Here is a 128,044-nt window from a genome sequence, read left to right on the forward strand (position 1 = left end):
TAATATCCCAGAGGTCCTTGGTGTCCATTATGCTTCTAGGATAACACTGAGGGCATGACCCTCTCATTCGTGCACAAACAAGGAAAAAGACGGGGAGTCGTTGGAAAGTTCAAGGGTGGGAGGTGAAAGCAGAGAGCCCTTAAGGTTCTTGAAAGCATCTTTGGATAGGGGGTCCCGGACTACTGGGTCTGGGGGGTGCCTCCCCAGTCACGGCATAGAGGGGTGAGGCAATCATAGAGAATTAGGTATCCACGGCCTACAATATACCACAAGACCCCAAAACCCTGTCCGTTGCCCTTCTCTTTCAGGGAGAGGAAAATGTTGACTAGCAGAGGCTCAGTCTGTGATCATTTTCCCTGCAGCTGAAATATCATGACCCAGATATCCGACACACAGAGAGCATATCTGAATTTCGTCTCTAGCCACCTCACGGCTCTTTCTTGCGAATGCCTTAAAAAGGTATTCAGTGTCCAAAAGGAGTTGTCCTAACTGCCAGAACATAGAAGGAGGTCATCTGCGTATGGGATTAAAGTGGAGTCTCCTGGGAATTTAAGTCCCTCGAACTGGCATTCAGGGTGTGTGAGAAGGAAGTAGGAGCCTCAGTAAATCCCTGGGGCATAACAGTCCAGGTATGTTACTGGTTATCCCAGGAGAAGGCAAACAAGTACTGGATTCCTTATAAAGGGGAATCCTAAACAACGCGCAACACAAATTGAGGGCTGGGAAATATTGGGTGTTGGGAGGAATAGCAGACAGGATAGTGCCAGGATTGGGCACCAGGGCAAATCTGAGTTTCACGATTTTGATAAATCTCAGATCTGGACCGACGAACATCCTTGCCCACTGGGGGCTTTGATGGTCCAAATGGGAGTTGTGCGTGGACTACAAGTGGGAGCTCGACGTTTCCTGTCTGATTAATCTTGGATTATCGGGCAGAGCCTCTCAAGGCCTTCTGGCCTTCAGTGCTATTGGGGAATCCTGCGGAGGGGCATGGAAAGATCGACTTCTATCTTAAGGGGTAGGCTTCCCCCTTCTCTCGAGGTCTGGCCACTCCCAGACCCATGTCTTTTTTTCTTACAATTTCAGCAAGGGTCTTGATCCATAGGAGACCGTGATTTTGGAGCTTGCCATAGATTAAAATTTTCAGGTCCTTCTAGCTGTTTTTTTTTCTTTTTTTAAAATATTTATTTATTTATTTTTGGCTGTGTTGGGTCTTCGTTTCTGTGCGAGGGCTTTCTCTAGTTGCGGCAAGTGGGGGCTACTCTTCATCGCGGTGCGCGGGCCTCTCACTATCGCGGCCTCTCTTGTTGCGGAGCACAGGCTCCAGACGCGCAGGCTCAGTAGTTGTGGCTCACGGGCCCAGTTGCTCCGCGGCACGTGGGATCTTCCCGGACCAGGGCTCGAACCCGGGTCCCCTGCATTGGCAGGCAGATTCTCAACCACTGCGCCACCAGGGAAGCCCCCTTCTAGCTGTTTTAACTGCAATGCCATAAGCTTGTGTTGTGTATTTTCCAGTTTTCTGGAAATAACATCTTCATAATGCTGGGCTAATGTCTGGAGCTCAGACATGTTTGCATTTTGCCAGTGAATATTATTTCTCTGTAATGTGTCACGAAGCTCTGGTCTGAGGCCATGTACAAAGCTTGTGGCCAGAGCAGAGGCTGTTAGGGAGGTCAGGTCCAGCCCCAGATGCTCTTTCCGTGTTGTTTCTAATTGACGGTGATGGTCAGCCACAGTTCATCTCTTTGCTGTTTACAATTCTGAATACACAACCGACCAGTTTTGGTGAGAGGGACCCGAGGGATGGCTCCTGGTAACTTTCCTCTTACTTCCCTCGTTCTCCAATGAGAATCAGGGTCATCTGAGACCCTTGAGGGTCTTCAGGGAAGGCGCTCCGTTTGGCCTTTCCAAAGCCAAAGGGACGTATCCCCAGGGCCAACCAGTAGGTGGATAAGTTGACATAAATTGGGGAATCTGGAGAGTATGCTCCCAGAACAGTCTTCAGTTGAAGACTGAATAAATCTTCAATAAATCTTTCCTTTTTCATTCGGGAGTCAGGAAAATTCTTTTTTTTAAAAAAATTAACTAATTAATTAATTAATTTGGCTGCGTCGGGTCTTAGTTGCGGCACGCAGGATCACTTCTTGAGGTACGCGGGTTCTTCGTGGTGGCGCCCGGGCTTCTCTCTAGTTGTGGGCTTCTCTCTACAGGTTCAGTAGTTGCAGCGCGCGGGCTCCAGAACACATGGGCTCGGTAGTTGCGGCACACGGGCTCTAGAGCACATGGGCTTAGTTGTCCTGCGGCATGTGGGATCTTAGTTCCCCAACCAGGGATCGAACCCACGTCCCCTGCAATGGAAGGTGGATTCTTAACCACTGGACCACCAGGGAAGTCCAGGAAATTTCTTGATGATGGCATGTAATTCTGACAGAGACCAAGGTTTAAATGTTCTCCTTTCTGTTTGCCTCCCTTGAGAATGGGTAACAGCCACACCCTGAGCGTCATCTACAAGAGGTGGGGATCTGGAGAACCTTACAGTTTCAGGGAGTTGAAGGGCTGGGGTGCCGCTGGTGAAGGACATTCTGGGAGAGAGGGACAGATATCATGGAGAGCTGGGAGGGGAACTCTGGGGCACTGTGAAGGTGTTGAGGGGGTTTCCTGGGTCAGAAAACATTTTCTTTCTTTCTTTTTTTTTTAATATTTATTTATTTGGTTGCGCTGGGTCTTAGTTGCGGCAGGCGGGCTTCTTTAGTTGCGGCTTGCAGGCTCCTTAGTTGTGGCAGGCAGGCGGGCTCCTTAGTTGTGGCATGTAAACTTTTAGTTGCGCCATGCATGTGGGATCTAGTTCCCCGACCAGGGATCGAACCTGGGCCCCCTGCATTGGGAGCGCAGAGTCTTAACCACCACGCCACCAGGGAAGTCCCAGAAAACATTTTCTGAAGACATTATTTAAGAACTTCAATAGTTTGAATGAGGTTTGAATCATTTAGCTGTTTTCGGCTTCTTCGTACCAAGTGAAAAAAGTGGACCATTGTGCATCAGAAATTTTAGTTCCCTTTTGCCCTAGGGCTTCCCCTTAGGTAGACTAATTTGAGCAGATCCCAGGACCCCCAGAGGGGCTGTGTTAGCTTAAGAGAGTTTGTGGTCAAGTTTCGCCAACAAAAGCAGACAGTACTAGGGCCGTAGAAGCAAGTGGTCAGCAGGAGTATGAGGAGAGTTCCAGTTGATTAAGAAGCCCCCATGTTCTTGACTAATAGTGCCTTTACATGTATGAACAGAAAAACGTGGGATTCTAACCCAGCCTCTGTTCCTTACAGGGACCAGCCTCGTACCAACAGAAAAGCCTAGGACTCTAACCTAGCTTGTTACAGAGAAACCCAGGACTCTCACCTGGCCTTGGCTTGTCTAGGGCTCTAACCCAGCTTCTAGAGTATACTCTGAGTCCTAAGAATCAAGATCTGTCCTCATTCCGCATCAATGGACGTTTATCCAGAGCACTGGGTTTTGGAGTCGGCCTCACCACTGGATCCCCAAACCAGCAAGCAGACCGGAGACAAAAAGTGTAGGAAGGTGTGTCCTGTGAGGCCTGGCTGTCGCATCTGAGTATTCAGTGGTGGTTCTGATCCAGATCTGAATCATGGCACCAGAAACTGTTAAAGAGAACTAGAGCTGGACAGAGGTTAAAGTAGTAAAGATAAATTTTATTCAGAAAGACTATTGCAATAGGGGGAGAGTGATTCAGTTATATATACGTATCTCTAACTGAATGTATCTATTCTCAGTCACCCAGCTTTAAAACACCACCCCCATCTCCCCTCTATCTTTTCATCTAGCCCCTAACCTCCCCGCTTTTTTTCCTGGAGTCTTTTGAATTAAAGCCCAGACACCTCATTTCACAGCACAGTTTCATTCTGAGACCCTGCTGTGGTGTGAGAGGTTATACAAACAGCTCTGGATCCGAAGCCAGACCAGGGGTTCCTGCCCAGCACGAATTTACTTACTGGGCAATCTCGAGCAAGTTATCTCCCTTCTTTGGGTTCGCCTCCTCATCTGTTAAAGGCAGATTCTGGCTCAGGTAGAGACTGAGATCCCTCGCTCAGGAAAGGAAAGGCACTGTGGGCTGGAGCCAGGCCCAGAGACCCCACCCCCACCCCTGGCGCCCCCTGCGGGCCCCCTGGGCTTCTGGTACCAAGACAGGGAATAAACAAACAAGCCGAGGTAATTTCCCGCTTCCTTGGAAACAAAGCTGGGGTGGTCTGGAGAGGCGTGTGGAGAGAAGGGAGAGTGCCAGGTGGAAAAGGGCCAAACAGGCCGAGAGATGATGATTTCTCTGCCCTGCGGGGAACATCTGAGGACACCGAGGCCAGATGTGTTGATCTTGCACCCTCCCTGGTGTGATAAAATCCCCCTCGAGAGCGTGTCTTTATTCCGAGCCAGCCTGCCGAGGGGTGGACCCCAGCCTGCTCTGGTCTTGCCTCCTGTCTCCGGAGCACATCTCCTCTTATGGAAGAGCCCCAGCTGCTCTTGCACTGTCAGCGCGGCGCCCATGAACGCACCCTCTCCAGCTGCACTCTCAGTGTCTGGGTGCCCGCCAAGCCCTGCCGCCTGCTGCCCCTCCCCGCTTGGTGGATCTCCTGCTTCCTTCCTCTGTCACCACCTTCCATTCTCTCTTGAAGAGCCGGCTATTGATCTTGGCCCATTTCTCACAGTCGCTGCACTCTAATTCCATCCGTGCCACATCTTCCCCCAGGGGACCGGCCGGTCAGTCTGTCCTCCTGGGTTTGTTCATGGTGATGCTACATGACATGGGGCCCCCCTCCCCCCTCCCAGAAGAGCGAGTGCCCGAGGTGGAGGCTCCATGTCCCTGCTGAGGAAGATCAGGTGGTCTGTGCCCACAGAACCTGCCTTGTTGGAGGCTTGCCTCCATCCAGAGGCTGGAACCTGTAGGAAACTGGGTGGCTTTGCTTGTATCTCCCAGTCTGAGAAGTGCGAAGTTTGGGGATGGGGATTCTTCTCTGCACCCTGTCTGCTGCCACCATCCCCCCGCATCATTGCGAGTATCCAGAGGGCCGGAGGAGTCTGATTCACCCAACTGCCCAGGTCAGGGACTGGCACAGGGCAGGTGTCAGTAAGTGCTGGCTGCACAGGAGATTTGCCAGGAAGGATGGCCGGCTTCTCCCTCTCCAGCCCGTGTGACCTCAAAAGCCAGAAGAACTGACTGGCCAGTCCTAGTTGAGTCAGCAGCTCAATGCACAGGGCTTGGGGAAGAAGGCACAGAATGTGATTTCCTGGGTCTTTCAGCATGGCGATTGGGAGCTGGCCTCAGGAAGCACAGACGCTCGGGAGGCAGAGTGGGGGCCAGAGCCACAGGCCCCCTTTCCCCACATCTTTCCCTTGGGGGCCCGGGGTGGAGTACGGGAGAGCAGGCCTGGCAGGCTGCAAAGGGCAGCACTGAGGTTAGGGCCTTACCTGATTTCTCATGTGACCCAAGGCAAGTCATGGAACCAGCTTTTCTGGAAAAGCAGAATAATCATTCCAACCCAGTTTACTTTTCAGGGGGTTCTTGGGAGGAACAGCTGAGAGGGTCCTAGAAAGGACTCAGAAGTGTCATAGCAGGATTGCGTCTAAATGTCTGTGCTTACGCCCTGGTCTAGGTGCGGTGTGTGCGACCCTCTGGCCAGCAGGCCTGGCAGGCCGGGTGACCCCACCCTGTACTGAGGCATCGTTAAGGCCTCTCCCGGCCACCTTACACGTTGTAACAGAGACTGCCGAGAGTACCGCCAAACTGTGAAGCAGGCTGGGGAAGGTGGGGGCAGAGGAAAGTCATCTTTGCACCTAGTTGAAGAGAAGTGGTCCAAAACAAAATCCAAAATAAGAATTGCAAGTTTTATTTGCTGAACCTAATTTAAAACTAAAACATCAAAGTGTCTCTTCCTCCATCACTAGAAATCAGATGACAACTGGAGAGGACTGGTCCTTTGCTCCCGTGAGGGCTCGAAGAAAAACAAAAACCTCTGTGCAGCCCCTGGCCTTTCCTCGGCGTCCCCTGGGGATGCCCGCAGGCCACAGCAGGCAGCTGGAGGCAGCAGAAAGAGAACTCTGCCTGGTGAAGGCTCCTCTCTGCTTCTTTGGGAAGCTGATGGGAAGCCAGAGGTCACAGAGCGTTGGAGGCCTGGCTTAAAGCCACCAGTCAGGCCAAGATGAAACATCTGCTCAAGTCTCCCCAGGCACCTGGCTGGGGGTGAGTGGGAGGAAGGAATGGAGAAAACTGATGCTAAACCACAAATTAGCACCCTGGGCCTTGGCCCTGAAATGGCCTCCGCTGGCATAGGAGGGGGTGAGACTAAAAACAAATAAATAAAAGCGACACCGTGTCAAGGAGGGAGGATGACAGGCCCGTGGAAGCACGCTATGTCAGGCTTGAGCAGAGATGAGCCAGGGCATGATGGCTTACAAAACTCCTCCTCTGGGGCCAATGGCATCAAAATGCAGACAGCTCACGGGGCTGTGGGGAAGCGGCCATTTGTTGGAGGGACTACAGTGGGGATTCAGGCTGAGTCTGGGTGGGCTCACCAGGTGACCCCCCATCTTTTGTTGTGTCTTGTTTTTGGCATAACCACCACAGACCTAGAACTAGGAAGCCCTGGCTGCCCTCTACTGGTGATTTCTGGGAATGATCGCAACGCAGCAGCACCCAACCTGCAACCCAAAAGGGCCAAAAGAGAACCAGCTCCCGGGGAGGACCAGGAGCGACTGCACCTTTGGCCGGGCCTCCCAGTGGCGGGGCTGGCAGCATCCCCATCAGTCCGAGTGGGTTCCTCCATCTCTGCCTGGCTGCAGAGGGAGGGGCCCAAGACAACAAGGGCCTCTGGTGCTCACTTCAGAGGCATCGAGAAGAATTTGTTCCCAGACTTGCAGCGGATCTGCTCGGCGTGCGCACGCAGCAACATCTCGGAGTCTTCAAACTCACCCACGATTTCCTTAAACCAGGAGAGCACCGTCACATTAAGGGGAATCAGGGACCCAGAGGGCACTGCAAACAAAGCCAGCCTACTGAAATCCTTCAGAGGTTAGGCCTGCTCAGGGCAGGCTGAGGGCCACGCAGGCGCCAGGCTCTCCAGGTTACCTTGTCTAATCAGCTCTGCAGTCTTGTGAGGTTAGTCCTATCATCCCAACTTTGCAGATAAGGAAATGGATGCTCAGAGCCCTGGACCACAGAATCCAATAAAACCAGGCTTGGGACCTGGGTCTACTGGAGCCCGAGACCGGAGCTCCTTGCTGCCTCCAGAATGATTAGACCAAGAGCAGATGTGGCTACTTGATGATGGCCCACAGGCTGTGTCCCGTCTGCACATGTGTTGTTTGGCTCGCAAAATGTTTTCTTAAAAAATACATTGGTTGCCAACATTTGAAAATAGAGGGATTACCCACAAAAATTAAGATTTCTCGCTTCTCTTGAAAAACAGAAGTGCTTGCAACACGAGGTCCACATTCCTGCATGGCAACTGCCTGCACCAGGGGTGAGTACCGGCTCCTCTGAGGGCACTGACGGGAAAGTGAACGATATCCCCTACTTATCACAATACGAGAAAGGCTGTGAGGGTGGACGTTCTTTAGACCTGGTGCGTTTCACTCATTTCCAGCACCTGCCAGGCCCCTGGGAGCACCTGAGCCTTTGACCTCTGGGTGAGGGTCTAGGACTTCAGGGGAGGCCCGCAGCGTCCTCTCAGATTAGTGTTCTAGGGCAGGGCTTCTCAAATTTTAACGTGCGCACAAATCCCTAGAGATCTTGTTAAATTCTGATTTCTTAGATCTGGATTGGGGCTTGGGAGTGAGTGTTGCTAATAAGTTCCCAGGTGGTCTGGGACCGCACTGTGAGGAGCAGGGTAAGGTGCTGGGGTCTCCGGCTATACCAGGTATTTCCTATGCCAGGATTCAGGTTTGCACGCCTAATCCTCAGCGCCTGTCAGCTCCCCTCCACCCCCCAGCTTCTGGAGTTCAGCACCTTCCATGCTCCTGCCCTGGGAATTCACCTGTAGTTCCCGCAGGCACTGCCCTTCCAGCTGGAGACGTGCATCACCCACGCACCAGGCCAGACTGATGTGGAATGAGGGGTCCTGCAGAGGAACGGCGGGGAGACAGGCGGTCACCTGGATGTCATGGTAGGCTCAGACATCACAGCAACTCTGTGACAGAGTTGTCACGGTATCCCTGCTGCATCCCTGACCTGATTCATGGGACACTAGATCCTCAGTGTTGATCCCAAGCACCCTCCACAGACAGATAAAATAGCCGTGGGTTGGTCCCTGCTATGGACTGAACTGTGTCCCCCAAATTCATATATTGAAGCCTTAACCCCCAGTGTGATGGTATTTGGAGAAGGGGCCTTTGGGAGGTAATTAGGTTTAGATGAGGTCCTAAAGGTGGGGCCCTCATGATGGGATTAGTGCCCACATAAGAGATGGCAGAGAGCTGCTTCCTCTCTCTTTCCATCACGTGAGGACACAGTGAGAAGATGGCCATCTACAAGCCAGGAAGAGAGGCCTCAACAGAAACTGACCGTGATGGCACCTTGGTTTTGGACGTCTAGCCTCCAGAACTGTGAGAAAGTAAATTTCTTTTTTTTTCTTTTCTCTTTTTAAAATTAATTAATTAATTATTTTCGGTTGCATTGGGTCTTTGTTGCTGTGCGTGGGCTTTCTCTAGTTGCAGCAAGCGGGGGCTACTCTTCGTTGCAGTGCGCGGGCTTCTCATCACGGTGGCTTCTCTTGTTGCGGAGCACAGGCTCTAAGTGCGTGGGCTTCAATGGCTGTGGTGCTCGGGCTTTGTTGCTCCGTGGCATGTGGGATCTCACCGGACCAGGGCTTGAACCCGTGTCCCCTGCATTGGCAGGTGGGTTCTTAACCACTGCACCACCAGGGAAGCCCGAGAAAGTAAATTTCTATTGTGTAAGTCATCCAGTCTATGGTATCTGGTTATGGCAGCCTGAGCTAAGACAGTCCTGTTCTCAGAGGCTCTCCTTTACATATCATAGAGAATCATTACCTCTGGGATGTGGAAGAGAACACATGTCCCAGATTTAATGTTTTCTGATCAAAAACATTTCAAGAGATGACATACTTTTTAAGATGAACAAAAACCAAAATGTCTAAAATTATAAAACTATAAATTATCTCCAATCAAATTCATCCTTATATCTCTCAGCATGATTTTAAAAGAATATATCAAGCAAAATTACTGGCCCTTTAAAGCCTTGATATTCGACTTGGAGTTCAAGTTCCCCTGGAGGGCACGGGGCAAGGCACAGGAAGGTATGCGAAGCTGCAACTCTACCTGGAGTGTCAACGTGACTAAAAAGTATTGGGGAAAACTACTTCCTAAAAATATAAAAATAAACATGGATACATTATAGAGTAGAAGACATAGATCTCATGCATATTGAAGAGATAACAGAAGATTTGTAAGAAATGTTGGACTTCCGCTGGGCTGCATCCGACTACACCTCAGACCCTCAACTCCCCAGGGTTGTGTGTCCTCTGAGGGCTGGCCGAATGGACACTTCCCACGGGCAAGTTCTGGAGGGCTCTTCGGTTTGCCTCTAACAAGGGTTTCTTTAAGGCTGATTTTATTCCTATTAGAGATGGGTCAGTGGAGAGAAAAAGACGCTGCTGATTACCTGGTAGAAAGTGGTGAGGTCAAACTCCTCCATGACCCTGTCCACCTCGGAAACCAGGTCCAGGAACTGGGTGTGTCCCGAGGTGACCTCGAGTCCAACAAAGGTCCTGGGGGGAGACACAGGTGGAGACCACACGGGCATGAGACGCAGCCTCTGAGAACAGAAACCATCCGCGAGGGGGCAGAAGTTGCGACAGAGGAAGGCCGGGAGGGAGGTCTGGGCCGTGAGTTCAGTTCGCTTCCCCGCTCTCCGAGCTGGCTCTCCATCCTTCCCTGTCTCTAATCGCACATTTCCCCTCCTTCCCCAGGGCCCAAGAACCCTAGCAGGGCTGTCTTCATCCGCCGCTGCCAAGTCTACGGACCCCCAGGCTGCGGCGCCCAGGCTCGCGGGCATCGTTCCCATGTCGGACTCTTTCTCCAGGGCTTCCCTCTCTGGCACCGGCTCCCTCCCGTCCGCACCCTCTCATCTCTAAAACCCCTCTCTTGAACCCACACCCTCAGCCAGCCCCCATCCCATTCCCGGTAAAACTTGCGTTCCGATGATTTGTCTCCCTCGGCTGTCTCTCACGCCTCCCCGCCCATCTTCAGTCCACTCGGCCAGGAACCGCTCCCGTCAAAGCTGCCAACCACCTCTGTGTTCCTGAACTCGGATACTTCTCTGCCCTCACCTTGGCCGCTCCGCAGGATCTGACACAGCTGACTCCTCCCTCCCTGAAGCCCTTTTTTCTCTTGGCTTCCAAGAGACCACCCATCACACCGTCCTGGTGTGACCCCACCTCTGGCCTCCTGTTCAGTCTCCTCTGCCGCCCTCTCTTCTTTCCAGCCTCTAAATGGTCAGGGGCTGCAGAGCCGGCTCCGCCTGCCCTCCCCAGCAGGCTGATCTCACCCAGCCCTGCTTTCAGTATCACACAGCCCGATGGCTCCCACATTTCTATCTCCGGCTGGCACCTCTCCTGTATACCCAATTGTGTATGCGACTCTTCCACCCGGGGGTCTCATAGGCGGCAAAATCCACCAGGTACAAAGCAGAACTTCTGATCTTCCTCCCACAGGTGTTTCCCATCACGGACAATGGGGCCATTTATCTATATTTACCTAGCTGTTCAAACCTCAAACCCAGGAATCTACTTTGATTCTTCCCCTTACTGTGCACAGATCCAACCCACTGGTAATTCCAGTTGATTCTACCTCCAGTATATCGGGAATGTGTCTGCTTCTTGGCTCTTCCACTGCCATCGCCCTAAGCCAGGCCACCACTGGCACCTCACCTGTCTCCTGTCTGCTCTCCCTGCATCCAACCTCTCTCTTTTGTATCTTTTCTCCACTCAGGAGCCACAGACACAGACACGATAGGGCCGGACTGATGTTTACAAACGTAAATTGGATCACATCTCTGCTTAGATCCCACCAATGGCTTCCGTGACACTGAAAATCCAAACTCCTGACCTTGACCTCGAAGGCCCTGCAGGAGTTAACCCTGCCTGACTCATCTCCTCACACTCTCCCATGTGCTCCCCAAGTTCTACTTCACTGGCCTCCTCCAACATGCCAGGCTCTTTCCTCCTCAGAGTCACCTCCTTGGCTGTGTCCTCTGCTTGGAGGCTCTTGGGGCAGCTCTTCCCAAGGCTGATTCCTTCTTGTCCTCATGTCACCAGCAAATGCCACCTTGCTAGCGCCCTCCTTGGCCACTTGCTCCAGACTATCGTTTCACGCGATAGTTATTAACGATCTCATTTCCTTGTTTATTGTCTGTCTCCCCTGCAGAATGTGAGATCCCACAGAGCAGGGACTATGCCGACCTTTTCACTGCTGATCTGTAGTGTACAGCAAGTGCCTGGCACCAGGCGGTGTTTAACAAATTTGTGCAGCATAGAATGAATGAGCAAATGAGTCCTCTTCTTAGAGGTGCTGAGAGCAGAAGGCAGCTCAGATCCAGTGAGTGGATCTGACAGGGAGGCTTGCTTTGAAGCCTTGATAACAACAGTTTCTTCTTATGTTCATCTCATCCTTGAATGCTTTTATAAAACTTGTTTTGTTCATCTGAGTTTCACAACTGCCCAATGATGGATGCTCGGAAATGTGACAGGATGTGATGGATGATGTGACAGCTTGGAAATGGCAGGTCACAGAGGTTGAAGGTATGAGCTCAACGTTAAATTGCAGACAGAGCTGGGCAGGCACCCAGGTTTTCTTTGAGTCTCAGGCTTTTCCCACTAAACCAAGGTGTTGTTCTCTACCTCTGCTCCTCCTCCCATGCTCCCTGAGTTATTTTTCTTAATGAAAGGTTCAGATTTGGGAACAGCTGCCTTTGTAGTCATAGGGCCGGTTAAAACACAAACACACAAAAAACTGAGAGAGACAAGGCCCCCTCAAGTCTTTACTCCAAAGAATCCTCTTCTGGAAACAACTGGGGGCAGAGTGGGGAGACCCACCTGGTCTTCTCTTGATTGGTGTAAATCTTTACCCGGTCGGCAGTAAAGCAGAATCTGAAATTTAGGAGAAGGACCACATTTCAGGAAGAATAATAAGGAAAAAAATCAGAGAAAATAGTGTATATTAAAAAACATCACTTTGAAAATACAGTTAACTCATTTCACATTTAGTATTGTCACCCTATTATACAGGTGGTAAGCTGAACCCTAAAATATTAGAGCTGGGCAAGACCTTAAATAATCACCCAGTCCAGGTAACACATAGCTTCACGCAGATGCTAGCAAAAATTTTACTTTATTAACAGCAGTTGATTCCAATAAGCGATTTGAGACTACCTCAGCTTTACTGATGGGAACTGAGAAAGTCATCAGGTCAGTGATAGTAGATCACTTAAGAGCCAGTTTTTTTCTTTCCAGGTTAAGAAAAGACAATTCTGATCCAGTCTAAGCAACAACAAGAACATTTCCGTGTGCCTGGGCTGAGCTTGGGGATCCTCATACAACTCTGTGAGGCAGGTGCTATAATGGCACCCATTTTACAGACACAGAAACTGAAGCTTGGTGAGGCTGAATTTGGTGAGTCACAGTTTGAACTTCAATCTGCCTGATTCCAGAGCCCTTGCTGTCACCTGATGCTTTAGTGAGGGGTCTCTGTTGGTGTGAGATCGGGGCAGAAATACCCAGTCACCCACCTCTCAGATCAGTTACACAGGGACCATCAAGTTCAGCCAGGTAAGTGCTCTGACTCTGGCTGGTTCCGCCTGTGTTCTCTGGGACACTAGGTGATCTCAGAGGGACAAACTGGCTTCCTGCCCTTCCTGGACCAACTTGGCAAATCCCATTATAGGAAACACTCATTTTACAGGCTCCAGGCCAAGCTCTCACCCTCATCCGAGGGAACACAACAACCCAGCTTGCCGGTTAGAATCTCACCACCTGTCCAAGGGCACGAAGTCAGTTCACTTTTGGCTTTCCTGTCAGCCTTCAGCCTCCTAGTGCATCCCTTCTGGGGAAAATGTAAGGGGTGATAGAACCAGCAGGAGCTTGGTTAAGTGTAGAGCACCTGCCGAATGTCCTGGAGTGGACATGGGGTGTTTGCACCCAACTATAAAGGGTAATTTTATGCATTGACTTGACTGGACTAAGGGTTGCCCAGATAGCTGGTAAAACATTATTTCTGGGGTGTCTGTGAGGGTGTTTCCAGAAAGATTAGCATTTGAATTGGTGAACTGAGTAGAGCAAACTGCCCTCTCCAGTGTGGGTGGGCATCATCCAACTTTTCAGAATAGAACAAAAAGGCAGAGGAAGGGCAAATGCATGCTCTCTCTGCTGGAACGGAGACTTCCAGCTTCTCCTGCCCTTGGACGTTGGGGTCCTTGGTTCTTAGGCTTTCAGGCTCATATCAGTCATTATGCCACCAGTGCCCCCACCCCTCCCTGGTGCTCAGGCCTTTGGACTCATGCTGAATGACACCACTGGCTTTCCTGGTTCCCCAGCCTGCTGTTGGCAGATTTGGGACCTGACCTTCATAACTGCGTGAACCAATTCCTACAATGCATTTCCTCATATCTCTATTTCTCTCTCTATCCTATTGGTTCTGTTTTTCTGGGGAACCCTAATACAGATTTTGGCACTGAGAATGGTTCTAGAGGAACAGAATTTTAAGGATGAGTTTTCTGAATTGGTTCTGGGGTTCCTGGAATTCGCTTTCTAATCTGATTAGATTCAAAGACGCTAATGACTCTATCTCCAGTAGTAAAGAGAGCACTGAGAGTCCACGCACGAACTGTTTATAGAGATGTGAAAATGTCTTCCTTGATACCCCTCATCAGCCATTTATTAGAAGCAAGGAGCTAAGTGACCCTATACGATACTTGCGAACATTTTCGGAAAACTAAGGAATATAATGATGTTGGTTGGTTGCTCCTAATGTTGCTGGACAAAGTGGTAAAATAAAAAGATGAGCTCAGGGTATTGAATTCCCAACTCAAGCATAAAGGACCTAAGAGCTTCTCGGTGTGCCCTAAAGGAGACCTTGATTCCCTGTAGCTGCAGGGCTGAAATTGCTGAAAATCAAACCCGGAACCTTATCCTGCCATTTGCTGAATTATAACACAAGTTGAACTCCTCGAACAAGCAGGATTTTACAGTTAAAGTGAGGGCACTGATTGGGAAAGCATGGGGACTTGTGGGAAACTCTGATGAAGCTGGGCGTATTGAGCCCTTAAATTCTTTTTTTTTTTTTAACTTATTTATTTTATTTTTGGCTGTGTTGGGTCTTCGTTGCTGCGCGCAGGCTTTCTCTAGTTGCGGCGAGCGGGGGCTACTCTTCCTTGCGGTGCGCGGGCTTCTCATTGCGGTGGCCTCTCCTGTTGCGGAGCATGGGCTCTAGGTGCGCGGGCTTCAGTAGTTGTGGCTCGCGGGCTCAGTAGTTGTGGCTCGCGGGCTCTAGAGCACAGGCTCAGAAGTCGTGGCACACAGGCTTAGTTGCTCTGCGGCATGTGGGATCTTCCCGGACCAGGGCTCGAACCCGTGTCCCCTGCATTGGCAGGCGGATTCTTAACCACTGCACCACCAGGGAAGCCCGGGCCCTTAAATTCTGATGAGTCTTCTTGGACGCAGTGGAAGGGTCCTCCCCCCACTGGTGTTATGGACCTTCCCACCTCTATCTGAGGGGATTAACCCTGCATTGCCTGAGGAAATGGTAATGGCCTCCCCTGAGGCAGATGCCAAGAAAATGCTGAGTCCCCTCAGGACCCACCTCCAACACCCCTCTTTGCTTCTAGACCTGTAACTAGACTCAAGTCCCAGCAGACCCCCTAAAGGTGAGGTACGATGTGTGGCCCATGAGGAGATGTGCTACACTCCAGAACTATTTGAGTTTCCTAATATATACAAGCAGAAATCCAGGGAACGTGTGTGGGAATGGATATTAAAGGTGTAGGGTGGGACTTTCCTGGTGGTCCAGTAGTTAAGAATCCGCCTTCCGGGACTTCCCTGGTGGCGCAGTGGTTAAGAATCTGCCTGCCAATGCAGGGGACTCGGGTTCGAGCCCTGGTCTGGGAAGATCCCACATACCGCAGAGCAACTAAGCCCATGCGCCACAACTACTGAGCCTGCACTCTAGAGCCCGTGAGCCACAACTACTGAGCCTGTGTGCCACAACTACTGAAGCCCGCGCACCTAGAGCCCACGCTCCGCAACGAGAAGCCACTGCAATGAGAAGCCTGTGCACCTCAACAAAAACCCAACGCCTCCAATAAATAAATAAATAAATTTATTAAAAACAATAAAAAAAGAATCCGCCTTCCAACGCAGGGGACGCGGGTTCAATCCCTGGTCGGGAAACTAGGATCCCACATGCCGCGGGGCTACTGAACCTGCACACCACAACTAGAGAGAAGCCCGTGTGCCACAATGAAAGATCCTGCATGCCGCGACTAAGACCCGACACAGCCAAAAATAAAAATAAGTGAATATTAAAAAAAAAAAAAAAAAGAGGTGGGGTAATGACGGAAGGATCAAAAGTGGGATCAGGCTGAACTTACGGATATGGGCTTGCTAAGCAGAGATTCGGCGTGTAATGCTGCAGCTGCGGGAGTTGGAAAGGGGTCTGTTTGGTTAGATGGCTGAAACATGGACCAAAAGGTGGCCCACAGTGAGTGAACTGGAAATACCTGGTCCGCAAGGTGGGTGTAGTTACCGTAAAGGACAGCAGAGTCGAAGCAGCAATCAGAATAGTCTGACTTGTGCAGACATAGGGCGTTGGCTGTTTCTAGAAGTGACATAGATAGGAAGCCTACTAAATTCTTCCTTCATCTGTATAAGCAGAAAAGTTCTAGGCCAAGTGAGCCAAAGTCTAACTTGAATCATAAAGGCAGAGTCATGGCCCCTCAATTCCCAGAATGGAGCCAGTTCACAGACCCAGAGCCGCTTGAATGAAGGGGAGGTCGGGTCCCCTTGAGGAAGGACCCTGGTACACTACTACAAATTTATACTGTTAATCTTTCTCCCAGCCTTCCCCAAAGGGACCTATGCCATTTTACCAGGATAACTGCGCACTGGGGAAAAGGAAATAACCAGCCTTTCGGGAACTACTGGACATTGGCTCTGAAATGACACGAATTCCTGGAGACCCAAAATGTCACTGTGGCTCATCACTCGGAGTAGGGGTTAATGGAGGTCAGGTGATCAATGGAGTTGTAGCTCAAGTCCATCTCACAGTGGGCCCAGTGGGTCCCCAAACCCATCCTGTGGTTATTTCTGCAGTTCCAGAATGTATAATTGGAAGAGACATACTCAGCAATGGGCAGAATCCATCCCCACACTGATTCTCTCACCTGTGGAGTGAGGGCTATTACGGTGGGAAAGGCCAAGTGCAAGCTATTAGGGCTGCCTCTACCTAGAAAAATGGTAAATGAAGAGCAATACCGCATCCCTGGAGGGACTGCAGAGATCAGTGCCACCATCAAGGACTTGAGAGATGCAGGGGTGGTGACTCCCACATCTCCATTCAACTCCCATTCTGTCTGTGCAGAAGACAGATGGATCGTGGAGGATGACAGTGGATGATCATAAACTGATGACTGGAGGTGGTGGCTCCAATTGCAGCTGCTCTTCCAGATGTGGTTTCAGTACTTGAGCAAATTAACACATCCCCTGGTTCCTGGTTTGCAGCTATTGATTTGGCAAATACACTTCCCTCCATCCCTGTCCATAAGGACCAGAAGCAGTTTACTTTCAGGCCAGCAATGCACCTTCACTGTCCTACCTCAGGGCTACAGCATCCTCCAGCCCTACGTCCTAATTTACTGTAGAGGGTTTGCTCACCTTTCCCTTCCACTAGATATCACACTGCTCCAGTACACTGATGACATTATGTTGACTGGACCTAATGAGCAGGAAGTGGCAACTACTCTAGACTTACTGCTAAGACATTTGTGTGTCAGAGGGTGGGAAATAAATCCAACTAAAATTCAGGGCCTTCTACCTCAGTGAAATGTCTAGAGGTCCAATGGTGTGGGGCATATCAAGATATCCCCTTTGAGATGAAGGATAAAGTATTTTTGAAATAAGGTATGTACCTTTTTTTTTAAACATAATGCTATTGCACACTTTATAGACATAACTTTTATATGCATTGGGAAACCAAAAACTTCGTGTCATTCACTCTATTTTATTCTGGAACAGAACCCACAATATCTGTATCTGCTCTGAATCAGCAGCCACATATGGTGCTGTTTCTCTTGTAGCCAGGATTCACGGGGCCAGGAATCAAGGGGTAGAAATGGGAGTGGTACCACTCACCATTGCCCTAGTGATGCATTAGCAAAATGTTTGCTTCCTGTTCCCACAACTTCATGCTCTGCTAGCCCAGAGGTCTTAGTTCCGAGGGAGGAATGCTTCCACCAGGAGACACAGTGCTTCCACTGAACTGGAAGTTGAGACTTGCCACCTTGCCACTCTGGGCTCCTGTACCTTTGAATCAACAGACAAAAGAGTTGCAGTGTTGGCTGGGGTCATTGATCCTGACTACCGAGGGGCAATTGGACTACTATTCCACAATGGAGATATGGAAGAGGATATCTGGAATACAGGAGATCTGTTAGGGCATCTTTCAGTATTACCATGCCTACTGATTTCAGGCCAATGGAAAACTACAACAACCTAATCCAGGCAGGATTAGTAATGGCCCAGACCCTTAGGGAATGAAGGTTTGGGTCACTACCCCAGGTAAAGAACCACAACCATCTGAGGTGCTTGCTGAAGGCAAAGGGAACAGAGAGCTAGGTAGTGGAAGGTAGTTGTAAATATCAGCTATGACCATGTGACCAGTTACAAAAATGAGGACTATAATCGTCATGAGTATTTCCTCCTTATTTTGTTATGAATACGTCTGCGAGTATATATACAGGATACCTCAGGGACATTGCGGGTTTGGATGCAGAACCCCACAATAAAGTGAGTCACACAATTTTCTGGCTTCCCAGTGCATATAAAAGTTACGTTTATACTACACTGTAGTCTATTAAACAAAGGCATTGTGTCTAAAGAAACAATGTACATACCTTATTTTTAAAATACTTTATTGCTAAAAAATGCTAACCATCATCAGTGAGTCATAATCTCTTTGCCGGTGGAGGGTCTTGCCTCGATGTAGGTGGCTGCTGACTGATCAAGGCGGTGGTTGCTGAAGACTGGGTGGTGATGGCAATTTCTTAAAATGAGACGACAATAAGGCCAACGATGAAGTTTGCCGCATCGATCAATTCTTCCTTTTATGAATAATTTCTCTGTAGCATGCAATGCAATGCTGTTTGATAGCATTTTACCCACAGAACTTCTTTCAAAATTGGAGTCAATCCTCTCAAACCCTGCCACTGCTTTATCAACTAAGTTTATGGAACATTCTAAATCTTTTGTTGTCATTTCAACAATCTTCACAACATCTTTACCAGGAGTAGATTCCATCTCAAGAAGTCACTCTTTTGCTCATCCATAAGAAGCAACTCCTCATCCGTTAAACTTCTATCATGAGATGGCAGCAATTCAGTCACATCTTCAGTCTTCACTTCTAATTCTAGCTCTCTTGCTGTTTCCATCACATCTGCAGTTACTTCCTCCACTGAAGTCTTGAGCCCTTCAAAGTCATCCACGAGGGTTGGAATCAACTTCTTCCAAACTCCTGTGTATGTTGATATTTTGACCTCTTCCCATGAATCACAAATGTTCTTAATGGCATCTAGAATGGTGAATCCTTTCCAGAAGGTTTTCAAATGACTTTGCCCAGATCCATCAGAGGAATCACTATCTATGGCAGCTACAGCCTGATGAAATGTATTTCTTAAATAATAAGACTTATAAATAATAAGACTTGAAAGTTGAAACTACTCCTTGATCCGTGGGCTGCAGAACTGATGTTGTGTTAGCAGCATGAAAACAACATTGATCCCATTGTACATCTCCATCAGAGCTCTTGGGTTACCAGGTGCATTGTCAATGAGCAGTAATATTTTGAAAAGAATCTTTTTTTTTCTAAGCAGTAGGTCTCAACAGTGGGCTTAAAATAGTCAGTAAACCATGCTGTCAACAGATGTGCTGTCATCCAGGCTTTGTTGTTCCATTTATAGAGCACAAACAGAGTAGACCTAACATAATTCTTAAGGGCCCTAGGATTTTTGAAATAGCTAATGACCATTGGCTTCAATTTAAAGTCACCAGCTGTATTAGCCCCTAAGGAGAGAGTCAGCCTGTCCTTTGAAGCTGTGAAGCCAGACACTGACTCCTCTCTGGCTATGAAAGTCCTAGATGGCATCTTCTTCCAATAGAAGGCTGTTTCATATATTGAAAATCAGTTGTTTAGTGTAGCCACCTTCATGAATTATCTCAGCTAGATCTTCTGGATAAGTTGCTGCAGCATCTACATCAGCACTTGCTGCTTCACCTCACACTTTTATGTTACAGAAATGGCTTCTTTCCTTATACTTCATGAACCAACCTCTGCTGGCTTCAAACTTTTCTTCTGTAGCTTCCTCACTTCTCTCAGCCTTCAGAGAACTGAAGAGGGTTAGGGCCTTGCTCTGAATTAGGCTTTGCCCTAAGGGAATGTTGTGGCTGGTTTGATCATCTATCCAGACCACTAAAACTTTCCCCAAACCAGCAAAACGCTTTCTTATCATCCTTATGTTTACTGGAGTAGCACTTTCAATTTTGTTCAAGAACTTTTCCTTTGCATTCACAACCTGGCTAACTGGGACAAGAGACCTAGCAGCTTTCAGCCTACCTCTGCTTTTGACATGCCTTTCCTCACTAGGCTTAATCATTTTTGGCTTTTGACTTAAAGTGAGAGATGTGTGACTCTTTCTTTCACCTGAACACTTAGTGGCCGCGGTAAGGTTATTAATTTCAACACTGTTGTATCTCAGGGAATAGGGAGGCCCAAGGGGAGGGAGAGAGATGTGGGGGAATGGGAGGTTGGTGGAGCAGTCAGAACACACACATTTATCAATTAAGTTTGCCCTCTTATATGGGCGTGGCTCCTGGCGCCCCAAAACAATTACAATAGTAACATCAAAGATCACTGATCACAGATCACTACAACAAATATAACAATAATGAAAAAGCTTGAAATATTGCAAGAATGACCAAAATGTGACAGACACGAAGTGAGCAACTGTTGTTGGAAAAATGGCACTGACAGATTTGCTCAATGCAGAGTTGCCACAAACCTTCAGTTTGTTAAAAATGCAGTATATGTGAAGCACGATAAAACAAGGTTTGCCTGTACATATGTTGAGCAAATATCTTTGTTTTTTTCTCTTATTCCCTTATCATGTAACCTAAGATGTAGTGACTTTATTCTAGTATTCAAGTATTGTTAATTTTACATCATAGTATTCAAGTTATGGGCTTTTAGAAGAGTAAAAAGTATCGCTCAAGAAGATTACCTCCTCTTCTGGGGAGGGGATTAATGCATTTTCAGATGTACACTGGATGTTGTATCATGTTAGGCAGAATTATGACCTTGTTGTGGTCTTAATTTAGAGATTAAGTATGATTTAAGAAGAGGCATATAAGTGTCAAGTTGATAAGGGGTGGACTTGAGACGGTTAATTTTATGGGTCAACTTGACTGGGCTAAGGGATGCCCAGATAGTTGGTAAAACATCTTTGGGTTTGCCTGTGAGGGTGTTTCTGGAAAGATTAGCATTTGAATTGGTGAACTGAGTAAAGCAAACGGCCCTCCCCAATGTGGGCGGGTGGGCATCATCCAATCTGTTGAGGGCATGAATAGAACAAAAAGGCAGAGGAAGGACAAACTCCCCCTCTCTGCTTGAGCTGAGACGTCCATCTTCTCCTGCCCTCCAACACTGGCGCTGCTGGTACTCAGGCTTTCAGGCTCACACCAGGACTTACACCATCAGCCCCCTAATTTTTAGGACTTTGGAATCAAATTGAATTACACCACCGGCTTTCCTGGTTCTCTCCTTGCAGATGGCAGATAGTGGACTTCTTGGCCTCCATAACCACATAAGCCAATACCTATAACATATCTCCTCTTATGTGTATCTGTATACATCTTATTGATTCTGTTTCTCTGGAGAACCCTGACTAATACATCAACCAACGCCCTTTCTCCTGGTGATATTATATAGGAGGACTGCTCTCCCATTTTGTGCTGGTAGAGTGGTCAACGTGCCCCCACCCAGGGGTGTGTACTTGAAAGGCCTGGACAATCAGAGCATAGCATTCCCTCAGTCACAGCCATAGAATCAAAGGTGCACTACCCACTCTTGGTCATCTTAGGCTCAACCAGTCAAACCTGAAGAGGCCACCCGGCCCAGCTTCCTTCAGGACACAGGCTAGGAAACACTGCACCAGCAGGGCAGCACCAGGGAGGGCCAACCCAGTGGTCCAGGGGCTGTTCCCTAAATGAGCAAGAGAACAAGCTATATCCACCCACCCCACCCACCCCGGGGAGCAATATCTCTTGTAATAGCCCTTGCGCAAAGTTTCCAGAGGTCCCAGCAAGGGACTTGCCCAGGTAGAGAACCACTGCATGCAGGGAGGCCCAAGCCATGGTTTCCCAGGAGGGGCTTAGTTCACTCACAGTCTTCCCAGCCCAGACACGACGTGCTAATAAGTCATTTTTACCATAAGTGACGTGGCCCGAGAACACAGCTGGCATTCCACCTTTATCCAGGGACACAGCTAGAAGCAGGATAACTGAAGCATTCTCATGTAGAAGGGGAAAGGACTTGGTGCCATCTGACATCTCCCGGTCCCATGTATGAAGCCAGTGCTACCTCTAAACATTTTAGTTACACCAGCCTATAAATTCCCCCTGTTTAAGCCACTTTTGGTTGGATTTCTGGCACCTGCGATCAAGAGGGTCCTGAGTAACATACATATGACTCAATAAAAAGAGGGATGGGGGCTGGATTAGGTGGAGAGATGAGTTTTAGTCCTGAGTCTCTGGCTAACTGACTGAATTGGAGCAAATCCCTTCCTCCTCTGGCCCTGAGTAGGGGCTACACGAAATGGGCAGTCCTCCAATGGCACAGAGTAGTTCTATGGAATTCCTGGGCCTCGGGCCTCCTGAACTGCGAGGGTGGGACTTTGGCTAAAAGACTTCTGTTTTTCTCTCTCTTACGCAGCTACACATCAGGGATCTGTGTGACACCTCATTAGAAGAAAGGACTCTGCAGATAAGACCAGGAGGAGAAAACCACCACCTGGATGGCTTCTTAGGCTCCTACTAGAACCAACACTCAGAGGATCCAGAGGAGGATTTCTGGGCTCTCTCTCTCCTGCTCAGTCATTCAACAAACATCCATTTGATGCCTATAGTAAGCAAAGCACCTGGAAAAAAGCTGTGGGGTAATTCAGAGAGCGGCCGCATTCCTGGCCTGCAGGAACTTGGGCTCCAAGCGGGAGATGGGACATGGGGATGACCGAATATGGACATGAGGATGAGTGGAACGAGCACTGGGGTGTAGACGAGCACAGGACAGCAGGGTCCCTGGGACTGAGGAATTCTGGAGGAGATACCAATTGGGACAGCCTCAGTGAAGGAGCAGTGCTTTGATCTGGCCAAGTCTAGAAGGAGAGGCATTTCTAGTAGAAAGAAGAGGTATGAAATAGTCAAGGGAAAAAAAGCCTAGGCTGGCAGATAAAACCAGAGTGGGGGTGAGCTCTGATCGTTCGCCAAGTGCCACGTTGAGGGTACCCGGATCTCATTCACTCTCACAAGTCCCCTCTGAGGCAGCCACCACCACTCCCCTGACCCGCACACAGGCAAGGCTCGGAGGCTTCCGGAGCTTACGCGGCACGCCCAAGGGCACATGGGAGGAAGCGCACAGCAGGCGGCTCTGGGAGATGTTCGGTGTGCTAACCTTTAGGTTTGCCTGCTTGAAGGGGTGATGCATCCCACAGGTCCATCCCCACAAGAGCTCAGGACAGGAAGAGGAGCCTTGAAGGGGAGGGAGATGAGGGGCAGAGAGAAGCACTGGGCACTCACCTCTGGAAGGAGGCCACGCGGTCTTTCAGAGCCTGCACGAAGGGGAGGATCCAGTGATGGCGCAGAACCACGCTCTGGGACAGGCTGAGGTGGAAGGCCTCCATCCTTACCAGCCGGGAAACGTACGTCTGTGCGTGGGGCAGCAGCACGTCAAGCAGGTCCAGGAACTCCTCCCTGGCTTCATCTGGAGGGGAGGAGTGGAGAGGGTGGGCCATTCTCTTAGCCAGGGCGGCATGGCTGGATGAAGCCCAGAAGGCAGAGGAAGGTTTTTGAGAGCAGCCTATGTCTATGTATTTTGAATAATACTTTAATATGCATTTATGGCTATAGAAGTTAACACATACATGCTCTTTGAAAAGAATTCAAGTGAGAAAAGAAATATGTGACAGAGAAAGTAGGGGCCCCTGATATCCTATGACCTACGGCAGTGGTCTCCAAACTACTGTGATTGCACAGGCCATTAGTCAAACAAGCTCGCACACATACCCGCAATAAATGTGTATTTATTTATAAATTACAAACATGTGCTACACTACAAAATTATGTGTGTTATAAAATGTACACGTGGAACAACAGAAATTTTAAAAGATGAGATAAAGAGAAATACATAAAAAGGTTTTAATACTTTTCTCTCTAATGGATCATCTTGATCCCTTCCCCAGGCACATACAGCCCACTTTCAAGATACCGCCCTAGAGATAAAGGCTGTCAAATGTGATGCCTATTTCCCCAGCCTTTTCTCAGGGCATGTACTAACGTATATATCTTATTTGTTAAAAAAGATGAGGGCATACCAGTTATTCCATTGGCTTTCTCCATATAACACTACATGTTGGCCAGCCTTCCTCTCATTACTTAAATCAAGCTCATGATTACAGCTCCACAGTAACCCATAATCAGAAACAGTTCATTTCTTTAATCAGACATTTATTGGACATTTAGAATCTCCTGATAGACATTTAGAATGCTCCTAATTGTTCATAAAGACAAAGAACGCAACAAGGACCACCACTGTATTTTCACAGATTATTCATTTTTTTAACCAAACATGTGACTAGAGCTGCATGGTTAATAGTCTGCTCACAACTAATAAGTTACTCGATTTGCTCAAGTGCCCTGTGGAGTAGGCAGTATAGAGAATCATTCTCATTCTGTGGATGGGAAAATGGAGGTTCCAAGAGTTTACCTGATCTAACACAATGTAATAAGAGCCACCACGTTCTCCGTGTATCGTGCTAAGAACTTGACAGAGATTATCCGATTTAATCTTCACAAAAGTCCTAGAGGATAGGTATTACTACTATCCCCATTTTAGAGATGAGGAAACTGAGGCTCTGAGAAGTTAGCAACTTACTAAAGGGCACACAGAGTAGTGGGTAGTGGAGTGAGGTCAGACTCTGAAGCCTGGGCATTTTCTGCCTGCCACTCACTCATTAGGGCTAGGGTGGGGTGGGACTGGAGGCCAGCACACCTACAGCCCTCTTTGAAATAAAGTACCAGCTACAGCTGCATTCTGGGATGGCCTTGACACTCTGCCCTAGACCCTCCCTTGGTCACATCCTCATGAGCAGGGAGAACAGTATACACAGGGTTAGTAAAAAATATTTCAGGCAACGAATTCAAATCTGAACTCTACAGCACAGGGAACTCTGCTCAATATTATGTAACAACCTAAATAGGAAAAGAATTTGAAAAAGAATAGATACGTGTATATGTATAACTGAATCACTTTGCTGTACACCTGAAACTATCACAACATTGTTAATCAACTATATCCCAATATAAAAACAAAGACCAGAAAACCTGAAACCAAGTTAACAGAAAAATTCCCTAGTTCCTGAAACTTGTTCTCTCTCTGTTGAGTTAATCTCTTTCCCACCACCAGTGTCAGAGGTTTCTGGCTTCTTCCTCCTGGTTGGGGCCAGCTTCCTCCCATAAGGGGCACCTGTCAGTGCCTCTCACGCATTACTCACATGGTACATAGACGTGGGTGACCCAGTTGCCCCGCTCGTGGGGAAAGGTGCGCACCCGGCCCCCATGTTTTGCGCTATCGTCTGCAAGCCTCTCCTCGGCGCCTGGGAACATGTCCAGCACACTGTCGGGTACTGGCAACTTCTGGCTGGGAAGGGGGCTCTGGCCCCTGCAAGAGAAAAGAAAAAATCAAGCACATTTAGCCTCTTAGCATTCTCTACCTCTGTACACACAATGAAAGTTGTAACCCCTTGTACCAGGTGAGTCTGCGTGTCTATTTCTCACCAGGTGCTGTAAGCAGCTTCTAGATAACCACAAAGCTCTTTCCCTAACACTGTCTCATTGGGGTCTCCCAACGGCTCGCGGAGGCAGACTTTAGCAGGGAACGTGGTCCCCATGGAAAACAACGGGGCAAGTGGCAATATGTGGTTCAGAGGTCACATGCCCTAACTGGACAGGCCTCAGCTGGAGTGACACTTGCTAGCTCCGTGGTCTTGGGCAAGTCATGTGCCCTCTGTGGGCCTCAGTTTCCTCATCTGTACAGTGCACTGCAACCTGATAGGGCTATTGTGAGATGAACCGGGAGACTGCTTGAAAAGCACTCAGGATGCACCAGGCTTGGCAATTAAGAACTGAAGCTGCACAAAGTAGGAGACTTGGATGGTTTTGCTCACTGCTGAGTCCCCAGTCCCGAGCCTGGCGCAGAGAAGGTGCTCAATGAATATTTACTGGATAAAGGAAAACACTCTCCAAATGAGGAAGCAGACCTAGGGTGGTACAGCGGTGCGCGCTGGGAGATGAGTGGGCCAGCGGCGGAGGCTGGACCCGAACCCACGTTTCCTGCCTCCTAACCTTGGCCTAGCCGGGTGGGGGCACTCCGGGGCGCTGTCCTCCGGATCCTCCTTTCCCCCGGTGCCCCTTTTCCTTCCCTCGCGAGCAGCCCGGCACCCTCCCCAACCACCCCAAAGCTCGGGTCCGCTCCGGGTGCCTAACCGCACCCTCCCCAGAAAGTCGTCCTCGCTCCTCACCGACTGCAGCCTCCAGTCCCCGGCCGGACCCGGGCCCCGGCCTCAGCCTCATCCTCGGAGCCGCTGCTGCTGTATCCCACCAGGGGCGCCGCACTCATGGGGGACCCCCTCCGCTACGGCACAGCTGGCCCGCCAGCAGTCGAACCACACCCGGAATTCCTCTGCGCCGGAAGTGCTCTCCTGGGGGCGGGGCCCGGATTAGCACCGCCTCGGGGCGGGGTCTGGGGCGGGGCCCGGCAGGACTCGAGCAAAGAGGCTACCCACCCAGACCACGCTGCTTGCTGGCTCGCCGCGGTTTGACCAATACCGGGAGCCTCCCGGAACCGCCATCCTCCGTGTGCCCATTAAACAGATCGCTCTCGGCCCTGACCTCTCTGTCCGCTGCTCGGTCTGCAGCAGCTCGGGACCTCCCAGCAGCAGATGGTCCCTGGGTCAGAGGTCAGCGCACTAGACTCATCGGAGTCTAGTGCCCTCGCCCTTGCCCTCGCCGTCTGGACGGGGTCAGAGGTCCCGGGGCCTCTTACTCAAGCCGGCCCAAAGTCCGAGCTCCGGGGTCCCCTCCGCTAAGAGCGAGCTGAACAGTCAGAGGCGGGTCAGTTCCAGAAGTTCAGAGAGTCTAGGAGGCCCCTCCTCTCAGGTTCAGGGGTCGGACCAGGGGCCGGGTCCCGGGAGCCCCCTCCCTTAAGGCCGAGGAGGGTGGTCAGAAACAGCGCTCTCCCTGGGTCAGCTGAGGCGTGCCGGCCGGGCGACTGGAGAGCTGGCCCGGCGCGCCCGGCTGTCCGACCCGGCCCGGCCGCGGGGTCCCCGGCAGGGGGCGGCCTCGCTCCGCGCCGCCCGCTCCTCCCGCTGCCGCCGCCACCCGGGCTGCCGCTCCTCCCCCCGGCCCCGCCTCCCTGGCCCCCGCGCCGCCCGCCTGTCCGCCGGTCTCTGCAAGGCCATCGGTCCGTCCGCCCGCCCTCCCAGCGCTCCTCCGCCCCGGCCCCGCTATCCCGGCCGCGCACGTCGCTTCCTCGGTTCCGGCCGCCGCTAGCCCGTTCCCGCCCCCGAGCCGGACGCCGCCGCTACGCGAGGCCGGGGATTGGCAGAGCGCGTAGGCCGCGCTGCCGCGGATGGAGTCGGAATAAAGGGGCGGCTGAGAGAGCAGCCGGTCGCCACTCGCCCTGCGCTTGACCCCGCGGGCGGCCTGGAGCAGGTGAGCGGCTGGGCGCCCGGGGCCGCGGCTGGGCGCCACTCCCGCGCCCGCCGCACCCCTTCCCCAGCCGGCCCGGCCGCCCCTCCACTCCCTCCAGCCCGACCCGGCGGCCTCCTGAGCTCCTGGGCGGCCCAGGCCGACCTCGACGCGCAGCTGTCTCCCGGGCCAAGCCTGCAGCCCTGGGGCCTTTCTCGGGCCCAATCGCCCGCGGGGCCGGCCCTCGGGCCGCAGCGGCCTGTCCATTCCCGGCGAGGGCTGACAGGAGGCAGCCCAGCTGGGCCGGCGGGCAGTGCCGGCAGGGAGGTGATCGGCTTTCATTCGGTTTCCCAGGGAAGAGGAAGGGCTGGGGTGGGGCGCAGGTGGGGGCCTCCGCTTGCTTCCCTCACCCTAGTCTCTCATCCTCTTTCCTGAGTGATCAGAGAGGCCTCTGGCCGCACCTTCCTGGAGGGGGGCCAGGGTGGGCAGCTGAGCTGGGGGCCTGGGACCGTGGACCCTGTGTCTGGCAGCCATTCATGCCGGGAAAAAAAAAAAAAAACAGTTGGGTTGGCGCAGCCTGACCTAGACCTCGCTCAGAGTAGTTCTGCTTCCCTCTTTCCTGGGGAGGCTTCCGTACCTGCTCACTCATGCAACCTGCTGCCTCCACCCAGAGCAGCGGCTTCTTTACTTCTTCCCTTCCCAGAAATATTCTGAGGTTGACAGCTTTTAGCCTGACTCTTATGTTTCTTTGGCAGAACAGTTAGAGGCCATGCTGGCCTGTAAAGGCATCCCTTCCTTCTCTTTTCATCGGGAGAAAACTTGAAACTTTTCAATGTTAGAGGCAGAAGAGCTGGGAACCTGAAAGTGGGTTGCATCTGATTCTAAAAGTTGTTCCCTCTCGCTGTCATTACCTTATGCTGCCACAAAGTGGTGAGTTAGAGATTTGCCTGAGCTGGGTGGTCTTTACCTTCCATTGATTATCCAAAATGTTACAGACTTGGAGCAAGGGAACAGGGTTCTCTCTGGAAAGGTGATAGGGACGAACACTCTGTGGTTAGCATGCTACTTCCCACATTGCAGGGGCAAACTCGAAATTGCTTACATTTTCCTACAGGCCTTGACACTGTCAGATGAAGAGGATTTAGGACTTGTTTTGGTGCTCTGGGAGATGACTAGACTAGGGAACTTCTGCTATGTGGACATCTAGGCTGCGTGGGTCTGTGGACCCGTCATCTAACCCCCATCATGCACTGGCTCAGGTCCCTGCAAAGCCATCCCACTTATGTGAAGAGAGAACAGGCACATGGTCAGGGGGGAGGGCCTGGGGGGTAGTTGAGAGGGGTATGGGCCAGCCCCTGATGGGAGAAGGTTTCTGAGATGGTCCTCGGTTTCATGCAGTTGTTTTAGATATTGACTGACTGAGGCCGTTTGCTGTGGGGCCCTCAGGTCTGGGAGGCCTGGCCTCTTAGACCCACAGTCTGTTCTTATGAGCAGTTGTGTCCTGGGTTGAGATTCAGCAACAGGAGAGAAGCTGGCAGGCCTACGGGGAGGCCTCAACCAGAGCCTTTCTGCTTTTATCTATCTTATGTACTGGGCTTCCAAGTAAGAAGTGTTTTGCAAAAAAAAAAGTTATGTTACTAAAATTCTTGTTTTGGATGCCAGGGCCCTATCTGGTCACCTCCTTCTTTCTTTGGAGCAAGAGCAGAACTTGTGACTTCTTTGTATTGTGGACAGATCACTCCAGACTGTCACCCGTGAGACAGCTAATTGAAGAGGGTTGACAGTAAGCTGGGAGGTTGGGATGCCTGGCCCAGGGATGGGGAACTGAAGGTGGGTTGGGCATGGAGACAGCCACCGTCCCCTTTGCTGGAGGAGCTGAGCCGCCAGCAGACTTCTTTGGTAGCATGTGAAGGGAGCAGATCTCCCAGCCCTGAGCCCCTCTCGCTTCCCTGATGTGGTTTATGTCAATGTGGCGAGTGCAGGCAGATCAGGGAGAGGCCCCGGGAACAGCTGCATGTCCCTGCCTCAAGCTCATGATTTCTTTCTTCTCTACAGAACCAATCATCAGGGAAGGCAGAGCTTCCCTGCCATTGCTGGCACCCTGCCTCGAAGACCCCCGTCCTGTAGGCAGAGCCTTGTAGTCTGTCTTGGTTAATGACTTGGGCCGCCTGACTAGCCCCTCTCTGTGCCTTGTCTGAGGTCCTCATCCATACCTGATCCTGGGCAGCTTCTCTCTCTGGTGTGGGTCACCTTAAGCAGGGAAACTGAAGCCATTACTCTCCAAACCCTGTTTCATCTTCCCAAGCATGTCGGAAAGCTGGCAGCAGCCGCCGCAGACGCAGCCGCAGCAGCCGCAGCCGCCGCAGCCTCAACACCACGCAGAACCACCGCCGGCCCTGGCCGAGCACACACTGACCCCAGGCACAGCTGAGAACCCCCTGGGCTGTGCCGTCTATGGCATCCTTCTGCAGCCTGACCCGGGCCTGCAGCCCCCGCAGCACGCGCCCCTGCAGCCAGCAGGCGAGCCGGGCCCCAAGTGCGGCGTGTGCGGTCACGACCTGGCGCACCTGTCCAGCCCGCATGAGCACCAGTGCCTGGCGGGCCACGACCGCTCGTTCCAGTGCACGCAGTGTCTCAAGATCTTCCACCAGGCTACCGACCTGCTGGAGCACCAGTGCGTGCAGGCGGAACAGAAGCCTTTTGTCTGTGGCGTCTGCAAGATGGGCTTCTCGCTGCTCACGTCGCTGGCGCAGCACCACAGCGCGCACAGCGGCACTGGGGGCCTCGTGAAATGTTCCATCTGCGAGAAGACATACAAGCCCGCCGAGGCGGCTGAGCCCGCGGCCACTGCCGCCCCTTCGCTGCCCCCTGCACCCCCTCCGCCCGCCGTAGCCCCTGCAGAACAGGCCGACAAGCCCTACAGCTGCCCCATCTGCCAGAAGCCCTTCAAGCACCTGTCGGAGCTCTCGCGACACGAGCGCATCCACACGGGCGAGAAGCCCTACAAGTGCACGCTGTGTGACAAGAGCTTCAGCCAGTCTTCCCACCTGGTGCACCACAAGCGCACGCACAGCTCGGAGCGGCCGTACAAGTGCGCGGTTTGCGAGAAGACCTTCAAGCACCGCTCGCACCTGGTGCGCCACATGTACGCGCACTCGGGCGAGCACCACCTGTTCCGCTGCAACGTGTGCGAGCTGCACTTCAAGGAGTCATCCGAGCTGCTGCAGCACCCGTGCACGCCCAGCGGGGAGCGGCCCTTCCGCTGCGGCGAGTGCCAGAAGGCCTTCAAGCGGCCATCGGACCTGCGGCAGCACGAGCGCACGCACAGCGCCGAGCGGCCCTTCAAGTGCGACCTGTGCCCCATGGGCTTCAAGCAGCAGTACGCGCTGATGCGGCACCGGCGCACGCACAAGACCGAGGAGCCCTTCAAGTGCGGCCTGTGCGAGAAGGGCTTCGGGCAACCCAGCCACCTGCTTTACCACCAGCACGTGCACACCCTCGAGACCCTCTTCAAGTGCCCCGTGTGCCAGAAGGGCTTCGACCAGTCGGCCGAGCTGCTGCGGCACAAGTGCCTGCCGGGCGCGGCCGAGCGGCCCTTCAAGTGCCCGGTGTGCAACAAGGCCTACAAGCGGGCGTCGGCTCTGCAGAAGCACCAGCTGGCCCACTGCTCGGCCGCCGAGAAGCCTCTGCGCTGCACCCTGTGTGAGCGCCGCTTCTTCTCGTCCTCCGAGTTCGTGCAGCACCGCTGCGACCCGGCCCGCGAGAAGCCGCTCAAGTGCCCGGACTGCGAGAAGCGCTTCAAGTACGCCTCCGACCTGCAGCGGCACCGGAGGGTGCACACGGGCGAGAAACCCTACAAGTGCCCCAACTGCGACAAGGCCTTCAAGCAGCGTGAGCACCTCAACAAGCACCAGGGCGTGCACGCCCGGGAGCAGCAGTTCAAGTGCGTGTGGTGCGGCGAGCGCTTCCTGGACGTGGCCCTGCTGCAGGAGCACAGCGCGCAGCACAGCGCCGCCGCAGCTGCGGCCGAGGGCGCCTACCAGGTAGCCGCCTGCCTGCCCTGAGTCCCCGCCGCGGCCCCCACCAGGCCCGGCCCGGCCTCCTCGCACCCATCCCTGCACCGGCTCGGTGTTCTGAGGGAGGCCCTGGGCGTGAGGACAGAAGGGCACTGGGCAGGTGGAGGGTGTGGGTGCCTGGCACTCCCGGTACAGGCCTGGGTGGGGGCGGGGGCGGCAGATTGCTGTGGCTGGTCCTGACCCCACAGACCTCTTTCCCATTACAGGATTCGCTCTCTTGAGAGACCTCAGCCTCCCTTGTCTCTGGGGGCCTGGAACCAGGCTGGAAGTCCAATGGCCTCTCTCCACCCCAACGAGGGGGTGGTGCTAGCCCAACCTTCCCAGACCTTTCAGCCTAATTAGAAATCGGATAGGTTAGGAAAGAGGAGGGTCACGGTAGCGCCTGGGAGAAGGGCTGGACTCCAGAGGTAGGCTGGGTGTAGGGCATCCCCCTTCAGGTTGCTGTTTGAGGGAGAAGGCCAGCTCCGTGATGTAGTCCTGGAACCAGGAGGGCAAACTGTGAGCCACCGGCCTCTCTGTCAGCTTCAGCCGGGGGCGATGCATCCTCCAGGTTTCTGGCAGGCGAGACATACAGGGGTGCTGCACACCTGTGGGCTCAGTCTGCTTGGAGGACAATTGGCCCAGCCAGAGGGAGGAGGCAGAGAAGTTCTCCTGTGACTCACTCAGCCAGGGACAGTGCTGTCCGCAGGGAAAGGAGGAAAGGCAGCCTTTGCACCCAGGGCTAATCCCACTGTTTTGGAAGTGCCCCTCCCACCTTTGTGGCATTGTTCCAAGCACTGGTGGGGAATGCGCTCTCAGCCCGACAGAACTACTGATGTGAAAGAGGGGACTGTTAGATCACCTGGTGCCTGGGAGGAAGCAGGGCTAAGCCCGTGATCTTCCCAGTGGATGGGAACAAGTGTCACCCCTTTGAATTGTGTGAACCAAAGCCTCAAGGGCGTGGCCCTAATCAGCTCGCCCCAGCCCTGCTTCAGGGCCAAGACCATGCCTGGGTACCCAGGGTAGGGGAGGTGAAAGGACCATGGGAACGCCTCTGACCCCACAGTGCCCTCCCAGCCCATGGGCACCCTCCCCCATCAGTCTGGCTGCTTGCCTGTACTCCAGGGGTCTTGCTCTACCAAGATGCTCTAGACAACATCCAGCTACTTCCAAGGCCAGAGTGTTCTCCTTCAGGTCCTCCTAGGGTCCCCCTAGGTCTCTGGCTGCCCACTGGGCTCATGGAGCTGAGGGTGTCCAGGATAAGGAGTGGGCAGGGGAAGAGGGTTGTTAAGGAAACCGGTAGGTAGATGGAGTCGATTGGTATTGCTTGATGGCTGGGACTCTTCTCGGGAAGGCCAGAAGACCTTTACTATCAAAATGATTCTTTTGAACCCAGCTCTGCCCCACCCTCTCCCAGACCCCTTCCCTGGGTCTTAAAAGGAGACTTTAATCAGTGCCCACCCCAAGATCCCAGAGGAGCAGGGAGACCCGTCTTGTCCCACTCTCACCTTCAGAAGTCTGAAAAGCCCTCATCCCCCTCTTCTGCCTAGGTTCCTTTCCTGTGCCCGCAGAGAGGGGCTGGTCCTTCCCCTCGGTGCTGGCTTTAGTCACAATGCCTCAAAAGACATGGAACCCAGGCTGAAAACAGTCCCAACTGCTAATGTTTTTCTTTCATTTTGCTTTCTAAAAGCAGTTGTTATACTGTTCATAACATTGTATAGTTTAATTTCATGTCATTTTGGATCTTATATAAAAATGTGAGAATTTGGATTTTTAAAAAGAATGATTCCATTTTAGATAGCCCTTTTGATGTTAATATATAGTGAGTCCAATGTATGCTTTAGAAGTAAAGACATTGACCTTCACAGACCAAAGCACAGTTTGTTCTGGTCATTCTTTAGAGGGGAATGTTGGGTCGTGGAGAGGGAGTGAGGTGTGCAGGCCAGGGTGGCAGGCTTGGGATTGGGACATAAGGCTGGGTTCGAATGTTTTGAACATTCTGGTTGTGTGACTTTGGGCAAGTCACTTAACTTCTTTGGGACTCAGTTACCTCATCTATAAAATGGGGAGGTTAACCCTTGCCTTGCTTGGTTCTTGTGAGAGTTAAGTGGAGTCGCATATGGCGGCCCTGGTGGGGAAGCTGTGACGATGCTGACGGTACCAACTGCAGGACACTTGGGATCCTTGGGCTGTGACCTCTTGACATCCTTGGGGTTTAACTGCAGCCCCTGTAAAGGGAGCTGATCTGTGAGGGACCGGCAGCTCATGGATGGTCAGAAGCTGGGCACTGGGCCTGGTAAGCAGGAGAGCTTGCTTAGCCCCAGTGGAAAATCAGGGTCTGCCTGGAGCAGCCTACAGGCGCCGCCCCCGAGGATCACATGCTCTCACCCCACTCCTGCTCACCCTGTCGCACGGTGATCCATCTGCATGTCCAACCCAGCCGCCTCCATCTCAGCCTTCCTGCACCCCTCTTCTGTCCCCTATCCTGTCCCCCAGTGGGCCAACTGCAACTCAAGCTCCTCCTGTTTCTCAAAGGCAAGGGTGGAGGTGGGGAGAGGAAGGTAGAAGCAACTCCCCCCAGGTCTGAGAGCCAGTGGAGGGTGGTCAGGAGGGACCCCTGCCCTGAAGGTAGGGGTGGAGGTGAGGGTAGAAAGAGGACAAGGAGCTACCCACGCCGCAGGGAGCTCAAAACTGGCTGCAGAAGTCTTAGTGGAGAGGCCAGGGGGGACCCCGGATGTGACCAGGACCCCATGGTCCTCTTACTCCCTCTGCGTGTGGCCACAGGAGGACTCTGCCCTTGAGAAGCCGTGTGCAAGCGTCCACCTCTCAGCGAGGACGCCCAGGGCCCCTTGTCCCTGTGCCCGGCTTGAATCCTGGCTTCCTTTCTAGTTCAGTGACCTTAGGCAAAACCCACCCACCTCGCAGAGACTCCTGGAAAGCACTGGCATGTGTTGGGTGCCTTATAGCTTCAGGTTGCTCTTCCTGAACAGGTGGTGTTCTGCGTGTGCCAGGGGCCAGAGGAGCCCTGGATGGGCTCACATGGAGGGTGCAATGACTTTTTCTTCCTTTGTCCCCACCTTGCCTCCCCTCACAAAGCAGTGGGGCTCCCACCTGGACCAAAACCAGGGCCGTGAATGGAGCCCTGGCCTGGGGGCCTGCGTGTTCAGGCTCAGGTCTTAGACCTTTGATAAGTGATCCCAGGCAGGCTCTGTTCCTCTTGGGGCCTTGATTCCATCTGAAGCAGAGTTCTTGACCTCTGATCTCTAAGGGTCCTTAGAGACCTGTCGCTCTGATTCTGGGAAGGTAACCGGATCAACCCGTGGCCCCTATTCCCCTTCCTGCCTCTCTCGGCCTCCAGTCTGCTCCCCACCTGTCTCATTCTGGTCTCTCTTGATTGTAAGTGACAGAAACAGCACAAACTGGCTTAAGCAGCTACACACTGTACCCGGCCACACACACAGGTACCTCTCCCACCTACCTGCCCAGGAACCCCACTGCTTCCTGTGTCCCATAGCTGATGTGAGGCTCCATCTCTTAGAGCATGGAATTTTCATGGGGGAACTTCAGGTGCTATGGCTGGGGTACAAACTAGCACTATCATCTTTAATCTCCGGGTAGTCATCCCCTTTGCCCCAGCCACTGACAGGATGGGAAGAGGGTGGTACCTTGGGGTGAGGGGTGACATGTGGATGAGGGCCAGAGGAGCGAGAGCGAGAGGCTGACATAAATTCACACTCTGGACTTAATAATTTCCCCTTCCTGGGGAAAGAGGCACTGCTGGGTGGGGTGGGGGTCCCTTCTCCTGGGTCCTTGAAGTCATTGCCAGGGCAAGCTGGGCCACCAAAGACAACTTTCCTAGGGAACCCATCATCTTGACGGCTCTGTCAGACTCCCACTGTGTGGCTGGCTCTGTGCTCGGCCCCCCAGGGGGGCAGTGGGAGAGGACCCTGCTCTCCAGGGGTGGAGCCTGCGCTCGTGAACCACCGTGGCAGTGCTGTGCTGTCGTAGTTAAGAGCACCACAGTCAGGCCTGGCTGGAGTCCTGCCTCTGCCACTCATCAGCACCAAAGCTTTGGGAAGGTTTTTGGATCTCTCTGGGCCTCATTTTCCTCATCTGTGAAATGGAGCCATTAATGCTCTCTTCTGGGCTTAGGGTGAGGGTCCCGTGAAATGACCTGTGTGGAGTGTTTGCCACGTAGTGGCCACTCAGGAAAGCAGAGCACTGGGAGGTCAGAGGCAGAAGGGAGCGAGCCTAGCTCGCCTACCTGAGCGTCAGGGCTCTCCCACGCCCACCCTGCTACACAAGACCTTTCCCATCCACCAGCTGGTCTGAGCCTCATACCACCTCCATGAGATGGGCAGGGCAGACCTGAGGATGTGTTTCGTGCTGATCCTTGAGAAGTCCAGGGGCTTCCCAAAGCCGTACGCTTAGTGATGAGAGAGGCCTGGCGTTGTGGGGTCTGGCTAGGTGGGGGGATAGGCGGCGGGGTGGGACCGCCTGGGCTCTGAACCCACAGACCTCCAGCTGCAGCCACTGAAGCCTGGGGCTCTGGCTCCAACCCACTCTTTGCGGGCCAGGAAGCCAGGAACAATGGCCGGGACTGGTGCTGGCACCAGGGCTGGCCATGGGAGCAGGAAAGCTCTTCACCAGCAGGCAGAGGGGGCAGCCAGCCCTCTGGCCTACTCTCAGCTCCTTGAGGGACTGGAGCCTCCGTTTTCTGTCCTGCCATCTGTGCAGAGGCAGCTCCATGGAGAGCCTCCACCTGACTTCCCAGTCCCCAACCTCATCCCTCCTCCAGAGCAGGCCCCAGACAGGACCATGGACTGCTCAGGCCTTGGAAATTTGCCCAAGGCCTCTGCGCCTGGGCCAGGCTCGCCTGTGATAAGCTCCGCATCCCATCCTCAAGACGGTGCTTTCTTTGTTCCTTGAAGGTCATGCCTCCAGGAAAAGCCTTGGCCGCTATTGATTTTTGCAGATTCTGGCAGGAATGCCCAGTCCTCCTTCAGGGCCCTGAAAAGGAGGTTGAGGGGAGGGGCGGAGGTGGGCTGGGGCCCGTGGGGTCTCCCTCCTCACTATGCGTGTGTGTCCATCCCCACTCTGGGTCTGCATTCCTGCTTTTGTTCATCCATAAGCATCACTGAGCACCGGCTGTTTGCCAGACACTGAGCTGGCGCGGCAGGGCATGAAGGTAGAACTTCAGATGAGAGAGTTTTGAGGTTTTCATGTATCAAAAGGTAGGGTCAAAAATGTCAAAGCTGCTGGTACTTAGTACAAAATATTACCTGTGAGAGTCCTCCCCAGCCCTCACCCCGTTCTCCCTGAGCTAGGACCCTTACTCCATCCCTGATCCTCCCCGTTGCCAGCCCCAGGGTGAGGGTATGTGTTTTGCATGTTGCTTTGTAATAAACACAACTATTACTTTGTAGTAGTTGTTTCATTTAGTCCACGTCCGTGTGTTGGTTCTGGGAGGCCCCAGGCCCCATTCCTGAGTCCCAGATCCTGTTAGAGAGATAAGAGGGGCCGGCGAGTGCAGTATTTCCCAAGAGCCTACTGTGGGCCAGAGGCTATGAGTTAGTCTCCCTGAAACAGCTACGGTTCCTGTCCTCATAGTCTTGGGGAAGAACTGGGGAGAAGGGAGGATTTGAGAGAGGCCTGCCTGGAAGAAAGGGTGAGGTTTGGATAGGAAGAGATGGGGAAAGCATTTCAGGTGGGAGGAAGGCGTTGACTAAAGGTTAGGAGGCAGACAGGAGCCTGGGTGTTTGGAACAGCAAGGAGACTGGTGATGCTGTCGGGGGTAGGGGTAGCACATGGAGACCCAGGGCCTGGGTACTGGATTGGGATCAGGCCAGAAAGGCCTGGAGGTGAGGCCATGGGGGCTGGGCTGTCCCCAAGGCAATGGCCACAGGGAGGATTTCTACTGTGATCTATCTATGAGGAGCAAAGAGCCCCCTGAGGCTGAGGGAACTTCCAGGCGGGGAGACAGTGGCCCAGGCTGGGTGGCTTCTCTCCATCTCTTGGGATTTTCAACCTGCAGATCCTGCCACTGCCAGTAACTCCAAGAGAACTTTCTGGTGGAACATCTTCTCCTCTCTCTACGCTCAGGTCGAATGTCCCCACTGGTTTCCCCCCGACTCTTGGCGTGCATCTCTCTCATAGCAGGAAGGCAGTAGAGTATGGTGGCCACAGACTCAGGGGGTCAGGCAGGCTGGCTTCAATTCCCAGCTCTGCCAACCACCAGCTGTGTGACCATGGACCAGTCACTTAGCCTTTCTGAATTCATTTCATCATCTGTAAAATGGGTCTAAAACTGCCCACCTCCTGGGCACTGCAAAGTGCTTAATATTGATACATTGCCTTGCACGTAAAAAATAGCAAGTGCATACTAAATCAGACTTGTTAATGCGCATCTACTCTGTATTTCCTTTATTCTTGGGCACATATTTTTATATCTACGAAATTAGGATTCCATGTACAACTGGTGAGGAAGGACCTAATCAAATTCCTAGGCTTGAGGAACATGGTCTAGGTGTGCTCACATTCTCACCTTCTGCTTTCAGGTTTGAATCAGCTGGGTTTACCTCTCTCCTACTGGACTAGAAGTACCTCTAAGGCAGGCAAGTCTTCTGATCTGTGTCCCAGCACCCAGCATGGGGTCTGGCAAGGCCTTGAATGTCTGCTGGGCCAAATTCCCAGAGGGACTTGTCCAGTCATTCAGTGTCAAGGAAACAGGGCCACGAGAAGACACACAGGCACTTGATTCCCTCTGGTATCTCAGCACGCTCTCTGGAGCTCCCTGACTGCCCCCAGTCTCACACAGGCCAGGACTCCAGCATCTCTGCTATGAGCCTCGGGCAAATCTATTTCTCTCTGAGCTGTCATGTTGGAGGGGACACTCAGGGCTGAAGAATGTGGCTCTCATACCTCAGGGGCCTTCGCCAATGGCTTCCCAAGGTTCAATCCAGGTGGACTGCCCCTGGGCTTGGAGGAAAGTGCTTCTTCCTGCATGAAATGGCAGGAAGCTGGATACCTCCTTGACAGGCCCCCAAGGAGGAAAGGGCTCTGATCTACTTACCACTTCCCATCCCCTCCTCCCCATGCTCCTGTCTCCTGCCCTGTTGTCAGCAGAGCTCCATACTTCAGGACAGAGGACAGACTCCCTCCCTCACCTCGGTATAAGGGTGATGATCTCCAACACCACCCCCAAAAGAAATTAAAATCAGCCTCGAATTTGTAAGGCAGGCTCTGTCTGCATATCAGACAACAAAACAACTCATTTCCTTGTTTATTACCCAAGGTTGAACAAAAGACCCCCATTCTGGGAAATAACTTATTCTACGAATATTGAGCACAAACTGTATGTGAGTACTGTGACAAGTGCTGGGACTGACTTCGAGTCCTGGGTTCTGGTTTTGGCTGGAGCCTTTCCCTGATCTGGGCCTCAGTTTTCCCATCTGTGAAATAGAGTAGCTTTGGTTCTGCTCACTCTCCTGGGTACTTATGGAGCATGAGGCCTGGAGGAGATGATGTGTTCTAAACAGTATAACACAGGGTCCAGAGGTGAGGGGCTGGTATTATTGTTTTAAACTCCTTCCACCTGAGACCAGGCTTGCATCCACTAGGTGCTCAGTAAATATTAGTGGAAGGGGATGAGGAGGATGTAAGTCAGGGTTTCCTAACCTTTGTGGGCACTGACTCTCCTGAGAATCAGATGAAAACAAGGAGACTTTCCATGGAAAATGCACATGTGGGTGGACCCATGGTTTTGGACATGATTTCAGAAGGTTCATGGATCCCTGAGGCCTCAGATCCTAGCACCAGAAGTCCTGTTCAAACAGTTCTTGAGCTTGGCGGCTATTTACCCTGATCTGGGTCTGTCCTTGCAGACTGGCCACAGGTGGGATGGTATTTGGAAGGTCCTGGAGCTAAGTGCTGATGCTGGCTGCTCTAACACCCAGCCACGCCGAGACACTCTTCTTTAGCCCAAAACTTTGAGCAGGGTTATTCTGGACCTGGCCCAGGAGCCCCACGGCTGTCCCTAGCACATCAGGCCTCCTTTCTGTAGGTTGGTAGGCAGATGAGGGCTAGTCCTGAAGCTATGTGGATAGAGCAGATAACTTTTTGCTTACATGGTATGTTCATTGGCGGTGCTTTGGGGAGAGGAAACTTTCTTCTCTGAGTGGGCTTGGGCACCTCATCTTACTTCCACACTCAGCTGCTTCACAGGGAGTAGAGACCATAGGCCAACCCTCCAGGGCCTGATTCCACTTCTTCAGGGGAACCCTGGGCCCAGGGAGGCCCCCAGCACACGCTGGGATGGCAAGGGCTTCTGAGAGAGGGGTCTAAAATCCCTTTTGAGCCCCCTCTTTTCTCTTTAGGGCTCAAGTTCAGAGTCTGAGGTGGAAGGGGCTTGGTTGTAGGCTTATGAGCAGGGGAACGGGGGCACAAAGAAAACCTAATTCTCAGGCAGGCCTGCCTCTGTACCTCATCCCTGGCTGGGCCCTGGGGCCTAGACCCTGATTCTCTACCTGGGGTCACCAGACATCTTTCCCAACTCCCCCCACCGCCACCAGTCCTCCAGGAGTTGGCAGGAGGCAGGTAAGGGTAAGACATCCTGAGGTCCTGAGGTCCTGATCCTCCCCCAGCCCCTGCACCACACACACACACACACACACACACACACACACACGGGTGTGGTGCCTGCTTATGGAGCATAAGGTTTATTTCCAGTCAGGCTAAACTCTTAGGGAGATGGGTGCTGCCGCCATACACCCTCTGTCCTGCTGGGGAACCTGAGGTGGCATGGTTCGGCAGCCTGGGGATCGGCCTCCTTTTCACAGATTAACGCCAGGGTGTCAGGTAGTTAACACGACTGTGGAAAGAAACAGGTGAGGTGGGGGCCTCTAGGATGTCCTGGGGAAAAATCAGGCTGTCCTTCTCTAGGCCTTCCCCACCAAACCCACCTTCCTGCCCTCAAGGCTCTGAAAACACAGCTTCTGTCCTGTCTCTCTATGGCTCAAGAGCCTTCAATGGCTCCCTATTTCCTTTAATATATTTTTGGCTGGTCTGTTTGACTTTCAAGCCCCACTTCCGGTTTGCCTCATCTTTATCTCCCGTGAGCTTTACTCACTTTTCAGTCATTTAGTGAGCCTACTCTGGCAGGCATTATATGGTAGTAAAAAAAAAAAGCTTTCCCTTGTGTGTGCACAGGGCGGGTGAGAGAAGGCAAACTTTCATCAATAATTATAATGCAATAGCCTGTGTGCTCTAAGATGGAGAGGGATGCACATACGGAGACCAACTGGAGGGGGGTTTGAGCTGGAGGGGAAAGGCAGAAGGTCAGAGAAGACTTCAAGGAGGATGGGACATCTGGGCTGGGTTTTAAAGTGTAAGGAGGAGTTTTCCAGGCAGAGGTAGAAAGATCATCTAGGTGCTGAAACAGCACAAGCAAAGATATGGAGTGCTTGGTTGCTTGGTTTGGGTTGCACCCAGGAGTCTGGTACTGCTAAAGTGTAGGGAATGGGGCTGGAGAGGTGGGAGATGGCCAAATTATGAAGGTGCTTGAATATCTTGCATTCTTCTCCTGGGAGCACTTGTCCCAGCCCTTACCACTTCACCTGCTTCCTGGAAGGCAGATTCTTGGCTCCTTCCATTATATTTCTTATATGTCTGTTTACTCTTCCAGTCCCTGCTCTTCTCCTAGGTAACCCCGCCCCCCCAATCCCCCTAACCCCGGTCTTTGCCTTTTGGTCTCCTCTGGGCCAAATCGAGAGGGAAAGGCACTCTACTGCCTCCACCTCCCAGTGGGCTGCACTTTTGCCTGGCGAAGATCTCTCCAGGGGGAAGACCTTCGCGCCCCACTGACATCATCCGGGAGGGTACCAATCCTCTGGCGCCTCCTTCATGAGGGCCCGCCCGCTGCCCGACTGGGGGGCGTGGCCAAATGTGGGGCGGGGGCGGGGTCATTCCCCCCCACCACTGCAGTTGGAGCCCTACCTGTAGATAGAGCCGAAGCGTCGGAAAGCATTCCTGCAAAAGAGAGAGGAGGGTGAGGCCGAGGTGAGGAAGGGTGACCCTCTCCGGGAACAAACACGTCAGCAGGCGCCATCCCACCAAGATTACACTGCACCTTCGCCCCACCTTAACTCCTCCACTCTGAAAGGTGGAGTTGCTAGGGACTGGATGACAGCATGCTCCATTTGGTAGGAATTAACCATTTAGTCGTTTTAAAATTGCAATTTTCTTGTGGTGTTTCGGAGCCAATCAATTCTTCCTAGGTCTCACATTTTCAAGGGCCACTAGGTATGCGGTGGTGAAAGCAGCCAAGACCCCACTCTCCTTCCGCCAGGTATGGGGTCCCGGGGTCTGTGGGGTCACTTACAGGGAGTCGAAAGGCAGGGGTTTCTGTCCATAGCGATCCAGGCTGGGATTCTGGTTAAGACAGAACTGGGGCGGGCCAGAGGAATTGGGGGGGGTGTCCACTGAGTAGAGGGGACACGGACTCCCCCGCCGAGGCCCCGCACAGCACTCTCTGCCGGGGATATTGGCCCTGGGCACTGGGAGACCTTACTCTCGGTCTCTTCTCCCCCTCCCCGACCCCCGTGTTAGCCGCTTCTCTCCCACCCCCGCCCCGCCAGGGACGGAGCAGCGCGCCTACCTACCCGCCAGTTCTGGGTCACCTGCGGCTTCAAGTACCGCACCGCGTAGCCGCTGAAACTCTCGACTGCGGAGAGAGCGCCCATCTCTGGCCCCCCGCCAGCCCAGAGCAAGCCCCGCCCCTACTCTTAACTGAGCCCCGCCCCTAGATCAAGCCACGCCCACGCCTGCTCCTAGAACCAGGCCCCCCTCCGGACTAAGCTCCGGCAGTCCCAGAACCAACCCTGCCCTCCACCTCCGCCCCACTGGCTCCCACTGGCTCGGGCCTGGCCCCGCCCCCTCCCCAGGACAAGCCCTGTCTCCGTGAACCTCAATCTGTCTGGGTCCAGCCCGCTCTGAGTGCCCCAGCTGCTCCTATCTCCTAGACCTGTCTTTGTCAGAGCCCACCCCCGAAGCCCCCCCGCCCGCGGTCAGCGCTCGGGGTCCCGGCTCCAGGGACCCAGCGGCCCAGTTGTCTCTCCCACAGTAAGGCATCCTCCCCGCCGGTAGACTGACCCTTCCTGCTCGGGCAGGGCAGCTTGAATTCGCCGGCAGAGGACACGAAGCGGGACCAGTCCTTGATGGCGCGCGTGAAGTTGGGCCAGTCGACCCTGTTGATGCCCGGTGCGATGGGCTCCAGCTTTCCCTCGCGGCACCTATTTCGGAGCCTCTGGCCGGTCGCCGTGATGTCCTGCCAGGATGAAGGGAGTCAGGGCGCGGGGGGCACTTGAACCATCTGACCCAGGGGGCTCTGAAGCCCCTGAAGGAGATGCAAAGGGGCTAGGGTCCCAAGCTGGTAGCTGAGGAAGTGCACGGAGTAGAGCCCAGCACTCGAGGTGCTTGGGGCTAGGTGCACGCGGGACCTTCAGGTCCCCAGAGCAAACCCAGGGCCAGGGGCAAAGGACGCTCACCAAGCACTGCAGGCGTTTGTTGGGGACACCGAGGAGTGTGAAGTAGGCATTGTCAAAGTCATCTGAAGGAGAAAGAGAAAGGGAGGAGTCCACCAGTGGTCACAGGCCCACACAGGAGAGGTTTGGTCCACACTGCTTTAAAAGGTTTTTGAAATACTTGACAACTTTAAAAAAATCTAAGATCAAGTGGATTCTTACTTAACACACCCCATTCAACAGAACAAACTCCAAATAGATAAAAAATTTCAATGTAAAATAATGAAACCATAGACGTACTAGAAGAAAACATGGATAAATTTCTTTATAACCTTGGGGTGGGGGAGGCCTTACCAACTCTAATTCAAAATCAGGTAGCCTAAAGAAAATGTTGATAACTTGGACTACATAGAAATAAACTTCTGCATGGCAACATAAGGAAACACAAGGAAAGTCAAAAGACAAATGGGAAAAGAATATTTCCACTTATTTTGTAGATGAGGTGAAATTTCCGTAATATTGAAAGAATTCCTATAAATCAAGACAAAATAAAATAAAATAAAACAAAATAGAAGAAAAAGAGAAAAAAAGAAAAATGGGTCAACAGTCTGCATAGGTAGTTCACACACAAACACAAGAAATGCAAATGGTCCCTAAACTATGAAAAGACACTCAGCTTCATTCATAATAAGATACATGCATATTCAAACTACACTGATACCAATTTTTCATATCAGATTGGAAACAATCCAAAAATGAGTGCAGTTATCAGAAACAGGGCCATTGCCATATATTGCCAGCAGGGGTTATAAATTGATTTGAGCCTATGGAAAGAAATTGGCATTATCTATCAGAATTATAAATACACATACCTTTTGACCCTATAGTCCCACTTCTGGGAATTTATCCTACTTTACAGTTGCACATCTGGGAAATGATGTGGGTAGAAAGTTTACCCATTTCAGCATAGTTTGTAATAGAAAATGATTGGAAATAACTCAAGTGTCTGTCATTAAATGACTGGTTAAATAAACTATGATACATCCTCACTATGCCTTGATTAAAAATCAGTAGAGGAAGTTCTTGATTCAAAACCTTCCAAGGTGCAGAAGAGTATATGCCTTTATATGGCTTTAAAGCCTAAAATTGAGACGATTGGAGGCAGAGAAGAATATACATTCAGGTCATCACCTAACCAAGTCATCAAACTTAGCATCATGCATAGTGGGATAATGACATTATGTGCCTCCTGCTGAGCCATCATGGCAAATATGGCATCCAACACCTGTGAAAGCTTCTACAATCAAGCTTCTACACCTATCTTCTAGTTTACAGAAAATAGACTATCAAGGTAAACAGCACCATAAGGAAACAATCACTCAAATTCACAATGTAGGACTCGTCTACAATAAAACTGTTTTGGACTCTTTAAAAAGTCAATATTATGAGGGAAAAATGGAAAGTGGGTAGACTGTTTTAGACTAAGACACAAGAGACATGACAACAAATTACAAGGCACAATCCTAGATTGAACCCTGGTTCCAAAATTTTTTTGACAGCTATAAAGGACATCTTTGGGGATAATTGGGGACGTTTTAATACGGACTGAATATTAGCTGTTAGGGAATTATTTTTAACTTTCCTAGACGTGATAATGGTATTGAGGTTGTTTCTATCATTGGGAACTGCTTGCTAAAGTGTGTGTGTGTGTGTGTGTGTGTGTGTGTGTGTGTGTATGTTTGTGAGAGAGAGAGAGAGAATGAAAACAATATGTCAAAACATTAATTGAAGCAGGTGGAAGGTAATGAATGTTCATAGTATTAGTCTTTCAACCTTCCTCTATGTTTGAATATGTTCCTAACAAAAAAAGTTGGGGAGGAAAATAATAGGTTTGTATTTACAGTAGCAAACAATGGAAGGATTCAGCAGGAGCTCAGAGTGGTTACCTGTAAGTGGGGATGGCAGGGGGAGGAGTGAGAATTTTTAAAATGTACACTGTTACAGCATTTTGAATTTTGAAACTGTGACTCCATTGCTTTTATTAAAAACATACTTGCAATACTCAAGAGCTCTCCCTAAAAATCTAGATCCCTGGCCTCTCCTGGAAGCCAGGAAATTGGTAGAACTGTGCTGACCTTTCCCACACAGTATCAGCAGGACCCCATAGCTGCTCCCCTTCGGAGGGGGGTGGTGTGGGGACTCCACCTCACCTTTCACCCCTTCCCCCCACTGCGTTCCCACCCACTTCCCTTATTTGTGTTTCCCATCGTGGCCCTGTAGGGGTCTCTGTGGGACCTCTGGAGATCTCCCTATAGTCTCTGACATCCTCACTCCACCTGTCACCTGGGTCTGAACCTGGGTATCACCCTGGACTCCTCACTCTTGCCCCTCTACCCACACTGGTACCAAATCGTGTTACTTTATCTCCTAAATACCTTCCAAATCCCTCCCCTGTGGCCAGACACTATCACTACTTCCTGAAGACTGTGGTCCCTCCCAGTGTCCTAATCACTCACCCTCCCCCCCATCATCCACTTCTAGTCTCTCTGGGTCACCCACTCCCCACGGCCCCAATGATCGGACCTCTTTCCTTCTTAAAGTCTTCAGAGGTTCTTATCTACCTCCCCAGGAAGTCCAGACCCCTGAGCTTAGCCCTCCCTGAGCTGTGTCCTCATCCCCAGCCACAGCTCCTGCTGCCCCCGCACTCCTTATCCTCCCACCCAACCACACCCCTCAAGTTCACCAACACCTCATGCAGCTTTTCCCCTCCAGGCCTCTGCATGTGCTGTCCCCGCTAGCTGGAGCGCCTTTGTTCCAGGCACAGTGTCAGGCACAAAGCAGGCAATGAATAAATGTGCTGGAATGAATGAGTGTGGGTGTCTGTGTAGCACCCCTATCTCCATACCCAAGCTTCTCAATCGATGAAGAGTTCTTCCTTAGCCCCGTGTGGCCCTTTACCCCAAAGGCTCCCATGTCCACCTCTCTTTCATGACAGGTGTCTTTCTCTTCCTTTTTCAAAGGGAGAGATGATTGGGCAGAAGTTGTTATTATTGCTATTATTATTCCTCCTCCTCCTGCAACTGCTGACCTCTGCACAGTTCCCTCTCCATTAATAATAATAACAACATTATTGTTGAGCACATATTATGTGCCAGGCACTACTCCAAGTGCTCTTCATGCCTTATCTCATTTTAATCTCAAAATAGCCCTGACAGGCCGGCACTGTTAGCACTGTTAGCGTCTGCATTTTACTGATAAGGAAACAGAGGCTCAGACCTGGAGGATACCCAGGCAGGGAGGAGCAGAGCGGGGACGACTCCCTTTAACCCTTTCACCTGCCACTCATGGTTTCTCCCTCCGAGATCTCTCTCCTCCAAACCACCCACGCCTTCCCCGAAGGCCCAGAGGGGCCGGTGGTGGCCAGGTGGCCTGACCTTTGCGGCAGTAGGTGGTGGTCTGGCAGTGCTCGTCGGAAAGGCAGGCCCTGACGGAGTCCGTGTCCATGCGGCACAGGCTGGGCAGGGCTGGGTGGTAAAGCTGCTGCTTCATGCCGGCCAGCTTGTTGCGCCGCCGCGCCACGGGCAGCAGGACGGCCGGGGGTGCGTACACGTGGGTGGAGCCGTCCTCCCAGGGCACCAGGTTGATGATGCGGGCCATGGCTGGGGGGGCAGAGACACCCCAACCAGACACCCTTCTGTGTGGGAACACAACCTTGGCCAGTGCCGGTTTGTCTACTCGTCCAACAGGTACTGACCACCTACTGTGTGCCAGGAGCTATGGTGGGGTCAGGGACGCTCAAATACACACACACACAGAGGATGTGCTAAGGGCCCTGGCAGAGGGCAGTACAGGGGGTGTGTGTCTGGGGAGGCTGAGGCATTCAGCGAATGGTCTAAAAGAGATGCCATTTGTGTCTGTTCTTCAATAATGAGCAGGAAGCGGCAGCAGCAGCAAGTGGATTCACAATTGAGCTCAGTCTGCCTCTGGGTAATTAATTATGGACTTCTGGCCTTAGCTAAGGTATCTGGCATTTACTCAACATTCTACAGGGAGACATAGAAAGGTTTTAAATAAGGGGAGAGACGTGATAGACATGAACTAGAAAAAATATGGCTGGTTCCCCAGTGCTTCGTTTTAAAAAGTGGATATTCCCAGAGCCTTTGAGTCATTTAAACTTTAGTGAGAATTTGTTGAGTCCCGTTGCTTTCTTCCTGACTCCAGTTGGAGGTGAGAGATGGAGGTGGGCGGTAGGGAGGTGGGCAGGAGGAGAGAGGACCTTGGGCCATGGAGGAGCACGGAGAGGGCATGGCGACCAGATGGGGAAGCCGCCTCGAAGGCTGGGCCTTCGTGGGGAAGGGACAGGGAAGTAGGGAAGTGAGGGTAGAGGGGAGGGAGGACTCCCTGCTCCTGATCCACCACAGTGGTACCTCACCTGCAGGCCACGGGCCCCAGGTGCACAGGCTTATGGGGATTTTCTGCTCTTCCGACTGCTCAATGGGGAAAAGAGGCAGGGAGATGGGCCGAGCCCCAGTGCCTTATGAGGCAGTAGGAGAATAAAGGGACATTCTGCGGAGACAATGCCCATTGCAGCCTGATTGTGAGGGCACCGTCTCCTCGGCAACCATGACAACCGGAGGCTCCGAGGAGAAGAGCCTGCTGCCAGGGGTCCTTGCCCTGGCCCCCTCTTTCAGCCTTCCTGAAGGATGCTGTCTCCCAGGCCTCACACAGGCTGGGCATGTTGGGGAAATCAGACAAGGAGCTGGGTCTCCCTGGGGGTGGCCATGCCAGGGCTGGCCAGGGCTGGCCAGGGCTGGCCAGGGCTGGCCAGGGCAGGCTGTGTGACCCTAGACTACTTACTGTCTCTATCTGGGCCTCAAATCTCCCATCTGTGTTAGGCAAGGGCCCCGGGCCCTGCCAGGAGGAGTGTCTGTGAGCTGGCAGGGCTCACGGACACTTACTCCCCTCCTTACAAGCCTCAGGGAAGAGGGCACTGCCCTGCCTGCCAGTCCTTGAGTCTCCAGAGGTGGAGATTAGTGGCTGCCAGGATCCAGGGTCAGCATAAGGGGATCAGGGAGAGTGGTGGCCTCAGCAGGACAGGGATTAGCAGGTGATACTCCCCCTGCAGGCCTGCAGCCTCCCTCCCGCCTTCCCAAAAAAGCGAAGTCATGAGGTCCTAAGCCCAGCACCCTGAAGCCCTGGGGCCTGACCACCACCAAGGTCAGAACCACTGGGGGAGTTCCCTGGCGGTCCAGTGATTAGGACTAAGCGCTTTCACTGCCGCGGTCCTGGGTTCAATCCCTGGTCAGGGGACTGAGATCCCACAAGGCTTGCATCGAGACCAAAAAAAAAAAAAAAGAAGCACTGGAGGTGGACCCTGCCCCCCCATCCCCGTGAGGAAACCCTGGGGAGACTCTTAACTTATTTGCATATCTTGGCACGTGCTTTTGCATACACCTGCCCAAGTGCTGAGCCTGAGGGCCCTGGCACCCCTACTGTGAGGTTCAAGTAGGATTTGGCTCCCTAGTTGCTCCTCCTCCAGTGCTCCATCCAGCCTCAGAGCAGCATCCCCAAGTCCCACCCCTTAAAGGAAACTTTCCCTGGACTTCATTCACCACCCCATCGTAATTTTTTTTTTTAACTCTTTTAAAGTTAAAAATATAACAAAATCCAGAAAGTGCATAAATACATAATGTAACTCATAATTTATAAAGTGAGACCCTGTGTAACTACCAGTCAGGTCAAGACATGGGTACTACTTTGCAAAGCAGTGTAGCAGTTTCTTAAATAGTGAAACATAAATTTACCATATGACCCAGCAATTCTACCCCTAGGAATCTTCCCAAGAGAAATTAAGATATATGTCCACACAAAGACTTGCATACAGATGTTCATAGCAGCATTATTTATAATAGCCAAAAGGTGGAAACAACTTAAGTGTCCATTGACTAGCGGATAGGTAAACAGACTCTAATATATCTATGCCATGGAAACAGACTGTATGCCATGGAATACTCTTGGGAATTAAAAAAGAAATGAATTATGGATACGTGCTACAATGCAGATGATCATCAAAACATTATGCTAAATGAAAGAAACCAGACACAGAAACACTCCACATATTATATGCTCCATTTATATAGAATGTCTAGAAAAGGCACATGTTTAGAGACAGAAAGCAGATTAGTGGTTGCCTGGGGCTGGCGGGGGGAATGCGGAGTGATTCTAACCGGCATGAGGGATCTTACTGGGCTGATGGAAATGTTCTAAAACTAGATGTTGCATAGCTCAGTAAATTTACTAAAAATCATTGAGTTGTACCCTTAAAACTGGTGAATTTTACGGCATACAAATTATACGACAATAACATTGTTTTAAAAAATTGATGTCAGCTAAAGAAAGCAAGTTAGGGCCCCGCCAGCCCCTAGAAGCTTCCGCATACCCCTTCCCAGTCCCACCTCCTGCAAGAGGTAACCACTCTCCTGGCCGAGTAGTATAACCACTGCTTTTCTTTATAATTTTACTACCTATGTTTGCATAGACAAGACAGGCTAATTGTGCCCTATTTGAGCTTTGTATGCATGGGCCATTGGGGTCCTTTGAGTCTGGCTTCTTTCCCTCCGTATATATGCACACGAGAGTCATCCAACTGGGGTGTAGCTGAGGTTCCTTCATTTGCCTCACCGTAGAGCTCGTTACTCTTCAGCCAGGCCCACCTGACTCTGCCCACTGGCCGGGCTCAAGGCCCCCAGGTTGCCGAGCCTTGGGGCACAGGTCAGCCTCCGCTCACACGGTGGTCCCATGTGGCCAGTCCTCCCCCAACACACTCAGCCGTCTTGGCTGCAGCAAACCCGGCTTCCTGGCTCTTCCCCTACCCCACCAGCAGCTCTTTCAGTCTCCTTTCCTAGCTCCTCCTTCTTTTCCCAACTTCGAAACGTGCCGGTGTGCTCCAGGCACCATCTCTGGCCCTTCTCTTCTTTACTTTTGATTCAATCAGTCCTGTGGCTTTAAGCATCATCTACAAGCTGAGCTGATGCCTCCAAAATTTCCATCTCCAGTCGTCCACCTCTCCCAGACTCCAGACACCCCCCGCCCCCCAAAACACACCTCTCAACACCTGCTGCACATTTCCACTCAGATGTCTCTCAGACAACGAAGTAGAGCTCGTGATTTCCCCCCAAAACTCTTCCACACCACAGCCCCAGGCTCCCTCTTTTCAGTAAATGGCACCACCTGCCAGTTGCCTAAGCTGAGCACCCTCAACACCTCCCTTTTCCCTCCCCTCCCCTTTTCTCTCTCCCGCCACCTGCTGGGTCCAAGCCTCGTCATCTCTGCACTGGCTTCTGTCGAGCTAGAGGCAAGGGAGAGCATCACCAATGATGCTGGCCGTCACTTGCACACCCAGGGAGAGCAGTAGAGCTCACTGTGCTCTCTGGCTGGAGGTGCCATGGGGAGGAGCGCTGATCCCCAGCAGCCTGGCGTATTGACAGAGCACGGCAGAAAGAACATTCTCTCACACCAGTTGCCTTGGGGGTGGGTGCATATCAGAGGTTCTGCACAGGAAGGAGAGGACAGGGGTCGTCCAGTCACAAACCGGTTTGTTCCACCGCTACCTCCTGACTAGTGCCTTGCTTCCACACCTGCCCACTACAAAACAGCTGCACAGATGGCGTCCGGCCCCTGTTCTAAACCATCATGGGCTTCCACGGGCCATCAGCTAAAACCCAATCTTCCGACCGTGACTTACAGACCCTACCTGATCTGTCCTGGACCTCATCTCCCACCACTCTCCCTTACACCCACTAAGCCCCTGGCGCCCTCTCTGTTCCTCAGGTGCATCTAAGCTCATTCCAGCCTCAGGACCTTTATTCACCCTTGCCTGGAACACCATTCACTCAGATCTTATGTCTCAGCTCAAATATGTCCCTCTTCATAGAGGCACCTATGCCCACTCCCACTCCCCACCACCTCACACATGTCTGCCCTGTGTGTTTCTTTCATGGTACTCAACATATCTGCAATATTTTTAAGGTCATCGTTAATCTTTTTTACTTCTGAATCTTCCATTGGAATGTAAGGTCCGTGAGGGCAGGTCCTATTTCTGTCTTTCTCAATGTGCCAAGGCTGGCAAGCTGCCTGGCACGTAGGCAAGGTCGAGAAATGTTGTAGGTGATCAAGTCAAGTTCCCTGCCCCTTTGCTAAACAGCCCACTGCCCTGCCCCCCACCAGGTCCTGTCACCTCACTGACCCCTTTGTGCTGGGCCTCTGTCCCTCTCCTCCTCTCCCCTGAGATCGCCATCCCCCTCTAGGGTTCGACCTCAGTTCAGGAGGCCGGCTTGGATGCAGTCATCTATCCGTCCTTGGATCCTCCCTAAAGGCCCAGCCCTTCTGGTGGATCCCAAGGCAGTGGGTGCTGAGGCCCTGCCCAAGCTGCAGAAGATTCTGAGACAGAGGGACTCTGCTTGAGTCCCTGCATTGGGGCTGGAGAGCTGGAATGTGCCTCCTGCCACTGCTGACTGAGAGTTGACAGGCCCCTGCTACCTTGAGGAGTCTCCCAGAATCACGTGGGGACTCCAAGCTCTTATCCTCCCACCAGCCGCTCTGTGGGTTGGCCAGGGTATGCAGGGAACCAGGTCCCCTGGCAGCTCCTGGTGCCCCAGACCAGGGCCATGTAGGGCTCCTTCCCCGGGGCCGACTCCTGGTGGCCCCTGAGGTTTGCTGCCGGCTCCCTCCGCATCAATCTCTTCTCTTCCACTGCCACCTCCCCACCCTCTTTAGCACCTCCTAATCCTTTGCATACGGGCCGGGCGCCGGGGCCGGCTGCTGCCAATTAATCCCCTCTGTGTCTGAGAGGCCAGCTGAGAGAGGCAGGAAGAAGGCAATTCCTGGCTGGTGGACGGCATCTGAGCAGGTAACTCAGGGTGAGGTGGAGGCTCGGTGGGACCCCTGATGAGACTCCCTCCATGCTCTCCTCCCATCAAGCCATTTAGACATGGAGAACCCGGCAAGGCTGGAAACCTGAGGCTTCTGTCTTCCCCTGTGAGGCTCAAACCTTAGAGAATATCCAAGGCAGCTTGTGAAATACGGATTCCAGATCCTGCAGAGGGTTTAGAGGGGCCTAGGAATCTGTATCTTCCACAACTCCCCGGAAGACTCTGAAAGGCTGGTGGTCCAAGCACTGCTGTTTTTCCGGATACCACTCCCAGGCCCCCCTTCCCGCCTGCACCTCCCTCATCAACGTGGAATCAGCAGCAACAGGGCAAAAAGATGGGAGGGGCCTGCACGTGTTTCTATGCAGGAGGAAATGGCTGGGTCTGGGGGAAGAAGGGAAACTGGGAGTGGGGAAGGCTTCCCTAGTCATTTCCAGAAGGTTCAGAAGCACAAGCCAGCATTGCTGCCTGCTGGGAAATGGCTTGCAGGACTGGCCTGCAGAAGCAGCCGATCCTGGGCAAACGTCAGCACCTCCGGGGTAGATGTGGGACACCTGGAGCCAGGCAGACCTGAGCGTAAACTCAGCTGGGCCACTTACTGGCTGTGTCACTTTGGGCAAGTCTGCTGACCTCTCTGTACCTCCATTTCCTTGGCTATAAAGTGGTGATGAAAATGCTTATTTACTGAGGTTGAGTGGGAGGAGGTGAGGGTGAGGTGATCATGGCTTATGGGGCTGCCTGGGCTGGCTGGGGTCAGTGGAATCTGCCATCCTAAACATGCAATCTTGGGCTCTACCAACCTTGGAAATCAGTGTTTTTACCCCCATACCCAACAAGGAAATGGAAGACCAGAGGTGTCATGTCTGGCCCAAGTCACATTTTTGGCGGCTGAGCCAGGGATCTGACCCCCCACTCAGAGCTGTGTCCTTCAGCACAGCTTCACTTAGGAGAAGCTGGGCTGCTGAGGCCAGAGCAGGGACAGAAGTCAGGGCTGTGAGTAGTAGGGCAGGCAGCATGGCCGGGGCTGCGGGGAGATGGGCACTGGGGCAGAGGTCCTGGGCCCTGTGCCTGCCCTTTGCAGCCTGTGGCCAGGGTCCCTGGCAGACGAGGGACAGAGAATACCTTGGCTGCCCATGGCTGGGGGGAGGGAGGATACACCATGCCGGGCACGGCCTCGGAAGGGCCCTTCAAGGCTGGGAGTTTGCATATATTGACCTGTGTGGCGCCCGCTGGGCCAGGCCATCCTGCAGGGATTTAGTCATAAGGGCAGGGCTGCCCATTCCCTGAAAGTAAATGATGCCAGAAACTGAGCCCGTGTCAGGTAAGGCTGAACTATTGCAGTAAACCATGAAAAAAGGGGCTTGTTATTTTATCTTAAAAATGTCTAAATCATGAAAATAGGTTGATTTTTATCTTATATTAAACAAAAAATATTTTCCATTCATATGCTGCTCATAATGTATTTTTAAAAATTTATAATGGGATTATGCTGAACATGATAGTCTATCATTAGCATTTTGGCTTAACATCCAATAATAGTCACAGCCAACATTTATTAAGCTCTCAGTGTGTGCCAGTCACTGTTCTTATCAGTTTATTTTATCCTCACAATAACCTCCACAAGATAGCTACTATTAACATCCCCATTTTACAGACAAGCAAACTGAGGCATGGAGCATTTAACTGATTTGCTCATGACTGGAGTCCAAAGCGTGTAGATCTTTCCATGTTAGTTCAAATTGACCTACTTAAAAAAATGGCTCCATAATATTCCATTATTGGATATATTATAATTTATTTAATCTGTGCCCCTCTTACAGAAGACCGATTAGGTACTTCCCAGTAACCAGTCTCCTACTGATGGATATTTGGATGTTTTTCATCTTTTGCTCTAACACTGTTGTGACCGACCTCTTTACACACATATGTTTGTGGGCTTGAGTATTTCTATCAGGAAAATACCTGGAGGTATAACTGCAAAAATATTTTTAAAGATGATGAAGGAAAAGGGAAATATATAACTCACAAAAGGAGCCCATGAATGGTGGGAGCAACTGTGAGCATTCTGGAGAGGCCTAAGGACTCGGTCCCCTACAGGTGTCAGGATGCTGGGCTGGGTCCAGAGGGTGCTGCCTCAGCCCCCAGGGACACCAGTGAAGACCAAGAGAGAGGAGGAGGAGGGGACAGAACCACAGCCAGAGTTGGAGCCGGAGCCTGAAACAGCCCCTGAGGAGACTGAGCTAGAGGAAGAGTCCCTGGTAAGAACTGAATGGTGAGGAAGGGCACACTGGCCTCACCGCTCGGAGAATCCCCAGCTCAGGTCAGCTGCCCCCAGCGACCTTCCACAACAGAGAAAATTGGAGCCAGAAAGAAACGTGGCGGTCACCTGGTTCTGTAAACAGCCAGATAGTAAATATTTCAGGCTTTGTAGGTCATGCCATCTCTGTTAATTACTCAACTCTGCCACTGTAGTGTGAAAACAGCCATAGACAATACGTAAATGAATGAGCGTAGCTGGTTGTGTTCCAATAAAACTTTATTTACAAAAACAAGCAATAGGCTGGATTTGGCCCACTGACCATTGTTTACCAACCTCTAGGGCTACTCAAAGTAGCCAATCCATGAACTGTTTGTTACCAGTCCAGGAGGCGATCAGAAGCTTGCCAGATGTAAATTTACTATATAAGTAAGCACACTGCTTAGTTCAGTTGTATTTGTTTTGCAGTAAGACTTTCTCCATGAGGGAAGCAGTGTGTTGCTATACAATCTGCTGCAAACTGCTTAATCACTGTGGACCAGTAACAGTTTGCAGACTGACACTGGTTCCTGGACCACATTTTGAGCAGCACTGCTCTAGAACCTTCAGTCAAGCACGTCAAACTTGCCAGTTCTGTATCCCATTCATTCGGGAACCTGATGACAACCAATTCAGAAACTCAGACGGATTTGATTTTGCTTCTAATTGATGCCAGGCCTGTATGCGGTGCCTGGAGCACAGTGATGAATAAAGCATTGCTCCTGGGGGTCAGCAGACGAGAACCCAACCAGGTTATTCTTCTAGGAGACAGAGGTGATGAGGGAAGGTGGGGAGCTTCAACAGCATCCTCAGCTTACCCTTCTGGGAGGACCAAAGAAGTGTATCAGACTGGAAACTCTGGGAGCTCAGAGGAGAGAGTCATCTTAATTTTGGAGATTGGAAGCTGGTGGAGGAGTGCTTCCTAGCCACAGTGGGCTGGGCCAAATCGTAACTGGAGGAGATGAAGAGGTGGGGCCTTCCTGGCAGAGGAAAGGCTATTACTGGGTAATGCAGGGTGTGTTTAGGAAAAAGTGAGCTATCCAGGTATAGGGTTGCTGTGCATATGTTTGCATGTGCACACAGGTGTATGTACATACATGTGTGCCTCGTGTTCTTAGTGGTATGTTTGTGTATGCATGTGTATTAGCAAACTGTGTGCCCACAAACACATGCATGCTGATTCACAGGTGTGTGCGCACACATACATGTACGCACATATATGTGTATGTGCACATGCATTCACGTGCCTGTAGTTCCATGTGCATGTGGGGCATGCTAGTGTGTATAAGTGTGTGTTTCTGAGTCTGTGAATCTATTCAAGTGTGTGTGCATGTATGCTCGCTTGCGTATCTGTGCTTGTATGTTTGTATGGATGGACATATTGGTATGTGCCTGCATGTTTGTATATACACATATTTTGTGCACCTGTGCATGTATGCACATCTATGTGTGTATTTGTGTGTTAATACACGTATGAAATAATGTGTTCATGAGTGCATGTTTGTGTGTCAGTGCAGGTACGCGTGTGTATGTGTGTATATGCCTGTTTATGTGACTGAACATATATATGTACATGTGTGTACACACAGATATCTGTGTCTGTGTATATATGCAAATGTATTGTGTGCATATGCATGTTTGTATGTCTGTGTCTGTACACTTGCAGATATTTGCACGTGTGTGCATCTGCATGCATGTACATGTGTATATGCACAAGTGGGCATGTGCCTATATGCACATGTGCGTGTGTTGGGGCATGCACGCACATGCAAATGTATATGCACATGTGCTTTGTGTCTTGCATGTGCACATCTGTGTGAGCAGATGGACTTATTTTTGTGTCAGCTCGTGTGTGTATGCATGTGTGTATACACACGTGTCTGTGTGTCACTTTCTGTATACACATGTGCTTGTGTGTGTCTGTGTATGTGTGTAAAGTATATGAGAGTGAGTGTATTAGTGTATGTGTGCACACATGTTAGTGTGTCTGTATGCATGTGCATGCTTGTCTGTACCTGCACACATGCGCACACAGCAGCAGAGGTGCAGCTGCAGAGGCAGATGAGAGGCAGAGGGCAGAAGCTGAAGGCCGCCCAGCTGCTAGGGGGGAAATGGAAGGTTTGGCGCAGAATGAGAGGGAGCGGCTGGCTGGGGGCTGGCTGAGGGGTGGGCTCTTCCCGCCTCCTCCTCCCCTCAGTTGCCCCAAGGCCTTGTAACTCTCTTCCTCTTTCTTTTCAGGCCACTTGAGTGGGGCAGCTTCCTGGGGGATGTGATAGGCCTGGGGGGGGACCTTGGCGGGGGTGGGTGTGGGGGGTGGGCATGGTGAGGGCCCGGCCCTGGATGAGGGGCCCCTGGGGCTGGGAAGAAGGGAGTGTCCCAGGTGGAAGTTGAGGCCACCAGGATTTACAGAGACCACTGTGAGAATAGAGCTGTTTGATCCTGTGGGGGTCGGTTGTGAGGGGGATCAGGGGCTGCCCCTGCCTTAGGCTAGTCTCTCTGAGGGTTTACGTGGTCATGTTTGAACCCTCCAGCCACCTGAGGAGGCCCGCGTGGGGAAGGAAGTGGCTGAGGCTGATCCGGGCCCTCAGGGTGAGTGCTGGAAGCCCAGGCTGGCAGGGTGGCTGGAGGCGGGGGAAGGGCTGTGTTCTCCACTGCTCGGAGCCTTGCAGCAGCCCACGAGGTTGGCAGACCCATTTCACAGATGAAGAAACTGAGGCTCAGAGAAGCTAAGGGTGGGCTCCTGGGGACCTTTTAGCTGAGCTGAGCTGGAACCCTGGGCTTTTGACTCCCTCAGCGTTCTCGCCTCTCCTCTGCCTCTGACTTGACCTCCCCAGCAGGGTAGAAACAGGTCTCTCTGAGGCTCCAGTTCTAAAGTATGAGGGACTCCTTTCCAGAAACCCAGGAGGCTGCCCCTTCTCCACCCACATCCCTCCAGGCTCAGGTCGCTGTGGTTCCGGAAGCGAACAGGTACTGCACCACCCTCCCCTCTCCTCAGGGCCAGCCCCCCAGCCAAGCTAGGGAGCCATTGAGGGGGTGGGGGTGGGCACTGCTCTCAGGTCTACAGTCACGCCCAAGCAAAGGCCCAGAACATCTTAGGAATTGGCTGCAGGGAGCCTCAGGCAGAGGAGGGGGCCTCCTGGGCCAAATGGACCATGTGACCAAGAGAAATGGAGCGGGGGTGGGGGGGGTGGGGACCAGAGGTTTCTCAGTGCTTGGGTGAAACGCAGGTTTAGTGCGGCCAGAGCTTCTGATTTTCCCAGTGAAGACAGAAATCCAGACTTTTCCGTGAAATCTCCCAGATAGCTCAGACATTTTAGACCCTTGGTACTTATCCAGGTAAGCATATCTGCAGAGGGTGGGGAGGGCTGGCCTCAGATGGTGAGTCTGTGACCCTCATGTTTAGGCTGACTAGCCTCCATCACAAGGAAACACCTCACAGGAAACTCTCAACCCTTTCAGAGCACAAGACATGTGCCAAGTGCAGGAGGGGCCCCCTGGAGCCAGGCTAATGGGGCAGCAGGGTGATACGGTGATGTTTTACTGAGTATCTGATGGCGGTGGGCTTGGAATGGCACCAAGGGCTGGCATCCCCCATTTTCCAGAGAGGGACACGAGGTTCCAGGAGGGAGGTGATGTGTCTGCAGTGTCACAGTGGGGAGGTAGAGGTTTGGGGTTCAAACCAAGTTCTTTAGGATGCTGTGCACTGCCATGCCGACCAGAGAGGGGCTGGGGACATTGAGGGCAGGCCGGTATCTCTGTCTCTCAGTGGTCCCAGCAGCCAGGTGCTGACCTGGCTCAGAAAGGGTGTGGAGAAGGTCGTTCCGCAGCCCGTCCACAGTGGCAGGCCTGCCCAGAGCACCGCTGCTGGCTTGGAGGGTCCAGCTCAGGTACTACCGGGGCCGGGAGCTGAGGCAAGCTGGGTGGGGAAGGGGCGGGAGGAAGGCTGATGGCCCTGGACTCTCTGCCCACGTCTGTCTGTCTGTCCCAGCAGGCAGGAGGACAGATCCTTGGGCACCACAGCACTGGGGGCTCAGGTAAGGCCAGGAAGCAGGATGGCTTAGGGGTGGGCTCAGGGACTGTCGCGTTGGGCCCTGCTCCCTGGGGTGAGTCCACGGGGCCAGAGCTTCTCATCTGACTCGGCCCGGGTTCGAACCTGGGTTTGAGTTGGGCTAACCGGGGAGCTCCGGGCAGGCCTCTTGCTGCTGACCGGCTTCCTTTCTTCTGCAGATGGACACAGTGAGGCCCCCAGAGCCCAAGACAATGGGTGAGTCCCCATCCTTGAGCCCCATCTGTAGTGTGTGTGGTGGGCTCAGCGTGCCCAGAGCCCAGTGTCCGCCACCACCTGTGTGTGACCTTGGACATGCCTCTCATCTCTTCTGGACCTCACTTTTCTCATCCACAAAACCGGAACGATGGGTCCGGTGCTGCTCATGGTTTTTTGTGCTGATTACTGAGAGATCCCCGGGTGGGGGCCACCTTCTGAGGATGGGGAGAAGGCATGGATGAGCTCCTCAGAGATGGGCCTCGAGTAGGTGGGTGCCGCGTGAAGCCCGGAAGCAGGGCCTGGGCTACCGTGGGGGACGTTGGGGTGCCCAGGTTGGTCTCACGGTTGGCAACAGCTTCAGACTTCTCAGAGCTGACCGAGGCGGGTGGCAGGCTGGATGGGAACTGTGGCAAACGGGGGAGCCCATGCCTCTCTCCAGGGAGGGGCCCCACTGAACTCCACTTCCCTCTGCCCTGCAGGAGTGCTGACCCGGTGTGGCCAGATCCTCCAGTTTTTCAAGAGAAGCTAGAAATTTAGGTTTTACATCATCCTTAATTTTTAGATGTTGCCAACTAATTGAAAAGTTTTCAAAAACACTGTGAGCTCCCCCAATAAACCTGAAGCCTCCAGTTTGCTGTCTCTGCTGGAAATTCAGAGTCATGCCTTCATCTCCATTCACCCCACCCATTCATTCCTTCCCTCATTCGTTCATTAGACTGTCGGGTCCTTGAGCACGGGGGCTTTTGTCTTAGTCACTGCTGAACGCCCTGGTGCCCAGCACAGTGCCTGCCATACGAAGGGGACTCAGCACAGAAGGGATGAATGAATATATGAATGAATGAATGAATGAATGAATATGTACAATCACACACTCCATTCATTCATCCATTGTTCCAGTTTGCTGTCTATTTCTTTTGTCCCCTGGAGGCTGCCCTGGTCATGGGTCCCCAGGGCTACTCCGCTGACTTGTGAGACCAGTAAAACGATTTAGGATGAAGGCACCCAAAGGACTTGCCAGCTTTTTTGGGGGCCGTATCTGGGGGGTGGGTTCCCCTGGGAGCATGGAGCTTCCCTGAAGAGGACAGGGCTGCCTGGAGGTCAGATGGATAGGGGGACCCAACGTTTGTCCCAGGGCCAGCTACGTAATTGGTGGGGCCCCGTGCAAAATGAAAATGTAGGACTCCTTTAAAAAAATTATTAAGAGTTTAAGACAGTGATGATAGAGCATTAAGCCAAAAATGGGCCCTTTAAGTATGGGGCCCTGTGTGACCACAGTGCTCACATACCCATGAAGCCAGACCTCTCTGTCCCAGTCACAGGGAGGGCCCTAGGCTGCATTCGGGTCCCCAGGCAGCCCCCGTTCTCATCTGTGCCCAGGAGGCCAAGGCTGGGCCTGTTGTTCCAGAGCCTGGTCCAGCCCTGGGTCAGAATTTTTGGTTGGTGGAAGTCCCCCACCCCGGAGGCCCTTTAAGAGTATCCAGTCCAAGGTCCCCAGTGTGCAGAATGGGAGCTGAGGAAGGGCTGGTCGAGGCCTGGGACCCCAGCAGGTGGTCAGGACAGCGTGGCTGGGCACTCCTTGAGGCCACTCGGCTGACCTCTGGCCCCTCTGCAGGCCCAGGCCCTGGCTGCTCAGGTGGCTTGAGCAGAATCTGGAGAAAATGCTGCCTCAGCCTCCGAAAACCTCCGAGGTAAGTCGAGGAAAAGGAGGAGCAGGCAGCTGACCACCCAGGAAGTGCCTACCTACTCCAGCAGGCTGTCCTCACCCCTGGGACCCACGGAGTGGCTGCAAGAGGGGCAGGGCATTCAGGGCAGGGTGGGCGGGGCTGGCCGGGGCAGGGAATGCACCTGACCTTCTTTCGTGACGTCACTTCCTGTTTATGACCCAGGGCTGGAGAGATGAGCCTGCAGATGCCGCCTTGGGTCCAGGTACAGGGAGGGGACCTGGGAAGGGGCTGCCTGGGATGGTCACAGACTGGGCTGGGGGTACAACTGGGGCCTGAAGGATGCTCGGGGCGGGGTTCAGGGCTTGCAGGGAGCAGGTTGTTGCGGGAGTCCTAAACCCCCCTCCCAAGTCCAGGCTGGGAAGCCAGTAGCCTGGGACAGCCTTGTGAGGTCCTGAACAAGTCCCTTCCCCTCCCTGCACCTCAGCTCTGTGTCTGTCTGATGATGAGGGGAGTTGGGGTGGTCCCAAGGGGCTCCCCACTCAGTCACGTTGGCACCTTGAATCTGGACTCCATGCCCTAGGGGTTTCATGGAGCCCTACCATGTCATCCTTAGTCTCCTGCCCTCCCTGCTGCATAGAGCCCCCAGGACCCCCTTTGGAAATGGAGCCTGTGCCGCAGGCCCAGGAGAGCCCCTCCCTGCCTGCTCCTGCCCCCCCGAAGCCCGAGGAGGAGCCGACTCCAGAGCCCCAGCCCGGCATCCAGGCCTCCTCCCTGCCGCCCCCACAGGACTCTGCCAGGTGAGCCTCCCAAATGCCGCTCCTCCCACAAGTAGCAGGCTCAGTGCGTGGCCCCAGCCCAACATCCACCAAATGAGTCTTTTAAATTAGAAAAGTAACACATGCACCTGAGAGAAAATTCAAAGGGGTTTGCAGCGCCCCCTCCCCGGGCATTCACATCAGCAGCTTCTCCTGCTTCCGCGCGTTTCCTACACGTAGACAAGCTCTGAGCACATTTCTCCTTTAAACTCACGTACCCGGCAGCAGCAAACTCTAGATACTGTTCCTCATCTCACTTTTTTCACCTAAAAACGTAACTCAGAGGTGGTTTTATGCATAGAGGCCTGCTCCATTCTTTCAACGGCTGCATAGTATGTTATACGGATGCACCAGCTTTTATTTAAGCATTCAGTGGACATTTAGGTTTGTTTCCACTTTTGCTGCAGTTAATAGCCTTGTACAGGCATCATTGCGTTCATGTGCAAGTAAATCGGAGGAAATGGAGTTGTTGGTCCAAGTGATACATGCATTTAAAATCAGGATAGGGACTTCCCTCGTGGTGCAGTGGTTAAGAATCCACCTGCCAATGCAGGGGACATGGGTTCAAGCCCTGGTCCGGGAGGATCGCACATGCCGCGGAGCAACTAAGTCCGTGCGCCACAACTACTGAGCCTGCGCTCTAGAGCCCTCAAGCCACAACTACTGAAGCTCTTGGCGCCTAGATCCCGTGCTCCACAACAAGAGAAGCCACCGCAATGAGAAGCCCACGCACCGCAACGAAGAGTAGCCCCCGCTCGCCGCAACTAGGGAAAACCCGTGCGCAGCAACAAAGACCCAACGCAACCAAAAATAAATAAATAAATTTATTTTTTTTAAAAAAATGAAAAAAATAAACTAAAATCAGGATAGGTACTGCTAGGTGTTCCCGCCCTGGCAGTGTGTGAGGGGCCTGAAATGCACCTTGGGGGCGGCAGGGAGGGTGGGGGGGACTGAGTTACCTGCTGGGGTCCGCACAGTAGCCAGAGGCTTTCCTGGGGAGGCCAGGGATGGGGCAGTGGTTTTCAGGGCCGGGGGCTTCAGTCCACCTGCGGGCGGGCTTGCTACCTGCCTTGGGAGGGCTCTGACTCTCTCTCTCCCCCTTGCAGGTTGATGGCGTGGCTCCTGCACAGGCTGGAGATGGCCCTACCACAGCCAGTGATCCGTGGGAAGGCTGGGGAGCAGGTCAGTGCTGGGCTGGGGGGAGTGGGGGCCTTGAGTGGTGGATGGAGGCGTCTTGCGAGCTCAGGCAAGGGTGGGATGGTCCCTGGGTCGGGGGGAGGGCACAGAAGGAAGAAGGGAGCCTGCAGCTGGAGCTCAGCCCACCCAGCCCGCCTGTCTGCATGGCTCACACTCATTCCACACACACTCTCTGGTCACTGTGGCCACAGGGCTGAGAAGTGCTGGCCCAGCCCCTCCTGCCAGGTGCGCACAGTCAGTGGGGGAGGTGCTTCCCCGGGGGGGGAGTTGGCAGAGAGGATGTGGGGTGCAGAGGAGGAGCCTCCCAGGAGCATCAAGGAAGACTTCCTAGTGGAAGCGGCCTGCAAGCTGAGAACTGAAGGGGGAGGAGGAGGAGGAAGAGGGTGGGTGAAAGTGAAGGGGGTGGTGTAGGAAGGGCCCTGCAGGCAGAGGGTCAGTATGTGCAAAGGCCCAGAGACAAGAGAGGCCTGGAATGTTCTGGGAAGAAATGGGGCTCTCAGGAAGCCAGTGGGCCCTGTGTGCATTTCTGACGATCTAGGGCTCCCACATGGGTGGGCGGGGGGAGCAGGGCCTCCCCCACCTCTCCCTCTCCCAGAACCTCCCACCTGGCCCTTCTCTCTTGGGGGCAATTGGCCATCTCCATAGAAGCACCTGGAACTGGGGGGCAGGAGGCCTGGATCGCAGTCCCCCTGCAGTAGGAGGTAGACAGGAAGCTTCAGGGTCCCTTCCCCGTGGGCTGAGCCTTCAGGCTCCACGTTCATGACCTCTGTGGGTGGCAGAGGAAGCTCAGCTTTGGAGCTCCCCAACAGGAGGAAAGCGGGGTGTCCAGTGGCAGGAGCGATCAGTGGGTGAAGATGTGCTCACTGAGGGGGGGATCCCTGAGGATGGTGCTGCAGGGGGATGGTGGGGTGCTGGCGGGGAGAGGCCTTCGTGCAGATGGAACTTTGAGACAACACTCCAGGGAAGGATGGGAGAGGTTTTTCATACATAGAGAACCAGAGAGAGGGCATTCCAGGCAGGGGCCCAGCCTGGGCAAAGGAGCTGAGGTGGGACGAGGCAAGTGGTGACCCTGGTGGGGGAGTGACTGGAGGAGCGGCCGACCTCTGAGGCGGGAGGGAAGAAGCAGGACGGGATCTTCTGCAGTGTCCCGGGAGCCGTGAGGAAACCCCCTTGCTCCTGTGTGTGCCGGGAGGGCTGATGGAAGCAGGGAGGCCGGTGAGGAGTCCACAGCAGTTTTTTTCTCCTTTTCTCCCCATACAGGAGCCTGACTCCCCTGTGACATGTGACGTGCAGAGCAGTAAGTGACACGTTAGTGGGTCCTCGTGTGTGTCTCCATGGGGGTTGCTTGGTCTGAGCGTGCACGGGTCGTGGGGCAGGCAGAGCCTCCGGACCTAGAGCTGGGAGAGCCCCATGTTCTGTAGGCCCCGGCCTCGCCAGAGCCCGGCCCAGAGCCCGATGGTGGCTGGCGGCCCCTCCTGGGAGCCGGGGGTGGGTGGATGCACACATAGGCAGGAGCCTGGCTTGCCTTCCAGCTTCTATCCAGAAAAAATAATTCTGAGGTCAAGTTGGATGGGCCCCCCTTTCCTGCTAGGAGCCCCTGGTGAGAACTCCCCACAGCCCCCTGGGCCAGTGGGTTTGGTTAAGCAGAGTCCCTGGTTGTGGGGTGAAAGGAGGGAGATGGGCTTTCTCTGGGGGAACTGGACCCCTTGAGCTGAGAGGGCATCCCCTCCCCTGTGGGGTATGTGTGCTGCCTTTTATCCCAGCTCTGCACCAGGACTGGGGCCCAGACTGAGGCCAGGAGGGGAGGGCTAGGGTCCAAAATCTGCTCTTCCTTCATTTCATGGCCTCTGGAAAGGCATGTGGTATATGGGGCATTCATTCATTCATTCATTCATCCATTCATCCATTCACAAATGCTCATGGAGGGCTGCGATGTGCCAGGCCAGTGATGAGCGCTGGAGGTGAGCAGAGCAGAGTTAAGGCCTGGGAGCAGTGGCCCTATTCCACCCTGGACACAGGCCCTTGGACCGTGGGCCCGGGGCATCCCAGGGCTGCCAGCCCCAGGCCCGCTGGGCCAATGGTGGCCTTTATGAGCACTCTGACATGGGCGGCCACCACAGGCTGGCCAGCTGTGGAGCTCGGGTGTGGGTGTGATGGGGTTTGTATAATCGTGACAGCGTCGTGAAGGGGAGGCTCAGAGCAGGGCTCGCTCAGTCTCGAGCTCGTGGCCACCCTGGAGGGCCCAGCGCGGGCCGCCTATGGCTGTTGGGGAAGGCAGAGGGGCAGAGACGTGTCCAAGGTCACAAAGCAAGTTGTCATGGAGCAGTGACTAGAGTCCCCTGGGCTAAGCAGCTGCTCAGCCAGGCCAAGGTTAGAGGAGTGGAAAACCTTCCCTGGAACAGAGAGGCACCCACGTGCCCCCTCCTACCAGGGGCCGCTGAGAGCTCTGAGGATGGAGCCCCCAGCCCTCTTACCCTCCTCCCTGCTCCTGTGGAAGGAGGCAGGTCTCAGCCAGCTGTAGCAGGGCCTGCCTGTGTGCCTGGAGCGTGTCGGTCATGGGTGGGCCTGGGGCAGCCATGGGGCGGACTCAGCCCCGGGGCCAGTAACCGAGGTGTGTCAGTTTCCTGGGGCTGCCGGAACAAAGGACCACGAACGGTGCCTTCAGATAGCAGAAGTGTATTCTCTCGTGGTTCAGGAGGCCAGGAGCCCAAAATCGAAGTGTTGGTAGGGTTGTTTCTTTCTGGGGCTCTGAGTGGGAAAACGTGCCAGGCCTCTCTCCTGGCTCTGGTGGCTGCTGGCCATCCTTGGTGCCCCGTGGCATCTAGCTGCCCTCCAATCTCTGCCTTTTCCTCTGTGTCTGCCAAATCTCCCTCTCCTGTCTTCTATAAGGACACCAGTCATTGGATTAGGGCCCAACCTAAATCCAGCATGATCTCATCTTGAGATCTTTAACTAGTGACATCTGCAAAGACCCTACTTCCAAATAAGGTCACACAGGTAACAGAGGATAGGACTGGGATATACGTTTTTTGGGGGACACTATTCAACCCACTACAAGGGTGACCCTGAGGGGTGAGGGGTGAGTATCCCTCCCCCACTCCGTCCCCCAGCCTCCCCATCCTTTCGCTCATTCATTCCCTCCGCCTGTCCACCCTGCCACCTACCCTTCTCTCTTCTCCTTTGTTTCAGGGGTGGCGGCAGCTGGAGGCCTCTGAAACAAAAGGGAGGGGAGCCTGGGAGAGTGCAGATGGACAAATGGACAGACGGATGGAAGGAAAGAAGGGTTCCCTGAAGAGAAGACCTGCAGGGGAGGGGGAGGAGGTGGCCATCGACCCCCCTACCCTCCTTGAACCCCCTGCTTCCCGCCCCCAATCCCAGGCAGGGTGAGGGGGAGCCTGTCCCAGAACTGCCTCTCGGAGACCAAGGTTGGCCCCTTTCCACCAGAGCAAGGGGAAGGCCAACCAAGGGCAGCCTGTGGGATTTAGGCTAGACAGCAGGAGGACTTCCCACCAGAGGCTGCGGGAAAGCCCGCGAGGACTGTCTTTGAGAAGACGCCGGCACAGCCCTCAGCATGGTGCCTGGCACACACAGCGCCCCCCCGGGACACAGTTTTTCCCCGAAGAGGATCTCCTTAGGCTTGGCCGTGTTCTCTGCCTCAAAGAGTTGGGGACTACCAGTGGACAGCAGCACGTGCTTTAATTGACATTAAAAAGCATACGGTAGCACATCAAACCTGTGATCGCATGATATTATTGCTTCAGATGAGGCTAAAGTGAATACCTAGGTTTGAGAAGTGGGTGGATTAATATGGCCTGTGGTATTGGGGTTGCTGGAAGGAGTTAGCCGGGGGTCCTGAGCCAGTTGCCCTGGGTCCCAGCTGGCTCCACAGATGTCTTCATCTGGGGCAAGGAGTGATTTTAAAAATTAGAATTAGTTGTCGACATTTAAAAATCAGGTGGCTTTGCATAGAAAAATCTGGCTTCTCTTGAAAACTGGGAAGATCGAGCTGTAGTGGTCCCGCGCTGTGCTTGTGAGGACAGTCTGAGTGGCAGCTGCCACCTGAGGGCAGGTGGCACCCTCCGCTTTACCCATATGCACCATCTCCCTGGCTACATAGGCCTTGGAGTTTGAGACCCCTGAGATCTCAAACTGGCAGCGAGGGGAGGGCAAGCTGGTAGATGTAATAAAATGAACATACGCCTGGAGGTGAGAGTGTACAGGGAGAGAGGTGGGCACTTCAGCTAATCTGGAGCCCAGAGTCCTTGAGGCAGAAGGTAAAACTAGAAGAGTTGGGGCCTGATGTTAGGGGACGAGGCTGTAGGCAATGGGGAGCCATTGAAGGTGGCTGAGCAGGGCAGTGACTTCACAAAGATTACTCTGAGGCTCAGCAAGCATTGGAAGCAGAGAAAGCAATTGACACAAGGGTTCTTGAACTTCAGGCCACATCTGGGGGGAGCTATGAAGGATGTCCCATGCCCAGACCTTTCAATCTGAAGAGCGTGGGAGCCTGATAATCTGCATTTTCAAGAAGCACCCACCTCCCCAGATGATTCTGATGATGGGGTAGTGGCAAGGACCATGCTCTGAGAAATACCCAGTTAGTGAGAAGTTAGTGCTTGGAGGGTCAGATGGGAGAAGATGTGGGTCTGGACCGGGGAGAGGCAGAGGGAGTGGGTATCATGACCCAGGCCTGCCAGGGAGGATGGGGGTTTCGAGTCAAGGCCTGGGCTTTGCCAGCAACCCAGGGACCGGGCGGGGGCCTTGGCCTAGAATCCATGCTCCTGGGTTTCCTGCCTGCTGCTCCTAGAAACAGCAGCTCCCTCCCCATATGGGGCTATTGATCTGCACTGCCGGGGTCAGAACCCTATTCAGCTGCCCCGAGGGCCATCATAGGCTGGCAGAGAGGATGCCACGTGGGAGCTGGTGTGCCCGTGAGGGACTCCAGGGTGAAGTTTAAGCCCTGGATGGAGCAGCAGTTTCCACGTGAGTCTGAGCACCTGTGGTGCATCGTAGCCCCATCTGGGACCCGGGTGGACCCTGGAAAAGCCGGGAGAGCTGTGAATCAGATGCCTGCAGAGAGGGCTGGGAGCTCCACGGGAGGGAGGGCCCTGCCCAGGGATTGGTATCCCCTGCCTGCCCTTCCTGGCTGGTACCCTCCGGCACCATCCTCTTCCTTGGCTGTAAAATGGGGACAGGCCTGGCACAAAGATGAAAGGAGGAAGTGTTTATAAAACGCCTACTCACTAATTAGTACCTAAAAAGAAAGGGTTAATGCAAGGGAAAGCAAGGATGCAAGCAAGGACGGCCTCCAGCGCCCATTATGGAGTGGCCGCCAATGGCAGGGAGGCGCTCCTGGGGCATGTTTGTCACTTGGGATAGCACCAGGGAAATGAGTCAGGGGACCTGGCACTGCTTCCAGCATCCTGTGTGGCCTTGGACAAGTCGCTCATCCTCTCTGGTCGATAAAATGGAGGAGAGTAGTGTTCTTACCCTGCAGGGTTGCAGGGTTGAAAGCACATGAGCTCACAGGCCAGGGGATATTCTGTCCCCTGGATGTCACCTGGATGTCAGGCAGGAACTTGAACCCTCAGGGGCTGATCAGGATGAAGACACTGCAACATTACTGGGTGGCAACATAGAACGACACATACCTGTGACATGTATGTCCCGCCAATGGATTCAGGGCTACAGTTGGAGGATCCCCCCTGGTCAACCCCCAGGGCTGCTTGTAGGGATGGGGGAGCCAGGACAGTAGTTCAGGAAGCATGTGGGAGGCTTCCCTGGAGGGCAGGCAGTAGCCTCCTCTGTGAGGCCATCGGTACCTGGAAGCCAGGAGGCAGGAGTGGGGAGTGAGGTGACTCTTGGAAGGCAGACAGCCCCGTGCCTGGCACGTGGGGAGCACCCCGTAAAAGAAGGTATTAACCTGCATCTCAGCGTGCTCACCTGTAAAATGGGGAATAAGATATAAAAGAGGGAAAATAAAATGGGGGTAATAGTTATTCCCACTTCAAAAGGTTGATGTGAGGACTGATGGAGTTAGTCCATGTAAATCACTTAGCACAGGGCCTGGCATATAGTAAATGCTCAATAAATGTAGCTGGTGCTGTTATTATTACCGTTACTATTATTAATATTATTAGTCTACACCATGAACAATAACTTCCAAAGTCAAAGGATAAGACTTGAGGCTAGCTTCCATTTAAAGTCGCCATTAGTAATTCATGCCTGGCCTGAAGGCCACCAAGACCGCTGGAGCTTTTTGGGAACACCTGCTACCAGGCAATCTCCACCTTTCTCCTGTCTTGGGGTGGGCTTAGGCTCCTGATGAGACTCCCCTGCACCCACTTCTGCCAAGGTCACAGCCCCACAGTGTTTTCATTGCCAGGGACCAGGGTACGTGGAGAAGTGTTGAAAGTGAGACCACCTCCACGAGAAAGTCAAGTTCCCTTAGAGGTTGGAGCCTCTAGTCCAGGAGGAAGTCTTCCTAGACCCCCAGAAGGAGGTTCTGAGATTATGGGCATGTAGTACGCTGTCACCAGGGGGTGGCATCTAGAGAACAGGTGGTGGGCAAGCTTTGTCTGCATCCCTCGGGACATTCCAGGCCACTGCACCTGGATGTGGCAGGGTGGACTTCGAGCCTGGGTCTCTTGGCATCACCTGCAGTGCTGTGGTGGAAGCATAGTTTCTGCTTCTGCACAAACCTCCAAGAAGGAGGCTCCGGTGAGAAACAAGACTAACTGTAACTGAAGCTCTGTCTCAAGGGGAAAAAGAGAGGGAAAACTAATGGAGGGAGACAGGATGAGTGATCGTGGGCTTCAGCCCATCGTTTTAGCACTGACCTGGTTGTCAATGGTCCCACTGATAGCGGTGCCCTTTCTGCTGCTTGGCTGAGAGCTGGCGTGTAGCTGGTGGTGACCAAGGCTCCCTGTGTGGTCCCTGGGACTCAGAGGCCCAGGCCCACTCTCCCCGACACCCTGTGTCCCCTGTAGTCACCATCCTCCCGGGAGAGCAAGAGGAGCCCAATCTCATCCTAGAAGATGTTGACCCTCCCTGGGAAGAAGATGAGCATCGGGAGGTCAGCAGCAGCCCACAGGGCGCAGAGGCAGCGCCAGCTGATGAAGAGGAGAGCGAGGTGGTGGAGCAGATGCCCAGGTGGGATCCAGAGAAAGCCCTGAAAAAAACAGTGCTTGGGAAGATAACAGGCACATGGTACAGGATCCCAAAGGTATAAAAGGGCATAGAGCGGGGACCAGGTCTGCCTCTTCCTCCCTTTCCCTCCCACCAGACGCCCATCCCTCTCCCCACGGGCACAGTGGCTGCCAGCATCTTCTGTACCTTTCCAGGGCCCATCTGAGCATATATGAGCATGGATTCCTTTCATTTTCTGTACAAAAGATAGCATATCACATGCACCGACCTATCTGCACCTTGCTACATTCATTCAACAACGTACCTTAAGATCTTTCCACATTTAGTACGTGGAGATCATCCTCATTTTTTTTTTACAACTGCATAGTATTCCATCATATGGATATGCCAGAATGTATTTAACCTGTCCACTATTGATGACCATTTAGGTCGATTCCAAAATTTTATTATTATAAACAATTCTGCGACAAGCACTCTTGTCCACATTCCTTGCATGTGCATGTTTGTACCCCCTGCAGGACACATTTCCAGAAGGGAGTTGCAAGGTCCTCGGGGAAGGGAATGTGTAGCCGTGGTAGTGATGTCTGGGTCACCCTCCGCAGGGGCTGAACCATCTTAGTTCCCACCTGTGAGCTGGGTGATAGCTGCTCAAGCCAGCAGGCCTCAGGTCCTCAGGCCCATGACCTACATTGCAAAGATGGGGAAACTGAGGTCCAGGGAGGATCAGGGGCTGACCTAGGGTCAGCACCAGGACAGTTGGGGGCCGGGACCAGCCCCTGATGCACTGAGGGAGCCCTGTTACTAGAGAGAAGCTGGGGCTGCTCAGGCAGGGCTCCCCAGGTAAAGTCTTGGGTGGGAAGTTAAGGTCTGGTCTCTGGGCGGGGGGTCACAGTCCATCGTACTGAAAATGGGGGTCAGGAGGTGGATTCGGGGTACAGCTACAGGCGACCTCACCTCCTGCCTTTGACCTCAACTCAGGGAGCTGCCTCAGATTCAAGAGGAGAAAGAAGACGAGGAGGAGGAGGACGCAGAGGAGGAGGAGGACGCAGAGGAGGAGGAGGACGCAGAGGAGGAGGAGGACGCAGAGGAGGAGGACGGAAAGGAGGAGGAGGACGGAAAGGAGGAGGAGGTTGCAGAGGAGGCGGAGGACGGAAAGGAGGAGGAGGTCGCAGAGGAGGAGGAGGTTGCAGAGGAGGAGGAGGACGGAAAGGAGGAGGAGGTTGCAGAGGAGGAGGAGGACGGAAAGGAGGAGGAGGACGGAAAGGAGGAGGAGGTTGCAGAGGAGGAGGAGGACGGAAAGGAGGAGAAGGACAGAAAGGAAGAGGAGGACGCAGAGGAGGAGGTTGCAGAGGAGGAGGAGGTCGCAGAGGAGGAGGACAAAGAGAAAGAGGAGGAGGACGGAAAGGAGGAGGAGGACGGAAAGGAGGAGGAGGTCGCAGAGGAGGAGGAGGAGGACCGAAAGGAAGAGGAGGACGAAGAGAAGGAGGAGGAGGACGCAGAGGAGGAGGAGGACGAAGAGACGGAGGAGCCTGAGTAAGGACCTGTGCCCCTGGCTGAGGGATGGCCCAGGGAGGGGCTGCCAGGGCTTCTGGGGTGAGGGTGCTTTCTGCCGCTCACGGGAGCTCCTCCCTTTGTTCCGTGCTGTGTGCTGTGCCGCTGGGCACTGACCAGAAAGGCTGAGGCAGTGCTGGGGGACCCCACTGTGCTCATAATGACCTTGGGATTCACAGTACCTAATACTCAGCGACCACCTCCATGCCACCCACACTCACACATACAGACGTAGAATGCACCTCCACGGGGTGGGGATTTTTGTCTGTTGCCTTCATGCCATGTCTCCAGAGCCTAGAACAGTGCCTAGCACAGTAGGCACCAAATCAGTGTTGGTTGAATGCATGGAAGGATGCACAGACCCATGCAGTGGGCGCCCAGCTCACCCGTGTAATTAACAAAGCCAAGGCGCAGAGCTGTCTCTGTCCCTCACACCCTCCCCAACAATCGGTCCCCAATGGTTGCCTTTGATGCCTCTTAAGGCTGCCCTGGATTCTGCTCTATCGTCCATAATGGTTGATTCTGTATCCACATCCATAAAAATTTCAACATCAGAACACACAAAAGAATTCAGTTACAGTAAGAGCTTAAAAATGGAACTCAGAAACCGCTAAAAGTTATAATCAAACTTGCCAAGAGACTAGATCTTAATTATTCCCACCACTGAAAAGAAATGATAATTAGGTGATGTGATAGAGTGCCCATTTTCGCTACAATGGCAACCATATCATAATATACAAGTGTATCAGTCAGCATGTTGTATACCTTATAAAATGTTATATGTCAAATATATTTGAATAATAAGAAAAGAAACCACTAAGAGGGAGATGATTCTGAGCAATGTGGGCTGCACAGAAGGGCAGATGGCTGGATGCCTGAGTGGAGTTAGGGGATGAGAAGCTGGACCAGAGATGTAAAGATGGGCGTCTGATCTCATAGACGGAATGAAAGTGGGGTTGGAGGAGTTGCCCGGGGAGTGAGTATAGATGGAGGAGAGGCCAAAATGCCAGATCAGAGGTCAGGGAGACGAGGAGGAACCAGAAAGGACCAAGGAGGGGGAGGCGCCCAAGGGGGGTGAGGGAATTGAGAAGAGTGTGAGGCCTGGAGGCCCAGCTGGAAAGTGTCTCAAGGAGGAGGAAGTGAACTGCTGCCTTGCGAGCAGCCCGCATGTCCCGGGAAGAGTGACAGTGTAGCTCGTGGAAGTGGTGGGAGATGATCCTTCAGAGGTGGTGGGGCCAGATTGTGAAGGCCTTGAACTTGATTTCCCGGGAGCAATGGGGAGCCATGGAAGGTTTGTGAGCAGGGAAGTGACACAGGCTGGCAGCTGCATCGTGCAGAGACTGAGGCAGGAGGAGCAGCGAGGTGGCTGTTGTACCGCAGATCAGGCCAGATGGTTTAACCTGTCCCCTCGCTCTATCCCCTTGTATTATTCCCTGTCCCTGTCCCTCTGCCCTCTGTGGTACCCCCGGCCCGTACACTTCCTCCCTGTCCCTTTGGCCATGGCCTGAGGCGAGGTAGCATCACAAATGTTAGGAGCACAAGCTTTTCTTCTCTCAGCAGAGTGACCTGGGCAAGTGGCTGATGGGCACAGAGCTTCTGCCTCCACATCTCTAAAATGGGGGGAGAGGTTGATAACAGCCCCTCCTGAGTGGTCAGAGGGCTGGCTGTGAGAACAGATGCGGTAGGACCTGGTGTGGAGTAAGTGCTCCATCAAAAGTCACCCATCTTCTCATCCTTACTGAGGGTCACTTTTAGTCCCAGTCAGGAAAGAGTTAAACCATGAGGCCACACAGGATTTGGGGGCTAGAAGCCTGCTTAGTGTCATCTACTTTGGGTCTACGCTTGCCCAGTTCACCTATAATCTTTCCATCCTCAGCAGGAGGCCACACAGCTACTTGATTGCCTCCAATAACAGGGAGCTCACAACCTTTCAAAGGCTGTCCATTCCATCCATATGCACCTCTGACTTAGGAAATTATTTCTTCTGCCAAAACTATGGCTTCTGTAACCCGGTCCTAATTCTACCGTCCAGGCCTCTCCAGAGCCGGGATGCTCTCATTAACAGGTAACTGCCCCTCCCCTAAATGAAGACCTTAGATGCTGCCTGGCTGCATTAGTGCAGTTCTGTTTGCCCCCTGCTTTCACCTGCCTCTGTGTAGAGTGCAGAGATCTGAGCTGTTCCGCCACCAAACCTGTATGCCCAACACATAGGCCTGCAAATCCCTTTATATGTCACAGCTCCTGAGCTAAAACACCACTTGAAAGCCAGTGAGCCAATGTGCACACACACAGACACACACACACATATCTGCACCGCACATACACACCTGCACACAGACACAGCCACACATGCTGGGTTATGTGCACACTTATGTGTAGGCAGGGCACTTACACACACAGCCTGCATACACGCACAAGCAACACACACACGGGCACACGTGTACACACTTGCACATATCCACGCTAGACACAAGCGCCTACATACAGTTACCTACAAACAGTGCAGGCACACACAGGCTCATACAGATGTTCACCCAGAGCTTCAAACTCAGGGCACTTTGGGGCCTGGGGCCCCAGGTAGGGACGAGGGCCCTGTGGTGACAGAGCCAGTGATCCCAGGGCCAAGGCCAGAGGGTGTCAGGCGTGGGACAGGTGGGCTGGGCTGTCACTGGCTGGGGAAGGATGCTTTTGCCAGCTTTGCGGAGGCACAGGGGTTACTGATGACGCGCGAGCCCTGGTAACGGGCAGATGGTCGCCTAGCAACCTGGTCTCTGCTGGCAACAACTCAGCTTTTCATAGCAACGGAAGCCTTTTGGTCCCCACCTGGCCTCCCTGGGGGCATTTCCGCAGAGTTCCCCGCACATCCCCTCAATCTGATTAGAAGCAGGAAGGATTGGTGGCTCATCTGCCACCCGAGCCACACTGGCTCCAGAGCTGGCCTCACAGGCTCGGGGCTGGGCTCGGGCTCCCCCAATTCTCCACTGGCATGCACCGACCTGGGGCTTGGAATGAATGTCATTGCCCCCAGCTGAACTCCTGCACCACAGGCGTCCTTGTCAGCAAAGACAGCGAGACCCAAGTAGGTGGCTGCTTCTCCCTAAGGGCTCCCCTCCTTCCTTCTTTCGGGGCTGGGGTACCGGGCGAAGAGTCTGCTGAAGGCAACAGTGAGGACCTTAACTTGGGGGCACAGCCTGTTTCGTGACTTGGGGGAGGACAGTGGGCTGGTAAACTCTTGCCAGCTGGCTGTTGCTGCTACTCCCTACACCTTTAACTCGGAGAGCCAGGACCTCTGGGACGCCCACCTCAGCCAGTCTGTCTGATCCTCTACTTGGAAATCCCTGGGACTTGGGAACTTTCCAGAAGTTGATGGCCCACTGCATCTGGGCTGGTCAAGAGGGGGCCTTAGCAGGCACCAGGCATACTGCCAACCAGGGGCAACATGATTTGGGGGTACATGGGTCCCCAAACAGCCCCTGGTGGAGCTGACAGGGCCACTGTAAGGCTTGTTACGTGTCTCGGTAGCTGGAGATGTTTGTGCAAAATGTTCCGCAATCTATGTGGGTGATTCACAGACCTGCAGAAGGCCGCCTCCTCTGGGATTTATAATAATAATGACAAGAACAGTCATAATAACAGCTGTCACCTGATTAGCACTTGTTTTCCGTGCCAGACGTTGTGCTAAGGCTCCTACTGCTAATCCCATTTCACAGATGAGAGAACTGGGGCTCAGAGATAGCAGCCCACACATCCACGGGTGGCCTGCCAGCAAGCGCAGAGCTGGGATTCCGTCCCAGGTCAGGATGGGCTCCTAAGCGGACACCTGGTACTACAGACAAGGAAAGCTGCTTACCAGTGTGTTTACAGGTGGAGAATCCAGATGACACCGGACATGGGGAGGTTTTTTGAGTTTTCCATGAGCTTCTCACTGGCCCTTCTGACCTCATTCAAATAAGCCAGTCTGTACAGTACAGGCTGGATGAGTCCTACCCATTTGACAGATAAGCAAACGCAGGCTTCCCGGGGACTTGCTTTCCAGGCCAGATTCTAGAATGAGCAAGACCCCAGGAAGCCTCTGACTGGGACTGTGGGAAGTTCATTTCCTGGGCCTTTGTGCTCTGAGAACCGAGGAGGCCCCTGCATCTGTTCCAGGGAAGGAGAATCCAGTCTGCCCCTCGCAGCACAAGCCCATCCCACCCTTCCCGGCAGGGCCGACTTCTCTGTCAGGTGTGGAAGGCGCGGTTCCCATAATACTTTTAGAGGCCCCCGAGAACATTTTAATTTCTTTTAAAATCAGACCAAGAAATGCACTTTTAGATGGAAGAGAATATTTTAATATATAATATTAACATATTAATCTTCGTATGAATGCAGTCACAAAATGGAATTTGAAAAATATATTTATGGAGGAAGGGGCCCGTGATGGCTGAAGTGCCCAGGCCCTATGAAAGTCATAATATGCCCTTTTCTTCAAGAAAAGCTGTTTCTTCCTGGGCAGGGTAGAGAGTGTGACTCTGACAATTCAGGCCCCTCACAATGGAAATGCGTATGCAATGAAGAGAAATAAAGTGACTTAGGTGCTTGGATCCTCCAAACACTCGCCTCACTCCTCCACGTCACCTGGGGCTGTGCAGACACTCAGAGGCAGGCAGTGGAGTATTAAAGACTTGGTGCTGGGGTCAGAGACACCCATCTTTTATACAGGTTCACCTGGTGCAGCTGTGTGACCTTGGACAGGCCATCTGACCTCTCTGAGCCTCCGATTTCTAAGCTCAAATAGGATCAGTCATAGCTGGGCTCTCAGGTTTATTTGGGTGAGGATTCGGTGAGACACTGTGTGTGCCATGTGCTTGGCCTGGTGCCTGGCACACAGCCCTTGGGAGCTGCTGTGACAATATGATTGCTGGCTGATTCCTGCTCCCAGGCTGCTGGCTCCAAACTGACTGGGCTGTAATTCCGTCCCCATCTCCTCACCCACCTCAGGAGGGCTGAGACTTGGCCCTCTGGGTAAAGGATGGGGAATTCAGGTTTTCTGGGCAGCAGATGCCAAAGAGCATCCTCCAGGAGCCCCTTGGTGACAGTGGTCCATGGCATGGGGTGAGGCTGTTAGGAAGCAGAATCTAATTCTAACCACAAAAATCACATTAGCCCCTGGTCCCAAGTCATCATTTTAACCCAGAGATTGCACACAGGCATCTCAGGGCCCAGTTTAGTCTGGAGACAGGCTCTTTTGGATGTTGACATATTAATATAGATATTAATATAGATAATACAGATGTTAATATAGATCTATTAATTTGGATTAATTATCAGCATCTAGAGATGGGGAGGTCCCACCTTTAAAACGTGTAGTTCAGGCTCCTCTTGAAAATCAGCAGATCTGGCCACGGGGCTCCCATTCCAAGCGGAGTGGGGTTGCTGACTCAGATGGGCACAGGTTCTTCTCTCCTCCCTATAGTCTCACCCCGGCCCCCATCACTCACGTATGCCTCTGCCTGGTCCAGGGACCCCTGAAAGCTTCAGCAGTTGCAGTGTGGCTCTGATCTCATGGCATGGAAAAAACCAGGGTCTGTGTCCGAGGTTTGTGTGATGTGGGACAATTTGCTGTGTGATTTTGGCCAGGCCAATTGACCTCTCTGTGCCTCACTTTTCTCACACTCCCTGCTCTGCCTATATCCCCAAGGTTGCCTGGAGACTCTCAGAGGGGAAGTGCTGGGCGTAGATTTTGAACACTCTACAGTGCCCTTTGGTCAGCCCCCAAAGGACAGTTCCTCAAAACCGTCCTCCGTGATTTTCTTTGCACTTGCCGTTCCCCTTTCCTGGACACTATTCCCTACCTATTCCCAGCTCACAGGCCACCTCCTCTGGGAAGCCCACCTTCCTAGGCAGAATTGTGCTGTGCCCTTCATAGCTACTTGCTCCAGGGTGTGACTCAGACTGGGAACTTGTTAGCAGGATGTGAGATCTGCCACCTGCCCTGTGCTGGGAGCTTCCAGAGGGCGAGGACCTATCCTTAGGCGTCTTTGTGCCCCAGCTCCTGGCACAGAGCCTGGCACTCGGCACAGTTCAGGAAACATTTAACACCCCTAACCCCAGCCCTTCCCTCCTGCCCCCTCGCAGGCACAGCGTCCTGCTGGAGAGCTGTCTGGTGGCGCAGGGCGGCGAGGACCAGAGTGGAGTAGGCGGAACTGAGCACCAGGTATGGAGCGTCACCAGGCCTGGCGCCCGAGCTACCTCGGAGGCCTGGACTGGAGTCGGCGGAAGGGGCTGGGCCTTGTCCCCTTTGCTTACAGGGGCGGGGTTTGGCTGATGGGACGCCCACAGGACAGAGGTGAGCAGGGTGGTGCGTGCTGTGAGGCCCTGCTTGTAGCAGGGGTCAGATGGTGTCAGGAAGGGCCCCGGGGGGTATGGCCATGGGTGGGGAGCGGTGGGCTGAGACTCCAGTCCTCACGTGGCTGTGTGACCCTGGGCAAGTCACCTCCCCACTCCGGGCCTCAGTGGCCGCCTCTGTAAAATGGGGCTAAAAACCTTTCCCTGGAGTATTGTATACAGTTCTACGCTGTGAAGCGTGGTGCCGGATGGAGAGTGCCGTGGTGGCTGCTTTAGGTGCTTTGTCCCCACACGCAGAGGGCTGCCCGAGAATTTCCCCTCATTACATGTGACAGGTCCAGGTGTTGGGGCCTGGGGCTCCTGTGTGCACTGGATGCCCCAGAAGGTGAGCTGGAGGGTATGACCAAACAGGCAGGGCCAGGACTAGTCTTGGGGCCCATCCTGAGGGTAGATCCCCCCACAGGGGCTGGGCTGGACTAGGGCTAGGACAGGGCTTGATGGTCACAGCTTCGGTTTCCTCTTTATCTTTTGCAGGAGCTGCAGGAGGAGGCCGCGGCCGCCAGCTCAGGAGGTAGGTGTGTGGTGGGGTTGCATAAGAATGTCCAGCATGCTTTCAGGCTGGGGGCAGCCAGGGTACAGGGGCAAACCCTCCTCCTCTCCCTCTCAACTCGTCCCCCAACCCCATCCCATCCTCAGGCAAAACCCATTCTGTGCATCTTAGGGCCACGTTGTCAGAGCCTGATGATGTATTTCAAAGGCCCCAGGGGAATTGCACTGAGGCCCCCCAGGACCCCAGGAGGCCTGGGGAAACCGTACTCCCAGCCAACCCCTCCCGCCAACCCCCTCACTGGGAACGCAGCTCTCTAGGTTACTGTCCAGTGAGGATTTGGTTCAAATGTAACGTACCTGAGTGAAAATTGGGGCCAGAGCTCGCTAAGGGCGTGTCCTAGACTCTGTCTTTTGAGCTTTTCCTTACTGCTAAGATCCCCAGCACAATTTGATTATTTATCACTCCCACCCCTAATCCTGAGAACTTCAGGGATGATGGGGACAGACTCTAGGGGAGTGAGGATGTCTGGACACTGAGCCCTGGCCTTGCAAACTTCCACAGGCCTCAAGACACTGGTGGTGTTCCATCTGCCCTTTGAGGCAGACAGACCATTTTACAGATGAGAAAACTGAGGCTCCGTGTGGGCAGCATTTGGCTCAGTGGTCAAGGACACCGACCTACGTTTCACTATTGGCTCCTCCCTCTTCCTCGCTCTGTGACCTGGAGCCAGTTCTGTGACCTCTCTTAACTGTGGCTCCCAAATCAAGAAAGAGGGGGCTATAATAGTACCTACCTCACTGGGTTGCCGGGCAGAGTGGGGGTGACAGTGCATCACTGGAACTGAAAGAAGAGACCATAATGGGGACCATGACAATGATGTTTGTGTCCCAGGCAGCCACTGACGCAAATGGGACTGAACCCGGGTGTCTCAACCCCAGGTGTCCTGAGCCTGCCCCCCACCTGATCTTTGAAAAACATCCTCTGTTAACTTTAACCCAAATCTGCCGGAAACCTACTAAGTCTGCACCCCACATGGATGAACAAGACCAGGATCACCCGGTTGCAGACTCAGGTTCCGTGGGGCTGGTTCCACCCCCTTCCTCAGGTCGTTTGGAAGCAGGTGGCCTGGGAACCACACTTTGAGAAACAGTCAAGCACAGCCCTTTGTCTGCTTCCACTCGAAAGTGTGGATCTTGAACCAGCAGCTTTGGTGTCGCCTGGGAGCTGGTTAGAAATGCAGAATCCCAGGCCGCATCCCAGACCTGCTGAACCAGAATCTGCATTGCTAACAAGATCCCTGGTGATTTCTCTGCGCATTTGTGTTTGAGAGGCAATGGCCTTGAGCCCTTGTTCTCAGTCGTGACTGCACATTGGAATCATTTGGGGAGATTTAAAAATCCGGGTGCCAGTCCTCACCCCAGACCATTAAATCAGAATCTCTGGGGATGGGTCCACGCATCAGGCATCTCCAGACCTGCCCAGGCGATTCCAATATGCAGCCCCTTTGGGGAAACAGGGACCTAGGAAAAGTTATTGCTTCTGGTTGGAAGTGAAATTAATTGAGCGCCAGGATTTCTTTGGGATGGAAAATCCTACCAGGCTAAGAACGTTTGAGTCTGTGAGCCTAAGCCTGAGGAGTTCTGGGTTCTCCGACTCTAATTTCTTTGAGTCTAAAGTGTGAAATGCTACGATGGTGGGTTAGCAGAGAAAGCTCCAGAGCTGGGGCGCTCAGGGCTGTCTCTCAGAGCTGTTGGGTGGACGAGCCGCATGACTGGTGACGGTCTTGACACTGAACTCCGGGGACAAGAGTGATGCTCCAGACTTTGGGTGCAGCTGCTGCAAGCGCAGGCGGGCACCGGGCTGGTGTGTGTTGGCGCTGGTGGGGAAGAGCCCCACCTACCCTGCCTCTCCCAACCCTGTGCTCCTCATTGCAGTCCCCAGGGTCCCGCCTCTGCCTGAGATCCCCTGCCCCCAGCACCATGGCTAAACCAGGCCGGGACATGGAGCTGAATCGCCTGGTCCAGGACCAGCCACCTGGCCAAGTGACCCCCGGGCTTGCTCCCCCAAACCTGGTGGAGCACCTCCCCAATGTGCCCAGCTACCACCCCCCGATCACCCGCATCCCTGTCCTCGTCTTCCGGAGGACAGCCTTGTCCAACTCCAGCTTCGCCAAGGAGACCAGGAGCTCCATCCGTCGCCTAGGTAGCGTGAAATTGACCACCGAGCGCGCTGGTGTCTGTGGTGTGCTTCTGCATGGCTTGGGCTCTTTCCTGCATGGGTGCCATGGTCTTGGCGTGGGACCACTATTTGGGCTCATGGAACACCACCCCTTCTTCCTCTGCTGACCAGTGCCTTCATCTTGCTTTGTGGTGGCTTGAAGGGTATTAGTCCCCTTCTCTCTGTGCCTAAAATTCCACAATTAGCAATTCATTTCTTTGGGTTAAACATGGCTTTTTTGCAGATCATCAGTTTTTATACAGGTAGTCACTCATACCCGAGTTTAAACAAGTCCCTCAGATCTCCAGGCCAAAAGGCTTGGGGCAGGGAGCTGGGTGGGGGAAGAGAATAATCAGGGGAATGGACCAGAAGAGGAATGTGGAGGTCCATTGCAGACAGAATCTACCGACCTTGAGAGTTGGCTGGGAGCTAGACTTTCTGAGGACTGTTGTTATCTGCTCAGCAAATTCCCTTTCAGGAAAGGGGAGGCCCCCAGGTGCTGACAGGCAGACCCAGAGGAGGCGTCCTCAGGGGCCAGTGCAGAGAGAGAGCCTGTCTGGATCCATTTAATTGTGACAAGATCCCCGCAGTGGCCTTCGGGCTCCTGCTGTTTGCTGCCTGATGACAAAGTGCTGGGGGACATACTGGTGCCTCTGGGCTAACCCCTGTCACTTTCTGCCTTGACTCAAACCAGACCTGCCATTTTCCCTTTAATTTGTTTGTTTGTTTTTGGATTACACTGGGCAAGGTTGCCTCTGAGATTCACAGGCAGGTCGAGCTGAACATTTCACAAGAAGAGATCCACTCTCGTCCTCTCCCTCCTCCTGGCTTGGGGTGGGCACAGAGTTGGGGCAAGGTGGCACGTGATCAACCCCGTGACAGGGGATGACACGCCAGGCTCAGTGTTCTGGGCAAGGCCTAAATCTCCTCACTCCAAAGGGTCCTCCACGTCCTCTACCCTTATATCGTGGCTCGATTTTTGTGCATTCTGTACCAGCTCTGCGTTTATTTGCTTACTATCTTTCTTTCAGTGGATTCACTTTTTCATTTAATTGAGTGTATTTAAACAGGAAGCTTTACATTATAATTCAAATGGAAAACCAGCATAGCCTGCCGTAAATATAGAGAAGGCATAAATAGGAATAACCACAAAGGTATGGAGAACAATGTAGAGTTGGTAGTTTCCAGTGAGGTACGTGGCCTGCTGAAGGCTCATAGCTGAGTCTGCTCTCCCAGCTGCAAAGGGGGATTCAGACGTGTCAGAGAGGTGTTAAGGCCATAGCAGCACTAACCTGAGGCTTTCTCTCTGCCTTCTCAGGATCCAGACAGAACCGGACAGGGAGGAATGGTTCCGTTCTGTCATCCTTTGCCTTGGCTGTGCCATCTAAAATCATCGTGTGCCTTCTCTGGTCCCTGGGAAATAGTCCCAGTGACACATTGGGACAGAACCGGACAGGGAGGAATGGTTCCGTTCTGTCATCCTTTGCCTCGGCTGTGCCATCTAAAATCATCGTGTGCCTTCTCTGGTCCCTGAGAAATAGTCCCAGTGACACATTGGGACAGTGGGTTGAACCGGCTGTCATTGACACATGATGATTTTATTTTATTTACTGATGAATAGGTAGGCAAGGATGTTTACTGCAGCACTGTTTAAATATTCATTAATACAGGCTATTTTTTTTTAATTAATTAATTAATTTATTTATGGCTTTGTTGGGTCTTTGTTTCTTTGCAAGGGCTTTCTCTAGTTGTGGCAAGCGGGGGCCACTCTTCATCGCGGTGCGCGGGCCTCTCACTATCGCGGCCTCTCTTGTTGCAGAGCACAGGCTCCAGACGCGCAGGCTCAGTAATTGTGGCTCACGGGCCCAGTTGCTCCGCGGCATGTGGGATCTTCCCAGACCAGGGCTCGAACCCTTGTCCCCTGCATTGGCAGGCAGATTCTCAACCACTGCGCCACCAGGGAAGCCCAATACAGGCTATTTATAAAATGCCTATATTAGCCATTAAAAGTAAAACAAGTAGAGAAATAGAAAATATTGTCAGTCAAAAAAATCTTTCAAATAATTAAAAGATTTAAAAAACAGGGATTTATATAAGGCTTGGTATTGGTCACGGTAGTGGTCGAATTTACAACACAGATTAATAGAGAGATGTAAATCAAGGCCTTCTTCCCCAGACTTGGTTCTAAAACCTTTACTGTCTAGGATCAAGAGCCAGGTCCTTCGGTGATAGTTTGCGGGTCTTATATATGGTTTCTACCTACGCCCAATCTAAACAGTAGGACACACGATGATTTTAGATGCTGCAGACAAGGCGGTGACAGCATGTAGTGAGAACATTATTCCCATTTCAATGGTGCTGCTTGGCCCCTCTCAGCCGAGGTTTCATTTTGACAGAGGCCTCTACATATGCTGGTCACCAGCCTCAGGATGGGATAAGAGATTCAGCTCTGGAGCCAGGCTGCCTGGGTCCAGATCTGGGCTCTGCTGAAAGTTTCTTAACCTCTCTGTGCTTCGGGTTTCCTTCTCCGCAAAATGGGGACAATGATGACAGAGACCTCATAGAGCGGCCGGGAATGATGAAAGGGTTTATATATATAAAGCACTTAGAGTTTAGTGAAACTAATGCCTAGCAGGCATATAGGAAGTGCTTAACAGTAAATATTATTCTCTAAACCAATTTAAGCATAAAGTATTCTTTATATTCTGAATTATAGTATTCTTATTCTATAAATCAGTATAATACAAACGAATATAATTTCTGCTTTGAGTTTCTACTCTCCCAAGCTGGCAGGAAATGAAACATCAGGCTTAGGAGTTCCCCGCCCTCCCCTGGGAGTGATTGAGTTCACAGGGTCTGGTGCAGGGCGAGGCAGGGGGTAAGGGGACCACCTTCTCCCTCCCAGGTTCCGTGAGACAGCCTCATGGATGCTGAGACCAGGGTGTTTTTTTGCTGCCTGAGGGCCATGCTGGGGGCACCCCAGGGCCCTGAGCATTTTTGAGAAGCTGTCCTTGTCCTGGCTGCCTCCACGCCCCTGGCCCACCTCCAGCTCACCTCTCCCGAGGTCTGCAGGGAAGCAGGGGGACGTCCCTGCCGCCCCGTGGCTCTCTCCTGTTTTCCACAGCCTGGGGCATCTCTGGTGAGTCTAGCAAAACTTCTTAAGCTTCTTGAGTCCTGTTCATCCTCTTCCCCTGAGAGCTTAGGGTTAGTAAAACAAACGCTCCAAAGTCTTGAGGTCTGCTTACGTTCCCTCCACCAAACTTCATAAAGTGCTGGCTTTTCCCATGGTGGCCATTAGAAAAAGCTCACATATCCAAGTGTTTCAGAATGCTCCCCTCCCCATTTTGGGGGTGTGCCCCTGCCTTGCTGGCGCCCAGGTCTATGCCTGGCTGCTATTGGGTGGTCCCGCCTAGGCATGGTGGGGAGTGGGGACACCATTCCAGCCCCTCAGCATCCTCTGAGCTCTGCCTTGGGGCAGACCTGTCCCCACAGTCACTGGGGTGGGTAACGAAGACTGAGGTAGGGCCACACCCAGGCTCCCCAGGGAGGACCCAATTCTCAGGATGCGAGGTCTCTCAGAGGTCAGGAGAGGGGTTGGGTTGATGAATTTCGGGGGCTCTTGGCATGTACAAAAATAAGGAAATACCAAACGTGTACCCAAACAGGGATAACACACAATACAAAAACAACCTGTTACCCTTGATTGCAGGAAACTTCCAAATGTCTCCATTGGAGGCCCTTCAAGAGTGTGAGGCCCTGAAGAGGTAAAATTGTCACTATATGCAAAAACGTGATACTATATATAGAAAATCCTAAGGACTCCACACAAAAACTACTAGATCTAATAAATGAGTTCAGCAAAGTAGCAGGATACAGGATAAACATTCAAAAATCGGTTGCATTTCTTTACACTAACAATGATATATCAGAAAGGGAATGTAAAAAAAGAATACCTTTTAAAACAGCACCAGAAAAAATAAAATAAAATACCTAGGAATAAACCTGACTAAGGAGGTGAAAGACTTATACACTGAAAACTATGAAACATTAATAAACGGAATTAAAGAGGATTCAAAGAAATGGAAAGATATCCCATGCTCTTGGATTGGAAGAATTAATATTGTTAAAATGACAATACTACCCAAAGCAATCTACAGGTTTAATATGATCCCTATCAAAATACCCAAGACATTTTTCACAGAACTAGAACAAATAATCAAAAAATTTATATGGAACCATAAAAGACCCAGAATTTCCAAAGCAATGCTGAGGAAAAAAAACAACTCTCTGGTGGCGCAGTGGTTGGGAGTCCACCTGCCAGTGCAGGGGACACGGGTTCAAGCCCTAGTCCGGGAAGATCCCACATGCCACAGAGCAACTAAGCCCGTGTGCCACAACTACTGAGCCTGTACTCTAGAGCCCACGAGCCACAACTACTGAGCCCACGAGCCACAACTACTGAAGCCCACGCGCCTAGAGCCCGTGCTCCGAAACAAGAGAAGCCACCGCAATGAGAAGCCCGCGCAATGCAATGAAGAGTAGCATAACTCTCCCAGACTTCAGACAATACTACAAAGCTACAGTAATCAAAACAGCATGGTATTGGTACAAAAACATACATACAGATCAATGGAACAGAATAGAGAGCCCAGAAATAAACCCACACACCTACAGTCAATCTTTGACAAAGGAGGCAAGAATATAAAATGGGGGAAAGACAGTGTCTTCAGAAAGTGGTGCTGGGAAAGTTGGACAGCTGCATGTAAATCAACGAAGTAGAACACACCCTCACAGCATACACGACAGTAAACTCAAAATGGCTTAAAGACTCAAACATAAGACATGACACCATAAAACTCCAAGAAGAGAGCATAGGCAAAACATTCTCTGACATAAATAGTACCAATGTTTTCTTAGGTCAGTCTCCCAAGGCAATAGAAATAAAAACAAAAATAAACAAATGGGACCTAATCAAACTTACAAGCTTTTGCACAGCAAAGGAAACCATTAAAAACAAAAACAAAAAACAAAAAAGACAACCGATGGAATGGGAGAAAATATTTGCAAATGATGTGACAGACAAGGGCTTAATCTCCAAAATATACAAACAGCTCATACAACTCAACAACAACAACAAAACAACCCAATTGAAAAATGGGCAGAAGACGTTAATAGACATTTCTCCAAAGAAGACATAGAGATGGCCAATAGACACATGAAAAGTTGCTCAACATCACTAATTATTAGAGAAATGCAAATCAAAACTACAGTGAGGTACCACCTCACACTGGTCAGAATGGCTATCTTTAAAAAGTCTACAAATAACAAATGCTGGAGAGGGTGTGGAGAAAAGGGAACCCTCCTATACTGTTGGTGGGAATGTAAATTGGTGCAGCCACTATGGAGAACAGTATGGAGGTTCCTCAGAAAACTAAAAATAGAGTTGCCATATGATCCAGCAATCCCACTCCTGGGCATATACCCAGACAAAACTATAATTCAAAAAGATGCATGCACCCCTACATTCATAGCAGCACTATTCACAATAGCCAAGATGTGAAAATAACCTACATGTCCACTGACAGAAGAATGGATAAAGAAGATGTGGTGCATATATACAATGGAATACTACTCAGCCATAAAAAAAGAATGAAATAAGGCCATTTGCAGCAACATGGATGCAACTAGAGATTATCACACTAAGTGAAGTAAGTCAGAAAGAGAAATACCGTATGATACCACTTACATGTGGAATCTAAATATGGCACAAATGAACCTATCTACAAGACAGAAACAGACTCACAGACATAGAGAGCAGACTGGTGGTTGCCAAAGGGGAGGAGGGTGGGGAGGGAAGGACTGGGAGTTTGGGATTAGCAGAGGTAAACTATTATACATAGGATGGATAAACAACAAGGTCCTACTGTATAGCACAGGGAACTATATTCAGTATCCTGTGACAAACCATAATAGAAAAGAATATTAAAAAAAGGAATGTTGATATGTGTATAACTGAGTCACTTTGCTGTACAGCAGAGATTGACACAACATGGTAAATCAACTATAAAAAGAGTGTGAGGCCCTTTAGCCCCATGTCTCATGCCCCCACAGGCCTGGGAGAGCCTTGTCACCCCTACCTTGGGATGGGGAAACTGAGGCCCAGAGAGGGGAAGCAGCTGAACCAGGCCGCACCAGGCCAGGCCCTAGGACGTGGCACCCCCAGGCTCCCCATGCCCTATCTGAGTGATGCACCCCCATCACCCACCCCAGGGCCTTGATGCTTCTCCAGGCCCAGGGAAACCAGGCTGGGTTTTGGAGAGCTGGGCTCCAGGCTGTGTCCAGGAGCTCCTGTGGCTTCTGTGGCTCCTGGGTTAGTGGCTGGCATGGGCGTGGCGGTCAGAGGGCCCTGGGCTCTGCATCGTTTTGTCCCCTGCATGGATCTCTCCTGTGGGCCCTGTTGGGAGGCAAGGCTTCCAGAGGCCCCTCCACACAGGCTTTCTGTGGCTTCCCTGTAGAATACAGCAAGGCCCTGGGACCTGGCTTCTCTCTGACGCTGTGCCCTCCTTCCTCTCCCCAGTACCTGCCACGGAAGAGCACCCGGAAGTGCAGGTGGAAGACGCTGATGCTGACAGCCAGCCCCTCTACGAGGAGGAGAATCCACCCTCTCCCGTGCCGCTGCCCCCGTCTCCTGCCGAATCCGACACACCTGGGGCCCCAGGATCAGCCACAGGGAGCCTCAGGTCACCTTTTATGCTTCTCTTGGGCTTTTCATAGCACTGTGCCACCTGTGCATTTGGCATTTGAGGACACTGGGGCCAGAGAGGGGAAGAAGCTGGCCCAAGTCACTCAGCGAGTTGCTGTCAGCGCTGGGACTATGGCCCCACCATTTTCAGTTCTCCTAATTTCTGGCTTCAGGCTCTAGAAAGAGCTCTCTGAGGAAACCCTGTCCAGAATACCTTCAATTGTACGTTTGAAGGGGGTAATAAATGTGACAGGGCTAATTTTATTGTTAAATAATACAGTGGACATACCAAAGAGCACTAGATATAATAACCAACCCTAATTCCACCACTCTAGGTGGTAGTTTTATTTTTCTGCCTTCTCTTCCATACCTTGTTTGTGGGCCCATGCTTTTGAGTGGTTTTAGTTGAAGGAGTGATTGGATCATATCTCATTTGAGACCACATCTTATTTATTGAGCCCTTTTCCGTATTGCCAGTCTGTCTCCTTAACACTCATCGTGATGCTGTGTTGACATCCTCCAGCTCCATGTGCCAGGATAGACATAACAATCCTCTCTTGTTGAATACTGTCCACAGTGGTGCTACAAATATCTCTTTGGTCTTCTGCCCTCTGTCCTTGGGCTCCTTTCTTGAGATTGGGTTTCCTGGCCAGGGTTGCATGCATCTTTGTGCCTCTCGAGATAAGTTAGTTGCTGCATGGTTAGAGTTGGTTTTGGACAACCTGAGCCAGGTAACTGAGAGAGGGCCTGCCTAGAGCTGTAGGCAGTCTGTGAAGTGCAGTACAGTGCTTTGTGAATGGTTAATTAAGCTAAAGGGGAGCTGCCAGTGCATCTCCTTTGCTGGCTAGATTGAGGGATGGTTCTTTTTTCTTGATTAATTCTTGCTTTTATCCATGAACCCTTGAGTAATTTCTCAGCTGAGGTCAGAAGACTGCCAAAACAGAGATGGTTGGATGTAGCAAACAGAAGACTCTCAGATTTTGATGTGGAGAAAAGAGTCATAATCTCACCCAGCCTTGGAACACAGCTCACAGACACATCAGTCCTCACGTTTAATTCACTGAATCATGCACAGAGTACAGAGAACAGAAGACAGGGCACCACCATGATTGTAGACATCTGGTCTACCTCCCTCTGTTCCCTTTATAAGGGTAGGGAAACTGTACAGGCTGGGTTAGAGGTGGATATTTGGGAGGAGGGAGGGGACTAAGATCATGTGAGACAAGAATCAAAGCCTCCTGCCTTTTGCTTATGAGCTGGGTCTGTGAGGCTCCTCTTATTATCATTCATTCATTCATTTGCAAACATTTACTGAACGTCTTTATGTGCCAGGCTCTGCTCTAGGTGCTGTGGATGCATCAGGGAGAAGCCTGAGAGGGGCCTGCCCTCATGGAGCTGACATTCTAGTGGGGCCGAGATAGACAATGAACAAGTAATCACACAAGATTTTTCCAGAGAGTGCTAAGGAGAATGTGACTGTGAGAAACTGGGAAGCCTCCGCCTGAGCTTGGCGCCAAGAAGGAATTCTGATGCCTGACATGAGAGGCCAGTGCGGCTGCCTGTGGTCCGGGATGGAATGAGCACTGGGGGCAACTGATGGGAACAGAAAAGCCACAAAAACAGAGGGGCACACGGGCAAGGCCCTTCTCACAGTGCAAGGCTGTGGTTTGGAGTGAATCCCAAACAACCCCTGTCTACTAGGATTATGAAAATTCTGCAAGCTACTGTATGTGAGGCGCTCAGCACAGGACCAGGCACCGGGCGGGCGGTGCTGGAGGAGCATAGCTGCCGATTTAGTTCCACACTCTGGATTCTCTCCAGGCCCAGAGAGGGCACTGAGCTGGGAGCAGGAGGCCTGAGTTTAACTCCCAGTTGTGAGATTTTTGCCCCAGTCTTCTTGTTTGCAGGCATCCTCTTAATTAGAGTGTAAAAGAGGTGAACCCATGAGGTTTGCCATTCTAGGCGAGTTGGCAGAAGGTAATAGGGTGGTTTCAGAGCCTTCTGGAATAAAGCAAATGCTGCACATCCCTCTGACTGTATCCTTTTACAAGCCCTAATGGTGGAATCCTGAGTCACGGTGGTTGAGTATGGGAAGAGTACCAAGTGGATTCAAATCTAGACACCAGCAGCTGAGACACCAGTGATTCCAAGTGCAGCACTCTGTGGCAGACTTGAACTGAATGATGGGGACCTGGGCATAATTTAGTCTTCATTCCTCAGACAGGGAAGCGGGAACTCCAGGAGGGGATGGGCTTTCCCCAGGTCACACCATGAGCTGGAAAACAGACTTCATGGCCCATGGGTGTCAACTTTTCCAGCCAGGGGCACATCTGCAAAGGGAGAGAAGCTGAGCTTCCAGGAGAGTTAATAAGATGGAATGTGAGCCCTCACACCTTCTCAGTAGCTGGAAGGGTGGTGTGATGGAGAAGGGGACGGGGTGGACTGGGGAGGGCAGTGCCCTCAGACTGGGAGGTGGAAGGGAGAAGGATGTTTAAACTGAGACCCGACTGAGTGATAAGCACCTCATTGAATTGGATAGATTTAGTCCCATTTTATAGAGGGGGAAAACTGAGGCAGCTCAGAGGGTTTGAGTAACTTGCCAAGGTCACACACTGGGAAGAAGCAGGGCTGGGGTGCAAATTTGGGTTTGCCCGATCCCAAGTCAGTGCTGTTACTTTTATGCTAGGCCATTGAATGGATGCAGAGACTGAGATCCAGAGGTTGGATGTGTCCCCTCTTCTCCTTTTTTGTTTCCCTGCAGGCAAGCGAGGACCCTTTGGCAGCACTATCCTCTGTCCCCACCTCCCCGCCAGGACTCGCTCTGGGTGATCTGCAGGGCTCAAAGTTGGTTCACCCCCTCGCGGCCCCTGCCTCCCTGAAGGCCCCTCCCTTCCATGTCTGTGCTCTTGCAGGAAGAGGCTGTGCTCCCAAGATGATGAGGCTGAAGAGCTCAAGATGCTGTCACCGGCCATATCCCCCGTGGTCGCTTGGTCGGACCCCACCAGCCCGCAGGGCACTGAGTAAGTGGGGGCCGCCTCTGGGGTCTCAGGGAATCAGAAGTCTGGGTGGGGATGGGCAAGCAAAGGGAGGTGAGTTGGGGGGAGAATGGATGTTTTTAGAACCTTCCACCCCAAGGCAGACTGTGCCAGTGGCTTCCCGGCAGTAAGAGAGGGCCGGGTCTCCTGCCCAGGCTGCTTCCGACCAGCCCAGAGATTCTGAAAAATCTGGTCTGCAGAATGGGCTCGAGCTCTGGGCCCAGCTGTGCCCAGAACCACAGAGAGTGGGCCCTGGGGAATCCACAGCTTTATAAGCTCCCCAGGTGATTTTGATGCAACTGGTCTGTGGAACAATGTTTAGAGGCCACTACGAGGGCATCGGGACCTGTGTCTCTGACATCGAAGTGTCACAAGGGCTGGGCCAGTGGGAGGTGTTTTCCTGAAGGGTCTACGTAGGCTGGTGACAGTGAGTACCCCAGCCCTGGGCTCTGGCCTGGGATCCTCACCTCCTCTCCAGCCACAGCTTCTGGAGTGACCTTAGGAGGCAATATACTTTCCTTCCAGTCTTTTTTTCTGTCCATAATTTTACAGAGTTTATGCTTAACAGTATTGTGGAAAGTTCAGAAAAGCAAAAGAAGCAGGAAAAACCCAAACCTCACGTATTGTCCAGTGATCCATTTTAGCATACAGTGGAGTCACATCTCATGCAGTAGGGTAGGGGTAGGGGTAGGGTTTAATATCAGAAAGTAAGCCAGAAATCAGGTATAATAATCAAAATTACCTTTGAAAACTCTTAAGGTGGTCAGCATGGAACCCCATGTATTACCTCAGTAGGTTAAGATGCTATAACAAATAGACCTCAGTGATTCAGTGGCTTAAGGAACAAGACGTCTCATATGTCATACTTGTGTCACCAGTGGTGTGTTTCAGGTCAGTGGAAGGCTCTGCTCCCTGCAGTCATTTAGGGCCCCAGCCAACAGTTGCTCTGCCACCTTTGTGTGGCTTTCAAGATCCTGCTGGTCACCACTGGAAAAGGAGAGTGCCAGGCCGCTCTTCCACAGGGAGGCCCGGAATTGCACTAGCATGTCCACCCATGAGAGCTCGCACGGCCACACCTGGGCAACGTAGTCCCTGGCTGCGTGGTGACTGCTCCCTGCAGGAGGGAGTGGGTGTGGGTGAGCAGCTCGTGTCTCCTCCGCCCCCCAGTGCCATCTCTCATTATGACCCCCCCGCTGCTTTTCTCCAGCTAGCTCCCTCAGCTGAGCACAAGAAGAGTAGCTGGCTTGAGTTTCAGTGCCTCAATGTATGCAAAAAACCAGTAGATCTGTAAACATTAGTGTTACCCTCAGCTCAGCAAGAGGATCACAGGCCACTCAGAGGAGAACATAGAACATAGGCTGGGGCTTCCCTGGTGGCTCAGTGGTTAAGAATCCGCCTGCCAGTGCAGGGGACACGGGTTCAAGCCCTGGTCCGGGAAGATCCCACATGCCGCGGAGCAACGAAGCCCGTGCGCCACAACTACTGAGCCTGCGCTCTAGAGCCTGCAAGCCACAACTGCTGAAGCCCGTGTGCCTAGAGCCCGTGCTCCGCAACAAGAGAAGCCACCACAGTGAGAAGCCTGCGCACCACAAGGAAGAGTAGCCCCAACTTGCCGCAACTAGAGAAAGCACGCACGCAGCAAGGAAGACCCAACGCAGCCAAAAATAAATGAAAAAAAAAAAAAAAAAAAAAAAGAACATAGGCTGGTTCACACGGCCGCCTGTCTCAACTCACCCGGGGCTCTTGACCCACACTGAGTGGAAGACTCTCATTCATTCTCTCTGTCTGTCTGTGTCTGTCTCTCCCTTGCTGCAAGTTCATGCAGTTTAAATTCCTATAAATTAAAAGAATATGTAATGTATCTGCACTGTTTTTAATATTTATTTATTTATTTATTTATTTTGGCTGCGCTGTGCAGCTTCTAGGATCTTAGTTCCCCCACCAGGGATCGAACGTGGGCCCTCGGCAGTGAGAGCGCAGAATCCTAACCACCAGACCGCCAGGGAATTCCCTGCACTGTTTTTTCCATCATCTATTTCCTAAGCCTAAAAAAGTAGCCCCTGTCCCCTCTCTGATCTGTCCTGTATCTCATGTGAACCCCAAGCTGAGACTAACAGCCCTGAACTGAGTTCCAGAGTTTCCCCCTAAATCACAAGTGGAATCCAAGTTTTTTTGGAATTGCTCATCTGAATCAGAGCATACGTGGTACATTTTCTGAAAGCTGGGCACCCGGGTGTTACTCCCAGACTGAATTTCCTCCCAGGAGATATCAAGGTGGGTTTGATGTTTTGATGTCAGAAGGAGACTGGGGCAGGATTTACCCCCTGAGGCCAGGTGGGATACAGATTCAGCTCTTGCCCGGGGGCGCAGGGGTCCCTCCCCACGCAGCCCGCTCAGCTCTGGGTGGTGTTCCCTCAGTGACCAGGACCGCGCAGCCTCCACAGCCAGCCAGACCGGCACCCTCATCAACGACCGGCTCCAGGAGCTGGTGAAGCTTTTCAAGGAGCGGACGGAGAAGGTGAAGGAGAAGCTCATCGACCCTGATGTCACCTCTGATGAAGAGAGCCCCAAGCCCTGTGAGTCCAGAGCTGGGGCTGGGCCACCTGACCAGGGGTGGGGTGGGGCCCCTTAAGGCCCCTGTCAATTCTTGGGGAGGGTGAACCCAAGGAAACGGTTGGGGTGCTTGAGAGAAGCCCAGATCTCCATTCTCTGGAATTTGAGGTCCTTTATGTACAGGTTTAGCTACATGTCCAGGGGAGGAAAGAATGTCAAAGTTCTGACCAGTGATCCAGTTGTACTTGGCTCTCCCTCCCACAGGGCAAGTTGCCTTGTTGACCCTCTGCCCCTTTCCCACTGGAGGGCAGGTGGTCCACCCTGGGATGTATCTCATGGTCTTGCACTTAGATGGGGTCCATAACCCACTCTGGAACTACACAGTCTTATTTTTCAGAGGCCTCCATTGCAATATTCTTATGGGGTTACCTGAAAGTTTCCTGCTTTCAAAGTGCCAGGAGGAGATAAGAACCATGCTCTCTCGCCCGGGAGGTTTTCTAGGTCTTTTCAACAGGAGGGTTGTGCCTTAGAACTCATGGTGCCAACAGCGGACCTAGCAGAGCCTGACTTCACACTCCTAAAGCTGGAAACATAGCCATATTAAACCTGTAAGAGCCAATCTCTAGGTCACCAACAACATCACCATAGATGCACAGGAAAACTGTGATCCCATTTGGTGTCTTGTTTTAGAGGTGAGACAGCTGAGATTTCTGCTCTGAAAAACCTAGAACAATGTTTTCCTGATTTCTGGCCCTGGGTGGTGGAAGTTCTGGGTACCAATGCCCCTAGCCCTCCAGAGAAACCAAGGGGTCCAAGCACAGACACACAAGCACACACTCAACTGAAACATCCAACTTGCCCAGAAACACCTCGTTTTAGGCAGTTCCTGAGAAGCAGTCCCAGACTGGTAGCTGTAAGAGCTTCAGAGCAGGTGCCCAGGTTGCTATTAAAGAGGATCTGTGTGGTTTGCTGCAGGAGAGCACACAGAGCTTGTAGCAGGTTGTGGGATGGTGCCAGGGTCCCCTCAGCTTCAGTTCCAGAGTCTGCAGTTGGGAGCCTTCTCTCTTTTTTTAAAAAATAATTAATTAGTTAATTAATTAATTAATGTTTGGTTGCGTTGGGTCTTTGTTGCTGCGTGCGGGCTTTCTCTAGTTGTGGCAAGCGGGGGCTACCCTCCGTTGAGGTGCGCAGGCTTCTCACTACGGTGACTTCTCTTGTTGTGGAGCACGGGCTCCAGGTACATGGGTTTCAGTAGTTGTGGCGCACGGGCTTCAGTAGTTGTGGTGCGCGGGCTTCAGTAGTTGTGGTGCGCGGGCTTAGTTGCTCCGAGGTGTGTGGGATCTTCCCGGATCAGGGCTCGAACCTGTGTCCCCTGCACTGGCAGGTGGATTCTTAACCACTGCACCACCAGAGAAGTCCTGCGAGCCTTCTCTTTGCATCCTCTACCCGAGCCTCAGGGCTGGTTCAGAGGGTCACAGTGTCATCCCATAGCCCCAGCCAAGAAAGCCCCAGAGCCGGCCCTGGATGTGAAGCCAGCTGAAGCGGGGCAGGTGGAGGAGGAACACTACTGTGAAATGCTCTGCTGCAAGTTCAAACGCCGCCCCTGGAAGAAGTACCAGTTTCCCCAGAGCATCGACCCGCTGACCAGTGAGTCCTGGGAAGGCGGTGGGTGTTGCCGCATGTCACATGAGAGGGCAGGAGAATGGGGGGGGGCAGTGCAAGGGTGGGCCCCAAACTAACAAAGTCCCTGAACTAGGAACATAAGATCATACCCATCTTAACAGACAAGCAAACTAAGGTACAGAGAAGTTAACTGGCCTAAAGACACAACTAGTCAGTGGCAGACTCAGGACTCCTGACTCTTGGCCAAGTCTTTTTTCTACTCTGCTTTTCCTGGCTCCTTCCCAGAGCTGCTGCTCTGAGCAGAAAAGGGGAAAAGTTCTTCCAACATCTAAAGTGAAGTCCCTCTCACTTGCCTTTTAGCCCATTTTGTATTCTTCAGGAGTAACAACGCTTCATATGTGCACAGCACTTTACAGTTTACAAAGGATCTCCCTGCCTCTTTTATCTGACTTCTCCTTATGACTTCTCTGAGGAGGACAGAACAGGTGCCAGAGAGGGACTTTCCTAAGGACACACAAGAAGTCATTTGGGGGGCAGGACTTCAACGCTGGTGTCCATTGGTCCTTTAAAATGCCCAGGTGGGGGGAATTCCCTGGTGGTCCAGTGGTTAGGACTCTGCGCTTCTACCACAGGGGGCATGGGTTTGATCTCTGGTCGGGGAACTAAGATCCCGCAAGCTGCCCAGCGTGGCCAAAAAAAGTAAAAACAAAAATAAATAAATAAATAAATGATAAAATGCCCAGGTGACCTACAGTATCCATCCATCCATGCACTTGTCCTTCTGTGTATCCATCTGTCCATCTTCTATGCATTATTTACTATTGTGTATTTACAAAGGCAGGAAATACATTTTTGGAAAAATTTCAACAAGAATGAGAGCAGAAGTGTTTCCTGGTTAGCTGTCTATTAACTAATAGTGACTCCATATCCCATATCCCCTACTCAGAGTACTCAATTTGTTAGGGCCTTGCCGTGGTTTATTTTTATATCAAAGATAGTTTTACATGCCCCGCCCCCAAATTACGGAAGGGCCGCATATAGTGCTTGTAGGAAAGTGCAGACAGACAAGTGGGAAGAAGAAAGCCCCACCCTCATCCCATGGCGAGGAGCCCTTCTCTGGCTGACGTTCTAGCATATTCCTGCCCCTCCCACCCCCGCAGGCCTGATGTACATCCTGTGGCTGTTCTTCGTGGTGCTGGCCTGGAACTGGAACTGCTGGCTGATTCCCGTGCGCTGGGCCTTCCCCTACCAGATGCCGGACAACATCCACCTCTGGCTGCTGATGGATTACCTGTGTGACCTCATCTACCTCCTGGACATCACCGTGTTCCAGCTGCGTCTGCAGTTTGTCAGAGGCGGGGACGTCATTGTGAGTCACAGACAGGTGGGGGGTGATGGCTGGGAGCAGACCCTGCAGCCAGAGCATTCGTGGGGCTGACCCCTGCTGCTGGGCTGGACCAGAAGCTAAATGAACAAGGAAATCTCAGGACGTCCACCCATGCTTATTCAACAGCACCATTGCTTGTTTCACACATCTTTGGTACATTCAAATTACATACATCAAGTCTCGCTCATGGGTGAAATGGTTCCTGGACCACCTGATGGAATGAGAGATGAAGAAGTGGCCTAGAGAATGGCCTTTAGAACAGGCAGACCTGGTTCAAATCTCGGCTCAACCAGGACAACTGTACCACCTCCTGGAGCCTCAGTTTCCTCATCTGTAAAATGGGGATGGTAATCGCTCCCACCTCATACCATTGCTGTGAGGATCTATGGAGGTGATGTATGCAGAATGCTCAGCACAGGTATCTGCTGACAATCAACATTTCCTGCAACACTACTCAGACCAGTTTGGGACCCTGTGCTCTGGTGCACTTATTAGGGAGAAAACCTAAGTCCTGATTGTGACTTGGCAGAGTTCCCGTCTCCCTGTGCATGTCACTTTTCAAAATCCCATGCTGGCAGAGCCTGCTCCACTGTGTGCAGGCAAGTTGAGTTTGAGCCTCTAAAACAATTTAGAGGAAAAAGAATTCCCTGAGCAACCTCTTTCCTGGTCTGATCAGAGCAGTGGCCAGCTCCTCAGTGAATAAGGTTGCAAATGGTCCAGGTAAGAGAGAATAAGCTCAGTGTCCCTGCTTTCCATCCAAGAAGTTGGAATTGAGCTGAGTGACCTTGGACAGCCTCCCCCCTCACCCACCGTGCCACCCCCGGGAGCTCCACCTCCCTATCTGTAGACTGTGAGGCTTTCATCGAAGCTCTGCTGGTCCATTCTGCTACACATCCATGGGGATGTTACTTCAATAGGAAGGTGGAGGTTGTTCGGGGATTTCCATTGCTGCTCCCACGGGGTCAGGGATTAAGCTCTCAGACCATTTCACAGTCAGTATTCCATTTTATTCCAGACAGACAAAAAGGAGATGCGCAACAATTATCTGAAATCTCAGCGCTTTAAGGTGTGTGCCAGGGATCTTGGGAGGTGGTCTCTGGGGTCCCTGGGTGCTTTGGGGCCGATGTGACGTGGTTCCCGCCAGGACCAGCACGGGCTGGAGCTCGTCGGTAGGATGCCTCCTGCCCTAATTGTAGCCCCTCCAGGGGCATTCTGACCTCACCTTTCCATTGAAGGTGGAGACCCCTGCCACTCACCCCATCCCACAACCCTGGGAGTTATATACTGTTTTATGCACTGTGGTGTCCTGCTGGGATTTCAGATGGACATGCTCTGCCTCTTGCCCTTGGACTTTCTCTACTTGAAATTCGGTGTGAATCCCCTCCTGCGCTTGCCCCGCTGTTTGAAGGTAAGACCATCCAAGGCCTTCAGCTCCTCCGTGCTCTGCACCTGCAGTGGCATCTTAATGTCTGGCCTGAGCAGCACTGGGGAGCAGGAGGCATCTGGGAAGGGTGGCCCCGAGGGGAGATGGGAAATTCCTTACAATTTTTAGTGCTTCTTAGTTGTGCTGTGTGTTAGATATTGTTCTGGAGGCTTTACAAGTGCCTACTCCTCAACAGCATGAGATGAGTGTTGTTAGTACCAGAATTTCACAAATGAGATGCCTGAGGCACAGAGAGGTTAAGTAACTTGCCCAAGGTCACACAGGTAGGAAGGAGTAGAGTCTGGATTTGAACCCAGGCAGCCTGTTTCCACTGTCTACGCTTTCAGTCACTATAGAGATTCAACAGAGAGACTTCTGCTTTATGATAGTCTTCATCTAAAAGATGGAGAAACAGAGGCTTGGAAAGCTTGGGTGACTTGCCCAAGGTCACAGGAGCCAGGAAGTGCCCAGGATGGATTTGAACATGCAGCCCGACACCTGTTTCATCATTAGTTGTTGTCATTACAGTGTCACTACAACCATTCCTCCTGTCACCGGGGCAGAGCCAATGTCTCAGTGAGGGTGACACAGTGTAGAGTGGAGACCTGGCAACATCCTTTAACGTGACCAGAGTGGACAGCTAGTCAGAGCACTCAGGATCCCACAAATGGATTTTTCTGGCAGACCAACTAAATTCATCTTTCTCCTTACATAATACCTGATGCTTCCTCCCCAAAATGGTAATGAGGGAATTTACAAAAGAGGCAAATGCAATAACCTTAATAACTTGGAGAAATAGGGCAGAGAAAAGCTGGAAGAATGCAAGTACCTCGATGAAAAGCAAGCATATCTGGAATTGAGCATGAAAGCTGCTTCTGAGCTTCCTGGCTGCCCAGAGGAAGAGGGAAACTGGAAGTGGCACCAGTCTTATTTGACACATGCCAGCCTTCCAGGGGCGGCAGAGGTTGCTTTAGAGCCATACATCAGAGTGAGGAGGGTTAGATCCACAGCCCAAGTTTTACCCCAAATACAGAGGCTGGATCCATATCTTGGTCCACGTGGTAGTAGTGAACGTAACTCAAGCGCCTAACATCTAGCAGGACTCAGAGGATGCAACTCTTTGGGTCCACGGTGAGGATCCAAGTCCGTGGTCCTTCATCCAATGCAAACTCCAGATGGGAATTAGAATGAACACCTGGGTGATAGCTAGCATGGCCCACAGGGAATCTTCATCAGTGTTATTTTCAAAGGTCAAACAACATGTGTGCAGAGATCTAGAGGCAAGTGTAACATTGTGGAGAGAGCTTGCAGTTTTGAGTGTGATCTGGCTTCGAACCCTGGCTCTGTCACTTACCAGCTGTGTGTTTTGGGCAAGTTCCTGAACTCCCCTGAGTGCCAGTTTCCTCTCTGTAAAAGGAGAAGGATAATATATGTAAATAAGTGCTAAGGTAAAGTGTATAAAGTGCGGTCATACAAGGGGCTCAGTAATGGGCAGTTATCTTACACTTTATTATTATAAATAAGCCTTTCGAGGAGATCAGCGAGCGGCTGTTTCTTTATATAATTGTTGTCTTTATAAGTAAACCTTGAAAACAGGGTCCTTAACCTGGGATGCATGTACCTTAAAAGTTTCATGATAGGATTTGGAAGGTCTAGGAGTCCCCTGAAGTTATACACAAACTGTGACAATATGATTATATGTAATTTCCAAGGAAGAGGGGCCTCAAAGGGTTAAGGACCACTGATTTTGAATGTTCACTCTCCAACCCCCCCCCCCACCCCACCGGGGGTCTGCAGAAAGAACTCTCAGTCTTGGCAGCTGTGGGGAATGGTCTGGGAGGTGAGGGCAGCGGGCCGCCCCTGATGCCTTGCTCTTTCTCCCAGTACGTGGCCTTCTTCGAGTTTAACGACCGCCTGGAATCCATCCTCAGCAAAGCCTACATTTACAGGTGAGACCCCTATACACACACACACACACACACACGCACGCACACACATGCACGCACACACATGCCCCAGGACATTTGCAGCAAGAACGGAGCAAGGCATTCTCTACCCCCATCACTTCCCCTTTCGGCTCCCCTGGCCCCCAGGCCCCCTCGCCACTGCCACTCACCGGAAGCCAGGCCTCTTCCTGGCCCTTCTGCGAAGGGATGTTTGTTTTTTAGAGAACCAGGAATGTCCCGTTTCCCCCAATTGTGAGGAGGGCTCACGTAGGTTGACATGCACGGCTCCCCTGCATTTCCAGGGAGCTGGGCCTCAATTTAGTCTCAGCTCAGGAAACTGACCCCCCTAACCGCTCAAACACGGGGGTAGTGGCTGTATGGACACAGTGGGCCATCTTCAGATGTCCAAGCTTGGGACCCAGGACCCGCCAGGCCACGCTCGGGGACAGGGCTCCTCTCCCCATCTCTCATGGGGCAGCGCTTCTCTGTAGGCATCTGTCCCTTCTTTGCCCCCCCGCCCCGATGCATCCCCCACTCAGCTCCTCCACTTCCCTGGAATTGTCTGCACATGTAGCTCTGTGCCTATTCCAGCCCCCGGTCTTGAGAACTTTCTGTTCAAGTATCACCATTCGTAACCAGCACAGTCTCAATAGAGCAGCCAGCTGGCCCAGTCCAGCCACTGGTTCCCATCGGTCAAGTGTCCATCACACCAGACAGCTGGGCAGGGCCATGCAGCTCCGACAGGGAGGTCTCTGAGGTGGGCTCTGGGAAAGGTGAAGACTAGCTTGTTCCCTGCAGTTCTGACCCCTGGGGTGATATGTCATTGCCGCCCTTTCTGCTACTGTGTTCATGCCTTTCCTTCTTTTGCAGGGTTATCAGGACCACAGCCTACCTGCTCTACACTTTACATGTGAACTCATGTCTGTATTACTGGGCTTCAGCCCATGAGGGCCTTGGCTCCACTCACTGGGTTTACGATGGCGTGGGAAACAGGTGAGCCGCAGTCTTCCTCCTGTGTCTTAATAATTCACGGTACCAAGACTTCCAGAAAGGAGTCCCACTGCCGCCATGTTGCCGAGGCCACCTTGCTCCCAAAGAATCATTGTCATGATAAGGTTCAAGGGCCAAGTCTCCACGTCCTCACTAATCTAACATTTTCTGAGCACCTGCCACGTGCCAGGCAAAAGGGGGCAGACATGAACAAGACCTGCTAGAAAGATCCTTTCAGCATCCCAAAGTCTACTGAGTTGGCCAATTCACAGCGCGTGCGTGTCCACTCCTCCACCCTGTGGGCACGGCTGTGCGGGAAGAAGGCCAGGGAGTACAGCTTAACATGCTCCCTGGGCATTGCTAGCCGTGGAGGAGCTGGTGAACAAGGAGAAATCTACTTGCCAGTCCAGAGAGCTGCCACACATAGAGGTCCATGCTCAAATGTTGGTGATGGCGACACTGACAGTAATAATAATAATAGCAAGCACTGGAGAAGGCTTATACAGACCAGCCCTGTTCCAAGCACTTCACATAGTATCTCACTTAATCCTCCCAACAATCACACAAGGCAGGAACCATCAGCACCCCCATTTTACAGATGAGGTAACAGACATGAAGTGACTTCCCCAGGTCACACAGAGAGCTGGGATTTGAACCCAGACAGCACGACGACAGAGTCTTAACTGTGGTACCATCTGCCCGGTGCCCTGGGTGGGGGGAGGGGGGCGTGGGACGGTCAATTCTGAAAGGTTAAGTTTGAGCTTGGCCTGGGTAGGTGGAGGGAAGGAGCAGAGAATCCCGGGGGGGGGGGGGGGGGGGAGGGAACAGCAGGAAGAAAGGTGTGGCGTTGCGAAACAGTGGAGTCAAGGAGCCAGCGGTCCTCTGTCGCTGGAGGGGGCAGGGTGTGTGGAAGGATCCAGAGAGGGAGGCGGGGCCGGGTTGCCGAGCAGCCTCCCACCTGAGCCAATCCCGAAGCCACTGGCTGCCCGGGGCTGCCGAGTTCAGTACTTGAAGTGCAAGGGCCACTGAGATACGCTGCAGCTGTAGAGAACACAGAGGTTTTGGATTAGCCTCTTTTATTACTAATTTTTAAAATGTTGGTTACCTGTGCATATGGTATTAATTTTGATATTTTGGGTTAACTGAAATACGTTATTGAAATTAATTTGTTTACTTTTCAAAAATGTGGTTGCTCAAAATTTTAAATTACATATGTGGATCACATCATATTTTTATTGGATAGAGCTGCCCTAGGCAAAACCAGCAGAAGTCTCTTTTTCACTGTTCACATACATACATATATTCTGATTATAAAAGAAAGATCAGGAGCATACTCCATTTCTTGGCGTCTAAGATGCAGTTAATTATGATACGTGATTGCGTCAATACAGCTTTTTGGGAAAAAAAGGAAATATTACACTAAACGTATACATGGATACTAAGATAATCCTTAGTTTAGAAATGTGAAAATGTGAAAAGAACTGTCACCAACAAGGAAATAGAATAACATAATATTGTGCATATTTTCCCATCAGCAAAGTTTTTAAAACCATGATACCAATGCCCCACCACACAGAGATACCACCATTTATTTAGCCATTTCCTTGTCATTGGCTACTTAAGTTGTCTCGAGTTGTTTCATGATGACATGTGATGCTGCAGAGAGTGTCTGTGTTCAGGAATCTTTGTCTTCTGGTCTGACAGTTTCCTCATAATAAATTCCTACAGAGGGATGGCAGGGCCAAGGGTATGAACATTTTATGAAGTGTTTAAAAAAATTATTCTTATTTGTATTAATAGACTATTTTTTTAGAGCAGTTTTAGGTTCACAGAAAAGTGGATTGGAAAGTACAGAGTTCCCGTATGCCACCTCATTTCTGAGGCTTGGTCGGTTATTGAAAGCTGCATTTACACTCTCACCACTTGCCTTTCAAAGCCTTTTAAGCAGGAGAATGACAGGACCCGGGGGGATCCCAGAAAGATGATTTTCCCAATGGTGGCTGATGGGAGGATGGATGGGGAGGACAGGCAGGAAGCAGACAGATGAACTGGTTAGGGGTTAGGGACCTGTCCGTGAGGGCAAAAAAAAGGTCAAGAGAGGGTTTGTGTGATAACGAGGATGGAGGGCAGTGTGGGAAGGAGACCGAAGCACTTAGGGTCAAGGTCAGGGATGAGCCTGGAGATTCAGAGCACAGGCTTTAGCAACAGGAATCCGGAGGTCACTCCTGGCGCTGCCACCTGCTAACAATGGGCAGGTCACTTCGTTTCTCTGAGCCTCAGTTTCCTGATCTGCCCAATGGGGCTGATAATAGGAGCCCCACACCTTGAAGAGGTAACTGTGAGGATTAGGCGCATCTGAGTCACTGGTCCCGTGCCAGGCCGTAGCCGGCACTCGGTCAGCTGTGGTGACAAAGAGGCGGAGGAAGAGTTCAGGCCCAGGGGGTCAGTGAGTCCCCTCAGGCAGGCCCTGCCTCGCCCTGGGCTGTGCCCACTAGTGACACAAAATGCTCTCAGTCCAGCTGTCAACACTTTCACCTCCTCCACGTGCTTGTTTCCAGTTGGCGCTAGAACAGGCCACTTGTGTCCAAGGTGGCTTCTCTGTAGAGTGATTGTCGGTCCAGAAAGTCCCTTCTCAGTACAGATGCCCCAACCTTGGCCCCAGTGGCCACAGCTGTCGCCCTCTGCGACGGGCCTGTGGCCTGAGGGGAGCTCACCTAGAGAGTCACAGGGTCCAGGGCAACCAGGCAGGCGGGTGGCGGGGGGAATCCTGCCATCTGCTGTGGGGTGGAGTGGGTTGGGGATGGGGTCAGGGCCCAGCACGCCTACATCACCACTGGCCCCGCTCCCTCTTCCCCGCGGCTGAACCCACCCACAGCCCTGCTCCTGAGCCCATTCATTCACTCATTCATTCATTCATTCATTCATTCATTCATTCATTCATTCATCCCCTCACAAGGAGGCAGAGGGAGGACTCGAAGACATTCTGTGCAAAGGGAAGAACAGAAGCTATTCATTAAATCTTGCTCTGTGGCCTTGGGTAAGGCCCTTACCCTTTCTGAGACTCAATTTTCTCATCTATAAAATGGGGGTAGGATTACACTCAGATTTCTCGTGAGGAATAAATAAACTAAAGTATGTAACATGTCCAGCCTGTGCCTGGACAGGAGTCAGTGACCTCACTTCCTGGCTATGGCCATTCTTATGGGGAAGCCGGCACACCAGGAAAGGGTTCCTAACCTGAGGTCCAGAGATTTAAGGGGGTCACAACCACCCCTTGAAATTGGAACTAAATCTTGGGAGCATGCTGGCTTTTCTAAGGAGAAGCTTCCTAATAACTTTTGTTAGCTTTTCAAAAGGGTTTGTGTCCTAACAGGCTAAAAACCCACGTCCTGGAGCTGGGCCTGGCACCCATCATGGGTAAGCCTGGGAGGAATGGCAGGCAGGGCAGGGGAGGACAGGGCCAACCATCCGAGACTTCCCTCTGCAGGGCCCTGGGGAGTTCTCGCTGCTCCGCAGTGGAGGGGCACACTTTTCTGGCAGCATTACCCTTTTCCAAATGGAATCCTGTAGGGAACCCCAGGATATGCAAAAGCACAAGTAGTGAAGGAGAATTCCTCTAGAAATCCAACATCATCCATAATAATAACTTTCAAAATAGTGACCATTTCTTGAGTACCTGCTATAGACCAGGGAGCTTAAGGACGTAAGTTCCTATATATTAATATTTGGTTTCTTCATCCTGCTCTGCTTTTGGCCTGGTCTGGGGCAGCATGCAGGGGTCCCCACAGACCCAGTGGCATGGAAGACTTGGGAAGCCCCTAAGATGTGCCATCCATGCCAGTGGCTGACCTCTCCAGCCAGTAAGGGTTTAGGGGAAAGCAGGAGCTGTGTGGATATCACTCATCTTCTATTGGTGGCCCAGTGGCACCCAGAGCCCAGGCAGTGCCCAGGCAGCGCCCAGCTCAGTCCTCGTAAAGGCTGCTTAGCACGCCCTCTGGTGGCCAGGACTGGTATGATGGGGATTGACAGGGCAGGCCTGTCTCATGATTCTGAGATTTTTCTTGCACCAGGTGGTAATGAGGGGTCAGGAGGCCCAGAGCCCTGCCCCAGGCCTCGCAGCTATTCAGAGGTAGAGCCCCCCCCACTGCCCCAACTCCCCAGCAACCTCTGCTTCCCCACCGCCCAGTGCTCATTGCACGTTGACTTGCCTGTCCCCACTAGACAGTGAACTTCTTGAGGACATAGGTGAGTCCATTGTTCCCCACTGCCAGCACCAGTGACAGTGAAGGCTCTGATAGCTGACATTTACTGAGAGCCCACCATGTGCCAGGCGCTCTTTTGCACCTCATGTCACCTTCATGATCGCCCTGTGAAGGATGCTCTACTGCCATGTCCCTTTCAGGGGAAGGACGCTGAGGCTTGGCTAGATGAGTAACTTGTCCAGGTTATGCAGCTAGAAAGTGGCAGAGCTGGGTTTGAGCCCAGGCGGTCCAGCTCCAGAGCCCATGCTCTAAGCATGGTGCTGCATATATAGCTGGTGAACAGAGCCCAGGGGAGGACAAATGTGGGGTCATTCCTGGACCAGATGATTGGCCAGCTGGATGATGGTCTCCATTTCCCAGTAGAGCAGGGACCCTGGAAACATGGGTGTATAAGGACGCTGGAGCCAGGGCAGGCCCTGGGCAACTCCTGTGCCCTGGTGGGAGGACAGGAAGCACGGGAAAGCCTGCCCTGGGTTTAGGCCCTGCTGACCTCAGCCTTGCTGACCCCTGGGAGGGCACGGTCTGAAGGTATGAACATAAGCACCTTGGTAACTAAATCCCTTTAAATAGCTATAAAGATTTTAGTTCTGTATCGTTTAAGATATTGTAAAAGCTTGGGTTTATTCTTGTAGGACTTAATGGCCAAGAATTAGAACACAGCAATGGGGCTGCTCTGTTGGAGTAATGTACACTTGTAATTATAAACAAACATGAAGAACTTTAAAACTCAAAAAAAGAAAAGACAGGGAGGGACTCTCACTGCTTTGGGATAATTAGACAAGTGCGGGCATTTCCTATGCCTTTTACCACACAGCGGGGCCCCGTCACCCATACCTCCCTTTCCGATGATCCAAGAGCTTGTGTCAAAGGCTCACTGACGGTGGGTGCTGGCTCAGAGAAGCAGATGACATCTGGTTTCCAGTCTGAGCTCTGGAACTTGCCAGCTGGTGACCATGGGTGTTCCCTTTCCCTCTGCGGCCCTCAATTTCACCATCTGGTTAGTGGACAGGCAAGGGGGAGGGTCAGAAAAGGGGATCCTCCAGATATCTTCCACTTTTGAGCTTGTGCTTCAACGTCCACAGTCTTTCCTTTGCTATTCACGATGGGATAGCAAAGGAAAGACTGTGGACATTGAAAACATATTGAGGGAAACTGAGGGATCCGAGGCATCAGGAGCCGCAAAACCCTGGTTTATCCTCCTGCCCAGTCTTCTAAGCAATCTCCGGAAGCCTCAGTTTCCACATCTGTAAATGGGGATGACAACATGTCTCTGCAGGGTCGGGGCAGAGCCACAACAAAACCACACAGCACCTGTGAACATGCTCCGCAAGCGGCAGAGGGCTCTGAAGTTGGGAGAGGGTTTTTTCTTTTTCGGTTTTGTTTTGTTTGTTTGCACTTATGAGCTGTAAAGCTTTTTCTCTTTTGTACAGTGTACACGTATCCAAGCCAGGCTGCCCAGGATCGACAGGGCGGGGCCTGTGATGACCGAGGTTCCCTTCCTCTTCTCTCCCTAGTTACGTTCGCTGTTACTACTGGGCTGTGAAGACCCTCATCACCATCGGCGGCCTGCCCGACCCCAAGACGCTCTTTGAAATTGCCTTCCAGGGTCTGAACTATTTCACAGGTGTCTTCGCTTTCTCCGTGATGATCGGACAGGTAGCTGGGTCACTAGTCTGTTCCAAAGCACCTGCCTGCAGGGCCCTTTGCCCTCTTGCTGCTGCCAGAAGCATCACCATCTGTGCCCGTTCCTTTCAGACTAAGCCCAGGAAACAGCACTGGGCCGAGAGTTAGGAGCCTGGAGCTCTGGGACCCGCTGAGTGAAGGGGTGGTGATGGAGGTGTAGGTCCGATTTCCTCTCTGAGGTTGCTTCCCATTTGAAATGTCAGTCCTTTGGGAGAGCTGGGGAGCTGGGCTGAGTGGCTTTCTGCAGGGGCTGAGGATTCGGGCTGTTCCCTTGGAGAGAAGCCCCCGGAGGATTCTAATGTGCTGGGGGTGTGGCTCATAACTGTAGTCAGTGCCTGAGGCAACCACCAGGGACCCTCAGAGTTTCCTTTGAGGGGCTCTGCTCCAAGCAGCAGCACCCCTGGTTCATATTTCCTCAGGGGGCGGGAGGCTGGCGCATGGTGTCAAAGTGACCTCTGGCACCAAGGGGCCACATTGTACCAGAACCAGCCCAACCCAGGGAGGCCTTCCCTCCTTGTGTGGCCCCAGAGACCTGAGGCCAGGGAGCGGGCCAGCAGCCTCGCTCCTCCACGTCCAGCATCGTCGGAAAACCTGTGTGTGGACATGGGATTCCCTCCCTCCTGATCTCCCCCCAGCCCCGCAGGCACGTACCCCTGGCCTGTGTTAAGTACATGTGCCCACAACACACGTCCCCAGAGCCCGGCCCCGCTCTGACCCAGCGGATCCCCTGACCACCCTCCTTACCCCCAGATGAGAGACGTGGTGGGGGCCGCTACGGCGGGAAAGACCTACTACCGCAACTGTATGGACAGCACCGTGAAGTACATGAACTTCTACAAGATCCCCAGGTCCGTGCAGAACCGGGTCAAGACCTGGTATGAGTACACCTGGCACTCCCAAGGCATGCTGGGTAAGACCACGCCCCCTCCCCACGCCCCTCCCCGCCCCAACCCAGCTGTCACCAGCTCCCCCCGCCCGACCCAGTGCCCTGCCTTCCTGGAGCGTGGCTTCATCTCGTGTCCCTGAGGGCCCGAGCATGGGGGCCTCTCTTGGCCCCGTCATTTAAGTGAGAGCGGCCTGGGGAGGCCTTGGGCGGTGCCCAAGTTAAGCCATCAGGAGACCCCTGAAGACTTGAAGGGCTTGTCTTCCGAATGCCGTCCCCCACCTTGAAATGCATCTCCATTTGAAGATGGAAGTACAGTTGGAACCAGGAGGGAAGGAAGACTCTGTCTCTGTTTCTCTCTCCTCTCTTCCTCTTCATACACATCCATACATATAATACATATTTTGTAAATTTTTAAAAATTCTTTTTCAGATTATTTTCCATTAGAGTTTATTACAATATATTTTTTTTAATTTTTTGATGTTATACTTTGCTTCTGAAATTGGCTAAAAAAATGCATTTTCATTCACTGCTCTTTCTGCTTTCTTGTCAATGATGAGGTGTGCTCAGTTATTCTTGCAAAGTAGGAGAATCCTACCTGTAAACTGTTTCCAAATGTGGTGAAGTTTTCACAGATTCTAAATGGAATCCTTAGTGAAATTTGAATAGGTTAATTACATGTTAATTGACTTTAATTTTTTCCTGTTTCCTTTTTATTTTGGGGAGCTAGTAATTTTGTTTTCAGAGCCTAGACATCGTTTTGGAGGGCTCTGAAAAGCTTCTGGACCACTGGCACTGTGCCTAGAGTCTCCCAAGGCCCTCAGCAAAATGAAAGGGCCCCCCACTGCTTCTGTGGGGTTCACTCTGGTCTCAAAGAAGCCACACTTGAGGCCCACGGTCTCCTGAATTCGGAGTGTTGGCAAGTCTGTGGACAAAGCACATGACTACAGTTTCCAAGGCATGTTCATTTCCACTGCCTCATTCTGTTCTAGTGACAGCCTTGTGACTTTTCACAGGGGCACATGTTAAGGACCAGAGAGGGCTCTGACTTGCCCAGGGTTGCGCAGACCCAGCACTTGAGCCCTAAGCTAATTGTGGTGCAGTGGACAGAGCACGGGGCTGGGGCCCTGTGGTACATTTCTGTCTCCAGTTACCGACCTTCACTCTGTGCCAGGCTCTCAGCTGCACACCATGGACCCCATGGTGGGCAGACATACTGCTCTCCCAGGATAGGTTCTGAAGTCACAGGGCCGGGGTGTGGTCCTGATTCCATTCCCCTGGGCTGCATGGACATGGGCAAGTCACTGCCCTCTGGAGTCTCCCTGTCCTTGTCTGTAAAGTGGGTTATAGTGGGCACCTCTTGAGCTGCTGGGAGGATTTAATGAAATCATCTTGGTAAAGCACTCTGTAAAACTGCCTGGCACATAGTTAAGTGCTCCATATACTTTATTTCTTGCTAATGTTGTTCTTATAATGTGAGTGGAGAAGACAGATCATTGGCAATTGCAGTAAAGGGTGTGATATGTGCTATGGCACAGGGACTGATAACATGATAGCTAGGTGGGAGGATGTCAAGGGAAGGCTTCCTGGAGGAGGTGACATGAGTGCTGGGTTCTGCAGAATGAGTAGGGTTAGCCAGGCAGGTGAAGGGGGTTGTTCTTAGCAGAGGGAACGGCATTGGCAAAGGCCTGGAGGCAGAGAGGATACCCTCCCAATCTAGAGTGGTTCCAGGTGGTAGAGGAATGGTGTGCCTGGGGTCCCCGCCAGTGTGGTGTAAACGGGCCCTGTGTGTGTGAAGGAGGGTTCCCGGTGTGCCTCTGAACCTTGCAGGGTCTCATTTGCAGACGAGTCAGAGCTGATGGTGCAGCTTCCAGATAAGATGCGGATGGACCTCGCCATCGATGTGAACTATGACATCGTCAGCAAAGTGGCACTCTTCCAGGTATGGCCCGCCCAGTGTCCCCACCCTCAGGACTCTGGAAGGTCCAGAGCCCGCACCTTCCTCTAAACGGCTCCTTTCCCCTCCTCTCGGGGCCAGGGCTGTGACCGGCAGATGATCTTCGACATGCTGAAGAGGCTTCGCTCTGTTGTCTACCTGCCCAACGACTACGTGTGCAAGAAGGTGAGTGGCCCAGGGCAGCCTCAAGGCGGTCTGGGATTCACAGCCACCGCCTGTCGCAGCTGGGCTGGAGTGGGGGCCTATGAAGGCATAGCAGGGAGAGCGGAATTGCCAGGAGGGGAGGAGTGTGGTGAGCTGACCCCAGGGCTCCTGGCTTCTTTGGCACAAGGAGGCTCTGTCCAGCTCTAGGCACTGAACTCAGATGTGCCTCAGGCCTTGCTCCCTCTTCATGGGACCATGGGGGCCAGGACGAGGAGCCCCACTTTATAGAAGAGGAAAGTGAGGAGCGTAAAGAGGGGCAGGGTCTTGACTGTGTAGATGGACCTGCTTCCAGGGTCTTGGTCTTCCTGTCAGGAAAATGGGGCTGGAGGAGGGGTAGGATTGGTCAGAGGTTGCAAACTAATGGTCCTTGCATAGGAGCCAGCCCACAGATGTTTCATGGGTTGTTTTTTTCTTTTTTCTTTTTGACCTAATCTAAAAATAAAATTTTGAATTAGTCTCCAACCTTTAAAAATTGGAAGGTTTCGGGAATTCCCTGGAGGTCCAGTGGTTAGGACTTGGTGCTTTCACTGCCGTGACCTGGGTTCAGTCCTTGGTTAGGGAACTAGGATCCTGCAAACTGCGCAGCATTGCCAAAAAAACCTGGAAGATTTCACATAAAAATCCAGATTTCCAGCTGAAAACAGAAAATCGGCTAGCATTGAGCCCCACTTTCCCAAATAGCCAGAATCATGTGGAGTGGAGAAGGGGCTGGCCCTGAAGGGGATGTCGTCCTCTCCTGATGCCACAGGTCCCACCACTCTCCACCGCCCCACAGGCTCCCTTCTCTCCTTTACATCATCCACCTGATCCTGGGACACTTTTGGGTTTGAATGCCAGGGCTAGACAGTGTCTAAGGCCCCTTCTGCTCCCATTTTCTGGGATTCAAGGTGAGACCGAGGTCACTTGGTGAGTGAGTGGTCAGGGTGGAGGAGCAGGAAGCAGATTTCAGAGCTGTTAATAAGGCTTAGTGTGTCTACAGGGGTGAAAATATCGCCCAAGAACCCCCTGTGAGACTCAGGAACCCCCAGCCCCAGAAGGGCCCCATCTCCAAGTTGTATGTGGCATAACAGTGAAGTTTCTGGAATGAAAGAGCTGGGGGAAGGGGGACAAGTGTATGGCTGAGAATTTAAAGCTGCAGCCTTAGTGGCCAAGAGGAGTTTGGGAACAATAGAATGATTTGTCTCACATTGGAGCCACTTCCTAGCTGTGCAGCCTTGGGGAAGTGGCTTGCCCTCTCTGAGCCTGGCTCTTTTCATGGGTAAGTAGGGATATTGATAGTATCTCCCTCATGGGGTGATTGTGAGAATCGAAGAAGATATGCATACAGAGTTTGGCACCATGACTGGCACAGAGTCAGTGCCATTGCTGTTGCTAATATCCTTGTGGGTGATGTAGACTTTATCTCTGATGAGGGAAAATGAATCAGATTGTTGGGAAGTTTGCCGTGGAAGCTGAAGTGAACACTTGGTGAACATGTGTAAATGGCGCCCTCTGCTGACAGGTTAGGCTCTGTGACAATCTCGCTGAGACAACCCGAGGCCACCCCAGGACCACCCCTGGGCTGGTTAGTGAGATGAGGGTGAGCTCTATAGCCCCCTCACACTTCAGCCCCATGTCAAATTGGACACTGAAACAGGGAAACGAGACTTTTTCTTCCTTTTTGTTAAGAAGGCCATGCATGTGTGAGATGCCCAGGAAATATTTGTCAAATGAATCAAAAGCATAAGCCAAATCAAAAGCATAAGCCACTTACCAGTCTTTGGTCTCTCTCCCTTTAAACATACCAGGTGTGGCCGATAGGTATCAGGCCAGGGCACCGGTCTGTGAAGGCATGAGGATTGGAAGGTGCTGGCAGACTGGGTATTTCTGATTCTAGTCCGAAGCAAACTATTCATTCATTCATTCATTCATTTGGTTTAATTTGTGATTAAGACCATTGTATCATTCTGCTAGGGCTGCCATAACAAAGTACCACAAATGGAATGGCTTAAATGACAGAACTGTATTGTCTCACAATTCTGGAGGCTAGAAGTCCGAGATCCAAGTGTCAGTGGGGTAGGTTCCTTCTGAGGACCGTGAGCAAAGGGTCTGCTCCAGGCCTCTCTCCTGGCTTGTAGATGACTGCCTTCTCCCTGTGCCTCTTCACATTGTCTTCCCTCTGTGCCTGTCTCTGTGCCCAAATGTCCCTTTATAAGGACACCAGTCCTATTGGATTAGGGGCTCACCCAACTGCGGTATGATCTCATCTTCTTTTAACTAATTACATCTGTAATGACCCTATTTCCAAATAAGGTTACATTCTGAGGAGCCGGGGGTTAGGATTTCAACATATGAATGGGGGTTCATAACAACCATGAACTCTGGGTTCATGAAACCAGACTGCCTGTTTTCAAATCCCGGCTCGGCTTTGCTTAACTTTGTGACCTTGGGCAGAGTTCCTACTGCAGAGGGCTGTTGAGGGCTAAGTAGGCTCAGTCACGTAAAGCACTTAGAGCAGCGCCTGGCACAGAAAAGCGTTAGGTAATGCTGGACATTCGTATTAAAGCTGTTATCATTCCTATTTCAGTTAGCAGATGCCTTCCAAGCTCCTGATAGGATATGGGGGAGGCACAGGTATCAGCTGATTGTATGAACCACTGTGAGCTTTTCCATGCCTCTGGGTCCTCCATGGGTGCGTATAATTGGAAATTTACTGAATACCACTACACCTGGGCCTCGTTATCTAGCATTTTCCATCACACCAGTAACTCCCCACCGTAATCCTGCAATCTGCAGGTGGGGAGACTGAGACCCCGGAGCGGAAGTGACTATCTCTACACCACATACCAAGTCGGTAGGAGGGCTCGATCCCAGCCCAGGTTCCTCTGCACTGTGCCACCAGCGCCTGGGCCCAGCCCTGCTGCTTCTGTGGTTGCTTTTGGTGATGACAGAGGGACTCGCCCCCTTCTCTGTTTCAGGGGGAGATAGGCCGGGAGATGTACATCATCCAGGCGGGGCAGGTGCAGGTCTTGGGTGGCCCGGATGGGAAGTCCGTACTGGTGACGCTGAAAGCTGGATCTGTGTTTGGAGAAATAAGGTCAGAACGGGGTGAAACAAGGGGGCCTCGGCAAAGGCTGGGGAAGGGTGGGATGGCCAGTGGGTGGGACCACGTCCTCAAGGGCCCTTCGGTGGGTCTGAGGAAACCGCTATGCATGCAGCACTCGCACCTGCCGACATACGCAAGGTGGGCCCAGCTCGCACCCGTGTGAGGCCATCGTGATGCTCCAGGCAGGGGGGAAAATGAAGATGCTAGTGTGATCAAAACTGCAGCCTCCTAAGGGTCTCACCTCCCTCCCTTCTCTGCCCCAGCTTGCTGGCTGTTGGGGGCGGGAACCGGCGCACGGCTAACGTGATAGCCCACGGGTTTACCAACCTCTTCATTCTGGATAAGAAGGACCTGAATGAAATTTTGGTGCATTATCCCGAGTCTCAGAAGTTGCTCCGGAAGAAGGCCAGGTACATTTTTTTTTTTTAATAAAAGAAATCCATATATACTTTAGTGTGCATTTCTTAAGGACTCAGACTTTCTTTTACATAACTGTAGTACCTTTCTCAAAATCACGAAATTCAATATTGAAACAATACTGTTATCTCATCCCTAATCCATAGTCAAATTTTGTTAATCGTCCCAATAGTGTCTTTTATAGCTTTTCTTTTCTTCTTTTCCATTCCTGGATCCCCCACTGCATGATGTTGCCATTTTAGTCTCCTTTGATCTGGGATCAAAGTTCCTCACCTTTTCCTATCTTCAATGATTTTGATTTCTCTGAAGAGGACAGGCCAGTTATTCTGTAGAACGTCCCTCCATTTAAGTTTATATGTTTTCTCATCATTACCTTCAGGTTCTGCATTTTGGGCAGGAATTACTCGGAAGTGATGTTGTGTCCTTCTCAGTACAGTGTATTGAGAGGCTGCTTTCTCCCTATTCTGATGATTTTTTACTCTGATCACTTGGTTAAAGTTTCCACACTCTCAAGTTATTATTTTTCCCTTTGAAATTAATAAGTAATGAGTGGCAAGTCACCTTGAGATGATGTAGATTTCCTGTTCCTTATCTCACTTTACCTCACTACTTTCAACCTCCATTGAAGGTTCCTTGCAATGATTGCCATGATGGTTGCAAAGTGGTGATTTTCTAACTCTGTCATGCTTTCTACATTTATTAGCTAGCAATGTACTGTAAGGAAGAACTTTCTTTTCTTTCCCATTTATTTGATTATTCATTTATCTATTTATAATGGTGTGGATTTGCTTTATTCCATGAATATCCTGTTACAATCATCACTTTCATGCTTAAATTGTTCCACATTGGCCACTGGACACCTCTTTAGGCTGGATATAGTGAACTTTTGTTACATCCCTGTTATATTTTAGCGCTTTTTTGCTTATAGGCACAATAAGGTGCCGTAGATTCATCTTATACTTTCCCTGCTGCATCCCTGGAAATGGTCATTTCTCCAAGGAGGCTTGATTCCTTTTAGAGGGGAATGGTTTTTAGAAACTAAGATATGAGTACTAAGTGCTCTCATTGCTACTGGGGTGTTACTAGGCCTCCACAGTGGACAGAGCTGGGAAATACATCCACATATACACCTGTATGTATAAATGCAAATATATATATATATATATATATATATATACACACACATACATATACATATATATCAACATCTATTTTTTTGTCTGTGTCTATCTATATCTCTGTATATCTCTGTCTCTATTTCCACTATCTAACAATTTCGATCCAACATCACAGAGTTCATTCTAATCTCCTTTTCCATATTTGTAAATTCCTTCTCCAACACTGAGAAATTTGACTCCCTTTATCCTCATTACATTGATTCATTTGTTCAGTCCTACAATATAGAGAAAGTAGCACCAGAATTCCTATTTCATACTACTGGAAAGAAGAAAGCCTTCTAAGCAGAGAGCAGTTCTTTCTGTCTTTAGCCTGAGGACCCATGATGTAGGTGTTGTGTTCAAGGTTATCTGGATTGGTTCTCTGTCTTCCTCCCTTTACTGTGGTTGTTCGGTTCATTTGAAATACAGCTAGGCTCACGTGTTTCAGTTTGCATTCCATTTCAGGGTTCCCCCACACTGACCCTTGTTGATTTCTTGTGGTTTGAATACGTAGAACATGAACATGGCAGAGGCTACAAAACAGCGCACTCAGAGTCCCAACTCCCCGCACCTGTTGTCACCCACCCCTTACAGGAATCTAATCTCCTTAGTTTCTGCTTTTTTCTTCTTGTGTTTCCTTTTGCAAAAATAGGCAGATCTGTGAATATTTGCTTATTTCCCTTTCTGTCTTACACAAAGGATAGCACACTGCAGATTCTCTTTTGCACTTGACTTTTTCTCACGTGACGAGAAATCCCAGAAAGCATTCACTGAGTCCACAGACAGCTTCCTCATTCCTTTTGACAACTGCAAAGCGTTCCTTTGAATGGGCATTTAGGCTATTTCCAATATTTTGCAATTATAAATAGTATTGCAACGAATAACCTTGTGCATCTGTATTTTGTATTGTTGGGGAATAGGTAATTTTTTTTTTTTTTTTTTTGGGGCCATGCCGTGCAGTTTGTGGGATCTTAGTTCCCCAACCAGGGATTGAACTCGGGCCCCCAGCAGTGAAAGCCTGGAATCCTAACCACTGGACTTCTAGGGAATTCCCTGGAATAGGTAATTTTTAAGAAAAGCAGTTTTTTGCTTTCAAACGCTTAAGATCAGGTTTTAAATTGAGTGATGGAAGCAGCACGATGTGGTAGAAAATGCACAATAGGCTTGGGAGGCTGATAGGGGTCAAGTCCTGTCCATGTGCAGTACTGGCTGTGTGACCTTGGAAAAGTTACTTTACTTTTCTGGTCTCAGTTTCTCCACTGTAAAATAAGGGTAATCACTTTGTTGTGGAGATGATTAAATAAAATAGTGTATGTGAATGTCTCTAGCAGGGGGCCTGGCACACAGGAGAGCTCAATACATGTTAATAATAATAACTGTTCCTCTTTATCCATTAAATTCTCTCTATAATTTTCCCATGGGATAAAGCCTTTTTAACCCACCTATCTGGTATTTCGTCCCTTGCCTTTTATCACATATTCATATTTTCCACTTCAGTCACCGTAAATAAGCTGTACAGAGAGTGGTCATGATAAAGGGAACAAACTCACCATGTCCATTCATACAGCACAATAATTTATTGAGCTGATAGTTCAAGGCCCTGGGGACACAGGAGGGAGCAAACAAAGCTTACATTCTAGTCAGGGAAGCCAACAATGGAGAAAGGAATGACTATGTGATGTGTCAGCTGGGGATAAAGGCCATAAGGAAACATAAAGCCACATGAAGAGATAGAGGTGATGGAGGGAGCTATGTGAAATAAGTTGGTCAGGAAAAGTTATTCTCAGGATGTGGCACTTCAACTGAGACCTGCCAGAGTGAAGGAGTGAGCTGGGGAGCTGCCTGCAGGGAAAAGCATTCCAGGCAGAGGGAACAGCATGTGCAAAGGTCTCAAGGAGGCACAGACTGAGTGTTACATGGAGACCAACAAGAAAATGAGTGTAGCTTGATATGGGATGGCAGCAGTGTAGGGGGTGAGATTGGGTAGGGCCTTGTAGGGGAAGCCTCACAATGGCTTTAGCTTTTACTCTGAGGGAGATGGGGGCTATGCAGGGTTTTACACTGAGGAGTGACTTACTGTGACTTAAGTTTTTACAGAATCCCTCTGGCAGCTTCCAGGTGAGTGGATGCAGTGTCGGCCTTAGAGCATAATATAGATAAGGCGTTGGGGTCTCCCAGGGAAGGAAGCTGCCCTGTAGTTCTTCTTACCTGGCTGTTCTCAGAGAAGCCATGGGGCCCTTCCAATGGCTGGTCTACCTGATCTTTCCCCCAAGTCTGTCCACTTCCCCCTACTGTCCCGAGGGACAGGGATGCCCAGTCAATCCTCATTATTCACGGATTCCATACTTGCAATTCGCCTACTCACTAAATTTATTTGTAATCCCAAATCAATACTCAAAGGCTTACACAGACATTCGCAGACGTGTGCCCAGAGGCGAAAATTTGAGTCACCTAAAGTGCACGTTCCCAGCTAAAGCTGAAGAAGGTGACGGTCTGCCTTCTTGTTTCAGCTCATATTGTAAACAAGTGTCTTTGTGTGGTCCATTATGTAGCGTGTTTTTCACATTTTTGTGATTTTTGTTGGTGATTTTGCTGTTGAAATGGCCCCAGGTGTAGTGCTGAAGTGCTATCTCGTGTCGCCCCACGCAGGGGCTCTCTGAGTTAGAGAGCCATGCATTCATTGTAAACAAATCAGTGATGTATATTAAATAAGATGTCTTTAAACAGAAACACACACAAGACAAGATTATGTAATGAACAGTTGATGAAAATGTTGTGTCGAGAGGCTCACCATTACCGAATCCTGTATTTCTCCCAGAAGCCATGGCTCAGTAGTCACTAATTCCGTGTCTGCAGATACTTTACAGAACTTAACTACTGCAGATAATGAGAACTGAATGCTTATGTCTGAGAATAGGCACCGGGTTCCCCTCCCCCTGCCTTCCTGCCCCCTGCAAGAGGAACATGGCTCAGAAAAGCCACGCTCATAGCTGTCACCCATTCCTCCGGCTGGGTTAGGTGTGGGTTTAGCAAGTCAGCCGGGATCCCGAAGAGGCCTTGCTCCTGGCCGCGCCTGCGGTGTGCTGGGGTGAGGCAGCCAGAGGAAGGAGGAGGGGCTGGTGGGCCGTGGCACGGTTCATCAGAGGCTGCTTCTCTGGACAGGCAAGCTTGAGGAGAGAGGCAGGGGATCACAGATGAGCTCTGCCCATCCAAGGAGATATGGGTCTGAGAACCACAGGGCCTGGGGATGTCTGAGTCGCTGAGATTCTGTCCAAGCGCCCCATTTTACAGATGGGGGACCTGAGGCCCCAAAGAAGTGAGATGCTTCGCTCTCTGACTTGGCCACTCCGAGAAATGGGGCAAAAAGATCTCATGCATGCCACTCTCTCCGGGGGTGAATTATATAGTAATTATAGTGAAACTCATGTCATCTGAAAATGAGGATAAATTTCCTTAATCTGGAAATGTCCCAGAAGTCAGCTCAGTGTTTCAAAACAGAGATAGCCATTAGCGATCAGCAAAGGCCCTGTAGATGGCTCTTTCATGTCATTCGAGTACCACGCTGAGCCTTCCCACGGACTGCCGTGCTGTGAATTATGGACTCAAATAACACAGGTGACAGTGCCGGGTTTGGAAGAGGCCTCTGATAATTATCATGTTTGTGGTCTCCTGGGGGAGCCCCAGCTCGAAAATGTAAGTCTTGGGCGATTAACATCAATATGCACAATTTAAATCCATTGCCTCTGATTAGATAAGCAGCCAGTAATGGCCTCATTTTTAAACAAACAAGTTTGGCCGGAACCCTGATGAATGAATTTGCCAATTAGTCGTCTCGACCTGCTAGACTGCAGGGAAACTCATTTGTTCTTGAGCCAAACCACTCATCACGTATTTGTAGTATGAAGAATTCCTTATAAAAGGCTGGGGCTCTCTTTGATGGAAAATTCTCTCCTTATTTAGAGAAGCAGGGTGGTATATTGCATTGGATCTGGGTTGTAATTCTGTCTCTGCCACTTCCTGTAACCTTGGGCGCGTCACTCCTCCCATTCTGAGCCTCAGTTTCCCCAACCTTTCCAGGTCATGGAGTATTGTCAGCGTCCAAGAAGATAATGACCATGATACTGCTTTGTAATCCTTAAGACCTGGGGTGCTGGGTTCAAAGGCATGGGTTTGAATTCCAGCTCTGCCACTTCCTAGCTGTGTGGCCTTGGAAAAGTTACTCACCCCCTCTAGACGTCCACATCCTCATTTGAAATGAGGGAGAATAATAGGACCTACCTGTAAGGATTACTGTGAGACTTAAAGTGCGTATCAGTTACCTATTGCTGCGTAACAATCTTACCACAAATTGAGTGGCTTAAAACCACACATATTTATTATCTCAGAGGTTCTACGTGTCAGAAGTCTGGGGACAGCTTAGGTGCATCCATTACAAGGCAGTAATCAGGATGTGGGCCAGAGCTGGGTCTCGTCTCAAGTCTCGACTGGGAAAGGATCTGCTTCCAAGGTCCCATGGTTGTTGACTGAATTCAGTTCCCTGTGGTTGTGGGACTGGGGGCTTCGGTTCCTAGCTAGTCATTGGCCAGTGGCTGCCCTCAGGTTCTTGCCATGTAGGCCTCTCCCAACATGGCCGCTTGCTTTATCACAGCCAGCAAGGGAGAGTCTCCTTGTAAGACAGAGACCACAATCCTATGTGACACATTCACAAAAATGACATTTGATCTCCCTTGCTGTATTCCACTGGTTGAAAGCATGTCACATGTCCCACTACCCTCAAGGGGAGGGGGTCACACACAGGTGTGAACACCAGGAAGGGGGATCGCAGGGGTCACCAAAGAATGCCTGCCTGTAAAGGTCTGAGCACAGAGCCTGACACATACAGACCCTCGTGTCCACATTGGTGATGGTGATGATGGTGAAATGACAATGAAGCAAAAGAAGGAGAAGCAGAAAGCTCGGGCTCTTTTTCATCTGGGCATCCTATTTCTGATTCCATATACTAAAGTATCCTGCATCATTTCCTGTGTGACCTCAGAAAAGCCACCTAACCCCTCTGAGCCTCATCTATAAGATACAGGCAATAAGACCCACATCATTATAGTGGTTCTGATTGTTCAGTGAGATGTGATGCCTCAAACAGCACTGTGCTGGGCTCAGAAAAGGAGCTCAAAAAGTGTTAGTCAAAACAAACGCCATCACACAACTCAACTAAAGGGCTCTGCCCGAACCAATGAGGCTTCATTCTCTCCCAGAGCTTGCTGGTGATGTTAGCGGACGCTGCTTTCTTTCAGGAGAATGCTGAGAAATAACAACAAGCCCAAGGAGCAGAGTGTACTCATCCTTCCTCCACGGGCAGGCACCCCAAAGCTCTTCAGTGCCGCCCTGGCTGCAGCAGGAAAGATGGGTGCCAAGGGGGCCAAAGGTGGCAAGCTCGCCCACCTCAGGGCGCGACTCAAGGAGCTGGCTGCGCTGGAGGCGGCTGCAAGACAGCAGCAGGTGCTGGAACAGGTAATGCAGATGGAGACACAGCCACCTGGTCCATTTCAACCACGTGCCAGGAAAAAGGCCTAGGGACCCACGCATTCCATTTTAGGGACTATTTTTCCTTCTTCCTATCAGTCAGGATTCATTTGGTTGCGAGTGACAGAAATGCAAGTGACAGTGTAAGCTCAAATTAGCTTGAAAAAACAGGGAATTTATAGGAGCAAGTCATTGAAAAGTTCAGGCAAGGCTGGATCGAAAAGTTCAAATGATGCCAGTAGGATGAGTTCTGCCATTCTATCACCTTTGCTTCCCTTGGGGATGGCTCCATTCCCAGGCAGGCCCCCAAGAGCTTAAGAGGACATCCCCCAAGATCACATCCTCCTGGCTGAGGAACTCCCACAGAAAGAAAGTACCTCTTTCTCAGTAGCTCCAGCAAAAAGTCCCAGGGCTTATAGTCACTGGACAGAATTGGGTCACATGTCAGTTCCTGAGCCATTCAGTGTGGTGCTCTGGGGAGGACCAGCTCATATGCCCATCCCTGGACTGAGGGTGGGGATTGGGGTGGGCGCATTCCCCCAAATGGACATCCGGCTGCTGCTGCAGAGGTAGGAGCAGTGGGTGTGGCCAGGGAATGTCCCTCCCCAGACCACAGTGATGTTCTCATATTTAATGTTGTGTCTGTGACAATTTAAAAGATCTGAAAGGAGAATCCAAGGTGACAGGCATGGTGCCAACTGTCCCCACCCCCTAAATCTAAAGGGAATTTTTAACTTAGTTCTGGGACTTTTTTCTGTGACTAATGCCAAGAATGCCAATTAGAATGATTGCACTAATTATGGTTGTTCATGACTGTCCTTTAGGGAGGCTGCTGGGAAAGGGTGGGTGGGGTTAGGCAGAAGCTCAGGGAGGGAGGGGACAGCAGTCTACGTGACAGAAATCAAAGGAGCCTGGTGAACTCAGTCTCAATGCAGGCTGGTCCAGGAGACCCATCCAGAGGTCATTTGACAGCAGGAGTTGGGGAATAACACCAAAGTCACCCAGCGTTCCAAGACATTCTCCAGATGCATCCACCGATGGCCCCAAATTGAGGACAGATGTGATTGTCTGGTTCACAAACTGTCAAGGGCAGGGTCGAGCTGGCAAGCTGGGGTCTTTAGTGCTGGCTGGTGTGTGGGGCTGAGTGGACATGACCTCCAAGAATGTTCTCAGTACAGTGAAAGGTTTTATCTGAAATGGGATTTGTTGCTTCTAAGTGTTAGCTCTTCACCCAGGCAACTTGGAGATGTGAATTAAATTTGCATGTGTGTTCTCATAAAAGGCAATTTTAGAACAACCAGGGCAGAAAGGCAGAGTGCATGGGGCTCTTAAATAGCAGCCTATAGACACAGGTCCAAATCCTGACTCTGTCACTGCCAGCCCTGTGTCCTGGGGAATCTCCTCCAGGACCTTCTGGGACCCAGATTACTCCTGGCTGTCACATGGGGTAGCAGAGATGAAGCAGGATACCTTGGATACTTTTATAAAAGCATGTTAAACACAGTGAAGCACTTGATCAAACTTCCCATGATCCTTCTGGCTCCATTCACAGCAGGATGCTTCAAGAAGACCCCATAACGGGCACCATCTGGGCATCCTGCCCTGGAAGTGTGTTGTCAGAGTTGACAGTGCTGCCGTGGGATCTAGGAGTGTCTTGGCTCCCCCCACCCCACCCAGTTCCCCTCCTTCAGCGCCCTCTGACTTCTCTATTCCTCATAAGCACGCTGACTGCTCTCACTTTAAACTCCCTACAGACCACTGGGCCTCCTGCTCTGGGGGCTGCTCCCTCCCCAGTTTCCTCTCATGCAGAGATGGCATCAGAGAGAGCAGGAGGGGCCGTGGGTATCCACAAAGGCTTGGGTTTTCACCCAATTCCCTAATTCTACCCACAGGAACCCTATCCATGGGAAACCCGCAGGCTGGTGGTTGGAGGTACCCACCAAGTCTCCAGACACAGGGGCTCAGCTCAGCCTAATGCCAGTGGTACCCAGCCCATTCTTCCGCCGGTGGGGAGGGGGGCGGTGTCTCAACCTTTGAGACCTTCCGGGAAACGGGCCAGGCCGCAGCTGCTCCTGCCCTCATCAGCCTTTACCTTAGTATTTGCTTAGAGCTTTTTCTCATTCACCAGGGAGCTCACATCCCAGCTAACCGGGCAGGGCAGGCCGGCTGAGCTCTGCAGAGGCTTTGGTGGCGCTCCCTCCTGGTCACAGCCTCTCTTCCCTCAACAGCTCAGTGACCGTTGATGGGGCTCTGCCCTTGAACTCGCAACTTCACTCCGGCTTCCAGCCCTGCAACTCCACAGAGACCTAAAATATCCCAAAGAGCTTCACCACATCCTACCGGGACTTTTAATCCTTAAACTTCCCCGTAATATATTGTTTCTACCACATAACCCTGATGCAGCTCCGCCCAACCTTCCAGCTATTAGATTTCGGAGCGCTGTCTTCCTCCTCAGGGGTCCCAGGGGTCCGAGAAGGAGGGAACTGGGAAGTGTCCAAGACCCCTCTGCCTCACGAGTCACTTTTTCTGGATTCCAGGCCAGGAGCTCGGAAGATGCAGCGGGAGAGACGGGATCGGCTACCCCAAAACAGCCCGCGGCCCCGCAGACCCCAGCCCCAGGCTCTCTGCCACCTGCATCCCAGGGGAGGTCCGAGGGAGAAGAGGGGGGCGCGGCCTGGCCCGAGGAGGGCTCGGTGCGGATCCACATGAGCCCAGGCGCGGATCCCGGCGAACAGATCCTGTTGGTGGAGATCCCCGAGAAGGAGGAGAAGGAGGGGGAGGAGGAGAGGGAGGAGGGGAAGGAGGAGAGGGAGGAGGAGGAGGAGACAGAGGAGGAGGAGGAGAGGGAGGAGGGGAAGGAGGAGGAGGGGGAGGAGGAGGGGGAGGAGGGGGAGGAGGAGAAGGAGAAGAAAGAGGAGAAAAAGGAGAAGAAGGAGGAGAAGGAGGAGGAGGAGGAATAGAGAGGCGGCAGCTAGTGCGCCACAACCCGGCAGGTGTGCGCCCCGCCCCGCCCGCCCCCTCGCTCCCCTGCTCTCCTGCTCCCCGTGAGCCCAGAGTCCCTGCACCGCAAGAAGGCCAAGACGCTGGTCTGCAGTAGTGGCCTCAGTTGCCCTCAGTTAGCGGCTCAGCCAGCGATCCTGCCCTGATGTCAGCTTCTCTGTCTCCCAGGGCTGGTCTTGAAATTAACAAACTTCATAGTGTTTGTGCCCCGAAGTTCCCACCGTCACTAGAGAACCCTACCTCCACCCCACCCCCCCCCCGCCTGTTATTATTTTTAAGAACAAAATACTTTTCTGTGGGGCTTCAACACATGGGAAGCCTTGTTGGAGAAGCAAACGGTTGTTGAATGTTTGGGTTTTCCCCTCAGGAATTTGTCTCCCACATTTCAAGAATGGAAAACCTTTCTGGCAGAAGGGAGGGCAGCTACGCTGTTTTTTTGACAAAGTGGGAATTCCGGCACATCTGACCCATGGTCCGATGCTGTTTTTGTTTGCTGGGCAGTCACATAAGGAACGCGGTGCTCCTTAGGGCAGTTAGTACTTATCTTCCCCAGACTATATTCCGTTCTCAGTGATGCTGTTATCTTAGAACAGATACAATGGAAACGGCTTACTGGCAAGGGGTCTGAGCGCTTCTGAGCACCTGCTCTGCCAGTTACCCAAGCCTCCTCAGCAGGGATTAATCTATTACTTGCTTTTTACACCCTTGCTCTAGAGAGGATGGTAGTAACTTCCTTTAAGCCTAGAAGGTGGAGTCTCATGGCCGACATCACTGAAGTTTCTGAGGTTTCTTCAGATCAAGTCGTGTTGCTTTTATAATTAAAAAAAAAAAAAAAAAAGGAAAAAGAGTCATTCGGTGAAATGAATATTTATTGAGAAGATTATATTTGCATACTGAATGGCTCTTCAGTGATTAAAAACAAAAACTAGTATTAGGCCATTTGTTTCCATCAGCAATGATGAATACAAAAGACCTGGCATTCCAGTCCTGCCCATTTCATATAAAATCACAGGAACCTTGTGAACTACTGAAGGGGCCTTTGAAGGCTGGCAAAGTTGTGTTTTTATCCATTCAACTAAAGCAGAACTTTCATTTCCCCTGTGAAAAGAAGTAAACAATATGGGAATTCCCAGACTGGTCTAAGCATTTTCAAATCCCAGGGTAACAAGCAGATTCAGCTAGTCCATGACATATCATGTGATGGGAGTAATCATTATATTGAATATAGTGATGAGCAATGTTATTATTTGACCTTTTAAAAAGCTTTTATTTATTTTTAAATGTAATAACATGTTTACATGTGTACAAAAGGATATCCAGTAAAAACTCTCCCTCCTACTACAGACGCCCAACCTCCCTGGTCCCCTTCCTGGAAGCAACCACTATTATCAGTTTCTTGTTTATTGTTTCAGAGATATTTTTAAGCTTGCACAAGGAAATATGTAAATTCATTCTTGTTTCCTTCCTTTTTTTCCCCCCACAAATGGTAACATACTAGAGCTGCTGTTAGTTTTCACTTGATTTATTTTGGAGATTGTTTCCTATCAGAACATAAAGGGGGTGCTTATTTTTTCAGGACTGCAATCTAGTCCATTGTATGGATGTATCATAACATTTAACCGCTGTCCCATCGATGGCCATTTGCATTGTTTCCAATCTTATGCTGTTAAAAATAATGCTGTAATTAAAAAATATTGTACAGACATAATTTCACTGGTAAACACTTTTTAAATAAGAGAAGTATGGAGGTTTTGGCTTATTTTTTTCTTTACCATCCCCATTCCTCATTCTCATATTTGTACTATATGTTCTATGACCCAAGCATAGAGAATGCTTCCATCTTTAGCAAGTAGTTCAGATATATCAATAAAGTAAACTTATTGCCCTTTAGTAGATGGCAAAATATTTCAAGGACACCTTCACTGTGAGCTCCTACTTAATAAGGAATCTTTTTTATGTAAATGTACTTATTCTTTTAGATATCAACCCTTGAATGTATACTGTTTATTATATAAAGTGAGAGATTCTTGAGGTTCCTAAGAATTGTCCTGGAAAGAAAATTGATTTTGAAATGAGCTTAGCAGTGTCTTAATTTCACTGAGAAATCTCATAAAACTTGACACTTTCACAAACTTTGGACATTAGATAAATTGAATTTGAGGCTGACATTATTCCCCAAATGTAATGGGACTGGTTGATCGCCAAGATATGGGTGGTACAGGTCAGGAATATTATCATTCTGCAGTTGAAACAAGACTTTTATTTATGTGTGTTGAATCTCTACTAATTTAAAATGTCTCAACATTTCCTGCATTTTGGTAGAAAATGAACAGCAAGTTATTTTTTTAACTATATAAGTATTTTAAATAAAATTAAAACCAAGAAGCTGTTTACAATTGCATTATCCAAATGTATTCAGCGATCGGGAATATTTTCATCCGTTTTCTTAGTAAACATGAATACTGTACTTGTACTCTGGCTTTCATCCTATTATAATGCATTTTAATTAAAAGTATTTAGACAAATGTTCCTGGCTAGTGGATTAATTTCAGAAACTGACCAAGTATGACAGACACTTTTGTGAGAAAAATTAGGTTTATTTTCTGGCTCAGCCTCCCTAGCTGATCTCCTATGGACATCCTTGGGGCTGTAATCCATCCTGCATTTCTGTTGCTGGAGTGATATCCCTTATCAAACCACCCCTAGGAGTCTAAGTCCCTCAAAAACAGCCCTTTTATGTCTGGTCTTACCAAGCCCACAGCTTACAGTTTCCTCAATCTCATTAGACTTGTTCTAATGCTGCCAGTTCAGAGTGCTGACATACACGATCTCTGGATTCAGACTGCCTAGCTTCCAATCCCAGCTTGACCATGTACCACGGATAACCATGACCTCTCTGAGCCTCAGTGACCTCATGGAGATAATACATTGCACCGTACAGGGCCACTGAGATGATCAAATAATAGACTGGCACGGCCAAGTCTGAATGGGCACAAGAAATAAAGCCGATGTGCCATCCCGCTGAGTCTGCCTGGGATAGAGTAGAAGCCCCCTCAGAGCTCTGTCTTCTCTGAATTCTGCCTCTGCCTGGGTTTATACACAGAGATGGGGTGTGATCACCTCTTTCGCTGCTCTTTAACTAATAGTTTGTATAAAAGCCTGGACATATGTGAGTTATAACAATATAAATCACAACCTTCCCCACCATTCATGAATGTCTTTAATCCAATTTCATACAAAAACAGACCCTGAAACACCCACCCAAGGCTGACTCTCCTGAAACGGTCACTCCATTCTGAGCCAGGCCCAGGGCCTTCATGGGTGTGTGACCCGTGCAGTCACACATGGCCCCATGCTAGTCACCATCTTTGTTTATTTATTTATTTTAAAATAAATTTATTTGTTTATTTTTATTGATTTCTTTTTGGCTGTGTTGGGTCTTCACTGCTGTGCCCAGGCTTTCTCTAGTTGCGGCGAGTGGGGCTACTCTTTGTTGTGGTACGCAGGCTTCTCATTGTGGTGGCTTCTGTTGTTGTAGAGCACGGGCTCTAGGGCGCACGGGCTTCAGTAGTTGTGGCACACAGGCTCAGTCGTTGTGGTTTGTGGGCTCTAGAGCGCAGGCTCAGTAGTTGTGGCTCACGGGCCTAGTTGCTCTGCGGCATGTGGGATCATCCCCGATCAGGGCTCGAACCCGTGTCCCCTGCATTGGCAGGCGGACTCTCAACCACTGCGCCACCAGGGAAGCCCTGCTCTCTTGCTCTCTGTACATCCCCAGCCCGACCAGTGCCTGTCACCTACACCCCACTCACAGGACTGACCTTCCTGCCCACTCGCCCCAGGCCCCAGCTAATGATTGTTCTTATCAAAGGGGCCGTGAGGGACGTGCCCCTCTGCTGGTTTCTCTGGTAACTAATGAGCCCACCTGACATCAATTCCCCTATAACTGGTAATCTCCCCTCTCCCGCTCCTCCGGGAGGGAAGATGGCCACCATGTCCTGCCTTGCGGCTGCACACAGTGGGATTTTGCTCCAGGACCTTGCTTCAGACACGTAAGCTCTCCCATCCGTTAAACCATTGATGTCTCTGCTGCTGACTCTGGGCTCTTTCTTTGGTTTTGAAGGTGGGCAAGCATAGGCCTGTGGGGTGCAGCCCAAAACAGAGCATCAAGGCTTATTCCCCACAGGCTTTTCCCAGCTCCCTCCCTGTCCTGAAGAGGAACACAACAGCTAAGACCCCTGGGACAGACCCCTCCTCATTAATGATCCTTTAGACTGATCTGACTCTCATTGTTTTCTTTTACAATGAAGCGCTAAGAACTCAGGTGATTGTGCTTCATGGGTTCCAGAGAGCTTTTCCATTCAGGTGGTCTTGTCCACCATGCTGCTGTGCACAGATCAGGAGGGGAATTATTTTTTTTAAATTTTATTTGTTTATTTTTTGGCCGTACGGCTTGTGGGACCTTAGTTCCCCAACCAGGAATTGAACCCATGCCCTCGGCAGTGTAATTGCTGAGTCCTAATCACTGGACCACCAGGGAATTTCTAGGAGGGGAATTATTATAGCCAAATTAGAGATGAGGAAATCCAAACCTTAGGCAAGGGATTTACCCTCAGGGAATCAGCACCTTGGCAGAGACAGAAAGAGCTAAGAGAAAGGACCCCTGAAGCCACCGTCCAGCCTCTGCCACAGAACTGCAGTGTGACTTCCGCAGGGTAACTTTTGTTCATTCAGAAAACATTTTTAAAAATTCTATGTGCCAAGCACTGTTCTAGTCACTTTCCAGGCCTCAGGAGTTCCATCTCTAAGCTGGAAGAATAAAACAATCCTCCCAGGGTTGTAAGAAGAGTCAATGGATGCTTAATAAGCTCATTGTGACCCTATTATCTTAGTCTGCTAGGACTGCCATAACAAAATACCACCATCTGGTGGCTGAAACAGCAGAAACTTATTTTCTCACAGTTCTGGAGTTTGGAGGTCCAAAATCAAGGTTTGGTTTCTGGCGAGGGCTGTCTTCCTGGCTTGCAGAAGGCTGCCTTCTCATTACGTCCTCACAAGGCCTTTCTTCCATGTATGTGGAGAGAGAGCACATTCTCTGGTGTCTCTTCTTACAAGATCACTAGTCCTGTTGGATCAGGGCCCCACCCTCATGACCTCATTTAACCTTAATTATTTCCTTAGAGAAATTCATCTCCCAATACAACCACTCTGGAGGTTAGGGCTTCAACATATGAATTTGACGGGGTGGGGTGGGGCGTGGGTAGGGGGAGGAATACATTCAGTCCATAACACATAAATTACAGATGTCAACATTTCCTAGATTCAGTACCTGAGCACAAGCTCCTCTACCATTCCTTCAGAAAGAAGGTTTGAGTGCCCTTTTTATTTCATTCTTTCAATGGGCATGAGGTGTTACTATTTCCAAGTGAGACAGGAGGGAAGAGGGAAAGGACACAACCTTTAAAAGAATGACATAGCCGTTGAGGATATGACAAAAACTGGTTAGAGCCTACTAGGCCCAAGATAGCGGAAGATTCAACTTCCAGTAGAACTTGAGCCTTATTATACACTCATTGTAATGCAGTAGCATATGCTAAATAACACACCCACAGGTGCCATGACAGTTCCGAGGTTAACCGGAAAAGGCCAAAAAGTGGGCAGTGGCCCACTTCCTGGAAATCCCAACGTTTCTCCAAAATAGTTGGATAATCCTCCCACTTGTTAGCCTATGAAATTACCCAGCCCATAAAAACTAACCATCCCATATTTCGGGACTGCTCTCACCTTTTGAGATGGACCATATTCTGTCTCCCAGGGCCTCTCGCCTTCTGAGATGGCCCACACTCTGTCTATGGAGTGTGTATCTCCCTAAATAAACCTGCTTTCCCACTTAGTACCCAGGGCAGAGCCCCCCTTGCCTGCTCACTTGTATCCCTCACAAGTGTCCTATATTAATAAATCTACATCTTGCCTATCCCTTTGCCTTTGCCGAATTCCTTCTGCACTGAGACATAAAGAATCTGAACTTCAGTAAGTCCTGACATCAGGTGAGTGATTTTAATTAAAAGACAATGGGGTCAAGTCCCAGACCTTGGGTTCAAGTCCCAATCTGAGGTGTGCGGTTTCACAAGGGGTCACAAAATAGAGCGCCAGATCAAGCAAATAAAAATTCAGGGTGTCTGGGAATTCCCTGGTGGCCCAGTGGTTAGGACTCAGTGCTTTCACTGCCATGGCCTGGGTTCAATCCCTGGTTGGGGAGCTAAGATCCTGCAAGCTGAATGGCGCGGCCAAAAACAACAACAACAACAACAAAAAAACAAAACAGGGTGTCCAGTCAAATCTTAATTTCAGATAAA

At 51.5% G+C, this 128,044-nt stretch overlaps 4 protein-coding genes across 6 annotated transcripts; 2 read left to right on the top strand and 2 right to left on the bottom strand.

Moving 5' to 3' along the window:
• Positions 1–5,872: 5,872 nt before the first annotated feature.
• USB1 (U6 snRNA biogenesis phosphodiesterase 1) lies at positions 5,873–26,311 on the bottom strand. Of its 2 annotated transcripts, XM_068528783.1 has the most exons (7): positions 26,126–26,311; positions 25,100–25,266; positions 23,127–23,310; positions 12,108–12,161; positions 9,677–9,782; positions 8,034–8,117; positions 5,873–6,980 (listed from the first exon to the last, which is right to left on the bottom strand). In XM_068528783.1, exons 1-7 carry the CDS (start codon positions 26,221–26,223, stop codon positions 6,876–6,878), a joined length of 798 nt encoding a protein of 265 aa, XP_068384884.1. In that variant the 5' UTR covers positions 26,224–26,311; the 3' UTR covers positions 5,873–6,875. The 2 variants fall into 2 exon arrangements, with proteins under 2 accessions (XP_068384884.1, XP_068384885.1); XM_068528784.1 differs by lacking the exon at positions 8,034–8,117.
• A 746-nt stretch (positions 26,312–27,057) lies between these two features.
• On the top strand, positions 27,058–33,257 carry ZNF319 (zinc finger protein 319). Of its 2 annotated transcripts, none has more exons than XM_068529136.1 (2): positions 27,058–27,317; positions 29,349–33,257. In XM_068529136.1, the coding sequence occupies exon 2, from the start codon at positions 29,600–29,602 to the stop codon at positions 31,355–31,357; it is 1,758 nt and encodes a 585-aa protein (XP_068385237.1). In that variant the 5' UTR covers positions 27,058–27,317; positions 29,349–29,599; the 3' UTR covers positions 31,358–33,257. The 2 variants fall into 2 exon arrangements, with proteins under 2 accessions (XP_068385237.1, XP_068385238.1); XM_068529137.1 differs by lacking the exon at positions 27,058–27,317 and adding an exon at positions 27,347–27,620.
• Positions 33,258–40,186: 6,929 nt separating this feature from the next.
• Positions 40,187–47,452, bottom strand: SPMIP8 (sperm microtubule inner protein 8). The gene is given in 9 exon segments (XM_068528809.1): positions 40,187–40,217; positions 41,342–41,374; positions 41,727–41,791; positions 42,007–42,068; positions 42,497–42,671; positions 42,892–42,953; positions 46,302–46,558; positions 47,315–47,349; positions 47,351–47,452. Coding segments are annotated over 9 exon segments (822 nt in total).
• Positions 47,453–53,899: 6,447 nt separating this feature from the next.
• Positions 53,900–121,651, top strand: CNGB1 (cyclic nucleotide gated channel subunit beta 1). Its single transcript, XM_068527104.1, has 35 exons — positions 53,900–54,052; positions 56,622–56,679; positions 56,985–57,057; positions 57,857–57,977; positions 58,082–58,124; positions 58,318–58,354; positions 59,967–60,042; positions 60,241–60,274; positions 60,656–60,815; positions 61,940–62,015; positions 63,291–63,327; positions 69,020–69,182; positions 70,158–70,398; positions 70,444–70,712; positions 76,848–76,926; positions 77,021–77,058; positions 77,355–77,442; positions 77,592–77,628; positions 86,402–86,564; positions 89,479–89,586; positions 92,020–92,177; positions 93,646–93,801; positions 94,938–95,146; positions 96,180–96,230; positions 96,486–96,572; positions 98,472–98,536; positions 99,404–99,526; positions 105,300–105,441; positions 106,219–106,378; positions 108,196–108,293; positions 108,390–108,473; positions 111,470–111,588; positions 111,861–112,007; positions 118,463–118,679; positions 121,229–121,651. The coding sequence occupies exons 1-35, from the start codon at positions 53,900–53,902 to the stop codon at positions 121,649–121,651; spliced, it is 4,293 nt and encodes a 1,430-aa protein (XP_068383205.1).
• Positions 121,652–128,044: the final 6,393 nt, after the last annotated feature.

The sequence above is a fragment of the Eschrichtius robustus genome, chromosome 19 (assembly GCF_028021215.1).
Source record: "Eschrichtius robustus isolate mEscRob2 chromosome 19, mEscRob2.pri, whole genome shotgun sequence".
NCBI lineage: Eukaryota > Metazoa > Chordata > Mammalia > Artiodactyla > Eschrichtiidae > Eschrichtius > Eschrichtius robustus.

What these genes read in the sequence shown, in the direction of transcription:
- USB1 (XM_068528783.1), bottom strand. Translation starts at nt 26,223, where the DNA reads ATGAGTGCGGCGCCCCTGGTGGGATACAGCAGCAGCGGCTCCGAGGAT. An exon ending in CGCGTGGCCTCCTTCCAGAG is followed by an intron (nt 12,162 to 23,126) that starts GTGAGTGCCCAG and finishes CCTAAATTTCAG; the next exon opens with ATTCTGCTTTACTGCCGACC. An exon ending in ACCAATCAAGAGAAGACCAG is followed by an intron (nt 9,783 to 12,107) that starts GTGGGTCTCCCC and finishes GTCTCCCCCCAG; the next exon opens with GACCTTTGTTGGACTCGAGG.
- ZNF319 (XM_068529136.1), top strand. Translation starts at nt 29,600, where the DNA reads ATGTCGGAAAGCTGGCAGCAGCCGCCGCAGACGCAGCCGCAGCAGCCG.
- CNGB1 (XM_068527104.1), top strand. Translation starts at nt 53,900, where the DNA reads ATGCTGGGCTGGGTCCAGAGGGTGCTGCCTCAGCCCCCAGGGACACCA. An exon ending in CCCCCACAGGACTCTGCCAG is followed by an intron (nt 60,816 to 61,939) that starts GTGAGCCTCCCA and finishes TCCCCCTTGCAG; the next exon opens with GTTGATGGCGTGGCTCCTGC. An exon ending in TAGGCGGAACTGAGCACCAG is followed by an intron (nt 76,927 to 77,020) that starts GTATGGAGCGTC and finishes CTTTGCTTACAG; the next exon opens with GGGCGGGGTTTGGCTGATGG.